At 42.3% G+C, this 144179-nt stretch overlaps 1 protein-coding gene and 1 pseudogene across 6 annotated transcripts; one reads left to right on the forward strand and one right to left on the reverse strand.

Moving 5' to 3' along the window:
• Positions 1 to 17889: 17889 nt before the first annotated feature.
• Positions 17890 to 18501, reverse strand: LOC147455094 (uncharacterized; annotated as a pseudogene).
• A 16276-nt stretch (positions 18502 to 34777) lies between these two features.
• LOC147455095 (small nuclear ribonucleoprotein SmD1a-like) lies at positions 34778 to 73556 on the forward strand. Of its 6 annotated transcripts, XR_015188315.1 has the most exons (7): positions 34778 to 34881; positions 34992 to 35068; positions 72501 to 72692; positions 72783 to 72867; positions 73007 to 73072; positions 73162 to 73178; positions 73350 to 73556. XR_015188315.1 is itself a non-coding variant. In XM_086513937.1 (5 exons), the coding sequence occupies exons 1-4, from the start codon at positions 34868 to 34870 to the stop codon at positions 72842 to 72844; spliced, it is 345 nt and encodes a 114-aa protein (XP_086370063.1). In that variant the 5' UTR covers positions 34778 to 34867; the 3' UTR covers positions 72845 to 72867; positions 73007 to 73256. The 6 variants fall into 6 exon arrangements, 2 of the variants coding, with proteins under 2 accessions (XP_086370063.1, XP_086370062.1); XR_015188314.1 differs by having other exon boundaries at positions 72783 to 73072; XR_015188312.1 differs by having other exon boundaries at positions 72783 to 73178.
• Positions 73557 to 144179: the final 70623 nt, after the last annotated feature.

Below are 144179 nucleotides of genomic sequence, written 5' to 3' on the forward strand. Positions count from 1 at the left end.
TCTCTGCAAAGATGACAAGTGGAAATGAGGTTGTTTTAGCCTACCTGGGATATCTATACCCAGACTTCCCGAACCATTTTCCCCAGATTCCCCCATTAATCCTACTAGGCCGTGAAATCTATGTTAGACTCAAAAATTTTCCGATCGGATTCCTGTAGCTCATTCGGCAAGAATTTTGCAAAAGTAAGTCTTGCCGCCTAATTTAGGCTTCCCGCTTCCATCATCCGATTTCATTAAAAAAAAATGTGTTTCTCTGTCTTGTCTTTTTTATCACCACCGTGTCTTTCGTTTTTCCATCTGAGCTTCTTTGCTATTTATTATTAATTTTTGACGTGTTTATTGAAAAAATCAAAGAAAATAACAAAATGCGCTTAAAAAGCAAAGTGAAAATTCAATAGTTAAGAAAATCCATTGAAAAACATAGTTTATTGTTTTTTGTTGGATTTCTCCATTTTTTAATCTCTTTATCAAGAAAAATGATAAAAAATAACCAAAAATGACTATTTTTTGATGATTTTCTGATAGTATATACACTATTTACACTGATCGGGAAGATATTATCAATGAATTTTCCTTGATGATGAATTATAAGGGCATTATTAGGTAATTTTACAAAAAATCACATGTTAATATCGAACTTTTTCCTCCCTCTTCAAACATTGCCCTTAATTACTTAGTGCCCTTCCACCCCTCCTAGATGGCGTACTCCGGGACGACTGTGTGCATGGGTTGAACAATCGTGTCTTATGCATAGCCTTGGTTGGCTCTACCATGCTTTGAAGATCAATGCAATCCAAACCACTATGATATGCAAGAGCTTGGCCTTGAGTAATTAACTCAAGGGTTTCTGATGTGGAGGCTTTCTGATGCTGTCTTCCAAAGAGCAAATCTTGTAGCTTGTGTGCTCTGTGTTTGATTGTACCATCAGGATGCTTCAGCATGCTAATTTTCTGAGCTGTTCGTAACACTTTTGACTGTTGTCGAGCTTTTTCTCGCCATTGGTAGGTTGGTGTGCTCGCTGTGGAATGGTGTGTTGGAGTCTTCTGAGACTTAACTCTCCATTGCTTGATTGGTTTTTCGTTTGTGGAGAAGATAAATGCTCTTCTTTCTTCCAAACCCATTTCGTGTTAGGTTCCTTGCTCGGAGATGCTCGTCTCTGTGTTTTGACCTTTGGAACCTTCTTTGGTTTTGTCGGTAATGTTTTGGGCACCCAGATTTGAATCGGCTTGTCCTTAAGCTGTGCTTTTGGAACCCAAATTTGCCTGACTCCTTGCATGCTACTTGTAGCATTTGCTTGTCGAGAGGACAGAGAAGATTGATTACTTCGTGGTTCGCTCTGCTGCGGATTGCCTTTCCATTCCTCCTTACTTGGTGCAATTAGAACAATGAGTTGTCCGCCTTTCAGTGATAGCTTGAGTTGATTTGTATCCCAATCTGGTATTGCCTTGTATGTCTGCATCCAGGGAATTCCAAGAATCATCATCTCATTGATGTGTTCATCTGGTAAGCATACAAACTGATGAGGACATGAACATCCATGTACTATCACGTTCAAGTTGACTACTCCCAATGTTGGTGTTGGGTTCTTGTTGCATCCTTTGATAGTCGATATTCCCACCATCAATGCTTGACTTGTTGCTTTCTTGTACGTGGAATAACTAACTGCATTTACTCTAGCTCCTATGTCAACCAAAGCATTGGTGTTATGATTGTTGAGTTGTACTTTGATGCAAAGGTCCATTCCGTCTAACCATTCATCATCTATTGATATGGCATCTTTAGGCAGTTCCCATTGTCGATCATCTATTTCTAGAGTGTTGATGGGAATCAATATCTATTGATTCCTGAGAGCAGCTTTCCGTTTGAGTACCCAAAGCCAAGCTTCTTCTTGGGCTTCATCAATAACCTGCTGTCGTTTAATCCTCCTTTGCTTGGCTGCATGCATTCTTTCCAGCAGTTCATTGGTTAGCAACAAATTGTATTTCTTTGAATGGCATCCACTAATCCAATTAGCCATTGGTTCACCATCTAGGGTGGAAAAAACTTTACTACTCCACTTGGAGATACATCTTCAATGATAAACAGTCCGTTTCCCTTTTTCTTAAACTTGGGAATGTGTTGCTTAAGGGAATAGACTAAAACTAAGTCCCCTTTCTTGAAGATTTTTGTTATTAGATGGGAATCAAAAAACTGTTTTTGTTTCCGCTTTTGTGCATAAATTTGAGCTACGACAGTTAGCCTTTGCTTATCTAGCTTCTCTAAATCTTCGTCTTTCTGACAATTCATGTCCAGTCCACTCAAGATTCTTTGCTACCCTTAGTGTGGCGATATAAATTCTATGGGCAGTATGACATCAAGACCATAAACAATGTTAAAGGGTGTAGCATTTAAAGCTGTTTTGAATGAAACTCGATAAGCCCATAGAGCTGCATGGAGATTCATTTCCCATTATGTCCTTCCTGAACTAACTACTTTAGTCAATACCGAGCTAAGAATCTTATTCATATGCTCAGCTTGTCCGTTTGCTTGTGGGTGATAGGGAGATGATTTGTTATGGATGACCATAAATTCATTAAGAAAATACTCAATTACCTCATTGAGGAAGTTCCCCGATCACTGACAATTTCTATTGGCATTCCATATCTCGTGAATACATATTCATATAAGAATGCGGCAGTGGTTCTGGCATCATTCTTTTGAGTTGCTTTAGCCTCGGCCCACTTGATCAAATAGTCCGTAGCTGCAATGATATATTGAGCTTCGGTTCTATAAGCAGGTGGTTGTATTGGCCCAACAAAATCTATACCCGATTTTGCGAAAACTCTTGCCCCATCATTGGTCTTAAGGGCATGCTATCTACTCATGTTGGCATTTTTGCTCGTTGACAAGCATCACATCTTCTAACATATTCCTTGGCATCTGCAAAAAGTTTTGGCCCCCTTATGCCTGCCATCAAGATTGCTCTTGTGGTGGTTTCACTAGAAAAATGACCTCTAGCTAATTCGGTATGTGCTTGTACTATAATTGGAATATATTCGCCTTCATTTGCACAAAGACGCAAATGTTGATCGTTACCTCTCCGATACAATTGGTTTCCAATAAGAGCACAGTCTCTTGCTTCAGTTTCAATTGCTCTTTGATGGTGTTTACTCATATCCTCAGGAAATGTTCGGCTTGATAAGTAAGTAACTATATAGTTACTCCACCTTGGAACAGGTGACATTTGAAACAATGTCATGTGAGGTATGGGTGTTTGTTTTTTTACATTGAGGGCACTCCTTTACAAAAGAGCGAACATCACTCCTCATAGTCGGCCAAAATACTCCAAGTCTCAAAATTCGTCGCATAGTTTGGTCTTCCGCAAAGTGAAGTCCTACTATGGTAATATGTGCTTGACTCAGGTACTGGTCTTTCTCTTCAGGATTAATGCATAAGAGCAATATTCCATCTCGATTTCTTTTGTATAGCCTCCCAGCTAGTAATTGGTACATAGCCAATTGCTCGATTAATCCGATTGTATCAGGAAGTGGTATTTGTGAATCCACTTGAGCTATGGTCATCAATGATACCATGTTTTCCGACCATCGAGGTATCATTTCCATAGAGAAAAATAGGCATCTGGTAGATCATCGTCTACCCCTTTAGGTGATTCTCCTAAAACAATCCTTGATAGATGATCAGCTCTTTGATGTGTAGTGCCCTTTTTGAAAACCACAGTGAAAATCAAATTCCAAAAGAATGATGAACCATCTCACTATTCTTCATGTGATGCACGGCTTGTTGACCAAATACAATAAAGCTTGGTGGTCCACAAAGAACACAAACTTGTTTGCGTGTAGGTAATGCATATACTTTTTAACGGCATAGATCATCCCTAATCCTTTCCTTTCGGTGGTGGTGTAGTTCTTTTCTGCCATGTTCAATTGTCAGCTAGCATAAGAAATAGGAAAATCAATTTTCTCATCTCCTGGTTGAGCTAGTATACAACCTATGGCAAAATTGAAATCATCTACATGTATGTGGAATATCTTATTCCAATCTGGTGCTTTCAATATTGGAGCTAAGGTGAGAGCTTGTTTAAGCTTCATGAGGATTCTTCACATGCCTCTGTCCACTCAAAGTGTGTAATCAAGCTATACATGGGTTTTGCAATTATAACGTACATGTAAATGAACCGTCTATAATATCCACAATGCCCCATGAAGGCTTGAATCCCCTTGACTATTGTTGGTCTAGGCAAATCAGCAATGACATGAATTTTTTCCATATCATTAGCTATGCCATTTTTAGACACTATATGTCCAAGAATTTTTTCTTGTCTACCCATGAATGTGCACTTTTCAGGATTTAAGCAAATCCTATAAAGTTTACATTTTTTAAATACCTTTTTGAGGTGTTCAAAATGATTAGCCCGGATTGATGAATGTACACATAGATCATCCATATATACTTCCAATAATTTCCTAAGATATTCTTTAAAAGCATGGCTCATCAATCTTTGAAAGGTGGCTGGAGCATTAGTTAACCCAAAGGGCATAACCCGATAAGCAAAAATACCCCATTCTGTTGCAAAAGCAGTTTTATGCTAATCTTTTGGGTCAACCAAAAGTTGACTGTATCCCGAAAAACCATCTAAGAAATTGTAAGCTTCTTTCCCTACAACTCGTTCTAAAACATGCTCAGTGATTGGAAGAGGGAAGTTGTCTCTAATGGTAGCTGCGTTCACTTTTTTGAGAGATTGACACACACTCGTAATTTTCCATTCTTCTTGGGTACTACCACAATTGGAGACACCCAATCTGTGTGTTCAATTTCGTAAATGAATTCGGCTTCCTTTAGTTTTTCAATCTCTTCTTTGATCTTTCTAGCAAATGTTTCATTATATGTGTATGGCCTTTGTCTACTTGGTTTTGCATCATCTCTCATTGATATGATATGTTGACAGATTTCTGGATCAACACCCTTGAGATCCTTGTAAGACCAAGCAAAGATACCTCGATGTTCTTTTAGTAAGCTTAGTAAAAGCTTTTCTTCATCCTCTGTTAGGTCATTTGCAATGTAGGCAGGCCTAGGTTCTTCCCCTGGTTCAACCAAGTTTATCTTTTTCGCGTTCTCATGCCCTTCGTAGGATTCGCCTTGTTTTCGTAATTCCCTAATAGGTTGTTCGCTATGATATTTCGATCTTGGAGAGTATACTTTTTGTAATGGGAAGGAACACTCATTACATCCTAACCATCCTCTTCCGTGGTTTTTATTTTGGTCGTATATATCTCCTTTTTTTCAACTCTTGATATTTCTTCTTCCGCTCAACTCGTGTCATGGTTGGCTCCTTGTCATGTTTGTTTGGCTTTGCTTGAGTATCCTTCTTTGTTTTTCTCAATGTTTTCGACATTTTTGAATTTTTGTTTGAAGGAGATCTGCCACTGATTTTGTCCTTGACACAATCATGTGCATCTATCTGCATCAGGAATTGTGTTCTACTGAAGACTGATGACATAGGTCTCGTTTTCATGTTTCTGGCGTCTCTTTTTCGTCTATACCATTTTTTTCTTCTCGATTTTTGGTTAGGAAAGTCAAAAAAAAATTTCTCCCCTCCTTTCAAGAGTAACTTAGCTCTCACATGTTCTTTTTCTGACCCCGAATCTTCTGAGGTAGCTAAGTGTTCATCTAACTCATCTGTTGCATCGTAGTAGAGATCTGAAAAGACTTGTTGAGCTTTCATCAAGTCCTTGGATCCCTTAATTTCATCTTCAACGTTGAGGGTTGAAATCATTTGGATAGGAATTATATCATAGCCATCCTCATAGCAAAATTGAGTAGGCATAGACGTATTTACACATACATCCATTGTCGCTAAAATTTGAGTCCACTCAAATGGCTCAAACAAACGTTCCAGAAAGGGTTTAGGTACATAGGCTTGTTCTATGCAATCCCTTCTAAAGTGCATTCCTCTCGTTTTAAGCTCCCATTTTCTGAAGCTTCGCACATCCAAATAGGAGTGTCTTTGTTTAACCAAGAAGGAAGCTTAGTTTCAGTCGAAAGAGACTGAATCAAACTCTTGTATGGGCATTTTCAAAACATCTCTATAAGTGTGATCTTTTTAATTAACCCTTGTTATAGATCCCACTTGGTTCAAGTACAGAAAGTTGTTTCTCCAATCTTGGATAAGCTGTACCTGTTGCATGAAAGGTCTTCCCAATATGATTTCATAATTGAGTTTCTTCCAAAGTCTACCATGGAAAAAGTGTGTTGATATTCAATCCCACACGAATTAACTATCACTTTCTCTAGCAGTCCTAAGGATCTTTCAATATGTTCGTTAGCCAATTGCAATTTCATTCGAGTTTGTCTAATGGCTGGTTGTCCCCAGGATTCCCATACTGCTTTCGTGGCTATGGCTATTCCTGCTCCACTATTTAGTATTGCCATGGTTTCAAAGTCATTATATTTCACTAGAAGGGTTGTGTTTCCTTCTTCTCCTTCGTAATACTCTCCAACTTTGTTCATTGGAGCAAATCAAATCTCTTTGTTATCCATTTTATTTTTCAATTTTTTCAATTTTTTTGAGATTAGCCCCGTTATCCCCACCTTCTCTAGGGTTTTCTGTAGATCATTCCATAAATATGGTCTGAGTTTTAATAGTCCTCCCAAGGTAAGAGCGCATTGGATGGGTGTAAACATGATTGAATGAATGTTGTCTACTTCTAAGATCTGTTCAGCTCTTTTTACTTGAGTAGTCTTACACACCATGGATTCTTCTTCGTTATCTCCCAAGTAAGAAGGTAATGTTTTCAAGGTCAATGATCTAGACATTCCTGAAGCTTTAGATACACAATCCCCGTACAAGGATTGTACATCCATGTTCATATCAGAAGGTAGGTTGTCCAACCAAACTTCCTCTATAGGAGCTGACTTTAGAGTTAGGCTCCCCTCATTGATCTCTCTAACTTTTTCCCATAAGTGTCCTGGCTAGTCTTCCTCCACGAATGGAATTTCGTCTAAGGCAACTTTGCTGTTCGGCATTATAAGTTCTAGTTCTTTTGTTTCGAGGTGGAGTTCTACCACCACTTCAGATTTTTCTTTAGTGTCTCTTAACATAAGCTCCTCAGGTTTTGCGATACTTTCAAGCTTGGGTTTTTGTTTTTCCAGCATCTCTTATGTGATTCTTACCAAATTTTGATAAGCTTCAAGCTTAGCTGCTTCCATGTCTGGAAAAGGATAGTTTTTCCATTTATTTTTCATGTTTTGGCCTGCTTTTAGTCCTGCTTGGTAAGCTTCCAAGGCTGCATTAATAGGCTCAAAAATTTTATCGACCAAAATTGATCCTCCGGATTTCACGATTGTTTCTTTGATTTCGCTTCTCGCAGGCTCTTTTACCTTTTTCACGAATAGTTTTTTTGCTTTCTCCTCAATTTCAGCCCATTGTTTTTGTTTTCTCAATTCATACCTTTTGCTTCTGCTTCTTTTGATCTTTTGAGAGGCAGCTTTTGTGTTTTTTGAATCATCAGAGGAGTTGTGTTTCTTTTTCTTAGCCTGAGCTCTAGTGATTACCTTGATTGGAACAATCGGTTCACTCTCAGATGAGCTACTAGGTATCACTTGGACTACGTTTACTACTGTTTTACCCTTGTTTGAAGGATTTTTATGACAATCTTCCGAAAAGTTTCCTCCCTTTTTGTGACATTGTATGCAATAGGCTTCAACTGGCTTGAGGTTTTTGTCAAGCTCTAGGCATTCATTTTTCCAATGATCATCTGCACCACAGTTGTGACAGTTTCCCGTTCTTGGCTTAATCATGGGTCTTACCATAGGAGATCTGGCACCTTGATTAGCTACATAATACATTGGTGCGAGCTGTGGTGGAGCATAAATCACAGGTTCTTCCATTGGCGGTGGATGTGAATTATACCAATCTCCCTCTACCATTACTGTAGATGGACTAGGCTCAGCATAAGGTGTAACAGGCACTAGTGCTTGTTCATCTATGACTCCTTCAGAATGCATGTATTTTACAGGCACTGCATTATGTCCTGGATAAGAAGGTTGTTGACCCAACACAGGTTGAGGACTTTCCATACCCATCGGTGGTCTTTGAGCTTGGGCCATATTAGGCTGATATCTGTAAATGGGTTGTCCTTGTGGCCTCATAGGCACATACTGAACATTCCCATCATACTTTGGTCAGAAGTAGCACTCATGGGTCTCATGGTTGGTCCATTTACCCTTGATTGCACACCATTTTTATGGCCTAATTGGTTGTCCCTGTTGAGGTATCCCTTGTCCTGGTCCCCTCATAGGTGCTTTTTGCATGTTGTTCATCCCTTTAAGAATATCTTCTATGGCTGAAAGCGGTGCTGCAATAGTCGTTCCCACTTGTGCTGGTTTAGTGGATGTTGTTTTCTCACTTTGGTTATCCTTAGGGATATCTTCTTCATTGAAAACATCACAATTGTCTCCTAAGTCAATCTCATTTGACACATACACTTCTAGGGTTGTATGCTTCTTGCTATAGAGTATAGCATGAAGTTCTTTGTTTAGCAGTCCCTCTAGAAACAAAGATACCAGTTGTTCTTATGCAGGTATCTCTAGCTCTGGGCATCTGGCAATGTATTGTTTCATTCGAGTTGCACAATCCCTAACAGACTCACCATGTTTCTGTTTAAAGCTATAAATTTGAGTTACCGTATTGTGTTTGATCCCCGTTTTCGAACAAGCAGCTACAAATCCTTGAGCTAAAGTGTTCAAGTCCATTATTGACATTGGTGGAATGTTTTGGAACCATGTCAATGCTTTTCCTTCTAATGTCATTCCAAACCCCTCGAATTGAGTATGGAAATCGAATATCCGTTCTGCTCTTAGCACTTGCTTAAAGCTTGCTAAGTGGTCGTATGGATCTCCTGATCCACTGTATTTTTTGACCCATTTTTGAAAATCAGCTGGTCTGACGCGTCTATTTGGTTCAACTCCCGGTCTCCGGCCAGTTGGTCCTGTTCAAAGTCCTTCAAACCAGTCTGTTGGAAATGGTGACTCATGTAGCCCTGGACTGGCCTTTCTGTCACGCGGTTTTCTACGTGATGAGGTGGTTTTTGGTTTCTTAACATTACTCTGAGAAGATCTCTCACGATGTTCGTCTCTTGGAATGGTTTCTGGTTCTTGACCCAATATCCACCCCTTATGGAATACCCTTGGTATTTGGTTTTTTCTACCTCCTCAGGAGTCATCATGACAAAGTTGTTGCTATAACAATCCCTAAACAGGTAAGTAGGTAGGTCTGTTGATCCCTTATCCTTGATCTTGAAGATATAGATGATCTTCATGGCTGACAGTTGTCCTGATTTGGCATGCGAAGTCCACAAAAGATCTTTTACGTTCCTATCCTCCCAACAATAGACTCCGATCCTAGGATTATCCGTACTAAGCCGTTTCAAAGGATTCAAATCTACTTGATCGTATCCCTCAAACTCTAAGGTTGGTAATCCTTCTTTTGTTGACATATTTGGGATTATGGTGTTTACTTATAACCCCCATTTTTCTATCACGTCAGGGTTTTCAACTTGTAAATACTGAGTTCCATTTCGATCTATGTACATTTTTTCTTGTTTTTTTGCCCTGATTTCTTCTTCGAACTCAATACCATGGTCATCAATGTGAATAGCGTACTCTTTGTTAAGATCCAAGTAAACTTGAGCTCCATGGCAATTAGTTTTATAAAAGGTGAGTATATGCTTATAGCGCATTGTCATTCCGGTTTTTGAGTGAGTCGTATAAGAAGACATTTCGGATGTCGAATCAGAAAAAGTGTCTCTGAGACTTCTTTCGGAATAATGTGCAAGGAATTGCCTTGATTTACGCTTTCTTCGATGGATATTGTGCTGGAGGTTTCTCCAAATATGCCTTGGTTTCCTAGTACACGATCAGATCTAAGGTTCATAAAGACTTGTGAAGCCGTGGATAGACTACTTACCTTTGGGTTGACTTGTTGTCAATTTCCACTTGACTCGAATGTGACTTTTTGTTAGCTACCGATTCCTTTTCTGCAACCTGATTCCTGTATAAATTTGATAAGGTTAGCTATTCTTTCATAAAAACTGTATAATTTTTGCTAACTATAGTGATTGGTCTGTGTGTATCACTTCAAGTCAAGCTATGGGAGTCAACAATTGACTTTCAAATCCGACTTTTGCAAAAAAATCAAAGGATTAATCTGCAACTTGGAAACTGAGTGAACATGTACCAATTTGGATCCGATTGAACCCAAAATTGCTCGGTGGCTTTGTATTATGCTGGTCTATCACTGTACAAGTTCACAAGTCAAAAATGATGGCTCTGTGTAGCAGTAGTAAATAATCGCGATTATTTACTTTTGTCAATTTTTTACAATTTTTGGTTAAGTTTGGCAAGTATACAACCTGTTAAAGTCCCTGGACAAGTTTCAACAAGTTTAAACAAAATCTGTTTAAGTTTATCAATTGTTTTGTGTCCACAGACGCTGATTTCAAGATTCTGGCTTAAGTCTCACTTTTGTGATCCAAATTTCACCAAAATTGATTTGGGTGGTCTACTTAATATGCTTGACCTTGTGGTATACCCAAACATGCAAAATTTTCAATTTTTGAAGCAAATGTAAATAATTGCGATTATTTACTCTAGCTGTATTTTTGCACATTTTTGTGCCAACTTTGACACAAATCTGTTAAGAACCTCAGGTTAATGTCCCTAGCCAAGTTTCATCAAGTTTGGACAAGTTTTGGTCAAATGATCATCAATTTTCTGTCTGCATACTAACTTTTGCAAATTTGGTCACAATTTTCAATCCAATGATCCAAATCTTACCAAGTTTGTTTTGTGGGCTTATTACAACATGATAAAGCAAGTGATATGCTGACTTGGTCAAAAAAGTTGAAAAATAGGGCAGATGTAAATAATCGCGATTATTTACAAGTAATAAATTTTTGCATCTTTTTGGTCAACTGAGCATATACACATGTTTATCACATCAATATAAGCCTATGAATCAAATTTCATCAAGTTTGGACAAATTTTTTCCCAATTTACACTCAAGTTTTAGAAAGTCGGTACAAACTTTAGTTTTTACCCAATTTTTTGCTAGTTTGGTGATCCAAATCTTTTGTACCTTTACAAAAGTTGTTTGTACACATGCAATGAGTCAATGGTATGAGCCTTGGTCAAATCTGAGCTGAAAGTAAATAATCAACACTTTTTTCCAATTTTTCAATGAACATTCTTTTCATGAGCTATTTTAAGCCTATGAATCAAGTCAAAACTTACTCTGGCCTAAAATGTCAAAAAAAAGTATATAATCTGAGTTTTGGCCAACTCTTGAAATTTTTACCTCAAAGTGTCCTCGAGCTTACCCACTGGTTCAGACAACTTTTAAGCTTACTCTCCAGTCGGATTGAGTGGTTTGGAGTCTTTTCGTGCTATTTCTAGCCATAGACCTGAAATTCTGCATTTCAAATAACAACTTCACACTTGATTCTTTCAGAGAGAGCAATGTTTTGAATTCCACCTCATATCCTACTTACCCTACTCCTAGATTCTCATACAAAGGGGCTGTGGAAAGTGTCCACAAACACTAGTTTTCTTGTTTTTTATGGTTTCCTGAGCATTGATCTTGAGACTTGTCTCGTCTATCAATCATTCTCAAAATCCTACTCTAATCCTACAGTCCTACAATCGTAAAAGCACTCGCCAAGTACGATTACTTCCAAGCTACCTCTACACAGCAAAAGACGACAATCTAAGGCTATGCGGTTTCTAAAAGAAAGTTTTTCACTCTAGGAGATCCTTGAGGAAGTTAAAGGATAACTTCACAAGATGCTCGTGTTTTTCCTTAGTTTAGGTCTCTTCGATCCCCGACAACAGTGCCAAATGTGGAGACACATGTCTAACCTCACCATCCTATCTTATTGCAGTATTAGCAAAAACCACGATTAAATTGTCAATCCATGGGATGAAGCTGACTCGACTAGTACATAGAGGCTACAAGAGGGCGTCAATCTCTCGGAAAACAACTAACAACTCGTATCTAACTCAAGCTACACTCTCAAGTGACTGAAATCACCAAAAGCCAGTCGCTCATCGGCAAACAAATCACATCCGTTGCAGCATCAAATGACATCCAAACATAACGAAATTCTAGGAAATGTTTGTAAGACCTAAGCACACATACTTACAGTCTCAAATCCCACTTTAGGTCAAGTGCCAAAATTGCAATTATTAATAGCAGTGGATTTTTGGCCTAGTCGTTTTCGACCCAGAATGCATCTAAATGCTTAGCAATGATGCCCCAATACCCTGCCTATGCTTAGTTTTTTATTTGAAAGTGTAAATTCTTAGTTATGATGAAATTAGGCCGCAGGTTGGCGACGCCAAATATTATGAATTACTGTGACGTGTTTACGTCAATGCGTAGAGCTCTTACTTGAGGTTGCAATGCAACAAACGCGACTACAATGTGACAACTAGGGAGAGAATAGGAAGCGCGAGAAGGAGAGGAGTGAGTGTCGTTAGCTCACGCTGTGTATTTCATTGTCCAAAACTTAATAATAACTTACAAAAATTGCCTTTTATACCTTAGCCAAGGTTTTTGGTGGTCAAAACTAATAATCTGGGAGTTCTACCAAAGATGGGTAATGACAGGTTGATACAATCTGGAAGCTTGTAGCCCTGGCTCATCAATTACAAGGTTTATCCGAAAAATAGGAGTTACAATATTCCCAATTTATCAAAATAATAAGTGTTTTTACAATGAGAACTCCAAAAATGGTATCCATGGTATCTGTGTTAGCTTGCTGCTAACAAAGGACAATAGAATTAAAAACTCCTTAAAAAAGGACTACAATGCTTGGTTGACTTATGGAACAAATGTGAATAGAGGTTACATACCCCAGGAGAGCTGGCAACAAAATATGGCTGACACCCTTGGAACTAGACCCTATAATAGAAAGACTCAGAGTCTTCCCAAGGGACTTACAATGGATAGTCCATCTTTTTTATTCATCTCAATATTCTACCTACATTTGGGAAGGAGGATACAAGCTCCATCACCCACCCACTCCCCCTCTCATGTGAAGCTTAATAATAAGTGCAAATGAATTATAGTAAAAAGCAATGGATGTTCAAATTTGAAAAAAATGTGGAACCCCACGATTCCTCCCAAAATGTCTATTTTATTGTGGCCTATTTATTCTACACAAAGTAGAATAAATAGGACAGGTGAAGGCCCACCTCTCCTCAAGAATTTGCAGCAAATGTAGTGGGAAAGTTGAGACCCTCCCTTGCCTATTCACTGTGTACACGATGGAGCCATAGTGCGCCCCCCCCCCCCCCCCCCCCCCCCCCCCCCCCCCTCTCCCCCCCCCTCTGCAAGTCTTAAACAAACCTTTGAACTAGAAGCACCTGCTTCTAGAAGATAAGATAAGAGTCCTTACTAAGGCCATGAACAAGGCAAGAGTAGAGTGATTCTAGGCCATCTGGAGGCATATAATCTATTGGATATATGAAGAAGCTTACTCGGTTTCAAATCTGAGAGTTTTGAAGTCAGGGATGAAAATTTCAATAAGCTATTAGATGTTCAAACAAGACTGGGGATTTCTATGATCTTAGCTCTAGTGTGTTGGTTTAGTCGTTTAGTGGTTCCCATGGTCTCACTGATAATCAGTTGCACGAAATGGGTGACCGGCACAAGAGGTGTGTGAAGGACTCTCTCTAGCTCAGAAAATAAAAGATGCAAACCTATTTTTGGATAAGTTTGCAAGTTGTAATTGTTGAAGGCTCCTAGAACTAGCTATGTTGTATTTCCAAGATATGCATTTTGGCCATCCTAAAGCTATGTATTTTGAATATTAGATCAATACATACTCGTCTCTCTGCCTTTGTGCAAAAATGATTGTAATTTTTTGCTCTATATAATGGGTTCCAAAGCGTTTTACTAGTTAAAGAAAGAAAGAAAGAGATTTTGAATATCAACGTGCCTACTTTGCACCCCAAACTAGAAGTGAGCATGTAGTGGGAATTCTTAGGGTTTGGATCGATCCATAAGTTATTATAGGGGCACCATGCTTTGATCACATGGCTCCGATTATGAAGTTTCCATACAGAAAAGCCCTCTTTTCTTAAAGGCCAAAGGGTGGACGGGCATATTTTTCTTCTCCCAACCTCCCTACTTATAGCCCTTGGCCCCTTGCAAGTAGGACCCCTTAACTTATGCATGGGTCCTCGGCTCCTAGCCACACTAAGCCATTCAGTCCCTGGCCTTTGGCCTACTGCCTGGTCCTACCATTGGCCTGACATTACTCCCCCGTTGGAGAAGCGTTTTTATCCTAAAAAACAAAAGGGGTGAGATCTTCCTAAGAACACTAATGTTTTTAACAGTGGCACCCTTCAAGGATCCAGCTCTCTGTTGAACCGGAGTACGTGTTCAAGGTTGAGAACATGAAGAGACTAAATCTAGTCACAAACATGCTTTAACTTATGGTAAGCAAACTCCAACTAGAGCAATACATGCTTTCTAATTGACTTGCTTGGTGCTAACGTACGCACTTCGCCCTTTAGCATAAGATTACAATTTGTAATCTGGCTATCCTCTTTGGATAACTAACAGTACTGAGGTGTGTTTTCCCATGGTTTACAGACAGTCTTCCCAAATGACTAGTAAATAGGGACCACCGTTCCTTACAACATTGCTGAGAAATCAACAATGTTATGAATAACCATCTTGGTGAACTTGAAAGATCCACAAGCATCCAAACCGAGCCATGACCTCTACTAGTGATTGGTAGATCCAAAAGGAATCTCATAGAGATACTACAATTAGAGTGCAAAATGCTTCATAAGCAACTACTATGATGAATATGCATGCCGCTCCAAATCAGTCTTTGCTAAACACTAGAGCCCATAACACCTAGTGTGCATGCATTTAGCAAAAACCAATCCAAACCTCCATATCCATGATCATACATGACAATACTTATAGAAAATGTGATGCTCCTAGCACACATTAAAGAGTAGTGTGAATAGTTTTGACAAGAAACTAATTACTTTTTGTTGCAATCATTTGCAAGCCTTGTTGAAATGTTTGAACCATAATAGAAGGTAAAACATTAATCACTTCTACATACAAACAATGAACATTTTCATTAACAACTAAAAGCTTTTGTATATGCATTAACAACCATCCGTTAATGTTGTTGAGTCACGCTTGTAACCTTAACAAGTCGTTTTGCGTATTCGATAATTTTTTGCCACTGAAATTATTCCTGATACGACATGCTAAAAATGGTTTAGAAAACGCATTTGACCCGCCCCTAGGGACATCGTCACAACACATAATTGAAGTAGCGATGCCAATGTCAGTCCTAGAGAATCATATTCTCCACATGTGGAATATGTCTCAACTAAGGATGTCTATAAAAAAAACATCCTTCAAGTACAAGAAGTACTAGTGTGTGGAGGTAGCTGCAAACACTCTGCGATGTGAGTGAGAGGAATCCTCATTATCCTTACTCCACAGTGGCTAAACCAAACTCCTTGAGTTCTTAGACCATGTTGTATCCCATGTGACAACATGTGCCAAATCAAACCCTACAAGTGGGTCTATACCTACGTAATGCAAAAACTTATTTTGGACATTACAAACCAAATGTCTTGGCTCTCTGGAGGTTGAAGATAGTGTTCACTTATCCGTAGTGAAAGGCACCTGCCCAAATGTCACACCTGCAAAGGCCTAGGAACACTAATTGAAAAGTAGTGAAATGCAAGCAGTACAACACATGTAACATTGGGTGTTGCCTTTGCAATCCAAACCCCTTGGGTAAACTTTGCACGAAAACCGCTAAACTAGTAGCCGGCCCTTGGCATGTGTCCGTGACCCCCCTTGGGTTTGCCCTTATTACTTTGCAAGTTAAAATTGCCCACTATCCCTTGGAAGTTTGTGGACTTATTGCCTTGAAGGTGCAAGTGTGAAGGTTCCAAGAATTGACCATCAACATTTAATAAGTGATTTAGTAATCACGAGCTCGGTCTTACTCCAAAAATGTACTCATATAGACACTCTTAGTGCTAAAGGTAAAATAGAAGATCCACTGAAGTTGGAATCGTATTCACAACTGGATCTTTTTCAAACCCAAAAATCCATAATCTTGGGTTTTTATGAACAGCCCTGTTGTCAAAAATGTTGGCTTCATCTATACACCTTGGTAGAGATAAGCCCTTACGAGTTTAAAAAGTTCAAAAACTCAACTTGATCTTCACACTTAAAGTGTGTAGTGCTAAAATAATACTCAAAAAATCACTAATGGTAAGACTCTTGCTTGTCCATTAGAATCGATGGGTACTCAACTCAATAGAATTGTTTGATCTGAAAGCAATCACTGATGGATTACAAATAGATGGCTCTTAGCCATTCCATAATAGGTGGCAATAAATGGCTCTTAGCCCTTCCTATTGGTTCTTAGCCCTTCCTATTACCGTATTGACATAGAAAGATTTCAATAAAATCATGCTTAGTTTCACCTTTCCTGCATAGAAGTTAGAAAGAAAGAGAGAATGCTGGGCTGAGGAAAATCCCTTATTCGATTGTATTGAATTCCCCCTACGTATGCCTCTATGCAAACAATGGTTGTGTGGTAGCTTACCTATAATCGTACAACGGTGTACCTATACCATGCTCTCGTAGAAAGAGGTACTATAAGCCACATCTTGACCCACTTACCTTGTATGAGATTGTGATTGTATCAGGGTGCATATGTATGGCACTTTGCCTATGCATAAACATTTAAAAAAAATGTTGTTAAACATCCATAACTGAGCTCGTCCTTGACATAGTAGCTAGAGTTATAACAAAAATGTATACAATGATGGAGTGTCATACATCCATCGTACTAGTACGCCATGCATACATATCAAAAAATAAAATAATAAGCCCTTGGCTTCAATGATAGTCTCAACCATGTGAGCCCCTGGTGTACGTGCCTTGCACGATTACACTAACATGGATACATCACAGTGCAGTGTTGCCTAAATTGTGAGCTTATATCCACGTAGTGCTAAAGATGTGTGCCATTATCGTTGATCTAAAATCAATCGATAATACATGGGCACATAAGAGAAGACTTGCTTCACATGAAATTTGGCAAAGCTCTTTGCTTTGTACAATGTCTTCATATGGAGACTGCCCAAGCACTTTGCTTTGCAGAGCAGAGAGATCTTTTGCAATGTGAAAAGTAAAAAATAGACAAAACAAACAAAACTTGACATTTACTAACCTTGTCATCCACTTGTGCCCAAGTTTTTTGTAATTTGCTCGAATCTGGCTCATAGCCATATGTACTGCTCGAGTGAGTTAGTGTATGTATCATATACACATAGGCACCCAAATGTGAAAATAAGCACCATCTTTGCATGGCGATGGCGGGTCAACATAACAAGAGAGGGATTCACTCCTATTAAGCGTTGTGATCCTCGGTTGAGCTCCATGCATAATTGAATTTTGCACAGCAACTCATGGCGACCCTCTTCGGGTTCATGATTGACCTTGTTTGTGCAGACCGCTCAAGCCGCCCCCTCCTTGCAAGAGGTTGCTCCAGCCCGTTTGTGTCTGTCTCGAGGCCGCCATGGTTTGCACCCGATCCCACTATGGTGCTCCTTGTTGAGCCTCAAGATCTTCTTTGCAACCCTAAGAGGAGAGAGATAGATAGATAGATAGATAGATAGATAGATTCAATTATCGTCCACGGAGGTCAGATATGACCCATGGGACCAAAAACAAACATTACAACGGTGACGTTTGTAGAAGATCGCATTGAATACATATCAGTTAAGGACTGAGGGTCCATTGGAAAGATGAAAAATGAAAAGGACAAAAACCTAAGAGGGATCAGCTGTGGGGAGAGCTGATTTGGGTTTTCGAAACTCCTGGATGATGGCTTTACCACCTCGGTAGACTGCCCATTTGCCTTGTTTGCGGGCTTCATGTACCTTCTTGAGCTCTTCACTTTTGCGTTTGAGTTGTAGCGGGGTGAGTTCTTCTGCGATCCAAAACTTGGTGTCCTTGAGAAGACGTGATTGTTGGAGAAGCTTGAGCCGACATTCCCTACTTTCGAATTCAAGGACGGCATGTCCACTTGGTATAGGTAGGTCAGGGCCTCTCCAAGTGATACGACTTATTGCATTGTGGTCGACCTTGATCGGCTTGAGAATTTCGTTGAGGAAGTTGATGCGTTCCGAGAAGTCGAGCTCGGTTGTTTCCCATGCTTGAGGTAGCCCACCGATGCGGATCTTGAGGGTATTTTCTGCTTGGAGTCGTTGTTCTCAAAGCTCTACTGTCACACATGTCTTCACCTTCACAAGGGTTGCCGAGTGGGTTTCGATGGCCTTGGCTTCGACTTCTTTCACTTTATTGGTGGCGAGATCGACCATGGAATCAAATCGCGCCTCAATCTTGCAAAGACGAGCTTTGAGGTCGCGATTTTCTTCCATGACGCGATCAAGATCTGCTTGAAGGCGTTCGATTCGGTCAAATTTGCTTGGCGCTGCTAGGACAGCAGCAAAGCTTGGTCGTGTTTTCACAAAGCTCTTCGGAGTGTTGGTTTTGGTCGTCATTCTTCCGATGCTAATCTTCTTGTTATTGAGTGCACCCACCAAACTGAAGTTTTGTGGCAGTCCCTGCTTAGTTTAGGCTCGCAGGTCGAAGTAGGTTGGGAGGGCAGGAGAGAGAGAGAGAGAGAGAGAGAGAGAGAGAGAGAGAGAGAGAGAGAGAGAGAGAGAGAGAGAGAGAGAGAGAGAGAGAGAGAGAGAGGGACCCGCAGGTCGAAGCAGGTTGGGAGGGCAGGAGAGCTCCAGGTCGAGGAGCTACAGGTTGGGAGAGCGGGAGAGCAGATCGAAACTCTGAGCTCCGAGCAGGTCGTAGCTGCTCTAGGTCAAAAGAGCGAGGGCGCTACAGTTCTGAGACTCTGAGAAGGCTTTGATTCTATTGCAGGCGAGCTTGGAGGCTTAACGCCCCTCCACAGGCCGCCCTTGATCCTGGGAGGGACACAGGTTGTGCGGGTCTTAGGGCTTCGCTGAAGAGAGAGAGAGAGAGAGAGAGAGAGAGAGAGAGAGAGAGAGAGAGAGAGAGAGAGAGAGAGAGAGAGAGAGAGAGAGAGAGACCACATGAAAAAAACCATGCAAGTCCATCTTGCTCCCTCCTCCATAGCTCCCCTCCCTTGAGCTCTGATACCAGTGAAAGGCCAAAGGATGGATTGGCATATCGTTCTCCTCCCAACCTCCCTACTTATAGCCCTTGGCCCTTGCAAGTAGGACCCCTTAACTTATGCTTGGCCCTCGGCTACTACCCGCATTGAGCCATTCAATCCTTGGGCTTTGGCCTGCTGCTCGGTCCTACCATTGGCCTGACATTTTCCTATCAAGGCAAGGATGTTGCATTGGACGTCAATAATGCGGGCAACACTATACCTCTTGTACAAACTCAAACTTTAGACAAAGTAATGAAAATCTCTCTTTCTTGTTACATGGTTTTTGTCAAGGAGTCTAAGAAAGATGCATGTATTCCTAATGAAATTAAAAATGAAACTAAAGAGGAATTATAAATTTATGGTTTCCTATATGAGTTTCAAGATGTGTTTACGAATGACATTCCCTGGAGCTACCTCCCAAAAGGGGACAAGATGATCATTCCATAGAACTTCTACTGGTAGCTCACCTCCTAATAAGCCTCCTTATCGAGTCTCACTGGCTTAATAAGAGGAGATTATGAGGCAAGTGAATGAGCTTGTGGAAAAAGGTATAGTCAGGCCTAGTTTATCTCTATTTTGTTCACCCGTGTTCTACTGATGGCACTTATAGAATGTGTGTGAACTGTCGGGCACCTAATCGGAGAACTATAAAGAATAGATTTCCTATTCTCAGGATAGAAGATCTATTTGATAAGCTACAAGGGTCTACCTACTTTAGTAGAATAAATCTCAAAAGTGGCTATCAGCAGATAAGCATAGTGCCTGAAGATATTCATAAGACGACCTTTCGGACAACTTTTGGCCTATATGAATTCTTGGTACGCTCTTTTGGACTTACCAATGCGCCGACTACCTTCAATCAAATGATGAAAAGGCTCTTTAGACCTCATCGAAGCTTCACGGGAGTGTTCTTCGACGACATTATCATCTACTCGAAGACTATTGAGGAACATAAGCATCATCTTCAGGTAATATTTCAAGCTTTTAGAGACAATAAGCTTTGCAAATTTTTCTTAAGAGAAATTCAATATTCATGTCATATTATCTCTCAAACAGGGATGCGAATGGACCTTTGCAAAGTTGGAGGTAATAAAAGAATGGCCTATACCAACAAATCTACAAGAATTAAGAAGCTTTATAGGAATGTGCATACTATAGATGCTTCATAGAAAAATTCTCATTCATAGCAAACCCATTGTATGATTTGACTAAGAAGAATGTTAAATTTATATAGACACGAGGCTCGTCAAGTATTTCTGTTGTCTTCTTTCACTTCAGGTCAATTTCATGTTTTTACTTGGGGTTTCTTTTTGCGTACTGCTACATAAGAACATCTGTTTCTGTTTGTTTTTTGTAGGGTTTTAATGAAGCTCAACAATGAGACGGTCTTGATTGAGTTGAAGAATGGAACCATTGTTCACGGCACTATTACAGGTACTAGTTTATTTCGTGTCATGGGCCTTGTGAATGTACAGTTGTTGCTATTAAAATGAAGTTTTTGTAGCCTGCAATCATCTTACTGCTCTGACATATCCGATAGTCTAGGTTCATGAGAAACTGTTACGACACTGTGCACCCTCCTGTTGTAGTGGTTAGCTGCAATTAGGATAGTTGGGCGTAATGGTTAGTTATGTGTTGTCTATTTATTTTACTAATTGAGTTGATGATGATTTTGTAGAGTGGAATGCGGGGAGTTGATGGAGAGGCGACGGCAATTACTCTTGGCCATTTTATATTTGCACAGTATCTTAGTACATCATTTCAATAAGCCACTATGGCTGTGTAAATAGTTGTAGTGGGAACTCCCCTTATGGGTCATGCAAGAACTAATGAGCTTCACTCATTTACAAAAGTGAAGTGGTTGTAAAAAGAGGGGCCTCAATTTTTGGCACCTTAAACTCAAAATAATATATTAAATACCAACTCCACAAGAGAAGTGTCGTGGAGTTTGGGGCTAGATTTAGGGCTTTCTCTTGCAGATTCTCTTCTCTACTCTCTGAAGCTATGGTTATTTGCTGTGTACTCTCTAATCTAGTCTCCATCTCTTACACATCTCTTGCACTCTCTTACAAGCTTGTCTATGTCAATTCTATGTTTACTCTCTGTGTGTGTGTGTGTGTGTGTGTGTGTGTGATAGTCTAGGTGAGTGTGTGTGCTTGGAAATTGGAAGAAGAGGTGGACAGTTTGATGGTGATTGCTTGAAAGCTTGTGTTGAATATTTTAAGCGGTCGATCTCCCCCTCTTCTCCCAACAGTGGTATCATAGCGAACAGGTTCGGTTGAATTGGCATCAGATTTCAATTTCAAGGAGGGACTTTTCGATTCGACAAACTCGATTTCTCAAATTATCGAATTTGCAAGTCAAATCTTCTTGGTCATAATTTGGAAGCTTAATCGGCACTTGAATTCAAATTTAAAGGAGCAAATTACGAAATTGCAGCACCAAGTTTGCAATATCAACGCTTACCTTACGACTAATTGGCAATCGGCTAATTATTTCCACTCATCGACGATCAAAATTGGTATGGCAAGCTTAAAAATTCAATTCTTTGGCTAACTCTCGTGGATTGTGGGAAAGGAAATAGCAATTATGAATTCGGAGCTAAACTCCTTGACGGCAAGGTAAAGCTTAATCGAAGAACTAAGCAACAAAATTATTCAATAATTTTGTCGCTTGACATATGTAATTCGACTCGAGAATATGGGTTATGGCTTGCTAAAGGAAAGGGAGAGTAAGAATTGACATATGTAATTCGACTCGAGAATATGGGTTATGGCTTGCTAAAGGAAAGGGAGAGTAAGAATTGAAGGAAACAAGGAAATCGAGTCATGTTCGTGATTCGGCTTGTCAATGGGAAGCGGCATCGGGAGGCGTAAGAGAAGACAAGGAAGAAATCGAGGAAATTCTGTGGGAATCCCTACTTACACACAAAAAACCTCATCTGTCGACCTCCACCAAAACCCACCTAGTTAACCCCATTAGGGGCGCCTTGGTCTGCTGGTAACTTCTTCCTCCTTCCTCGCAGCCTCAAAAGGCTTCTGCACGACACCCAAGCTCCCCAATCAATCAGCGTTGTCGTCCTCGCTGCATACAGTGCTAAATTTAGTTTTTTTTTACACTTTATGCTCTAAATAAAAGTCCTCATGCAAAGTGAGTTCCCACTGGATGGTCCAGGGCCGCCCATTGCAGGAATTGTTTTATATTAAAAAAAAGAGGCAAAAGACCCATTTCTTTCAGCAGTCGGTCTTCCCTTGTTCTTCACCAAAACAAAAAGTGATCAGTTGCGTACCAAGCATTAAAACAATTGACGGTTTTTGTTCCTTATCTCCAAAATCCCTCGATTAACTACCCACTTTATACAAACCTCACAGGTTATTCTCGAAAGGCCGTCAACCCCACTCTTTGCCATTTTTACGCTCACGGTTATAATTCAAAAAAAAGGGCGACTTCTTCAATCTACGTACAGATACCAGTTCGATGACCTTTGGCTTTACTTTTCACGAAACCCGTTTCTATTCATTCAAGCTACAGTAAACCTTACTTTTCGTTACCCACTGACTACCATTAATTTTGAGACTAAGGGGGACTAGACGTTGTAAAATTCAACTGGCTCGGTGACACACCGTCGAACCGTCTACTCTCTGGCAATTTCCTAGCGCATCGCCACTCTGGACTGGACACCACCGCTCTTTCTCAGCTAAGTACATTACATTTCTGTGATTTATTTTATTTTATTCCGCATATCACCAAATAGCCTTTTTAAGCATTACCATTTAATTATTTATTATATATATATATATATATAAGAAAGAAAAAGAAAAGCACGCAATCATGGCACATCTTCCTCATGCACCCACGATTGCAGAGCAACTTCAAAATTTGTAGCAGTCACTCACATATGAACGCATGCGAAGGCAAGAACTTGAAGATAAATTATTGCACTCTACACGCACCGAATCTGCACCGGCACCCAAGAAAAACAAAATTAGCAGAAAAGCCTTCACTTTCAAACATTTTGATGGCACTAAAGATGCTAGCACGGTTCTAGCATGGGTTAGTCAACTAGATGACTACTTTCATGATGAAGACTTTCCCGAGAGTGAAATGGTAAAGTGTGCATCCAATCATCTCACTAGCAGCGCTGCATTGTGGTGGAACGCAACCAAACAACACGGTAGAAGACCACGCACCTGGCATGCATTCAAAAAAGTGTTTTTACCCCAATTTTTGCCCACACAGTACAAACCTAAAGCACGACGTCAATGGGATTTAATTCGATAGGTAGAAACGAAGATGTACAGGGTTACACTGACCGTTTTTGGAATTGTCTAATTCAATTGCAAGCTATTGAACATGTTAGTCGCCGGAAATTGAAACGAAAGTACATATCAGGCTTGGCACTACAAATTAGTGCTGAGGTAGATATGTTCGAACGAGATTCTCTATCAAAGGCCATTAACTTGGCTCTCAATGCAGAAAAGAAGAAAGGTGGACATTCCTCTCACACTGATCAACCTGCTAACACTAACCGCAACAAGAGACCTCCTTTCTCTCCTAACTTTGACAGAAGCAAACACCAAAGCCGTACCTTTTTCAAAAGACAAAGATTTGACAATCCTCCTACCACTGCTCAACCTCATACGAGCAATAACAACAACAGCACTCAGCAAAGAGGCAACCAACACCCTTCCAACCAGCGTTTTCCTCCAAATTCTAATGGTAATAAAAAGGTGAAGTGTTTTAAATGCTTTCAGTATGGTCACTATGCAGATAAGTGCCCAAATGGTCATGCTAAGGGCAATGGTCAATCCAATAGCCACTCCAATGGAGTAAATAGAAATTCAAATCAAAAACCCTTCAACAACAACCGCCCCAACGGAGCTACTCTTAACCTCATCGAAGATGCTATACCTGACGACAACGAAGTGGAAGTTAACTACGGTGAGGGATATGATCTTGATTATGATAACGATGACAACCCATCCTCAGGTACTCCTATATCTCCTCACACTTTGTTTAAAGTGCAAGACACTGTTAAGGGTGAAAATGTCACCATTCTACTAGACGATGGTAGTAGCCATGATTTTATTTCCACACGATTGGCACAGCAACTATCACTCTCTGAAATTTCATCACCTCACAACGTCAAAATTGTTTTTAATAATCAACGTTTTAATTGTAAAACTCAAGTCACTGTTGAAGTTTGCATTGATGAATTCACACAAGCATGTACATTTTTGGTAGCACCATTGCATGGTCTTGATATGATTTTGGGAATGCCATTTCGTCATGAATTTGACCCCTTTATTAATTATAAAACACGTACAATGTCTCTCACTCGTAATAATAAAACTTTCTCCATCCAAGCAACACTGGCACATCAAAAATTTCCACTTCTCTCTCACACTCAAGCCAAACGAGCAATTCGAAAACAGGGAAAACATATCTAGTCTTGGTAAATCAAATTTTTGCTGCACCAAAAACTTCACATAACTCCACCCATGATGAACTCCTCTCTCAATTTAAAGATTGTTTCATGCATGATCTGCCACCTGGAATTCCACCCTCACGCCCAGAAGACCACAAAATTGACATCATACCGAGTAGTGAGCCTCCTTGTAGAGCACCTTATCGTGTAAATCCTACCGCACATAGGGAAATACAAACTCAAATCATTGATTTACTTGACCGAGGCCTAATCCGACCTAGTAGTTCACCATACGGAGCTCCAGTACTTCTTGTCAAGAAGAAAAATGGAACCTTTCGTATGTGTATCGACTACAGAGCTTTAAACAAGATCACCATTAAGAATAGGTTTCCTATTCCTAGAGTGGATGATCTATTAGACAAACTGAAAGGGGCACACATCTTTAGCAAAATTGACCTTAAATGAGGGTATCACCAAGTCAAAATGTTTGAACCTGATGTCTACAAAACTGCTTTCAGAACACAAACTAGACATTATGAATTTCTTGTCATGCCATTTGGTTTGACAAATGCACCAGCTACATTCACACGCATGATGAATCGCATTTTCATTGACCATCAAGATTTTGTGATTGTATTTTTTGATGACATTTTGGTATTCAGTAAATCTGAAGAAGAGCATAAGCAACATTTAACACGTGTATTTGATCTGCTTGCACAAAATCACTTGTATTTGAATCCTGAAAAGAGTTCATTTTTCCAATTTGAAATTGAATATTTGGGACATATTGTATCGGGGAAGGGAATACATGTCGATCCAAAGAAAATTGAAGCCATTCAATCCTGGCCTAGACCCAAAAACTTGCATGAGCTATGATCTTTTATTGGTCTTTGTAGCTATTACAGGAAATTTGTTCGTAATTTTGCTTACAAAGCACATTATTTGACTCTCTTATTGAAGAAAAACACGCCTTATGAATGGACTGATTTGCAAGAAAGCTCATTTAATGCACTTAAACATGCTTTGACTAATGCACCTGTATTGCAATTGCCTGATTTTGAAAGACCATTCTTTGTGGTAGTCATTGATGCTAGTGGAAAAGGTATCGGTGCAGTCCTTATGCAAGATAACCATCCAATTGCTTTCGAACGTCGTAAATTCAAACCATCTGAAACAAAGTTCAGTACTTATGATAAAGAGTTGACTGTTGTGGTACATGCATTGAAAATCTGGAAACACTATGTAATGGGTACTGACTTGATCATTAAAACTGATCAACAAAGTATCAAATATTTACTTTCTCAGACCTTAATAGATGATAGACATATTAAGTGGGCCGCTTTTATTCAAAGTTTTCAGCCCAACATTCAATACCAACCTGGTAAAGAAAACGTTGTAGCTGATGCTTTGAGTAGACGACCCTCACTTAATCATCTATCAAATAATTACGGGAACTTCATTTGACTATATGCCTGACACTTATGCACATGATAATGACTTCAAAACGACATGGTTGCACATGCTTGATAATTCTGTACACACATTTTTCGAATACACTATTCAAGAAAAATTCCTTTATTTCAAACAAAAATTGTGTGTGACTAAACCTTTCCGTACATTAATTATTGAAGAATTTCACAAACCCCCTTACGCGGGACATAGAGGATTTGCTGCAACTTTTCAAAATTTATGTCGTGATTTCTATTGGCCTACTATGAGAATGGATGTTAAACAGTATGTGTCAACTTGTTTGATTTGTCAAAAAATCAAAGCAGCTACAGGTAAGAAATTGGGACTTTTTCACCCTCTCCCCATTCCTGAAAGACCTTGGGAACATATTTCCATGGATTTTGTTACTGGTTTCCCACTCACAATGCACAAACATGACATGATATGGACTATTATTGATCGTTTCTCTAAACAAGCGTACTTTGTTCCATGTAAGAAAACATCAAGCTGCACTTTTGTTTCTTAAGACTGTTTTTCCACATCATGGTTTGCCTAAAGTCATTATTTCTGATCGAGACTCAAAATTTTGTAGTGCTTTTTGGACTACTGTAATTGAAAATCTTGGCACTACACTTCACTTCTGCATTTCATCCTGAATCTAATGGTCAAACCGAAGTCACCAACCGCACTATTATTGACTTGTTAAAGGCTTATGTTTCTTCTCAACCTAAGAAATGGGATGATTACCTACATATTTTGCAATTTGCATACAACAACACCACTCACACTGCCACGGGTAAATCTCCATTTGAAATTGTATATGGTCACTCACTTCCTACTCATGCTTCACGTCTTTCTAATGTTGTGCCTGCCGCCGATGATTTCACTACTGACTTTCATGATATTTATGCAAGTGTGCATTCTGCCATCAAACACTCACAAGAACTTTACACCAGGCACGCTAACAAGCACCGCAAAGCACACCAATTCAAAGATGATGATCATGTTTTACTTCGCATCGAAAAACGAAGGATCAAAAGTGTTGATACTAATGTCTTTGTTAAACTTGCTCCTCGTTTTTATGGACCTTTCAAAAATTCATCTGTCATTAATGATGTTTCTTTTCTTTTAGACCTACCTGCACATTGGCACATTCACAATGCCTAAACGTCAAAGCAAGGATGCAGTTTTTTCCGGCATGTCTTTCATCTCTATACTGTATTCAAGACCAAACAAATTTGAGATGGTTTAGCTGACACTTTAAGCCTTTAACTATCATCAACACACTAGTTGGTGAGACAACTTCACTAGGTGGTGCTTCCATGGTAGTACTGATGATAAATTGATGCCCTAATGTAGTTGAAGCTCTTGAGAAGAAGATGAAGGACACAGAGAGTGGTTTCATTAAAGCTGACCACTTCTTGCTTGTCCGTCCCACAATATTTTTCTAAAACTGGCATTCTTTAATTGATTAACATAAGGCTTCATCGACTTCCAGAGCCACCATTCCTAGATAGGAACGTCTAGAATCCTAGGAGGATTAATACCGGCAATTTTGTGATCCATTAGATTAGATTTTCGAGTTTTGGAACCCACTTTCATAAATGGTTTGTATAAAGTGTTTTGACAAATGTTACACTACAGTGGGGCATCTGGCATGACGTGCATGTAGTTTAAGCTTAAAGGAATCCAATGAGCCATTCCTTGTGCTAATGGGATTCTTGGGTGGGCAGAGGTACGACAGTTTCACCTAGAAACTTTGCATGGATAAGTTTATTAATAAATCATTTCAAATGATTTATTTTTATAATTTGTCTTCCAAGTTTGCCCTACCGAAGTCCTAAAAAGTGTTTAAGTAGTATTTTCACCTATAAAGGGAGAAGACAAGCAGCATTTTGAGCCATTATCAGCTAGCGCCATATCAGCCCTAGTGTCTTCTGCACATTAGTCCTAGCGTTTTGCTTTCGACCCACAAGCCGGACCAGAAAATCAATCAAACAGGGATGTGAATGGACCTTGCAAAGTTGGAGGTAATAAAAGAATGGCCTATACCAACAAATCTACAAGAATTAAGAAGCTTTATAGGAATGTGTGCATACTATAGATGCTTCATAGAAAAATCCTCATTCATAGCAAACCCATTGTATGATTTGACAAAGAAGAATGTTAAATTTATATGGACTACAAAAGAGAATGAAGCTTTTGAAAATTTAAAGGCAAAGCCTACCTCTCAACCCATGCTAATATTACCAGACCTTTCAAAGCCTTTTGAGGTCCAATGTGATGCTTGTGGACAATGCCTTGGGGTTGTTTTGCTTCAAGCAGGGCATGCCATAGCATACAAAAGTAGGAGATTGGATGACCAAGAAAAGAATCTAGGCATATATGAAAAAGAGCTTTTAGCCATCTTACATGCCCTAGATGCTTGGAAGCATTATCTTCTAGGCACTCCAATTGTTTTGCGCGCAAACCATCAAAGTCTTGAATACTTTTTGATGATAACTAAATTTAGTGATAAACAAATGAGATGGGCAAATATTTTGTCACAGCTTAATTTTCATATTGCTCACATTGTTGGTAAGCATACCAAGTGTTCGATGCACTTTCATGAAGGCCAAGAGTGAATGTTGTATCAATAACTACTCACAATGTTCTATTCTCTATGATAAATGAGTTCGTTGTGGATCTAGACTTTAAAGATGTAATGTTGGCTATTGCACTAGGAAAGAAAGAGGAACCATACAATGTGCAAGCTGGTTATCTTCTCCATGGCAATAGGTTATGTGTTACACATAATCTACTAAAAAAGTTTATGTATGAATCTCATGTTCTACCTTATGCGGGACATAGAGGGATTCAAGCTACTCTTAGGGGAGTAGAGATGTACTTTTATTGGCCAACAATGAAGGCATACATACTGAACTATGTTGCCAAATGCATCGTATGTCAAAAGACAAAGTATGATAAAGGGAAGCAGCATGGCTTGCTTCAGCCATTGCCTATACATGATTCCCCATAGGAAAGTATATCCATGGACTTCATCTTTGGATTACCCAACTCCATACATGGGAACATGAGAATATGGACAATAGTAGACCGGTTTAGCAAGCAAGCACATTTTATACCGATCAAGAAGACTATTAAAGCACATCATATGGCAACCCTCTTTATCTCACAGGTCTTTAAGTATCATGGCTTACCAATGTTTCTAACCTTCTAAAAGTATCTTCTCAGGGAGTCATAAGGGGCTCCATGCATGTGATTTGGCTTGTCTAAGGGTGCATGATGAGAGGGCGTGGGGGGCGCCCCAAGGGAGGGTGCTCAGGGAGCTTGACAAGACCTGTCAAGCAGGTGCAATATCAAGGATTTCACACAAGCTTGGCCTTGTGAGGGTGCTTGGTAAGTGAGGCTACACGAGAGGGAGGTAGGGAGTCCTAAGGGGACTCCAATCATGTGATTTGGCTCGTGTGAGGGTGCATGATGAGAGGATGTGGGGGGGATCCTCGGGGAGGGTGCTCAGGGAGCCTGACAAGACCGGTCATGCGGGTGCAATATCAAGGGTTTTACACAAGCTTGGCCTCTCTCTCTCTCTCTCTCTCTCTCTCTCTCTCTCTCTCTCTCTCTCTCTCTCTCTCTCTCTCTCTCTCTCTCTCTCATAGAGGCCTTAAAATCAAGCCGATATTCTCTCACAAAAAAATTACATTTACCGCCTTGGAGATTACTTTGAATATCTCACTGGAGGATTCCATGTTTTCTTCCAACATATTCTTGATTTTAGCCAACTTCCTCTTATTTAGGGGGAGTTCCAGATCCTCAATCTCCATTTCTTTTTCTGCATCCTTAATGATTCAGTTCCTCAGATAGTATAGGTTTTTGTTTACCTCTTAGTTTTGAACACCTATAGATTGAAGTCCACAAACAAAGCTTTCAGGCTAGGAGCTTGGTAAGCCACATTAAACACAGGAGCTTCATCGAGAAGATTCAAGGAATGATCGACTCTCTTAAGGATTGATGGCTGCCATGATGTATATGTTCGGGTTGTTCAACATTAGTTGTTTTGGTTCTAGTCATTACACTGTAAAGAACCTGTTTTGTAAAGGGAGAGTCTCCCTGGTCTGGACATGGTCTCGAGTTAAAGTATGGACTACTGCTGGCTCTTGGGCCTCATGGGACGGCAATGTAATTTTGTCTTGTTACTTCGTTAGCTAGGAGCCATTTTCAAATCCCTGGCCTCTCATTAACCCACATGGCTCCATTCAAAAAACATGCAGAGGATGTTGATATGGGCTTAAAAATGCACTCTGATATTGTTAATCAAGGGCTATTGCAATAAATTTTCGTGCTCAGCAATGCCTTGGTCGATACGTATGCTAAGTGTGGTGCACTTCAAAAGCACAAAACGTGCTTGAGGAGCTTCCTCACCCGAATGTCGTCTATTGGAGTGCATTGATTGCAAGATACGCACAACAAGAGCGGGGCCTGAAAGCTCTCTGCTGTTTTCAACGGATGCAAAGCGGGGGTCTCTCTCCATATGCAATTACACAAAAGTGCATATGCAAGGCATGTAGTTGTACGCAAGATGTTGATATGGGCTTGAAAATTCACTTTAATAGGGGTTGTGCAAAAAAAAATCCGTGCTTGGCAATGCCTTGGTCAATATGTATGCCAAATGTGGTGCTGGATGTTGTCTCTTGGAACGCTATGACTGCAGGATATGCCCACCATGGGCCGCACCGACAGCTTTGGGCTGTTGATACGGGCATAAAATTTTGCTCTCATATTTTTAGCCAAGGGTTGTTTCAAGAAATTTCCATGCTTGACAATGCCTTGGTCGATACGTATGTTGAATGTGGTGCACTTCAGAAAGCACATAACGTGCCTGAGGAGCTTCTTGCCCCGAATGCCATCTCTTGGAGTACATTGATTGCGGATATGCACAACACTCGGTTGTTTTTAGCGAATGCAAAGTGAGGCCTCTGTGGCAATCACCTATGTGTGCATCTTGAAGGCATGTGGGTCTATGCAAGATATTGATATGGGCTTAAAAATTCACTCTGATATTGTTATTCAAGGGTCGTTGCTAAAAAATCTCGTGCTTGGCAATGCCTTGGTCGATACATATGATGTGGTGCACTTCAAAAAGCACAAAACGTGCCTGAGGAGCTTTCTGTCTCGATGGCAGGCAGGGTCTCTCCAGATGCAATTACCTACACCTACGCAGGTATCTCGAAGGCATGTGGGTCAGGAGATACAATCGCAAGCAGGGTCACTCTCCAGATGCAATAAACTATGCTTGCACATGCATCTGGAAGGCATGCGGGTTAGTAGATGCAATCACCTATGCATCCATCTTGAAGGCATGTGGGTCAGCAAATGCAATCACCTACGTAGCCATAGATGCAATTACCTACGTAGGCATCATGAAGGCATGCGGCTCTACGCAAGATGTTGACATGGGCTTATAAATTCACTCTGATATTGTTAGTCAAGGGCTGTTGTAGAAATTTTTGTGCTTGGGAATGCCTTGGTCGATATGTATGCTAAATGTAGTGCACTTCAGAAAGCACAAAACGTGCTTGAGGAGATTCCTGTCCTGAATGCCGTCTCTTGGTGTGCATTGATTGCGAGATAAGCACAACAAGAGCAGGGCCAGAAAGCACTTGGTTTTTTTCACTGGATGCAAAGAGCAGGCCTTGGTCGATACATATGCTAAATGTGGTGCACTTGAGAAAGCACAAAACGTGCCTGAGGAGCTTCTTGTCCCGAATGCCGTCTCTTGGAGTGCATTGATTGTGGGATACACACAACAGGATCAGGGACAAAAAGCTCTTGGCTGTTTACAGCAGATGCAAAGTGAGGGCCTCACAAAACGTGCCTGAGTAGCTTCTTGTCCTAAATGCCGTCTCTTGGAGTGCATTGATTGTGGGATACACACAACAGGATCAGGGACAAAAAGCTCTTGGCTGTTTACAGCAGATGCAAAGTGAGGGCCTCACAAAACGTGCATGAGGAGCTTCTTTTCTCGATGGCAAGCAGGGTCTCTCCATATGCAATCACCTACGCCCACGCAGGCATCTCAAAGACATGCCGATTAGCAGATGCAGTCGCAGGCAGGGTCTCTCTCCCGAATGCCATCTCTTGGAGTGCATTGATTGCGAGATACACACAATAGGAGCAGGGCTAGAAAGCTCTCGGCTGTTTTCAGTAGATGCAAAGCGGGGGCTTCTCTCCGGATGCAATCACACAAGCGTGCATCTTGAAGGCATGTGGCTGTACGCAAGATGCCGATATGGGCTTGAAAATTCTCTTTAATAGTGGTTGTTGCAATAAATTGCCCATGTTTGGCAATGCCTTGGTTGATATGTATGCCAAATGTGGTGCGGGATTTTGTCTCTTGGAATGTTATGACTACAAGATATACTCGACATGGGCCGCGCCGAAAGCTGTGGGCTGTTGATATGGGCTTAAAAATTCACTCTCGTATTGTTAGTCAAGGGTTGTTGGAAGACATTGTCGTGCTTGGTCAATACGTATGCTAAATGTGGTGCACTTCATAAAGCACAAAATGAGCTTGAGGAGCTTCTTGTCCCGAATGGCGTTTCTTGGAGTGCATTGATTCCGGGATATGCACAACAAGAGCAGGGACAAGCTCTCGACTGTTTTTAACGGATGCAAAGCGAGGGCCTCTGTCCAGATACAATCACATACATGTGCATCTTGAAACCATGTGGCTCTATGCAAGATGTTGATACGGGATTAAAAGTTTGCTATGATATTGTTAGTCAAGGGATGTTGCAAAAAGTTCTCGTGCTTGGAAATGCCTTGGTCAATACATATGCTAAATGTGGTGCACTTCAAAAAGCACAAAACGTGCCTAAGAAGCTTCCTATCTCGATGGTAGGTAGGGTCTCTCCAAATGCAATCACCTATGCCTGTGTAGGCATCTCGAAGGCATGCAGGACAACATATTCAATCTTAGCCAGGGTTTCTCTCTAGATGCAATCAACTATGCCTACACAGGAATCTAGAAGGCATGTGGGTCAGCATATGCAATCAAGTACGCAGCCATAGATGCAATCACCTACGCAGGCATCTTGAAGGCATGCGGGTCAGCAGATGCAATCACCTTCGTAGCTATAGATGCACTCACCTACGGAGGCATCTACGCAAGATGTTGATGTGGGCTTAAAAAATCACTATCACATTGTTAGTCAAGGGCTGTTGCAAGAAATTGCCGTGCTTAGCAATGCTTTGGTCAATACATATGCTAAATGTGGTGCACTTCAGAAAGCACAAAACGTGCATGAGGAGCTTCCTGTCCCAAATGCCGTCTCCTGGAGTGCATTGATTGTAGGATATGCACAACAGGAACATGGCCAAAAAGCTCTCAGCTGTTTTCAATGGATGCAAAGCGGGGGCCTCTCTCCAGATGCAATCACATACGCGTGCATCTTGAAGGCATGTGGTTGTATGCAAGATGCCAATATTGGCTTGAAAATTCCCTTTAATAGGGGCTGTTGCAAAAAATTGATATGCTTGGCAATGCCTTGGTCAATATCTATGCCAAATGTGGTCGGGATGTTGTCTTTTGGAATGCTATGATTGCAAGATATGCCCAACAACGGCCGCGACGGGAGCTCTGTGCTATTTTTTGCAAGTGATTGAGGAGCTTACTATTCGGAACGGCGTTAATTGATTGCGGGATACGTACAACAGGAGCAGGGCCAGAAAGCTCTCGGTTGTTTTTAAGGGATGCAAAGCTGGGGCCTCTCTCTAGATGCACTCACATACGTGTGCATTTTGTTGTGCGTAAGATGCCGATATGGGCTTGAAAATTGTCTTTAATAGGGGCTGTTGCAAAAAATGGCCGTGCTTGGCAATGTCCTGGTCGATATATATGCCAAATGTGGTGCAGGATGTTGTATCTTGGAACGCTATGATTGCACGATATGCCCGACAAAGGGCCGCGCCGGGAGCTCTAGATTGTTTTCTGCAGGTTCTTGAGGAACTTACTATTCGGAATGGTGTTAATTGATTGCAGGATACACACAATAGGACCAGGGATGGAAAGCTCTCGGCTACTCTTAGTGGATGCAAAGTAGGGCATTTGTCCATATGCAATCACCTATGCATGCATCTTGAAGGCATATGGCTCTATGCAAGATGGTGATCTATGCACGATTGAATGTCTATCACCAATGCACTAAAAATTGCACGTTGCTGTCGTGGATCATGAACATTGAGCTTGACAAAACTCTAACCCTCCTTGTGGTTTTCTGCAAGGTACCTCTCTGAAGCACTATGATCGGTATTTTATTTTTGTGAGGACACCTTTGAACCACGACAATATGTATCCCAAACACACTCGTAGGTTAAAAAATCTAACATGCTTTGATAAAAAATCTCTCTCTCTCTCTCTCTCTCTCTCTCTCCATTTTCATGTCTCTCCTCTCAATTAATAAATATCTTAGACATAATAATAACATTAAATAATCAATTATTTTTCATTTGAGAACGGTTGAAATGGCATATATAGTTTCCAATACTTTGCTCAATCTTCATTCGATGCGAACGCAGCTAACGAAGCAATCTAGTTTCTTTTGTTAATATAACTTTCACCGCTTTGTTGGAAAAAAAAAAAAAAAAACATTTACCGGCTTTTTGGAGGGAAGGCAAGAAGGGCTGTTGCACTCAAAGACGTTTCGTCCCGTCTCCGCTTCTGCCATTCCCAAACATGAGGCTCGTCAGGTATGTCTGCTGTCTTCTTTCGCTTCAGGTCAATTTCATGTTTTCACTTAGGGTTTCTTTTTGCGTACTGCTACATAAGAACACCTCTGTTTCTGTTTGTTTTCACGCAGGTTTTTGATGAAGCTCAACAATGAGACGGTCTCGATTGAGCTGAAGAATGGAACCATTGTTCACGGCACTATTACAGGTACTAGTTTATTTCGTGTCATGGGCCTTGTGAATGTACAGTTGTTGCTATTAAAAGGAAGTTTTCGTAGCCTGCAATCATCTTACTGCTCTGACATATCCGATAGTCTAGGTTCATGAAAAACGTCAAAGCAGGGATGCAGTTTCTTCAGGCATGTCCTCCTTCATCTCTATACTGTATTCAAGACCAAACAAATTTGAGATGGTTTAGCTGACACTTAAGCCTTTAACTATCGTCAGCACACTGGTTGAGGCGGCTTCACTAGGTGGTGCTTCCATGGTAGTACTGATGATAGATTGATGCCCTAATGTAGTTGAAGCTCTTGAGAAGAAGATGAAGGACACAGAGAGTGGTTTTATTAAAGTTGACCACTTCTTGCTTGTCCGTCCCACAATATTTTTCTAAAAGTGGCATTCTTTAATTGATTAACATAAGGCTTCATCGACTTCTAGAGCCAATTTTGCACCTATCCCTAGATAGGAACGTCTAGAATCCTAGGAGGATTAGTACCGGCAATTTTGTGATCCATTAGATTAGGTTTTTGAGTTTTGGAACCCACTTGCATAAATGGTTTGTATAAGCGTTTTGACAAATGTTACACTAAAGTGGGGCATGTGGCATGACGTGCATGTAGCTTTAGCTTAGAGGAATCCAATGAGCCATTCCTCGTGTTAATGGGATTCTTGTGTGGGCAGAGGTACGACGGTTTCACCCAGAAACTTTTCATGGATAAGTTTATTAATAAATCATTTCAAATGATTTATTTTTATAATTTGTCTTCCAAGTTTGCCCTACCTAAGTTCTAAAAAGTTCTTAAGTAGTATTTTCACCTATAAAGGGAGAAGATCAATCATCAGCCAGCGTTTTGAGCCATTATCAGCTAGTGCCAGATCAACCCTAGTGTCTTCTGCACATCAGCCCTAGCGTTTTGCTTTCCTTCGCGGTCCGCAAGCCGGACCAGCAAATTAGGCCAACGCTTTCAGTTTTCAGCTCAGTTCTTCTTCGGAAGTGCGGTGAATCTGCTAATGCTAATCCCCTTGTTGCAGCCCTATACCCCCGCAGCCCATCAAGCCTCTTCTTAGCCATTCCCTCGTTGCATTGAGTGCGCCCATTGCTGTCCATCATTGGCTCCATCATGATCTGCATTTTCAGCCCCGCTTTGCGCTAAGGACCGGCTGCGTTTTTGTAGCTGTATCCGTTTTTTCAGCCAGCTTTCAGCCCTTGATTCCTCTCACATCCTTCTACCCCTTGGTGGGCCACCAACAACCCCACATTGAGACGGATTCAAAGGTGCATCAAATCAGCCCCGGAGGTGCTTCATTTTGAAGAGTTATCGTGGTGCGACCACATTCCCCATTTGAGTCAGTAGAGTCTGCACTTGAGGTATTGCATGTGTGTGCATTCCATTTACGCAATCAAAAGCAAATACCACATTGGCAATGGTGTGGAGGGCCCTTCAGAGGGTTGGTTGGGACACCATTGGGTGTCATTTCCCTCTCTCTCTCTCTTTCTCTCTTCCTCTACACTTGTACCTCTCTCTCTCTCTCTCTCTCTCTCTCCTCTTTATCTAAAAGGAACCATCATTCATGCTAGGTAGTACACATTCAAGCAAGGAAAGCATTAAAGATTTGTAGAAGTGTAAAGTTTAGATCTTGTCACTATTTCAATTCTGCTGCACTCGATATCTTTGGGAACAAATGTTTCTTGCCTTTCCTTTTTCTTAACCTAGCCTTTTCAAAGCGCAAAGGTACCCAATCACCAAGTGAAAATACAAGTTTACGATGGTGATGATCAACAACTTTCTTTCGCTTAGCCTTAGTCTTCTCAAGAGCTATCTTTATCTTCATGTATATTTCATCCATATCTTGTACATACTTGTTTATCTCAAATATCTTGTCCTTAATCTGCAAAATGGGTGGGACTTTCTTTCCTCCTTAAACTATCTCAAATGGCGCCTTGCTTGTTGATTTATGTAGAGTGTTATTGTAACCATATTGCCTTGTGCTCTGACACATAACATTTGAGCAGATCTAGGATGTGTAGAATTTGCCTCCTCTTACTTTTCATCAGTTTGTGGATGAAACAAAGATGAGAAGTTTAGAGTAGTGCCTATGTGCTCAAATAATGCCTTCCAAAAAAGACTCATCATACGTGGTTCGCTGTCACCGTGATACTTAAAGGTATCGCTGATAAATATCTTAATCATGTGTTCTAGCTTTATCTTCTTCATGACAGGAATGAAATGAGTCTACTTACTAAGCTTGCAAATGATAGTCCAAATCCCATCATGACCTGTTGGCATTCTTGGAAGATTAAAGATAAAGTCCATGACTATGCTTTTCCATGGCCTATTATGTAAGGTGCAACGGAAGTGAATGTTGAACTTTGCTCAAGATGAGTGATCTGAATTGTGCTCAAGGATTCCTTTTACTTATGGAATGGAGAGCCTTCCATTCCTTTAGTGAGAGAGTGCAATTGACACAAACAAAGTGGTGAACACTGTGAATGAAGGTGCATGAGACTGAGAGATAGAGAGAGAAGAATACGACAACAGAATGTTGTCAAACCCTCCGCCGAAGGCCCCACTCTCTATGGCGAGAGCGGTCTACTTATGATTGCACAAATCTCTACAATGCTTGGACTTGCCGACGATGTCGACGACGACGAGATTGCTGAAATCTGAAAATGCTAATGGTTGAAATTTGCATATCTTTATCTGTTGAATTCTGACTCTATGTCGGTGACGATGTCGATGACGATGATGCAACGACGACGCGCTGAAAATGCAGATGCTGAAATCTGCGTTTTCCAGGCTGAAACTGCAACTTCGCGGGATCTGACCGTGCGGCGAGGATATCCTGCGGGAAGGTAAGATCTGCGAGGTTTGGACTTCTTTTGCGGGTTCTAACTGCTGAAAACTCCAAACGCTGAGTCTAGGGCTGATTCCGTCGCGAAGATCTGCAATAAAGTTGAGGTTGATCTGCAAAGCAAAAACGCTTTTTGGTGAAATCTGCTATGGATCTGTTGATGCAACTGCTAACGCTAGGGGATCTGCTATCTTGTGGTTGTCGGGGCTCCTCTGCAATGCAAAAACGCCAAGGCTCATCTGGAACTGAAAACGCTAGCCTCTGTTGTTGGGCAAAAACGCTAGGTCTCTGTGGTGGTCGTGATGAGAAGTTGCCTGTTGAGCAAGGTGCTCCTGTTGCCTCTTCTGCCAGAAAGTGCTAGTGCTAGGTTTTTGTATATGCAAACTTAGCAAAATTGCCCTACCTAGTTTTCAACAAAAGTCACTTAAAAAATAAGTGAAAAATGTCAAAAGTAGGGAAAATAGGTCTATGCACTGTAAAAATGCTCCTGATGGATTCTGATGGTAATACTGATGATCACGTTGTGTGCAACCAGAGGATATGCATCTACTCTCCAAGTGTCTGGGCATGCACGGTCTGCGAACAGACTCACAAAAGTGCCAGAACACTTCCTATCCTAGACTGACTTGACTGAATTGAACCCTGGTCATGCTGTAGCTTGTGCATGGACACATAGGGTTGGATGTGTCATGTGACATATTAGAAATCAGGGCTACAACAATCTTGGTTGCTTTTGCCTGCCAAATTTGGCTTTTTGGCATACTAGGCATAATCTTACAATTGCGTCAACATCTTGGCGTAAAGCTGGGGAATAAAAGAATGCCTCAACTACTTTCACTGATGCATCAATTCCGCGACGCCCAACATATGGTGGAGCATGACTTTCCATCAAAACCTTGGGCTGCAACTGTTTAGTAAGGCATAACTCTCCATGCATCATCAAAAAGTCACCTTGAAGCGTATAGTATTTTGTCAAAGTTGACAATACGGAAGCGTAGAGCAATGGGGAGAATACACGAGAAAGAAAAGAGAGAGATACGTTGAACCAACCAACCTTGTCAATGAATTGATGATTATACAATGGGGGTAAATTGTCCTACCCAGACTTTGACAATTAAGGAAAATAAATACCTAAAGCCAAAATAATTGTAAGGTGCAGCGGAATGAATGTTTGACTTTGCTCAAGATGAGTACTCCGAACTGTGCTCAAGGTTCCTTTTACTTATGGAAGGAAGAACCTTCCGTTCTTAATGAGAGAGTGCAATGGACACAAACAAAGTGAATGGACATTGTGAATGGACGTGCATGAGACTGAGAGATAGAGAAGAGAATACGACACCAGAGACGTAAAACCCTCCTCCCAAGGCCCCACTCTCGTCGGCGAGAGTGGTCTACTATTGATTGCACAAACTGGTACAAAGTGGATGCATGTGACTGATGCAAGTCTAGGCTAGGTCGATGTCGACGACGGGGATGACGAGGCCGACGCTATGGTTGAAATCTGAGGCTCTTTAAAGTTTATCTGCTGTCCCGAAAACGCTAATGGTTGAACTTTGCTGAGACCAAAAACGCTGCTGTGGGCTGAATTCTACCCGTTGAAATCTGCTGTTTTGGGGCGATCAAAGCATGCTGAAAAACGTTGGATACTGTGGACTTGGCGATGAGATCTTGCTGGTGAAAAATGCTGGTCATTGGGAGATCTAGGCGATGAGAAAACGCCAGATGATTGGGGGGCCTTCTGGGCGAGGACAACTTGATGGAAAACGCTAGGAAGTTGGGGTTATCTGCCTTGAGGGAAAACGCCAAGGGCTGAAATCGCTAAGGTTGGGTCTTGCTGAGAAGTGTCTTCAGAGGGCCTGTTGCATGTGAATGCCTGATGCTCTTCTTCTTCTTCTGCTAAATAGGGCTAGCCTAGGTTTGCTTATATACAAACTTACTCAATTTGCCCTACCTACTTTCCAACAAAAGTCACTTAAAAATAATAAGTGAAAAATGTCAAAAATAGGGAAAATAGGCTAAATGCATTGGAAAATTCCCCTGAAGGATTTTGATGAGAATGCTTATGATTATGCTGTGTGCAACTAGAGGAAATGCATCTACACTAAGTGCCTGGGCATGCACGGTCTGCGAACAGACTCACAAAAGTGCCAGAACACTTGCTAATCTAGACTGACTGGAGTGACGGAACCCTTGTCGTCCTGTAGCTTGTCCACGGACATATAAGGTTGGATGTGTCACGTGACATCCCCTCCTTTTCAAAGTGAGGTACTGGTACCGAACTGTATTGCGTCGAGGGAGATCGCCAATAGCATCCGGAATCCTGGAAGGGACTCTTCGCCGGCCCACTCTGATGTGTGGGTCGTGCGGTACTTGAACTTCATAAAGGTCTGCAACGCTTGCTTCTTTGGGCCGTGCCGAAAGCGACAAAGTCTTCTGTGGCTCCTTCCATGCTTCAACTTCGTCGAGTGTCATGCTTCTTTCTTCTTCAAGGATCTCCATGGCTGAAAATTCCTGAAACCACTTCCAAGACAAAACCATGAACATAAAAATCTTGTCTTCCTAAAAGATTGTGCATGCAATGTAGATGAACACAGAGATGGAGTACCAAACCGTTTACCACACACACGCAAACCATGAGATCGAATCTTTCTTTGCGGATCTAAAGCAATCAACTGTGGCAATTTACAACGGAAATGCCCATGCTTGGTGCGCATACTGTCATGTGCTCTCTCTACAAATGTGTCATGCCAACGAAGAGACATGGAATGTGACTTTCTTACATACATACTTTTCAGCTTTTCATGAAAATCTGCATACATTTGTGCTCATTCATGAGTGAAACGTGCTCAACGTACAATGTCATGCCTAGAAAAAGGGATCACATAAAGACGTTGACGAAAATACAGGAAACGATCACGAATGAAACACTCGAACAATGCGTGCTGACGAATCATGCGAACACATAATACTTCCTGTAAGGGTTCTTTGGACCTAGGCTCGAGAGCCAAGATCGCTTCTTCTTGAGGGGGTTCTTTGGACCTCGACTCGAGAGCCAAGATCGATCCTTCGTGATTGATCGAATCTGCAACGAGGTTAGCTTCGCTAGAAAAAGCATCCACTAACATATCATCCTTGTGAACAATCACATCATCTTCATGAAAATCCTCATGCTTGTGAGAAATCACATCTTGATCATCATGGAAATCATCATGCTTGTCATTGTCAACCAATCCGCATGCAAATCATTGGCATTCAAATCATCATGCTCATCATTATCATTCAATTCATCATGCTTCTCATAATCATGCAGATCCTGTGTATCATGCTTTGGAGAAGAAGAGACTGAGAGTCTCCTTCTCCTGAATCCGTTCAATCTTTGCCTGCACATTAGCAATGAGAGAGGGAGAGTGAACAACTTGCTCTCCACGAATGACAATGGGAGAGTCACTTTTGGCATTGAGAGTGAACGAGAGGGTTACACTCCCAAAACCATCGAATGCCCAAAATCATATCACATCCTGAGAGAGGAGAGACAAAAAATCTTCTATGGAAAGCAGCTTGTTGTATTGTAAACAACACACCAAGACACTCTTTCGCGATGAGAGAGTCCATACCGCGAGCAAAGCCAGAGACCTCGAGAGGAGATTTCTGACTAACCTCTAGGCGGGCTTTCTCAACAAGAGAGGGACTGATCACATCATGCATACTACCTGGGTCAAACAATATGACAAAACGTTGCCCCGTCATATGACCATAACATTTAATGAGAGAATCATCAATGGGAGGGTCAAGAGAAACTTAGGGCACACTCGTGTTATCATTAATTGCATTGATAGAGGAAGTGGGTTTTGTGGATTATTTAGATTCATTCGATTCAAGCTTAGGACATGTTCTTTTTATATGACCCTTAATGTGACAATGAAAAGAACGACCTTCCTTAGAATAAGTGCTTTGCTCTTCCGACGCGATGTATCCTCCTAAAATTCCTTGTGCTACCTTTTCATCTGGAGTGAGCTTAGGTTTAGCAATTGTGTTAGCCTTACCCTTAGGTTCATTGGAAGAATTCTTTTCTGAGAGACTGTTGGAAGATTGGTTAGAAGAGTTACCGTTCTTACCATTCAGAGAGTTTTCAGAAGTCTGCGAGGTACTTGTGGAAGTCTTGTTCTCCTTAGGCTTTCCCTTGTTGTGCTTCATCTCCTGTGCGAGAGCAATCGCTACCACCTTGTTGAGATCGATTGAATTGAGCACCTCGACATCGTACTTGATATACTCGTCCAATCCATAAAGGAATGCCTCTTTGCGCTCATCATCCGACTTGCGTAATTGAGTGCCGAGCTGCAAAACACGATTAGGAATCGACATACCCAAGCGAACTTGGGTTCGTGCGACCTCAACAAGCAAAAAAAATTCTTGTGATTCTTGTGGTTCTTCCCTTGAGTGATACAGAACATTGCCAAAGCTGTGATACCGATGTAAGGTGCAACGGAATGAATGTTTTGACTTTGCTCAAGATGAGTGCTCCGAACTGTGCTCAAGGTTCCTTTTACTTATGGAAGGGAGAGCCTTCCGTTCTTAATGAGAGAGTGCAATGGACACGAACAAAGTGAATGGACGTGCATGAGACTGAGAGATAGAGAAGAGAATACGACACCAGAGATGTAAAACCCTCCTCCCAAGGCCCCACTCTCGTCAGCGAGAGTGGCCTACTATTGATTGCACAAACTGGTACAAAGTGGATGCATGTGACTGATGCAAGTCTAAGCTAGGTCGATGTCGACGACGGGGATGACCAGACCGACGCTATGGCTGAAATCTGAGGCTCTTTATCTGCTGTCCCAAAAACGCTAATGGTTGAACTTTGCTGAGACCAAAAACGCTGCTATGGGCTGAATTCTACCCGCTGAAATCTGCTGTTTTGGGGAGATCAAAGCATGCTGAAAAACGTTGGATACTGTGGACTTGGCGATGAGATCTTGCTGGTGGAAAATGCTGGTCAGTGGGAGATCTAGGCGATGAGAAAACGTCAGATGACTGGGGGTCTTCTGGGCGAGGACAACTTGATGGAAAACGCTAGGAAGCTGGGGTTATCTGCCTTGAGGGAAAACGCCAAGGGTTGAAATCGCCAAGGTTGGGTCTTGCTGAGAAGTGTCTTCAGAGGGCCTTTTGCATGTGAATGCCTGATGCTCTTCTTCTTCTTCTGCTAAATAGGGCTAGCCTAGGTTTGCTTATGTACAAACTTACTCAATTTGCCCTACCTACTTTCCAACAAAAGTCACTTAAAAATAATAAGTGAAAAATGTCAAAAATAGGGAAAATAGGCTAAATGCACTGGAAAATTCCCCCGAAGGATTCTGATGGGAATGCTCATGATTATGCTGTGTGCAATCAGAGGATATGCATCTACACTAAGTGCCTGGGCATGCACGGTCTGCGAATAGACTCACAAAAGTGCCAGAACACTTGCTAATCTAGACTGATTGGACTGACGGAACCCTTGTCGTGCTGTAGCTTGTCCACGGACACATAGGGTTGGATGTGTCACGTGACAATAATTATTGGGATCACATTGGGCCGTTCACTTGAGATGGCGTAACTTTAACACCCTCTTTGCAACTCATAGTGAATGTAAGTGGTGAGACCAAGTCGATGAAGAAGCTACCATGGACATAATTAGTGAGACCATGTTACATGCACACTGCAGTTGAGCCATGTGGACAAGCTTTTGCTACAGTCTAGCGTCAGTCTTAGTTTAGCTTAGGATCTAGCCTGACACTTTGTGAGCCTCTAGCAGGACGTGCATGTTCAGGCAGATCATAGTTGCATATCCTCTCTTGCACAGTACACTTAGTTTGGCATATAGGCATAGGAACAGTCTCTTAAGTCAAATTATTAATAAGTGACTTTGCTGGCATTATTTCATCAAGGTCGTGGGGCTGGATAAAGGACTGCTCGACTTAGCATGGAGATCAATATATAAGTAACCTGGGGGTCTCACCTCCTAAGGCAAGGACCAGAAGAACAAGGACCGTAGTACTCGCAGCACAAGTACCGTCAGCACTTCAGCAGACCTAGTACCCGCATCACCTCAACCAACACCTCCAGCGGTTTCAGCCCATTAACCCTAGTGTTTTCAGCCCATTAACCACAGCGTTTTCAGCCATATCCTCAACATCTTCGGCACAAGCATCAGCGTTATTAGCAGCACGTCGTCACAGATCAAGGCCACTTCTAGCATTTTCCAGCCATAGTAGAAATCAGCCCATATCGCGAAGAAGTTGCAGATTCAAGTCGGAACCATTAGCGTTTTTAGAATTCAGCACTTAGCTTTGCAATTACAAGTAACTACAGCAAGTACCCATCAATCTCTCAACAATACCAAGCATCTTAGCATCTAGGATCATTGTAACAGCATCGTGCAAGTAATGAAAGCAAGTACTTGCTCTGGCAACATAGCAAGGGGTTCCTTGAGGGTGGTTGGGATCGACATGTCGTCTCTATTTTCTCTTTTTGTCTCTCTCTCCTTCAGTTCAGTTTCTCTTTTTAAGTCAATCAAAGTAACCTTGTGCTGTAAGGTGCGGCGGAAGTGAATGTTGAACTTTGCTCAAGATGAGTGCTCCGAACTGTGCTCAAGGGTTCCTTTTACTAATGGAAGGGAGAGCCTTCCGTTCCTTTAGTGAGAGAGTGCAATGGACACGAACGAAGTGATGAACACTGTGAATGAAGGTGTTGAGATTGAGAGATAGAGAGAGAAGAATACGACACTAGACAAGTTGTCAAACCCTCCTCCAAGGGCCCCACTCTCGATGGCGAGAGTGGTCTACTATTGATTGCACAATCTGATACAAGGGGCTGATGCAATGAGTCTAATGCTGCGATGCAGAGGTCGACGGTGTGGACGATGATGACGAATCTAATGCTGAAAATTGAATGCTTGAAACGCTGGCGTAATTGCTTATGAAAAGCGCTGCTCTGCTGGTCCTTTGCTTGCTGAATTTCCCTGCCGAAACGTTGGCCTGAGGCTGAATCGATGCTTCTGCTGTGTGTAAACGCTGGTCTGAGATGTACTTGTGAAAACACTGATGGCTGATAGCAAAAACACTGAATTATGGCTGTTCCAAAAACGCTGATCATGGGCTGAATTTGCTGCTGCAACCGCCGAGTGCATTGCTGAAAAACGCCAGGTTGAGGGGTTGGAAAATGCTGGAGTTCTCTTGAGGGGGAAACGCCAAGGTTCTTAGGGGTCTTGCGTGAGAAGATGCCTGTTGGGCAATGCTCTTGCTGCCTCTTCTGCAAGAAAGTGCTAGCTCTGGTTTCCTTATATATTATCTTAGCAAAATTGCCCTACCTAGTTCCCAACAAAAGTCACTTAAAATAATAAGTGAAAAATATCAAAAATAGGGGAAAATAGGTTTAATGCACTGGGAACTGATCCTGATGGAATCTGATGGAAATGTTGATGATCATGCTGTGTGCAACCAGAGGATATGCATCTATTCTAAGTGTCTGGACATGGGACGGTCTGCGAACAGACTCACAAAAGTGCCAGATCACTTCCTATTCTAGACTGACTTGACTGAACTGAACCCTTGTCATGCTGTAGCTTGTCCACAGACACAAAGGGTTGGATGTGTCACGTGACATCCCCTCCTTTTCAAAGTGAGGTATTGGCACCGAACTGTATGGCGTTGAGAGAGATCGCCAACAAGGTCTGGAATCCTGGAAAGGACTCTTCGTTGGCTCACTCAGATGCGTGGGTCATGCGATACTTGAACTTCGTAAAGGTCTGCAATGCTTGCTTCTTTGGGCCGAGCCGATAGCGACAAAGTCATCTGTGGCTCCTTCAATGCTTCATCTTCGTCTATAGTCATGCGTCCACCTTCTTCAAGAATCTTTGAGGATGAAAATTCTTGAAACCACTTCCAACACAAAAACATGAACATACCCATTCCATGTAAAGTGAGTGGGAAAATACTATTTCTTCGAAAAACTGTGCATGCAATGCAGATGAACAAAGTGACGGAGTGCCAAACCGTTCATCAAACACACGCAAACAGTGGGGTCGACTCGTGACTTTTCGATCTAAATCAATCAACTATGCCGATGCTCTATTCTTCTCGTGCTCTTTCTACGACTGTGTCATGCCAAGGAAGAGACATGGAATGTGACTTCCTTGAATGCAAACATTTCTTCTTTTCATGAATCATCCGCATACATCCGTGCTCATTCATGAGCGAAACGTGCTCAATGTACAATATGGCATGCCTTTTGAAAGGGATCACATAAAGACGCTGACTAAAATAAAGGAAACGACCACGAATGAAACACTCGAACAATGCGTGCTTACAAATCATTCGAACACATAGTACTTCCTGTAAGGGTTCTTTGGACTGAGGCTCGAGAGTCAAGATCGGTTCTTCTTGAGGGGGCTCTTTGGACCTTGACTCGAGAGGCAAGATCGGTTCTTCGTGATTGATCGAAGCTGCAATGAGGTTAGGTTCACTAGAAACAGTATCAACTAATCCATCATTCTTGTGAACAATCACATCGTGGTCATAGAAATCATCACGCTCGTGAGAAATCACATCTTGGTCATGCAAATCATCATGCTTGTCATTGTCATGCAATTCTTCATGCTTATCATTATCATTCAAAACATCATGCTCATCATTATCATGCAAATCATGTGTTTCATGCTTTGGAGAAGAAGAGACTGAGAGTCTCCTTTTCCCGAATCTCTTGCATTTGTGCCTGCACTTGAGAAAAGAGTCGCAATATCTCTCGCATTCTTGCTTTGTTCTCGCGATCAAATTTTGCTTCTCTTTCTTCGCGCTCACACGCTATGGCTGCCATTCTGTCTTCGTATTTACGCTCAATGTCTGCTTTTCTTGCTTCGTGTTCTAACTTCCTTGCTTCGCGTTCTAACTTGTTGTCCATAAACATCTGCTCCAACTCCTCCATAGGAGTTAGTGCAATCCTTGGCGTAGATGGGGAAGAGGGAGGGTCGGAAAAACCTCATGGTGGGGAAAATTCTTCTTCGCCTCTCTCATGCTTATCACCTTCAAGGGAAGTATCCATTCCGCTTTGAGTGATGACCATCCACTGAAGTCGTGGGATCTTGTGGGTTCTTGTGGTCTTGGGTTCTTAAGTTCACGAGGAACTTGAGTTCTTGTGGGTCTTGGTTTCTTGGGTTCTCGGGGGTCTCGAGGTTCTTGAGGGTCTTGAGGGTCTTGAGGTTCTTCTTTAGCTTGCAATCTGTGTTAGAGAAGGATCTTCTCTTCACCCGAGTTCCGCTCTTCTCCGCTCCGCGGGCGCACCCCTTGGCGGTCTTGCGCTCACACCAAGGTTGCTTTTTCCCACCTCACGTCGATTGGCCGGCCGCTAAGTATACGGTCCGCTCTCAGTCAGTGAAAAGAGAATCAAGGGGAGGCTGGACAAGCCCTTCTTTCTTGGGTTTCCTGTCACTCTACAAAAACACGATTAGGAATCGACATGCCCAAGAGATCATGGGTTCCGTGCGACCGCAACAAGCATTTTTTTTTTTTGTGGTTCTTTCCTTGAGTGATACAGAACACTGCTAAAGCTCTGATACCAATGTAAGGTGCAGCGGAAGTGAATGTTGAACTTTGCTCAAGATGAGTGCTCCGAACTGCGCTCAAGGGTTCCTTTTACTTGTGGAAGGGAGAGCCTTCCGTTCCTTTAGTGAGAGTGCAATGGACACAAACAAAGTGATTGAGAGAGAAGAATACGACACCAGACAAGTTGTCAAACCCTCCTCCAAGGGCCCCACTCCCGATGGCGAGAGTGGTCTACTATTGATTGCACAATCTGATACAAGGGGCTGATGCAATGAGTCTAATGCTGCGATGTCAAGGTCGACGGTGTGGACGACGATGACGAATCTAATGTTGAAAATTGAACGCTTGAAACGTTGGCGTAATTGCTTATGAAAAGCACTGCTTTGCTGGTCCTTTGCTTGTTGAATTTCCCTGCTGAAAACGTTGGCCTGAGGCTGAATCGATGCTTCTACTGTGTGTAAATGCTGGTTTGAGATGGTCACGTGACACATCCAACCCTATGTGTCCGTGGACAAGCCACAGCATAACAGGGTTCCGTCAATCTAGATTAGAAGTGATCTGGCACTTTTGTGAGTCTATTCGTAGGCCGTGCATGCCCAGTGACTTAGTGTAAATGCATATCCTCTGGTTGCACACAACATGATCATAAGCATTCCCATCAGAATCCATCAGAATCAGTTAGGGGAATTTTCCAGTGATTTTAGCCTATTTTCCCTATTTTTGACATTTTTCACTTATTAATTTAAGTGACTTTTGTTGGAAACTGAGTAGGGCAAATTGGGTAAGTTAATGTATAAGCAAACCCAAGTTAACACTAAATGGCAGAAGAGGCAACGGGAGCCAAGCTTAACAGGCAACTTCTCCAACAAGACCCCTTGGTGGATTTCCTCCAAGCAAGACTCAGCAGTAGCGTTTTCATCTTCAGCATTCCATAGCGTTTTCAGCATCTGCACCATCGCCAGCAAGCCCCAGCCCCTTGGCGTTTTTGCATCAAATCTTCACCGCAAGATCCTCTCATGCCTGGCGTTTTTCCCCATGCCTAGCGTTTTTGAAGAGCACCAACAACTAGCGTTTTTGGTCTGTAGCATACATGCAACCCTAGCGTTTTGAAGAGATCCCAGAGTTTGCAGATTTTCAGCAGTAGAAAGAGTAGCAGATTCAGCCCGGAAACACCATCAATTTTCAGCCTAAAGAAACCTCAGTTTTCAGCCCTAAACCTACAGATTTTCAGCGTCAAAGACCCACAGAAACAACCCCCAAAATCAGTGTTTTTGGACTAGTCGCAGATTTCAGCCCATAGCGTTTTTGGACATCAGATAAAAGATTGCAGATTTCAGCCCTTAGGTCAATGTCGTCATCCCCGTCGTCATCGCCGACATAGCCTAGACTTGCATCAATCACATGCATTCCATTTGTACCAGATTGTGCAATCATAAGTAGACCACTCTCGCCGACCAGAGTGGGGCCTTCGGAGGAGGGTTTTACAACAGTCTTTGGTGTCGTATCTCTCTTCTCTCTCTATCTCTCAGTCTCATTCACTCTCACACACAATGTCCATTCACTTTGTTTGTGATCATAGCACTTTCTCATTAAGAATGGAAGGCTCTACCTTCCATAAGAACAAAAGGAACCTTGAGTACACTATGGAGCACTCATCTTGAGCAAAGCGCAAACATTCATTCCGCTGCACCTAATAGATGTACTTGTGAAAACGCTGATGGCTGATAGCAAAAACGTTGAATTATGGCTGTTCCAAAAACGCTGATCATGGGCTGAATTCGCTACTACAACCGCCGAGTGCAGGGGTGAAAAACGCCAGTAGGCTAAGGGGCTGAAAAACGTTGGAGTTCTCTTGAGGGGGAAACGCCAGGGTTCTTAGGGGTCTTGCGTGAGAAGATGCCTGTTGGGCAATGCTCTTGCTGCCTCTTTTGCCAGAAAGTGCTAGCTCTGGTTTCCTTATATATTATCTTAGCAAAATTGCCCTACCTAGTTTCCAACAAAAGTCACTTAAAATATTAAGTGAAAAATGTAAAAAATAGGGAAAATAGGTTTAATGCATTGGGAACTGATCCTGATGGAATCTGATGGGAATGCTGATGATCATGCTGTGTGCAACCAGAGGATATGCATCTATTCTAAGTGTCTAGACATGCATGGTCTGCGAACAGACTCACAAAAGTGCCATATCACTTCCTATTCTAGACTGACTTGATTGAATTGAACCCTTGTCATGCTGTAGCTTGTCCACGGACACATAGGGTTGGATGTGTCACGTGGCATGTGCTTGTGCGGAGTACTAGATCCGAGCTAAATCCTTAAACACTTCCGCTACACATAACAGACCAAGGATGAAGAAGCTACCATGGACAGTGCAACAGTGGCTCCTACTGGACAGTGGATACACCTCAGATTTGCAACCTCCAACTTTTTACCTTACAAGAATGCCATCTTGAGCACCGTTTGCCTCATAGAAAATTAAACTGTAGACCACACTACGTTTAAGAATCCCCATTTGTGAATTGTGAACACATCACATCCATGCTTCTAGACAACGAACATTGAAACACATCTTGTCCATAATCCGGCCAACAACAATGAACTCCAGATACGCCAGATGTGTGTGCCTTGAACTCTGACCCATGAGTTCAAACACCGATAACTTGAACTTCAACACAAGGGTCCAAATTATTGTTAGGGAGCATTGCTTGCCCCTCTCTGCCACTCACATGTAAGGTGCAACGGAATGAATGTTTGAACTTTGCTCAAGATGAGTGCTCCAAACTATGCTCAAGGTTCCTTTTGTTCTTATGGAAGGGAGAGCCTTCCGTTCTTAATGAGAGAGTGCAATGATCACAAACAAGTGAATGGACATTGTGCGTGAAAGTGTATGCGAGTGAGATAGAGAGAGAAGAGAAATACGACACCAGAGATGTAAAACCCTCCTTCGAAGGCCCCACTCTCTATGGCGAGAGCGGTCTACTTATGATTGCACAAATCTCTACAATGCTTGAACTTGCCGATGATGTCGACGACGATGAGACGTGCTGAAATCTGAGAATGCTAAGGGCTGAAATCTGCAAATCTTTATTTGCTGAATTTTGACTCTATTCCGGTGACGATGTCGTTGGCGACGATGCGACGACGCGCTGCAAACGCAGATGCCGATCTGCGTTTTTCGGGCTGAAACTGTAAACTTCGCGGGATCTGACTGTGCGGCGAGGATCTGTTGCGGGAAGGTGAGATTTGCGAGGTTCGGGACTTGATCTGCGTTGTCTAAGGGCTGAAAACTGAAAACGCTGATGCTTCTGTTGATTCCGTCACGGAGGAACTGCAAAACGCTAAGGCTGAAATTGGTCTTGTTGCTGCCGGTTGTTCTGCAAATGCAAAACGCTAGGCTGATCTGCTATGTTGTGATGACGCCGGGGCTGATCTGCGGTGCACAAACGCCAAGGCTGATTTGATGCAAAAACGCTAGGTCCTCAGATGGCTGAAAACGCTAGGGCTACTGCGGGTGTTGGTCTTGCTGAGAAGTTGCTTGTTGAGCGAGTGCTCTTGCTCCTGCTGCCTCTTCTGCCAGAAAGTGCTAGCGCTAGGTTTACTTATATACAAACTTAGCAGAATTGTCCTACCTACTTTCCAACAAAAGTCACTTAAAAATAATAAGTGAAAAATGTCAAAAATAGGGAAAATAGGTTTAATGCACTGGAAAATGGTCCTGATGGATTCTGTTGGATTTTGATGGTAATGCTGATGATCATGCTGTGTGCAACCAGAGGATATACATCTAATCTAAGTGTGTGGACATGCACGGTAACAGACTCACAAAAGTGCCATATCACTTCCTATTCTAGATTGACTTGACTGAACTGAACCCGATCATGCTGTAGCTTGTCCACGGACACATAGGGTTGGATGTGTCACGTGACATCCCCTCCTTTTCAAAGTGAGGTACTGATACCGAACTGTATGGCGTTGAGGGAGATCGCCAATAGCATCCGGAATCCTGGAAGGGATTCTTCACCGGCCCACTCTGATGTGTGAGTCGTGCGGTACTTGAACTTCATAAAGGTCTGTAATGCTTGCTTTTATGGGCCGCGCCGAAAGCGACACAAAATCATATGTAGCTCCTTCGATACTTCAACTTCGTCTAGAGTCATGCTTCTTCCTTCTTCAAGATTCTCCCTGGCTGAAAATTCCTGAAACCACTTTCAACTCAAGAACATGAACATACCTCTTCCCTGTAAAGTGATTGGAAAAATTATCGTCTTCCTCATAGACTGTGCATGCAATGTAGATGAACAAATAGACGGAGTGCGGTCACCACACATACGCAAACAATGAGAGCGAATCTTGTCTTTCTGATCTAAATCAATCAACTGTGGCAAATCACAACGGAAATGCCCATGCTTTGTGCTCATACCGTCCTTGTGCTCTTGCTATGACTGTGTCGTGCCAAGGAAGAGACATGGAATGTGACTTCCTTGAATGCATATTTTTCAGCTTTTCATGAGAAAACCGCATACATTCGTGCTCATTCATGAGTGAAACGTACTCAACGTACAATATGTCATGCTTAGGAAAAGGGACCACATAAAGATGCTGACTAAAATACAGGAAACGACAAATAAAGGGACCACATAATGAAATACTCGACAAATGCGTGCTGACGAATCATTCGAACACATAGTACTTCCTGTGAGGGTTCTTCGGACCTAGGCTCGAGAGCCAAGATCGGTTCTTCCTGATTGGTCGAATCTTCCTGTGGGAGTTCTGTGGACCTCGACTCGAGAGCCAAGATTGATTCTTCGTGATCGATCAAATCTGCAACGAGGTATGCTTCGCTAGAAAAAGCATCAACTAAACCATCACCCTTGTGAACAATCACATCATCTTCATGCAAATCATCATGCTTGTGAGAAATCACATCTTGAGCATCATGCAAATCATCATGCTTGTCATTGTCATCCAAATCATCATGCTTATCATTATCATTCAAATCATCATGCAAATCATTGTCATTCAGATCATGTGTGTCATGCGTGGGAAAAGAAGAGACGGAGAGAGTCTCCTTCTCCTGATCCTGTGCAAACGACGCCAGCACAATAGAAAAGAGTCGCAAGAATTCTTTCATGTGTTGGTCGCTCGTTTCCTTTCTTGCTTTGTTCTCGCGATTAAATTTGGCTTGACTTTCTTTGGCTTCCAAGTCGTACTTACGCTCTATGGTTGCCCTTCTTTCTTCGTAGGCCTTTCTTTCTGCTTTTCGTGCTTCACGTTCTAACTTCATGTCCATCACCATCTTGTCGAAAAGTGTCATAGGATCTTGTGCAATCTTTGGCGTAGATGGGGAAGGGTCGGAAAAACCTCCTGGTGGGGAAAACTCTTCTTCGCCACTCCCATGCTCACCACGTGTATGCGAAGTATCCATTTCGCTTCATGATGACCATGCACTATGATCTTTGGTTCTTAAGTTCACGAGGGACTTGGGTTCTTGAGGTTCTTGAGGGTCTTGAGGTTCTTGTGGTTCTTGAGTTCTTCTTTAGCTTGCAATCTGTGGTTGAGAAGGATCTTCTCTTCATCAGAGTTCTGCTCTTTTCTGCGGGCGCACCCCTTGGCGGCCTTGCGCTCACACCAAGGTTGCTTTTTCCCACCTCACGTCGATTGGCCGGCCGCTAAGTGCACGGTCCACTCTCAATGTGTGAAAAGAGGCACAAGGGGAGGCTGGACACGCCCTTCTTTCTTGGGTTTCCTTTCACTCTTCAAAAACACGATTAGAAATCGGCACGCCCAAGTGAACTTGGGTTACGTGCGACCGCAACAAGCAATTTTTTTTTTTTTTTGTGTGGTTCTTGTGGTTCTTTCCTTGAGTGATACAGAACACTGCCAAAGCTCTGATACCAATGTAAGGTGCAGTGGAATGAATGTTTGAACTTTGCTCAAGATGAGTGCTCCGAACTGTGCTCAAGGTTCCTTTTGTTCTTATGGAAGAAAGAGCCTTCCGTTCTTAATGAGAGAGTGCAATGATCACAAACAAGTGAATGGACACTGTGCGTGAAAGTGTATGAGATTGAGAGATAGAGAGAGAAGAGAAATACGACACCAGAGATGATGTAAAACCCTCCTCCGAAGGCCCCACTCTCTATGGCGAGAGCGGTCTACTTATGATTGCACAAATCTCTACAATGCTTGGACTTACCGACGATGAGGACGACGACGAGACAGGCTGAAATCTGCAAATCTTTATCTGCTGAATTCTGACTCTATGTCGGTGATGATGTCGATGGCAACGTGCGACGACGACGCGCTAAAAACACAGATGCTGAAATCTGCGTTTTCTGGGCTGAAACTGTAAACTTCGCGGGATTTGACCGTGCGGCGAGGATCTACTGCGAGAAGGTGAGATCTGCGAGGTTCGGGACTTGATCTGCAGTGTCTAAGGGCTGAAAACTGAAATCGCTGATGCTTCTGCTGATTCCGTTGCGGAGGAACTGCAAAACGCTAGGTGCTCTGCTGTCCCAAAAACACTAGGGCTGACACTGGTCCTATTGCTGCCGGTTGTTCTGCAAATGCAAAACGCTAGGCTGATCTGCTGTGTCGTGATGACGCCGGGGCTGATCTGCTGTGCACAAACGCCAAGGTGATTTGATGCAAAAACGCTAGGTCCTCAGATGGCTGAAAACGCTAGGGCTACTGCGGGTGTTGGTCTTGTTGAGAAGTTGCCTGTTGAATGAGTGCTCCTGCTGCCTCTTCTACCAGAAAGTGCTAGCGCTAGGTTTGCTTATATACAAACTTAGCAAAATTGCCCTACCTACTTTCCAACAAAAGTCACTTAAAAATAATAAGTGAAAAATGTTAAAAATAGGGAAAATAGGTTTAATGCATTGGAAAATGGTCCTGATGGATTCTGTTGGATTTTGATGGTAATGCTGATGATCATGCTATGTGCAACCAGAGGATATGCATCTAATCTAAGTGTCTTGACATGCACGGTCTGCGAACAGACTCACAAAAGTGCCAGATCACTTCCTATTCTAGACTAACTTGACTGAACTGAACCCTGATCATGCTGTAGCTTGTCCACGGACACATAGGGTTGGATGTGTCACGTGACATCACAACTCTCTCCCTGGCTGAAACTAGTGGCAGCAACGGTCTCATGACTAGAAATCTGGTGTCGTGGCCATTGTGCTCGCCACCACGTGTGCCATGCCAATCTCCTATGTCTATTCCTTATCACCATTATTTTTGTGCAGCTTGCCTTTGCCTTTGTCCTCTTGTGAGTTCTTGCTTTTGCCTTTGGCTTTGCATTCTCGAGTCAAATAAATTGTCGTGTCACATTTATAAGAACGGGTCTCGGTCCTCGTGCGTACCGAGGCACCTAACTGAGCATTGGTTCTGCAATCCTTGTCAAGCTTGCCTTTGCCTCTGTTCTCTAGCAAACTCGTGCATTTGCTTTTGGCTTCACAAACTGTGCTCAAGGTTCCTTTTACTTAGGAAAGGGAGAGCCTTCCGTTCCTTTAGTGAGAGAGTGCAATGGACACAAACAAAGTGAATGGACACTGTGAATGAAGGTGCATGAGATTGAGAGATAGAGAGGGAAGAGAATACGACACTAGAATGTTGTCAAACCCTCCTCCAAAGGCCCCACTCTCTATGGGGAGAGCGGTCTACTTATGATTGCACAAATATCTACAATGCTTGGACTTGCCGACGATGTCGACGACGATGAGGACGACGACAAGACGGGCTGAAATTTGAAAATGCTAATGGCTGAAATCTGCAATCTTTATCTGCTGAATTCTGATTCTATGTCGATGACGATGTCGATGGCGACGATGCGACGACGACACGCTGAAAACGCAGATGCTGAAATCTGCGTTTTTCGGGCTGAATCTGCAAACTTCGCGGAATCTGACCGTGCGGCGAGGATCTGCTGTGGGAAGGTGAGATTTGCAAGGTTCGGGGGTCGTACTACAGGTTCTAACTGCTGAAAACTGAAAACGCTGGTCCTAGGGCTGATTCCGTTGTGAAGATCTGCAAAAACGCTGAGGTGGATCTGCAAACCAAAAACGCTAGGGCTGAAAATGGATCCCGCAGCAAACACGTTGTGGATCTGTTGGTGCAAACCACTAATGCTAGTGCAGACCTGTCCTTTGTTGTCGCCAGGCCGCTGCAAATGCAAAAACGCTGGCTGATCTAGGTTCATGATCCAAAAACGCTAGCTAATCTGCTATGATGCAAAGACACTGGGGCATCTGGTGTTCTGTTGAGAAGTTGCCTGTTGAGCGAGTGCTCCTGTTGCCTCTTCTGCCCGAAAGTGCTAGCGCTAGGTTTCTATTTATACAAACTTAGCAAAATTGCCCTACCTAGTTTCCAACAAAAGTCACTTAAAAATAATAAGTGAAAAATGTCAAAAATAGGGAAAATAGGTCTATACACTATAAAAATGCTCATTATGGGTTCTGCTAGAAATCTGATGATCATGCTGTGCGCAACCAGAGGATATGCATATAATCTAAGTGTCTGGACATGCACGGTTTGCGAACAGACTCACAAAAGTGCCAGATCACTTCCTATTCTAGACTTGATTGAACCTTGGTCATGCTGTAGCTTGTCCACGGACACATAGGGTTGGATGTGTCATGTGACATCCCCTCCTTTTCAAAGTGAGGTACTGGTACCGAACTGTATGGCGTCGAGAGAGATCGCCAATAGCATCCGGAATCCTGGAAAGGACTCTTCGCTGGCCCACTCTGAAGTGCGGATCGTGCGATACTTGAACTTCATAAAGGTCTGCAACGCTTGCTTCTTTGGGCCGCGCCGAAAGCAACGCAAAGTCTTTTGTGGCTCCTGTGATGCTTCAACTTGGCTAGAGTCATGCTTCTTTCTTCTTCAAGAATCTCCATGGCTGAAAATTCTTGAAACCACTTCCAACACAAAAACATGAACATACCCATTCCATGTAAAGTGGCTGGAAAAATTCTAGTCTTCCTTAAAGATTGTGCATGCAATGTAGATGAACATAGAGACGGAGTGCCAAACCATTCACCACACATACGCAAACAATGAGATCGAATCTTGTCTTTCTAATCTAAATCAATCAACTGTGGCAAATCACAATGGAAATGCCCATGCTTGGTGCTCATTCTTTCTTGTGCTCTTTCTACAACTGTGTCGTGTCAAGGGAGAGACATGGAATGTGACTTCCTTGAATGCATACTTTTCAGCTTTTCATGAGAAATCCGCATGCATCCGTGCTCATTCATGAGTGAAACGTGCTCAACGTACAATATGTCATGCCTAGGAAAAGGGATCACATAAAGGTGCTGACTAAAATACAGGAAACAATCACGAATGAAACACTTGAACAATGCGTGCTGACGAATCATTCGAACACATAGTACTTTCTATGGGGGTTCTTGGAACCACAGGGTTCTTGGAAACTCGACTCAGGAGCCAAGATCGGTTCTTTCTGAGGGGGTTCTGTAGACCTCGACTGGAGAGCCAAGGTCAGTTCTTCGTGATTGATCGAATCTGCAATGAGGTTAGCTTCACTAGAAAAAGCATCAACTAACCCATCATCCTTGTGAACAATCACATGATTATCAGGCAAACCATCATGCTTGTGAATAATCACATCTTGATCATCATGCAAATCGAGTCAGCCGAGAAGAAATAAAGAGCCTTTTGAATTTCAACCATTTAACTGGAGCTTCTTGCCTCAAAAGAAGAGTGGACTACCATGTTCGAGCATTTCCCTTGAAGCAAGATGTAGCCCTCCTAATCTTGGAGTGCTCTGATTAATGTGCTCAAGAGAAAGCTATGTTAAACTGTTGAATGAAGGCCAAAGCCCTCGGAGCATCTCGGAATCCAGAAAAATAGTCAAACTTAATCGACTGTCCACCTTCTTTGTCTTGCTTTTATCTTCGAGGAAGTCATATTGGTTGGCTTTGTAAAAATGCTTCTTCTTTGCATAAAACATATGATTGTCGGAGTCCGAACTGTCTGAGGATGACGACCCAAATAACCTCGGAAGTCGGTTCTTTTCTTGTGCTTTTTGTCGTGCTTTTTGGATTTGTTGTTTGCGTCTAAAAGCCAGTTGATCTATGTCTGAACCACCTCTTGTAATTATTGCTCTGTAAACATCCTCGGAGAAGGAGGTTTCTTGATTGCCGATTTGATGGGTGGTTCTGTGGCTTTCTGCCACTGGGTGTGCACTTCTGCGATGGATTGCTGAGACAAAAATTTTGCAAATTTTGGATCCTTCGCAATTTTAATCATTTGCTTTGTTGCCTCGTCAACCAGTTGTCGACATTTCATCTCTTCAATCTCGAACTGAGTAGGCCGAGGTGGGCCGTACTCGATCATGAGAATCTTCTTCGTGATCCCTTCCCGCATTCTCAGATGCAGAAGAAGTCGACTGTTTCTTGTTGGAATCCATAAGTGCCGCGAGAAAAGGATCGGATTTCCCGGTAGAAGAGAAATCGGCCGCGCTCTGATACCACTGTAACAAACTTGGACACCCCAAGTCAAGATTCTACCGCGACACAACAAAGATTCACTTCAAAACAATCCACAAAGACGACACGGCCCGGCGTAGTTCCATGCCCAAAGGTATTGGCCCCAAAGACTGGCGCCCCTTTCGGAATTTCTTTTTATATTAATTTGTGCTCAAAGTACAAGAGTTCGGCAAGCGCTCACTTTTAGACTCTGCGTCTAGATGCTCTAAGACGTGAGGCCTAGCCCACTTATTTATTGGTACAAGGGATGCCCAAAAGCAGAGCCCCAAAAATCTCTAATTCAAAAACTACAACTTAAAAGCATTAAGCCCCAAAAGCTGCTAATAAATCAGCCAGCGTAATTTGCAGAAATCCATACAGCGTACGGACTGCCACGTCATCAACGTGATTTGCGGCGCATTTTCCGGCGATCCATACGGCTTGCCACATGTCAGCCAGCCTGTCGGCGCATAATCCGGGATTGAGCAGGTGTGCGTGTGTCCAGGGCCTAGTCAGGTCACCAATTTGTGACAGATAGCCATAGCCACATTGCGATTGCAGTCCTCGTCACAGAGCCCTCAGCGTTTTAGTTTTCAGCCCATAGCCTCTTCAGCGATTTCAGTTTTCAGCCCATCGTTGTCCCCGGCGATAGCAAATCAGCCCACAGCCTCGCTGTTGTCGTTGTCGTCATTGTCACAATACCAAGCATCTCTAGCAGAATCCATTAGCACCTCAGCATTACTGCAATACAAGTACCCCTCCTCCTCCTCGTCGTCGTCGACATAGTACCCTAGTACCTTCAGTACCAAGTACCAAGTACCCATTAGTCCTTGCAGTACCCCTCAATACCCATTAGTATCTTCAGTACCCCGCAATACCCATCAGTACCTTCAGTACCCCGCACGGCGGTGCAGTACCTTTAGTACCCGCAGTACCCCAGTACCCCTCAACATCCACAACAGTATCCATCAGCTTCTCAGTAGTACCAAACATAAGTAGCATCAAGTATCCCTCAACATCAGTAGCCTCAAGTACCCATTAGCATCTCTGTATTGAGTCATTGTATCAGCATTGCGCAAGAAATAAAGCAAGTACTTGCTTGGCAACAGAGCAAGGGAGCCCTTGAGGGTTTGGGACCCGACATTCGGTGTCGTCTCTTTCTCTCTCTCTCTCCCTCTCTCTCTCTCGCGCGCGCGCATCTCTTTCTTTCATTCAGTTTAGTTTAGTCCTTTCAAGTGAAGTAAAGTAACCTTGTGTTTGTGTGCGTAGTACTAGATCCGGGCTAAATCCTTAAAACACTTTCGCTGCACCTGATAGGAAGTAAACTCCCCACCTTTTTCCAATAGTCTTCAACACTTGATTACTTTTCTTCTCAACAAAAGTACGCCAATTCTTAAAGAGGCCAAATGCCTCGTGCTTGTGCTGTAGAAAATAATACCCAAGTAAAGTGGCTAAAATCATTCACCAATAGCATGAAATAGAGAGCCTTACCGAGGGAAGGGGTTTGCATAGGTCCAGAAAGGTCGGTGTGAACAAACTCGAGTACGGCAATGGCTCGGCGTGTAGCAAGCCTCGGGATGGACTCTTGATGTTGTTTCCCACGAATGCAAGTGATGCATTTTCCACGCTTACTCCCAACATCTAGTAAGTTTGTAAGCATTCGCTTACGAAAACCAAGTCAAAGAGCATCATTGTTCAAATGGCCAAATCTGTAATGCCAAAGATCACCTGGGGGTATCCGAGTCAATGTAGAAAGAGCATAGAGCCGATAGAGTCCGTTCTCTATTGAGCCCCCTCTGACTTCTTTGCCGGATTGCCGATCCGGAATAGATACTGAATCCTCTGTAAAGATCACCTCCATGGCAAGCTTTGGAGCATAAAGTACCTTGGAGGTCAAGGTTGCATTCTGTACAGTACAGCCGTGCAATACGATTCTGTACGTATCCGTACACGTTTTTTTTTTTGTTTTGGTTGGGCTGCTCTTTTTCAGCCGATTAGGCCTCTCTTTTTGAAAAACGCCTTGTTGTGGCTGAGAGCGACTGGTTTTAGCAGAGATACAAGTCTAGTGCAGTGTGTGCTCCTCTCTTGCAGGTGCCAGCTTTGAGTGCAGTGTGCGGTTTGTAGTACTTACTACTTATTAGAGTCAGGACTTCAGACTTCAGTCTTGGATTATCATGATTCATTGTGTATTTATTTTGATGCTCTTAGTTTTATGTGACACTATTTGGTTAGCTAAGCTCAACTTTGTGTTTTCATTGTTCGGTTAGAGTAGTGGACTCTAGTTTTTGGCATTAAGTTTGTAAGTATTTGCTCACGAAAAGTAAGTCAAAGAGCATCATTGTTCAAATGGCCAAATCTGTAATGCCAAAGTTCATTTGGGGGTATCCGAGTCAATGTAGAAAGAGCATGGAGCCGATAGAGTCCGTTCTCTATTGAGCCCCCTTTGACTTCTTTGCCTGATTGCCGATCCCGAATAGATACTGAATCCTCTGTAAAGATCACCTCCATGGCAAGCTTTGGAGCATAAAGTACCTTGGAGGTCAAGGTTGCATTCTGTACAGTACAGCCGTACAGTACGGTTCCGTACGTACGGATAGGACCCGTACACGTTTTTTTTGTTTGTTTGTTGGGCTGCTGTTTTTCAGCCGATTAGGCCTCTCATTTGAAAAACGCCTTGTTGCGGGTGAGAGCGACTGGTTTTAGCAAAGATACAAGTATAGTGCAGTGTGTGCTCCTCTCTTGTAGGTGCCAGCTTTGAGTGCAGTGTGCGGTTTGTAGTACTTACTACTTATTAGAGTTAGGACTTTAGAGTTCAGTCTTGGATTATCATGATTCATTGTGTATTTATTTTGATGCTCTTAGTTTTATGTGACCATGACAGCAGACATTTGACACTATTTGGTTAGCTAAGCTCAACTTTGTGTTTTCATTGTTCGCTTAGAGTAGTGGACTTTATTTTTTGGCATTTGCAATGGTCTATTATTGATTTGCTAGTCTTTATTAAGAAGTCTTGGTGAATGCATATATAAATGTCTGAAGTACTCTCAATTTTAGGCTCTCTCAAAATAGTACGGATTTTTACGTACCAAAAAATTAATCCATTCTGTACTACGTACCTTACGAACCGAATTTGTACCGAACACTACGTACCTAACTACCTTGTTGGAGGTATGCATACCTCCCTTCCGTCGGGAATGAGCTCCATGGAACCCTCACTATGAATAGGAATTTCAGATTTGTCGCCGATGAAGATGGCACCACAGTGTCGTCGCATGTTGGACAAAAAATCCTTCGAAGGTGTCATGTGCCGTGAGGCACCATTGTCAAGGATCCAATTACGATCATCTCGACCCGCAAGGGTCATCGTGGCCTCCGATGTCCCTGGAGAGTCCGTCGAGGGGAGAATTTCCAAAGAAACAAAGGCCGGTGACTAAACCATTGCCGTCGAGGAGGGTGAAGCCTTACCAACTCGCTTTGGACACTTCCTCCAATAATGTCCCTTCTCACCACAATTGTTGCAATGCCGTTCCGCCTTCAAGGCGTCATGCTCGGCATCACTCTTCTTGTCTTTGGTGTTGTTGCTTTTCTTCTTATCCTTCTGCTTGTTGTTGTTGTTGGAAGAACCGGTCAAGGCTTCGGAGCCGGACTTCTTCCCGGTTTTGAACCGCTCCTCCTGGTCCAAAACCATTGGAATTCAGCCGGCCATTGGTATCACTTTACCTTGAAGCCTTCGATTTGCAACCTACCTTGACCCCTTGAGTTTCAAAGCTACATGGATTGTCAGTGTGACAATTGCTTCTGAAAGAAATGATGTACATGGTATTTAAAGTGAGCTCAAATGAAATACCTGTTACATGAATGTTAGAGCTGTACAGATTGTCAGTTTGGCAATTGCTCTTATGGAATGTCCAAAAGTTTGGTTAGTGCTATAGAAGTGAGTATTTCTTGTCAGTTTGTCAAGGATACAGTAATTGCTTCTATTAAAGAGTACATGTGTAATTGCATTTTTAAACTGTCGGTTTGGGTATGCTCGAAAGTGTTACGGGATCCAACGTGTACTATAAGACAGTGGCAAAATGTGTAGCTACCATTTTGTCATTGGAAAGTTAGTGACTCAAAGCAATGGCAGAGTGCGAAGCTACCACTATGTCATTGGGACAGGGTTCACACGCAGGCAATACATGTGTCGACACCAGGGTTGAATACACCAGGGTTGACAATGAGCATGTATGTGTCGTACATGTGTCGACAGGTGTTGAATACATCAGTGTTGACTGTGAGCATGTATGTGTCGTACATGTGTCGACAGGTGTTGAATACATCAGTGTTGACTGTGAGCATGTACGACATAGATGCAAACGAGGACGTTTGAGATTTCAAGAGGGGGGTATGTCACAGCGTGTGACTACTATCTATCCTTTTTGTTGATTTCTTTCTTATTATTTATTTACTTTCACTTTTTGGAAACACCCCTCGGGAAATCTAACTGCCCTGCATTGCATAGCTAGTGTGGAACTGTCCAGAGGGAGTCCAGGCCTGAGGGCAAGAGAGCACTAAGGTTGGACAAAGACTATGGTTAGCCAAAGTGGGGTCATTGACTAGCCAAAGTGGAATCCTTTGCTACAGAGGCTACATTTCAGTTTTGGGTGTGGCTGCAGTGTACAAAGGGGGCCAGATGACCTAGAAAGATACAATGGTAGCATCTCCTAAAATTTAGGGAACTGCTACTTTGGGACCTGAAAAGATGTTTGCGTCATTACCTCCGGAATGACAAGGAGAACATTTTCTTACTCTGTCGTGAAGTCAACTCGGCAACTGGTTTGGAGATTTTTAGGCGGCAACCCCGAAACGGGAAAATGCTTGTAAATGCGCCAAGTGGCAGATTTTGGTGCACTTTCCTCGTGCAGAAAAATGGGTGCTGATTTTTAAGCTGGCAGAGGCTCATTTTCAGATTTTGTCACAGGTTAAGAGCTATGGAGTGCTTCCTTTCCCTCCTATGTACAGTGCGATGCCAGGAGTGATGCCTTGCACGCTACGCACCGCCCTCTCTCTCCCCTATGGCAGTATGTTATGCCCCTCTAGTGGGCTTTTCAATTGACCAATGTACAGTTGTGTGGGTTCATGTGCGATTGCCGAGGCAAGAGCCTCTTGCACAGGTATTGGATTAGCTAGCGGCTAATCCCCCGCAGGTACAGGTGAATTCGGAGAGGTTTCACACCAGAAATCTCGTCCTATTCAAAGGGCAAGTAGCCCTACAGGTGCGGGAGCTCGAGGACTTGCTACGGATGCGACCGGCACGCGAAACGGAGCCCAAAACAGTAAATTACAGCCTGCTGTGTATTTTTGCAGGTTTAGGGTTTTGGCCCTAAACGGTCCCTAATACCCCCAAGAGGTTCGGAGACGCGAGGGGACCGCTGTACAAGTGATCTGGCGCATTTTCGGGGCTGAAAACAAAGAATTCAGCGTGCTGCAGATTCTCGCCAGGTTTTGCAAAGTGCCCATATGCGTCGGGAAAGTTGGTCAATGCGTGGGAATACTGACTGTGAAGGGTCCTAGTATAGTTATGCTGCCGAAATCGGGCCGGAACGGTTGAAATTCAGCCAAGTTTGTGCGGGGCAACTGGTAGGGAACCACATCGTTTATTCCCTCTTTTGAACAATAAAGAAATACCAAAAGGGGCACCTAAGTTAGGGGCCAATCTGGTGTCGGTCTACTTATACAGGTGCAATCTAGTAGCCTGTATCCCTCTCCCCTTTGTTGTGTCTTGAAAGTACAGGTAAAGTGGCGACAAATTAAATGGGTGAAAGCAAATAAGGTTTAAGTCTAAAGTCTACCGCCCTTTTTGAAAGTACAGGCCGGTTTCAACTGCCAACAATTCTTTCTCATAAACTTGTAAGTTCTTTCGGCCTTAAAAAGAATACTGCTTGCATATGCCACTACTTGACCATTTTGCATTAGAACTGCACCAAGGATATGCCCACATGAACCACAAAAGGTTTTGAAAGATCTGGCAAAATGATTATCGGATTTGAAGTTAATTTTTCTTTCAAGTCTAAAGTTTCCTTGGCTGTCCACTTGAAAGTATCTCCTTTCCTTGTAGGGCATGGAGTGGAGAAGCAATCTCAGCCAAATTTTGGATAAACCTCCTAGAAGCCTAGAAAGCTTCGAATGTCATGTACTGATTTCAAATCTGGCCATGACTTGATTGCTTCCATTTTAGCAAGATCCATACATAACCCATCCTTTGAAACAAAGTGCCCACGAAAGTGAATGTCTTCGAGAAAGAATTTGCATTAATGAATAGGTTGTTCCTGCTGAAAATTGCCGTGAAATGATCTCTATGCTCCTCTTCAGACTTTGAAAAGACAATCATGTCATCAAAGAATGTACCCACAGGAAGTTTTTATGTGGTCTAAATATTCTCTCCGTCATTCTATTGAAGTGTTAAGAGCATTTGTGAGACCAAATGGCATGACAAGAAACTCATAAAGACCAAATGTTGTCCTGAAAGCAGTTTTATGGATATCTTCTGGTCTAATGCGTATTTGATGGTACCCACTCTTTAGATCTATCTTACCAAACAACGACGCTCCCTCAAGCATATCAAGAATGTCATCTATCCTCGGTATGGGGAACTTGTTCTTGGCGGTATTCTTATTCAAAGTGTGGTACTCAATGCACATGCGCCATGAACCATCCTTCTTCTGCACTAGGAGTATAGGCGAACAAAAAGGGGATGAACTGGGCTGAATCAGCCCCTTCTCTAAAAGCTCATTGACTTGACTCATAATCTCTTTCCGTTGGGCTGCAGTAGCCATGTACGGGGTAACTCCTAGGGCAAAGAGCTTGAAAAAACATAATTGAAACCACTCAGAAAAGTTGTCCCATCTTTATCTAACATAGATAAAATTAAATGCAACTTCATGTACTTCTTTTGCAAGGATCAAGTATGTAGAAAGATGATTCTTTATTACAGATAAAATAGTAGAAGCAAAAACAACTGGAACAAACATGCCTTCAAGCTTTACATCAAGCACATTAGTCTTTCCTCTATGTACAAGGGTAATCTTTTTGCTGTAATTATCCACCATAGCATGCAACCTGTAACACCATGGGATACCCAATAATGCATCAGAGCCCTCAAGTGGCATAATATGAAATTCTTTCGCGTCCAATAACTCTGCAGACGAAACTTCCTCTAAATGGGAGTAAAAGACACTGAACGACCTAGACATGCTAAACTCGCTTCACCCATCATGCCCATTTCCTCTGCACGAATGCCCAACTTTGATGCCAAGTCTTGTGATATGAAATTTGCATGGGCCCTTGGATCAAAGAAAACCATTATTGTTTGGTCCCTAACTTTGCCCCAAGCTCTGCACAATTCCGTGGTGTGTGTGTTTGGTTGATCATCAATCAAATCTGGGGACAAGTTTTGCGTTGGGCCTTGGCTTCTTTTCTTTATGCTTCGACTCGTCATCCTTATCGTGTGACTTCCTTTGTGCCATGTGGGCATTCATTTGCAAAATATGAAGCATTTCTTGGCTTCTCTTAGACCTTTCCTTTCTTCAAAAGATTTGCTAGAAAAATGCCTTTTTTGTTCATGTCCTCGCCCAGAAAAAGGTTTAAACTGCTTCTTGGACGTGTCAGCTACATCAGTGGAGGGTTTCTTTGTGGGAGGCACAAAAGGCTTTGTTGTAACATTGCCCTTGGCTGAAAACTGTTTGCCCTCGGACCCTCTCTTGTTGCCATTTAATCCATCCGAAATTTCTTTCAACAGATTACTAGCCACTGTCGCATGCTCAATCAAGTGCGCCATATTCATGACAATAGTTTTTGTGCAGTAGTCCTTGATTCCCTTGGGCAATCCGTAACAGTACTTCTCAATCTGTTTTAACAATGGCACAAACGTGTAGGAGCTTATTGGTTACAATGTTGCCTAGATCTGCTTATTGTACTCTTCAAGGTTCGCACAATCTGCCGCATTTAAGTCATGCAATGCTTTCATCACATCCACTCCAAAAGTGTTTGTAAGCCACACACACACACACACACACACACACACACACACACACACACACACACACACACAGAGAGAGAGAGAGAGAGAGAGAGAGAGAGAGAGAGAGAGAGAGAGAGAGAGAGAGAGAGAGAGAGAGAGAGAGAGAGAGAGAGAGATGAAATGAAATGAAATGTTATATTAACGTCTTCAAAAGGCCAAAATGACCTATGAGACCAAAAAGTTACAATTGGTGAATCTGATACCATGTCTGAGTACGGAAATTACCAAGTTACAAAGTTACCAAGTTACAAAGAACTAACACTAAAACACTAAGGCACTAAGGAGAAAGGGGATAAGAGGGGGGGGGGGGGGGGGGGGGGGGGGGGGGGAGGGGGGTTTGTGGGTTCAGATGAAATCTTTCATCGGTCGCTGTCGGATCTCATCGACTTCCTCCATGGTCAGAACTCTGGTTGGGCGTCTTGCATGTGGAGCTAGAGTGATCTGTATCTTCTGTTGCAACCTTCGTCGGTAGTTCGAGACCCCCCGAGGTCGTGGACGTTTGAATCTGCCAAGTTCAGTGTCTCTGTCAAGCAGTGTACCTCTAGTATGAGTAGGCTGTAATGATTGCTCCGTTTGCTCTCCTCTGTCTGGTGTAAAGAACTCTGTGATTCGTCTCTGAGACTGTCTTTCCCCTGATGTCCTGAGCAAGCTCTCCCTAAGTCTGCACAGCTCTAGCAGGAACAATCCGAGACACTTCTGATCCTTGTATCTCATGACTCTAGAAAAAGGTCCAAACCCTTCTTTGAACAAGCAGTGAAAGCGTCCGCGTATCTCATAGTATGCCGGGCAGTGGCATGTGTAGTGCAGTTCTGTCTCTGGCTCTAAGTTACATAGGTGACATATCCTGGCTCCTGCCGGCACCCCTCGGAATCGTCCAGTCTCAATCTGGAGCTGATGTGAGGATGTGCGTATCTGTCCAATAGTGCATGTGATCCCATGAGTAAGTGTGTATCCATGTATGGTGGCCTAGTCACAAAGCCGTCCTCCGTGAGTTGGAGAAGATGCTCTCTGTAGAAGGCCATCTTCGTGCCCAACTCCTGTGTCGGTTGTATCCATGTGCTCCTGGTATTTAGTTGAATCAGATCCTGACGTATGAGCCTGGTGATCTCTGTCCGTGTGAGAGACAAGGAGGGTGCATCCAAGGAGTATTGAAGCGGAGGTAATCTATCCATATTGAGACCATGCGACTGGAACCATGATGCCATCTGTCCATACCAACATGCTGTATCACCTTGTAGAGCTAGTTGTCGAGATGAGGCCTTAGCCCGAATCATCCGAGCGATCATAGAGACCAGAGGCCTCTCCATACATCTCCATCCATTTGTATTACTAGATCTCCCATGGTGGTCTACTGAGGGTCCCCATACTTGAACTCCATAGAGCATAGCTGGAGTCACTAGAGTGTCAAAGAGCCATAGCTTTGTTCGCGGTTCCTGAAACTGAACCTGCGAACACATCCTCTCCAGTCCTCCCAAAGCTGCATATGCTCTCGTCAGTCTAGTCTCTGATGCTCTCCTTAGTGAAAACACCGGTCCACTGAATACTACCCCAAGATAGGTATATGCATCTGTGTACTCCACAGTCTCCTGGCCATACATAAATGTGGGTGCCGACCTCCTGACCCACTGTGGTGTGGTGTTGAACACCATAACCTTGGTTTTTTCTAGATTGACCGACAATCCACTGTTACGAGCAAATGTATGCAAAGCATCCAAATGACGCTGCATCCCCTCTGGGGAGTCTGAAATCAGCACAATATTATCAGCATATATTAACAGCGGAATCCATGTCCCTGCTAGCTGAGCCCCCTTGTCTCCCTGCCGCTCTACATAGTCTGAAAACTCATCCACATACATCCCAAAAAGAGTTGGGGATAGTGGGCATCCCTGCTTTACTCCAATAGTGGAGTAGACCATGTCAGACATTCCCTCAGTGGTGCGTACCCGTCCCATCACTGTCCTGTATAGAGCCAGAATACCCCATATCAGCTCTGTAGGCACACCCATGTCCTGTGTCTGTGTATAAGTCTGGCTCTCGGCATTGTGTCAAAAGCTTTGCGGAAATCCACAAAGCTACAATAGATTCTCTTGCCATGGTGTCTACCCTCCTCAATAATAGCTCTGAGTGTCAGAATCTGGTCAAGAGTGGAGAAGCCTCTCCTGAAACTTGCTTGCCCTGGTGCTCTTATTCCCTCTCGCTCTGCCCATCTACTCAGCTCCTGCTCAAGGACGGATGCATACAACCTAGCTAATGTGTGGCCAACCATGATGGTGCGATAATTCGCGGGAATCATGGGATCTCCTGACTTGAAAATAGGCACAATCGTGGACATACTCTAGGTCTCCGGGAAGCCTTCATACATGGCGCAATTAAACATCATAGCCAGGAGCTCTGCAAGCATATCCCTGGCATGGATGAAGTGCTCTGCTACCAGATCATCATGATCATGCGCTCGCCTTGTCTTCATCCTGTCAATGGCTTTCCTTACCCTCTCGGCAGTAAAGAAAGAACATGTCTCTGGGCATGTCTCTAGTGGGTCCGGCAGAGGTGGTTGCCCTGATGCTGTGTAGAGAGATGTGGCATATTCCCCCCATGTCTCAATGGAGGTGACCGCGGGTGGTGGTGAATGCTCGTGGAATAGCCTCCATGCTTCGCCCGAGTCTTGACTTATAAATAGCTGATATAGATCCTGCTCTAGCTGAGATAGATAGGCCCTTTTCTTTCGTCGCACTAGGCGGCGAAAGATAATCCGTGACTGTCGATGTGTGGTAATACCTGTGAGCACTTCCCTCTGTAGTTTGATCCTCGTCTCTTTGCACTCCTCATCATACCAACTGTCCTGGGGCATGTTCCCAGATCGTCTCCGTGTGGGCTGGCTGTGGGGGTATGCCTCTGATGCTGCATCATGGAGCGTCTCTGTCAAAATCTGAGTGAGTTCATCTAGTGGCTGTCCCGGCTCCTGGGTGCATAGCTGCCTGTATATCTCATCCATATACACAAAATCCGTCTCCCTCATGAAGGTATACCGAGTGTGTATGGGGACCCCACCTAATGGAGCTGTGCTGAACTGAAAGGTTAGGGTGAAAGGCACGATAGCATGATCAACTGCTACTCCAACTGGCCTAGTGCCCACCATGAAATCCTGAACGAATGGGATGAGACCTGGCTGGGCCATAACATAATCCACTGTGCTTGCACCATGTCGGTGTGGAAAGCAAGTAAAACCTCCAGCTGTCGAAAATCTTTGTAGGCCATTCACAATGGCCAATCTGTTTGCGGTTCCCATATCTATCAAGTATCTACCATACTCAGTGTATTCCTCATCTTGTGATAGTCTGGATAGACCCATCTTTGTGACGTCCAGCTCCCTGAGCATCTCTTCGGAAGTATCATAAAATATTGTATGGTGGTGGGCAGTCCTAGCATTGAAATCCCCTAGTATGATAATGTCACCATCCTTGGAAAACTCCCATATGTCATTATCCAAAATAGCAAAGGGGGATTGTCCTCTAGGTGATGCATATACTGACGTACTAGGAGGGAAGTAACAAATAGCAATGTAGAGGTATCTGCCCGTCTCTGCCTTGAGCCTCACCCACATGTACCTAGCCTGTTCATCCTTTCGTGCTATATATATCATTGGCTGCAGTTCCTCCCTGAATAGAACTGCCACTCCCCCTGAGCCCCGTCCTCAATGCTCCGATATGGTCTCTTGTCTGCAGGCTGTCTCCCATCTATATCCGCTCACCTGTGGCATGGATTGTCCCGGTGCTGGATGCGTCTCAGAGTAGAAAATGATGTCTCTCCCCATGAAGCTATCCTCAAAGGCCCCTACATCAAGACGGAGTGACCCGTTACAATTCCAGGTTGCCATCTTTAGTGTGGTCCCATAGGTCTCGCACCGTCATGCGGGGCGTCGCTCCAATATCACCACCTTTCCATCCCTGTAAAAGGCGATCTTCCCCTTTTCCCTTGCTTCTCTTATTTCCCGCTTTACTTCTTGCATATGAGCAATCTGCGAGAGGGTGAGGTCATCTCCAAGAAAGATGCCCGTCTTCTTTAGGGTCGCTCTCTTCTTCAAGAAGTCTTTCTTCGCTTCCATGGAGGGGAAGCGGAGAATGAGCGCCCTTTCCTTTGAGGTTTCTCCGTTGCTCCCACTTTTCTTAGTGCCCACTCTCCAAGCCCTTGTATGCGTCTGCTCGTTGATCCCCACCAAGGTCATGAGTTCTGTCACCTCTTTGTCTACATTATCTTGGTCTCTAAGGCCAACCCTTACGTGTAAGGCCCGCACATGTCTCCTTTGCTCCTCTTCGAGTGTCAGGTTGATGATGGTTGGTGTGGGGGTGGTAGTTATTTCCTTGCCTTTCCCTTTCTTGACAATTTCGATCCATTTTTCGGTCTTTTTTGCTTTCTGTTGGGGGGGGGGGGAGAGAGAGAGAGAGAGAGAGAGAGAGAGAGAGAGAGAGAGAGAGAGAGAATGTTATATTAACGTCTTCAAAAGGCCAAAGTGACCTATGAGACCAGAAAGTTACAATGTGGTGGATCTGATACAAAGTCAGAGTTAGAGTAACAAGATGACAACAATGACAAAAATGAAATGACAAATGTCACAATAAAATACTATGGAATCCTAAACTACTAGGTGTGAACAGCAGCTAGCTGGGATAGTTAGATCACAAGAGATCCAGCATCGGTCGCTGGCGGATCTCATCAATCTCCTCCATGGTTAGTAGTCTGACCGGGCGTCGTGCATGTCGAGCCAGAGAGAGAGAGAGAGAGAGAGAGAGAGAGAGAGAGAGAGAGAGAGAGAGATGAAATGTTATATTAACGTCTTCAAAAGGCCAAAATGACCTATGAGACCAATCTGTTACAAAATAGTGAATCTGATACCATGTATGGGTACAAAAGAAATAGAATAAAAACACTACTACTACTAGAATCCATCCTCATCTGCATTCTGGATGTCAAGAGACCTTAAAGATCTATCTGACGAGGAGAGTTGAACTCAAGACCTATTATTCACGAGGGCGGGCACCCTAAGAGGAATCTGACCCGACACATGAGAGAATCCCTTAAAACACTTCATAGCTTTAAATCACAGTTCAATTTAGTCGACACGGCCCGGCGTAGTTCCGTGCCCAGAGCTATTGGCCCCAAAAGCTAGCGTCCCTTTCGGTATTTATTTTTATATCAATGCTTGAGCAAAGTACAACTCCTGAGGGGACCTCTGCTCTCAGACTCTGCGTCCAGGTGCTCTGTAGATGAGGCCCCTAAGGGTCTATTTATTCTTACAAGGGATGCCCCAAAAGCAGAGCCCCAAAAGCAGCTAGCCTAAAAACTGAAAAAGCAGCCAACTCATTTGGCGGAAATCCGTACAGCTGTCCACATGGCATGTCAGCGCTTTTTGCGGAAAAACCGTATGCAGCCCGTCAGCAGTAGTCAGCACGAATTCCGGGGTTTCCGTACAGTTGTCTACGTAAGCAATTTGTACAGTGCTGACACATCATCAATTTGTGACACAGAGAGAGAGGATTTGGAGCAGGGATGTAACTGGCCAGCACCATGTGCTAATGAGAAAATTACTGATAGAGACTTAAAACATCTGGAAGAGAACTGTAATACTTCACCTTCAAATTCTGAGATGACAGAATGAGGCAGAGTTCCGTGCAGGGCATGTTGGCCCTAAGACTGCTGGGAGTTTTCCTTCATTATATTGATGAACTATCGAGGTGACAAGTCCATTCACATGATCTAAATGCTAATGATACCCTGGCCTCTTACTTATGGGCAGTTGGTCCCAAAAGCACATAAAAGCAACTTAAAAGTCAACTACTATTTTCAACTGTGTAACGTGTTAAAAAGCACGTTAAAGCATTAAAGCCATCTGTTATGGTCGGTCCAGTCATGCCACGCCATCAATTTGTGACATACTGTCTTCGAAAAAATGTGATCATTCTCCGTTGAAAACTGACATCGCACCAAGTATCATTAGACACTGTCATCATTCAGTAGAAACCATCAGATGAAAAGATCTCTAGTTTCATTACTCTTTAAGCAGGGTGAGGCCCTATATTCATAGTATCACACAGGAAGACGACTTCAAGAGGTTGCTGTCTCATTATTCAACTTCCTAGGGGTGTCTGGTGGACAATAGGATCCATTATTCTTTCCAATGGGCCAACTTGTTTTGGCCTGCTGACTATCTTGTGAGATCAAGAAGGCATGAAGAGTTACCTATGCTAGGTAGAAAGGTTTCGGCTCTTTTGTGAGCATCTATTGTTGTTGTTTTTATACATGGGCAGAGCTTGCTGGGATTCTTCTCTTGAAGCAATTGATGCTTTGAACTTAAAGGATTGCCACCTGAGATGTTGTTTGCGTTTGTGGGGTTTTGTCCTTTTGGAATCTTAATGATTCAATTCTGACTTTGGTCAGGTGTTGATATAAGCATGAATACTCATCTAAAGACTGTCAAATTGACCTTGAGAGGGAAGAATCCTGTGACCTTGGATCATCTCAGCGTGAGAGGTAACAACATACGCTACTACATCCTTCCTGACAGTTTAAACCTGGATACTTTACTTGTGGATGATACCCCAAAAGTTCGACCAAAGAAGCCCACAGCTGGTAAGCAAAGCAAAAGTTTTTCATCAATCGAACTTTCTGTTTAAGTCCTGCTCATGATTGTGGTTTGTGACCTTGATTTTTCCTTTGCAGGAAAACCAATGGGAAGGGGACGAGGTCGTGGGCGTGGGAGGGGACGGGGCCGTGGACGCTAGATCTCTGTTTTATATACATGGCTGTCCGTTTTTTTCTCCACCTGGAAGTCTTTTCTTGTGAAAACCTTAAGAACACTTCCTCTGCTTGCTCCAAGAAATTTATACATGTCATCGTTCTAAGCGATTCTCGTCTCTGAAGGTATCGCTAGATTTTTCTGGCAGGTGCAAGTGTTGCCTTCTACTTGCTGCAGCTTTGTTGGTTGGCTCTCTCTGTCAAAGTGGAGTCATGTAAGTAGATTAAGTTCTTACCGACATATTTTACCTGACAGTGCATTACCGAGTTCTTACAAGATGTTTGGTATTTTCATCATCTGCAGGCCTAGGAAACCTAGACGTAAGTATGCCCTTTTCATTACCTGTAACATGGTAAAGTTTTGCCAGCCGTAAGAACCTCACTTCCCTGTTTTTTTAATCGTTTTCTGCATGGTCGCACAATCTTCATGATCCTCATGAAAAAAATAATATTATAAGGTATTACAATTGATGATAAACTGTTATCTTTCAGGAGGGAATTCAAGAGAGTTATTCTTCTTTCCCATGAAATTGCCATCAGCTTAGAGATTTGTAGGTACACTGAATTTTATTGATCTGGAGACAAAGATATTGTTGGAAAATGCTTGCACCACACATGCACAGAGGGGGGCATGTAAAGGGTGGAGAAGTGCATGCGCGAAAAGTTATATCTTATCTGTTCTACTCGTAGTTTCAACAATGGACGCCATGGATCCTTGGGTCTCTCTCTCTCTCTCTCTCTCTCTCTCTCTCTCTCTCTCTCTGTGTGTGTGTGTGTGTGTGTGTGTGTGTGAGTTAGCTTTAGCTATAGTCTTTTCTTTCACTTCCGGTTTTTTTGGGATGACTACATATGTACATTGTTTTTTCTCGTAGGCCGAGTTTGGCCTTTTGAAGATGTTAATATAATCTTCTTCTTCTCCTCTCTCAAATAGTGATGAATTTCTTCTTCTGAGCATGCTGAAACAGGCTTGTCCCCATGGCAGTGCCATGCTAGGCTTGTATGTCATGAGCAAGATAAAGGTGGTAGGTCTGGAAGATGGATAGAACTGCAAGTCTGCAATAATGAGGCTGTATCTGTTCAGAGCTTCAAGAAAGTAGCCAGTTAAAAGGTATAAAATTGGACTTTTTACATGCGAACCCCACTCACACACATTAGGAAACTGCCCTTTTTTTTGTTGGTTAAGCCACACCTGAAGAGTCTGGAGAAATGTAAAGGCGAAGCCATGTGACCTTTTAATATATCGCTGAGGAGAAACTCTCTCAAAGCAACTATAGAAGTTGCACTTATAGCGCATAGGCACCTTTCTACTCTCAAAACCTCCCACATTCCTTCTTATCATCTTCTTCTTCATAGAGCAACTCCACATATATCAATAATTTTTCTTGGTTGAAACTCTCTTGTTCTATGTAGCTGTGAATTCATTCCATCCCTCTTGTGGAACTCTACAAACTATACTATATTTATGTATGTATGTACACACATTCTTTTTCTTTTTTGTTCATCTTTGGGATTGATTTACAAGTGGAAAACCTCATGGCAAGGAAAACCCATTGAAAAGATCATCTACATAAGCATAACACAAGTGTTCATTTGTGGAAGAGATGTAAAAGCATTCATAGGGAACTTGATGCATCTTTGAGGTGATATCATCGATTTCCCATGCAAAATGTAAAGATTGCAGAAGGGAAAGCTTGAAAAAATGAAAGGAATTTGCATCGAAGCAAAGGAACATGTAGCCGTTACATTGAGGCCACAGGTCCAATAAGCCCAAAGTATGACCCACATAAAGAAGATTGCAAATCGTTGTAAGAAAGGTGGGAGAATGCCAAAAGCCCTTTGTGGAAGACCATAAAGTATGTGTTTTACTTTCAGTAATTATGTCTTCTTTTATTGAAGGACAGATCCGCACACGTTGCTAAAAGCCAAGAAAATCTCTAGTAATGCAGCAATCCCAAAGCAAGTGACTAACAATCTCTTCCGTAGTGGAGCATGAACACACCAAGAAGAGCACATATGACTTGCATTGAGAAATGAGCCCATTGCGAGAACTCTGAGCAAGCATTGCCAGAGAAACACAATAGGCAAGTGGCACTTCTAGAGGGCAAAGAGTGGCTTCGTCCACAAGGTTTCTGACTCGTGCATTGACCATAGGGCATTACAATGGTCAGTGTTCTAGGACTGTGGTAGAAGAAGAGCATACACTTGTCTAGCATACATAGCCTCAAACGGTGTGTCTCGAAAAAACCAATTAGATATGTGAGCGCTATCAGCCAAGGGTGAAATGGGCAAAAAGTCAACTAGCATGTGCTGAAACTCTCTCCAAAGCTGACTGTAATGCATGCCCAATCCAAAATGTTAAGCAGCAAGGCGAAATTGAAAAGTGCACCCCATCATCAACCACATCACCAACTCACCAATTGCTCGAAGGCCACGACAAGAGAGAAAGTAAACCTTGCGACACAAACGATCAACCAAACAAGTAGGGAATGCTAGACTCCAATAAAGACTCTCCAATTGAAGCAAATTCCCTTCTTGTTGTCAACCATGCCATGATAAGTGAATTGTAACCTCTTTCCAAGTAAAAATCAAACCAGAAGTAAGTGAACAACCAGGAATGTGTCCTTCCATCTTGCCAAACACGACCTCCCAAAGAGAAGGTTGCCGGTGACCAAAGGAGGAAGTAACAACATGTCGACACAAACATGCAATCATAAGAGCTCAAGGCTAAGTTTGTTGCACAAGAGCAGACAACAACATGGCTTGCCTAGCAAGAACATGTTGGAACAAGTCCAAGATGTTAAGATAGCCAAAGTGCTTGGGAGTGCAAAGTTTCTCCATTGACATCAACCGTAGGCCTTTTCTATAAGCATTAGTTTGCCACAAATGAGATAAAGTCAATGATTGAGAGAATGGCGCAACATTGGCAAAAAGAACTGCACATAAGCCATCAAAATACTTTGAACGACTTGCAAGAGAACATGCAATGGCCATGTGGATAGTTTCCAATAATGCAATTTAACACTCAAGCGCTACATGACCCATTGACTGTGAGAGACAAGAAGTTTCCCATGGCTTTTCGTTGCTTAAACACACACAAAGATTTGGAGATATACCAACAAAACGCTACCCAAAGAGAAAACTCTTAGATAAAACACCACGAAGAACTCTGTACAAAGATCACTGAAGTATGTACATGAGACCACATCAAGCATACAACAAAGCATCAGTGCCTTTTCCATACTTCTGTACAAAATCACAGTCCAAATTCTAGCAGAGTACTGTTTGTACTGATCCTGATGTAATTCGATGATGATTGAGCACCACTGACCAGGGGCAGAAACTAAGCAGACGACGCCAAAGGCTATGCACACTGAAAGCTAATTGCCGCACCACTGGTAGGCTGATGTACGGAGGCGTCGATTGCACTTGCAGAGCTGAGGAAACTACTTGTGCAGCTAGTTGATTAGGGACGAGAATTGTACAACATGCTGACTGCTGCAGAGGTAGCTGATTGCTGATTAGGGGATCGAGGTCGCGTAGGGTCAGCCGGGCGTGCAGGAAACACCATACGCACATACTCTCTCTCTCTCTCTCTCTCTCTCTCTCTCTCTCACTCATAATAGGTCTTGAGTTCAACTCCTCGTGGCTAGATCTTTAAGATCTCTTGGGATAGTTTCCTACGACGTTAAAACTCTCTTCTTCTTCCCCCCCCCCCCCCCCCCCCCCCCCCCCCCCCCCCGGTCGCCCCGACACACACACACACACACACTCACACACGTATATGCATTTTGGACAAAGTATGGGTAGAACACTAAGGGGCCTCACCCATTTTTTTTTTGGTGAATCTTCCATGAGGTATTAGTTTATGGATGGGAAGTGCCATAGTTTGGACACCATCGTGGAGGTCTTGATGGAAGAGTTTGTCGAAAAACAAAACTTGGTTTAGTGTTTAAATAGTGTCTAACTTGTAGGCATATACCTCCACACACTAGAGGCATATACCTTGCTCTTATACACAAGGCAGTCTGGTTCGCCCCCGTCAACAAACGGTGGGGCAATCAATGGCCAGAGGCTCGATGGTTGGCATGCAGAAAGAACATATGGGACCAAAGTTACATGTGATGTAGTATGTGTGTGGCTGATGAGTGACTCTCGATGCTCCAAAATTGTGGTGATGAGAGTCGCAATGGAGAGCCCACATTGTGGTTGGGAGGGGAAAGTGTGCAGGTCTAAGTCATGTGAGGGAAGCAAGTTCGGATGTAACCAAAAGCTGAGCACTCTAGTAGTGTGTGGTACTCAGACTCTCGAACTTGTAGTGAGCATAATGTGCAAAATCGATTTGTCTCTTCTCCATTGGCCCAACGCCCTGTCTCACATCGAAGGGAGTGGGAGCTAAGCCGAATGGCTGCGATAGTGCGTATCGCTGACAAGGGGATATGCTCAAGTATGTAAGTGTGAATATGGTTTCCCCTTTCAACGAAGAACATGGTTTGTAGTTGGGGGCAATATGGGTGGTGTAATGTATGAAGCGTGACCTATCAGATTTCTCCCAAGCCTTAATACATTGACGTTGTAGAAAAGTTTCATTCACTTGCGAGTCAATTGAAGCATCATGTAGCAAGTGTAATGCATTCCATCTCCCAAACCACTTCTGTATGTCTTGCATCCATCCCGTGCTCAAGATCTTGCTTTTATGCGTCCTTTGAACTTTTTTTCTTGCTTTCCATGCAATGGTAGGAAGTTGATGTGAGGGATTTTGACGCATCTTTATCATGTACTCTACAACCCTTTCCATGCCCATAACCTCAATTGGAAGATGTCTCCATTCAAGAAGTGGGAGCATATATGGTATTTGTGTCTTAACTTGGACAAAGCTTGTAAGAAAACGCTTTTGGACATTTTCAAACTCTTTCCAAGTAGACTTTGAGATGCTCCCACCCTGCGCTTCAACTCCATAAAGAAGAACAGGTGTCACCAATGTGTCAAAAAGGTACTTCTTGAGAACCCAACACTTGATGTTTCCCGTATTACATATGTTCTCAAATGCATAGTACGCTCTCTTTCCCGCTTCCAAACGACGCATAGCACATTCATGCCACTTGTGATTGGCCGGAACCTCAAGGTCAAGGTTCTTAAAGCTCCCAACAACTTCAAGTGTCTCATTGTTGTGCACAATGCATGGCTTCTCCTTATGGTTGGTTTTCACAAGCATAACCTGGATTCATTCACAATTAGCCCTCTGTGCAAGCAAAAGTTCTCAAGGACAACCATAAGCTTTTGTGCATCGTCTAAAGTGTATGCTAGAAGCACTACATTATCCAAAAACAACAAAAGCATGATTGCCGCATTGCAAATAGTGACCTCTTCAATGCCTTCTTCTTGCATAAAGTCAAGTACTATTTGTTTCAATTAATTGATGCATAAACCAAAGAGAGTTAATGAGAACATACATCCTTGTTTAACCCCAATATTGCTTGCAAATTTTTTTGAAATTCCTTTTCCCATGCGTAATTGACACATCACCTTCTCATAGATTCAAGAAACCGCAAACATAAACTCACTTGGCACTTGGAGTTCTTCCACCCTTCTCCACAACTTGCTACGTGGAATAATATCAAAGTCTTTCTTAAAGTCCACAAAACAACAATACAATCGCTTGCCTTTCAACCGACTCTCCTCCATAAGAACACGAAGAGTGAGAAGATGATCAATGGTGCTATGGCATCGACAAAAACCCACTTGTTCTTTTGCACGTCTGTCATCCTCTTCAACCCAATTACTCGATTTTGTTGGAATTAGGGTTGCAGAGAAACGCACACAGCTTGGAGAAGACGAGGAAGCTCAAGGCACACAATAGAGAGTGTGTTACTTGGTGTGCAATGGAAAGATAGATAGCCCTAGAGTGATGGGCGTATATACAATGCTCGGGGGAAAAAACCTCCTAAAGAGGGAAAAAATGCCCTGGTGGTCCTAGTGTGTTCACACACATCACTACCACATGTATATGGTAACAAATCTCCCCTGGAGTGATGCGGTGAACGAGAGCTGACACATGAGTAAAGGGAAGTACCATGCCCTGAGGACATGATCAGTCCACAAAGGAGAGTAAGCCCAAAGCTTTGCGGAAAGCTTCAAGCTTCTCATGAGACAATGCCTTTGTGAAAAGATCGGCAAGGTTGTCCTGTGTTGGCACATAAGCCAAGCTGATCTCTCTTGTTGAGAGCCTCTCCCTGACATAGTGGTAATGCACCTCAATGTGCTTTGTGCGAGCATGAAAAACTGGGTTCCTCGCAACTGTCAATGCGCTCTGACTGTCAGTGTAGTTGGCAGTGTCCTGTCCAACACCCAAATCATCTATAAGGTGTCTGAGCCATACACACTCAACCGTAGCTGTGAAGATTGCCCTGTACTTAGCCTCACAACTCGAAGTGGCCAGAGTAGGTTGCTTCTTGCTCAACCATGATATACATGAACTGCCAAGCATGAAACAAAAACCATTTGTGGACACTCGCGCGTCAAAACAACCAGCCCAACCTGAGTCCAAAAAAGCATGTAAGTCCGGTGGCAATGATCCCCCCTTGGGATAAAACAAGCCAAGATGTAAAGTACCACTAAGGTAGCGGAAAATCCTCTTGACAGCCTTCCAATGCTTAAACCCTGGGCTATGCATAAATCTGCTGACCTGTGAGACTGCAAACTGAATATCTGGCCTCCTGTTGCATACATAAATGAGACAGCCAACAACAATTTGGTAAAGAGTGACATCAGCAGGATTGCTAGGATTATGTAGACTAAGCTCTAAGAGCTTTCTCGAAATATTTGTCGACCTACGAACGCTCGCCAAAGCTCACTGAAATCGGAGAAAGTGAGCAGGCGTGTTATGGAGCAGCTGGCGACTAAGCCCGAGAGGACGCAACCTGGTCTGATACCAATTGTTGGAATTAGGGTTGCAGAGAAATGCACACAGCTTGGAGAAGATGAAGGAAGCTCAAGGCACACAATAGAGAGTGTGTTACTTGGTGTGCATTGGAAAGATAGATAGCCCTAGAGTGATGGGCGTATATACAATGCTCGGGGAAAAAAACCTCCTAAAGAGGGAAAAAATACCCCGGCGGTCCTAGTGTGTTCACACACATCACTACCACATGTATATGGTAACAAATTTCATCTCCATTATGTACCCAAACAACTTTACCATAAGAGACCCAATCATTATAGTTCGGTAGTTGTTTACATTCTTTACATCCCTTCCTTGATGCAAAGGCTTGACCCAATTAGTATTCCAATTATAAAGGATACCATGTTGAAGTGCAAGATTGAACATGTCACACATCCACTCATGTGTAAAATCTCCCGTTCATTTCATCATCTCCGGCTTGATACCTTGACGATCTCCTGCTTTGCGAGTGGCCAACTTTTCAAGCCTATCGCATACATCCTCAATAGTAAAAAAGAGGGCATACATGGGAGTGAACCATAAAATGACATTTTTTTAGCATTTGGTTGCTCATATAGCTGCCCACAATGTGTGTACTTATCCACAACACTCAAGTTACGAAAATTCTCAACCCGCTTTCCCCTCAAGTTTCTCCAAAATCTTCCACATGCACTTTTTTTTTTTTGGACTTGAAAAAATTGTTGCTTTACTTCCCATCTTCTTCTCTTCTTTTGAATTAATACCTTGTATGTATGCAAATGACTTTGATAGTTGTCTTTATCTATAGTTGCATCAAGTTTTATCAAGGACTTTTGAGCATCTTGATATTCTTTATCAAACCACTTTTTGAGTGATCTATTTTTGATGATACCATGGGCATACTTTATGGCAAAGCATTCTTCGACATAAGAACAAATAACTTTCTTGAAGGCTTCCTATTTAGTTTCCAATGGCGCGATATATTGAAGCTTTGTCATCCATAACTTTTGCTCAACCATTCAATGTACATTGGTGCCCGTTTGAAATCCATACATAGTGATAAATTTTCTTCCCTTTGGATGAAATTGTCATGCTTAGTTGCTTCCTTACATGCAAGGTCAATACAATAGTTTTATTTTGGGGCCATTGGCCAAACAGAAAACTCTTTATGCGATACATGATGGCTTCAGAGAGTAGCATTTAGTCAATCACACTATCCCGATTATGTTTTCTACATGTGAATCCATTGGTTCCACTCCACGAAGATACACCATTGGCAATGAGCATACCTATGCTATTACACATGTGTAAAAGTAACTTTTCATAGTGATCCGGCTCTTTCTCATCCATTGAAGTACGGTCATATAAGTGAACTTCCTCCAAATCCTTCGAAATATATGGTATATCAAATTGTTGAGTATCATGTTACAATATTTGTGTGTGAGCATTCATATCCCCAAAGACAATAACATCACCTTCCCTTTTGAAATAAGCAATGTCCTCTTCTAAATTAAAAAATGGTCGATCTCTATCCATGCATGCATAAAAGGGAAAATCATGATGAGGAATGTAGCAACCGGCTACAAAAATGGGTGCTCTTTTGGGCGTCATAATTTTCAGCCATAATGTTTGTACTTGTAATCTTTCATAATTGATACAAAATATTCCAATTGTTTCTTAACCATACATGCTACCCCTCCTTGCCCTCTTTGTTGCTTGAGATTCTTTGGCCACATCAATGAATGTACATTGTCATCCTCTAAGCCGTTAATCCTTTGTGTATCATGCTCCCAAGTTTCAACAAGAAGTACAACACACACGCACACACACACACACACACAAACACACACACAGAGTTTTGTTGTGGTCTAGTTTCCATATGTACATTTCTATATTTCTTCTTTATTAGCTTTCTTTTAGCGTTTTGTTCTTTTTAGAATTGCTTTCACTATTTTGACTATCTAGCTAGTGAATTTATTTTCTAGGAAGCCATTGTGAGATATATTAAGTAGGCTAGGTTGTTTTTCATTTGTTTATGTTATTACGGTAGCTTGTCAGCAGTCAAATTGTGACCAAAAGTTGTCATCACTTTTGACTTTCTTTTATAAAACACGTTTAGCACGTATATTTTGACTTGATTTTACATGGTCATTATGCTAGTTGCATTTTTGCATATCGTCAAATACACATTTATGGTTTTTTAATTTGCCACAACAAAACTTTTTTCTATGTGAAAAATGCTAGCAAAGTTTTTCTTTCCAATAAAATCACATATGTGTAGTTGATTGGTATTCAATAACAAGTTTTATAGATCCACTCCTAGAGAAAAAATTAATTACAGTGGAAAATCTCTCTCAATTATGGACCCATTTGGCATGATATTGTCTTACCAAAATAGACACTGAAATAGCTTGCATAGCACGAGCTATTTCAATGACCGTTGTTGCAAAACAAATTTCTCAATCATCAAATAATATGATTTCTTAGTCATGTTAGAAAAGTGATTTTTTGCATACTTTATTTGGTGGTTTGAGTTCTTGTAAATTATAGGAGCATTTTCAATTTCTAGGTTTCAAACAATTTGTGGATAGCCAAAAAATTTCAATTTCAATTTCTTTTTTTTTTTGAGAATATGTGCACTTGTGTTGTGCAAAAGGTGCTCGAAATGCCCCATCTTAACATGTTCTATTTCAAGCACTCTTTTTGCTCTGAAGAATACTTGTAGTTGGAAAAAACACCTAAACAAACAAGTGCATGAACTAGACTTGGCTATTCTTGTTTCCTTTTGAGAATCAAGATGTTGGGCTTCATCACACAACCAACGAGGGGAATCTAAACTTGAAAAGTGGCATCTAAAGGTGTGTGGCTAGGACACATAAAGAAAAATGGAGTGAGTTTGCATGTGTAGAGGGGTCTATAATACATGTAAGGGTTTGAGTGAATCAGTATGTTTTTTAGTATTTTGGTCAACACTTCTATGTGCAAGCTTCCTCTGTTCCCCTACTATGCACTTCATCTCTCATCTCTTTCCTTAGCTATGGAGGAACAACAATTGGCATCAAAGCTTCCTTCACAGCTATCTTCTCTTCCAAGCTTGCTATAGTTGTGGCTCAAAGAGCTCGTGGGAACAACCTTTTACAAGGAGTAAGAAGAAGAGGACAATTGTCACGAACCCCTAGCCTCAAGAAGGAATTTTGACTCTATGGGTATCCTAAACTCAGAACACTCCTAGTCACCATGGTTTGCTTCTTGTTCACATTATAGAGGTTTTAAATGCTTTGGCCAACCTATTTTGGGTTTCATTGAGAGGCCTTCTTCGCCAACTCTCTTAGGTGATTTTGATGAGTTTTACAAAGTTAACAAACTTCTCAAATTTTTGTATTTACTCGTTTTCGATGACATCAATATCAACCTTTTTTTTTAATAATTTGAACCAGTTTTTTTTAAAAACTTATTATTGTGGAAAGCATTTTTTTCGGCATATTGACTTCTATGACAAGCAACAAAAGTTCTGAATTTTATCCTTTACTCAAAGTTTTTTGACTCGGATTCGTGCTATAAATCATGGAGATTCGTATTGCATCAAAGAAGATTGATGATAAAGAGATTTTCTTTCATTCGAGGAGGTCACATGTCTTTTCTACCAAGTTTGACACAATGCAGGTTAACTTTTGAGGAGTTGATAGTGTCTTACATGGCAATGTATTCTTTGTCCGTTAAAAAAAAGGGTGGATTTTCTTATTGATATTGTAATTGGTACATCCATTAGGGATGTACTCTAAATTGTTTTGTAGACAACCATAAATTATAATTCATTTATCAGTAAAACTATGTGTTATTTGTGAGTTTTGAAGTGAGTAGTCAGTAATTTAAATTTCCACTCATAAGGAAACTCCCCAAAAGCATTCGACTGCTGAATCAGTTATCAACAGCCAAGCCTCATCAAGTTTGCAGTTTACTGCATTCCCTAGTATCAAACCTCCTATCAAGCCGCATCAAAAAATTATCTTGCCCACGGCCCCTAAGTCGATGGACGAGTGCTGGCATCAAGTTTCCGTGATTAAGTGCAAGAGAGTGAAAACGTTGGAGCAAGCAACTTCCATCGCAAGGAGAATCCTCCAGATCATCAAGAAGCCCCCATCAATCTAGATAGGATAGGAATATGAAGGATTTGATCTATCCGCTTCTTAGTTGAATGGGGTGGAGGAGGACAATGAAGGAGAGGCCGTGAAGTATGGTTCTTCAGACATGGAGGAGTTTGTCCCACTCTCCCCTTAATAAACGGCACATATTTATTCATGGAATGTGAAAGACGTAAAGTCTGTAAAGAAAAGCACTCTCTTCTAGGAGGAGGCCATAAAAGCAGCTACGAATTTTTGGCTAATTTAGAAGCACCACCTTGATGCTTCTTGCTACAGGAAGCAGGCTATAGGGAATAAGTTGGTATTCTATGGTGATGGCGCTCTGGGTTTTAGTGGGGTGCTCTCCATTTTTGAGAGGGAGTTGGAGCCACAGGTTGTGTTAACCACGTCTCAGGTAGAGTCCTTGGGGAAAGAATCAAGTGGGTAGGCCAATCCTTCACCATTATCAACATCTATGCTCCTTGTGATGCTAAGGGGAGAGCCAAAATTTGGGTGGATCTCAGGGAACAACCTCTCGAAGGTGACTATTACATCATGGGAGGATTTAACATGGTTGAAGCTTGCAAGGACAAGACGGGATCGGCTAGTCTATTGGTTGGTTTTGAAAAATCTGAATGGCAGGCAATGTGGAGAAATGGGTGTTGCTCGATTTATGGAATGCAAGTCCATGGAGTATCTCTCTTGGCATGACATACACAAGCCTCCATATGCCAACACGATGTCTCATCTAGACAAATGCTACATCTCCCATCAGGCGGGGACTGGCTTCCCTCATCTGCGAGCTATGTGTCGATACCTCCAACAACATGTCGGATCCGTTTCCCCTAAAGTTTCACATAGCCAGGGCCAATAAAGACGCGTGTTCCTCGGAGGGGAAGAAGAAAAAGTTAGTCTCAGGGGATCATCTCTTTAAGGACCCCCTCTTCAGGTCTTTAGCTAAGACGGCCCTTTGCAAGCTAAGGTAGGATGTGGGAGCCGTTGACCCTTGAGCCTTGCCCTCTTTGGTGTTTAGAATCCAATCAACAATTGAACGAGCAAGGCCCAAAGTGAAAAAGGCTCGAGAGGATGCAAACAGGTAGTTGAAGGAAGAAGTAGAGGAACTAGCCAAAAGAAAGCAAGAAGGAAGAGCTCTTCAAGAAGAGCACAAAAGATGGCTGGAGGCCAAAGCATGTCTCGCTGATTTGGAAACTGAGGAGATTAATAAGATTAGATTGCCAAAGAGAGAGCTTGCCCTCAAACCCAAGCCCGCTAACCATGCGCATTTCTTGAGAGTTCTCAAAGTTAAAAGAAGAAGGGATTCTATTATAGCAATTACTAACAAGAGGGGGAATGTAGTAAGAGACCAGAGTGCTATGGCCAAGCTCATGCTCGACCATGTCAGTCAAAATATTGGTCAATCAAAAGTTTGCGCTCAAGGGATCGAGGAGGCCAGAGCCCTTTTGCTTGGTACAATTAAATGTGACCTACTACCTACTGAAGCAAAAGCATCGGAGAGGCCAATCTCTATTGATGAATGTTGGAATGCCTTGCCGGCGATGGGGAAGGGCAAGTCCCTTGGGTGGGATGGACTAACTGCCGAATTCTTCAAAGAGTTTTGGGAGGACCTTAAAATCCAGATAGTGCAACTTGCTAACAATGCTCTACTGGAGGGGTAATTGGATGCCACCTTGAAAAGAGGGTTGATCAAACCTATTCCCAAGTTGGTATGTTGCTCTTTGCTGAAGCATTGGTGGCCTATCTCCATGATGATAGTTGTGTACAAGATCATTACTAAAGTGATTTCTCTAAGACTGGCTCCAACCTTGAATAGAATCATCACCCCCCACCAATATGGAGTCATAAAAGGTAAGTCAATTTATGACAACCTCTTGGCTACCACGGTCGGTATTGAATATGCTTCTTTCACCAAGCAAGAATGTGTCCTCCTCTAGCTTGACCTAGACAAGGCTTACAATAGAATCTCATGGTCATACATTGAGGCAACCATGAAGGCTTTGGGATTTGGACCCAGAATGTGTGCGATAGTCCGCACGTTGGGGGAAGGAAGTTACTATGAGCTCCTCTTCAACAACAAGATAGTGGAAGGGTTTGAGGTCAAGCGCTTGATCAAGCAAGGTTGCCCCGTTGCTTTTTTCTATTGGCTCTCACCCGCTGGTGACTTCACTTGAGGACAGTGCGACGAAAGGGGAAATTCAAGGTCTTTCACTGCCTGGAGGAAAGAAACAGCTTGCAAATTTATTTGCAGATGACTCTTTGCTCTTTCTTAAAGCTAAGTAAAAAATGCTAAGAAGAGCCCTTGAGATTGTTCAACTTTTTACCTCTACCTCCGGCTCAATGTGCAGTATTGAGAAATCAAGGCTGATATCTCTCTCAAAAACCAATGCCTTCTGTTACCATATAGATGTGGTAGTGATGTGTGTGAATACACTTAGGACCGTCGGGCATTTTTTCCCTCACTAGGAGGTTTTTCACCTTGTGCATTGTATATACGCCCATCACTCTAGGGCTATCTTATCTTTCCATTGCACACTAAGTAATACTCTCTCTATTGTGTGCCTTGAGCTTCCTTCCTCTTCTCCAAGACGTGTTTGTTTTCTTGCAACCCTAATTCCAACAATTGGTATCGAAGCAGGCTGTGTCCTCCGGGGCTTAGCTGCCAACAGCTCCAGCATATGCCTTCTTACTTTCTCCAATTTCTATGAGCTTTGGCGAGCGTTCGGCCTCCGTCTGCTCAGATTTTTGATTTGGGCTCATTTCGGCCTCCGTTTCCAGTACAGGCAATAATGCACATGCTATTTTGTCATTTTGTGCAAATTTTTGTCATTGCCTTTTTTGCATAACATGTCCTATATAGTCTTCTAAGGTCTGTGCTATATGACACGTGTTGTTCTCACTTCGTTTTTCCTCTTTTTGGGTAGTTTTCACATCTAAGTACATGCATTCGCCATGGCTGACAACAACACAGATGTGTTTAAGATGTTTGCTGCTAAGGATGGGGACAATTACCCTATGTGGGCTTACATGATGCAACATGTCCTTGTGTCAAAGGGAGTTTCGAACATTGTGCAAGGCACTGATGTAAGTCCTGGTTCCGAGGATGTTGACGATGTTGCAGGTTTTGGTGGCAGGGTTGCTACTGCCACAACTGTTTTGCCTACGACTGAGCAAGATCATTGGGATTTAAAAGATGCACAGGCTCATGCATTGATTTCATTGTCTATGAAGCGTACTATTACTCCCACATTCGTTCAAACAAAATCTGCAAAACAGGCTTGGGATATTCTGCCTGGACTTTATGCAAGTTGCAATGAACAAAAAATTGCATTGTTGCGTAAAGAGCTGAAGTCAAAGATTATGCACGAGGAAGATGACATGGACACTTTCCTTGCTGGTGTCAAGGATATCAATGAGCAACTTATTTCTATAGGTGAAGTCATTTCAGACAGTTTCCTTGTGCAAACTGTTCTTGATGCTTTGCCAGGTTCTTACCAGACTTTTGCTATTACTTGGAGACTTATGACCCAAGGAAATCTTTAAGTTGTCAAGTTTGATGCATTATGCATATTGCTATTGCAAGAGTCACTTTCTAGAAAAAATAGGACTAGACAACGTGCAAGTGAACATGCCTTTATTGCTGCTCAAAGAAAAGGTGGTAACAGTAATGTAGCAACTTCTCATGGTTATTTGGAGGGTTCTTCTTCTTCAACAGGTCCACAACCATTGTGGAAAATGATCCAAGATCTCCTAATGTGGAGATAGCAACAAGACCACCCAACCAACGACATCAAAAACCATGATTATGGCATACTTGGTATCATTGCAAGAGACCGTAAACAAACAAGGCGAAGACTTACAAGCACTTGCAATGGAGAATGGCACACTAAGGGTACTTGTGGTTGAGAATAAGAATCTCAAGAGGACATTTGAGATGCAAAAAATATGTTTGATGCAACTTGAAGAGGAAATCAAGGAATGTAAAGGCTCTCTTGTGGACTTGAATGCTTTGAAGGAGCGGATGAGCAAAGTAGAGCATGACCATGTATTGAAAGAGGAGAAATTTGATACCATGAGCCGGGATGTATGCAATATGAAAAATGTATTCACAAATAAGTCTTGGGTTGATGTATGTGGTAGCAATGTGGTTGCTAATTCCTCACTCATGCAAGATATGGCTCAAACAAAGAATGTTGAGAATGTGGATGTGGAAGAGTTGAAGGAACGCGAGAGACATTCCAAGAACATTGTTATTTGTGGAATTCCCAAAGAGAAGCTAGAGACACCTCCTTCTCTTGCCATTGTTATTGAAGATTTCTTCAAAACCCACTTTGGCATGTCCGGAGTTATGGTCTATGGAGCACATAGAGTGGGGAAGCAAGGAGCTCCTCGCTCGGGAGAACGGCCAATTGTATGCACCATGCCGGATGAGACCAAGCAAAAGATTATCCTTGATAATAGTTGGATCTATTTGAGGGATACAAAATGTTTTGTATGTGAAGATTGCACTATTAAGCAACAAATATGCGTCGCAAGGCATATGAGAAAAAGAATAAGAAAAACAAGGAGATTCTTCATGAAGAAAATGTGCCAAGGAGGAGGCAAGTCCCTTGATCAAATAGGGATGCGTGACCTATGAGACCGAGTTACAATTGAGAATATGCTTTTGGAATTGTAATGGATACCCATGGAATGCGGGGGTTGGCATTGATGAACTAACAAGCAAAGCCGATGTTGTACTTCTTGTTGAAACTTGGGAGCATGATACACAAAGGATTAACGGCTTGGAGAATTGCAATGTAAATTCATTGATGTGGTCAAAGAATCTTAAGCAACAAAGAGGACAAGGAGGGGTAGCATGTATGGTTAAAAAAGGATTGGAATATTTTGTATCAATTGTGAAAGATCACAAGTACAAACGTTATGTATGGCTGAAAATTATGACACCAAAAAGAGCACCCATTTTTGTAGCTGGTTGCTACATTCCTCATCATGATTCTCCCTTTTATGCTTGCATGGATAGAGATCAGTCATTTTTTTATTTAGAAGAAGACATTGCTTATTTCAAAGGTGAATATGATGTTATTGTATTTGGGGATATCAATGCTCGCACAAAAACATTGCAACATGATACTCAACAATTTGATATGCCATACATTTCAAGGGAGTTGGAGGAAGTTCACTTGTATGATCGTTCTTTAATGGATGAGAAAGAGCCGAATCTCTATGGAAAGTTACTTTTACACATGTGTATGCTCATTGCTAACTGTGTATCTTTGTGTAGTGGAACCAATGGATTTACATGCAGGAGACATAATAGAGATAATGTGATTGACTATATGCTACTCTCCGAAGCCATCATGTATCGCATAAAGAGTTTTATGTTTGGCCAATGGACCCCGGAATCCAACCATCGCACATTATGTATTGACCTTTCATGTGGAGAAGCAACTAAGCATGATAATCTCAGCCAAAAGAAAGAGAAATTATCACTATGTATGGATTTCAAACGGGAAACTAAATGGGAAGCTTTCAAGAAAGTTATTTGTTCTTGTGCCGAAGAATGCTTTTCTATAAAGCATCTCCATGGTATCACAAAGATAGATGACGCAAAAGGTGGTTTGATAAAGAATGTTAAGATGCTCGAAAGTCCTTGATAAAGCTTGATGCAACTATGGACAAAGACAAGTATCAAAGTCATTTGCATACATACAAGGCATTGATTGAAAAGAAGAGAAGAAGATGGGAAGTAAAGCAACAACTTTTTCAAGTCCAAGAAAAGGCACATGCATGAGGAAGATTTTGGAGAAACTTGAGGGACAAGCGGGTTGAGAATTTTGGTAACTTGAGTCTTGTGGATATGTACACACATTGTAGGCAATTATATGAGCAAGCAAATGCTGAAAAAAATCCATTTTATGGTTCACTCCCATGTAATTTTATTTATTTTTACTATTGAGGATGTATGCGGTGGGCTTGAAAAGTTGGCCATTGCAAAGAGGGAGATCTTCAAGGTATCAAGCTGGAGATGATCAAATGGACGGGAGATTTTATCCATGAGTGGATGTGTCATATGTTCAACCTTGCACTTCAACATGGTATGCCTTATGATTGGAGTAGTGATTGGGTTAAGCCATTGCATAAAGGAGGGATATAAACAATGTAAACAACTACCGGACTATCATGATTGGGTCTCCTATGGGAAAGTTGTTTGGGTGCATAATGGAGATGAAATTGAGTGATTGGGCTGAAGATAACGACAAGCGTGCAAAGGCACAAGCGGGTTTTCGTCGATGCCATAGCACCATTGATCATCTTGTTACTCTTTGTGTTCTCATGGAGGAAAGTCGGTTGAAAGGCAAACAATTGTATTGTTGTTTTGTGGACTTTAAGAAATCCTTTGATATGATTCCACGTTACAATTTGTGGAGAAGGATGGAAGAACTCCAAGTGCCAAGTAAGTTTATGCTTGCGGTTTCTCGAATCTATGAGAAGGTGATTTGTCAATTACGCATGGGAAGAGAAATTTCAAAAAAAATTGTAAGCACTATTGGGGTTAAACAAGGATGTCTGTTGTCACCAACTCTCTTTGGTCTATGCATCGATTACTTGACTTTATGCAAGAAGAAGGCATTGAAGAGGTCACTATCTGCAATGCGGTAATCATGCTTTTTTTGTATGCGGATGATGTAGTGCTTCTAGCACACACTTTAGAAGATGCACACAAGCTTATGGTTGTCCTTGAGAACTTTTGCTTACATAGTGGACTGATTGTGAAAGAATCCAAGACAAAGGTTATGCTTGTGAAAACCAACCATAAGGAGAAGCCATACATTGTGTACAACAATGAGACACTTGGAGTTGTTGAGAGCTTTAAGTACCTTGGCCTTGAGGTTTCGTTCAATCACAAGTGGCATGAATGTGCTATGCATCGTTTGGAAGCGAAAAAGAGAGCATATTATGCATTTGAGAACATGTGTAATGCGGGAAACATCAAGTTTTGGGTTCTCAAGAAGTATCTTTTTGATGCATTGGTGACACCGGTTCTTCTTTATGGGGTTGAAGTGTGGGACGGGAGCATCTCAAAGTCTACTTGGAAAGAGTTTTGAGAATATCCAAAAGCGTTTTCTCACAAACTTTCTCCAAGTGAAGACACAAACACCATATATGCTCTACTTCTTGAGTCGGGATGTCTTCCAATTGAGGTTATGGGCATGGAAAGGGTTGTGGAGTACATGATAAAGATGCGTCAAAACCCCTCACATCGACTTCCTACAATTGCATGGGAAGCAAGCAAAAGAGTTCAAAAGACACATAAAAGCAAGATCTTGAGCACGGAATGGATGCAAGACATAAAGAAGTGGTTTGGGAGATGGGGTGCATTACACTTGGTATATGATGCTTCAATTTACTCCCAAGTGAATGAAGCTTTTCTACAATGCCAATGTATTACGGCTTGGGAGAAATCTGGTGGGTCACGCTTCATAATTACACCACCCATATTGCCCCCAACTACAAAACCATGTTCTTCACTGAAAGAGGAAATTGTACTCACAATTACATGCTTGAGCCTATCCCCTTGTCGATGATACGCACTATCGCAGCCATTCAGCTTAGCTCCCATTTCCTTCGATGTGAGATAGGGTGTTGGGGCAATGGAGAAGAGTCAAATCGATTGTGCACATTATGCTCACTGCAAGTTTGAGAGTCTTTGAGTACCACACACTACTACAGTGCTTAGCTTTTGGTCACATCCGAACTTGCTTCTCTGCTAGCAGTGGCTAACACCGGCTACACCAATTATGCACCAAGCTGTGGATGTGCTATAGTGTACAATATTTTCTTTTCATTGTATAGGGCTTGGGCTCATTTAGGAGTTCCAAAGTTGTATGAGTCTATGCTAGAGAGCTTAACTTTATCCCATAGTTGAAAGGTTTGAGGCCCAAAGCTATAAAAGAGCCCTATGGTTAATGAGAAGTCATTCTTGGGTAGTTCTCCTCTTTGTAGAGTGGATGGTTATGAGGCTCATGGGCTTTTCATGCCCATGTAGCTCTTGATTTCTAATAATCAATTACACTTTCTTTCTTATTAGTCTTCTTTGTTTGATTATGTGGAATGAGATTGTAATAGTGTGATGGTAGATCTCTAATCCCTTTTTTGAGTTAATCTATTCTATCCACACCATTGGCCATGGTGTGTGAGGGCTATGCCTCCTTTCTCTTTATCTCTCTCTACAAGGTGCGGTTAGTGTGTGTGCATACGTAGTCGCATTGAGGGGTTGTGCCGGAATGGACACACTAATGCGGAGTAGGTATGTTAATTGCATGCTTGTGTAGTTGTGAATAGAGTGATTGATGTGAGAGGTTAATTTCAACCACGTGATTGTGTGTAAGTAATTAGTAAGTAGGAATGTGTTGTTGATTAGAGGAAGCCCTTTCCATGGCTTCTCTCTATGATGAGTAGAAGGATCCCTTGAATCCTCTATGTCTATACATCTTAGGCTCATGCTTCCATGCCCTAGTTGGGTTGCCGATCCACGATTTGACAATTTTGTGGGTTGCGATTAGGTCATGCTACAACGCCTCCTTACATTTGGCGTCGCTGCCGGGATCGATAACCTAAGCTAGTGAGTTTAGGATGTGTAGAATAGAGTAATTTCATTGCTTATTTTGTTGGTTTTTGAGTGTGTGTAACTCATTTTTTGTTTTGATTTGATGATGTTGTGCAAGAAATTGATGCTAATGTTAAGTTATGAATACCCCAAACCCCCAATTCCACCCCCAATTTCACTAATTTCATGCTAACCCTTGTTAATTCGCTTCTTTCCATGCTAATTTTTACTAATTTCATGCTAATTTTTACTAACCTTGCTAACCTAACCACTAACATTTGAAGTGTAAAGTATGTGAAATCCCCTTGCAAGAGGTGGAATCATCACTCTAATCAAGTTAATTGTGCTAATTTATGCTTAATTTGATGATTTGAGTGTGTGATTTTTTGACTTACAAATGGTCAATTTTGGAGCCGATTTGATGGTGCACACACTTGTGTGTGCAATGATGCGACTTCGCGTGGAGCAAAGGAATAGCTTGGAGTGTAATTACGATGTAAGTGCACTCACTTGTTATGTCAATTCTTGATTGATTAATGAGGTTCAATGTTGCTAATTATTTTTTAAAATTAGGTATGTAACACAAATTGACCTACACTTGAAATTGATAGTCAAATTGTGACTAATGAAATTTTTGTGTATCCAAATAATGCTTAATTATCATCAAGAATTCATGTGTGCATAAAATCATTGTATGTGTGCATACACCAAAGAGGCAAAAAACTGTCAAAAATTTCAAGTGTGTGTGCACCTAATTTTTAGTGTGTACATGCATATAAAGTGATGGAATTGATGATACGTGAGTATGAAATCATGTAAATGATGTGTATGCTAGGCTAATTCAATCATTGGATAAGCCTAATTGCCAAAAAAATTGGGCAAAAATTGAGTGTGCCCATCCATGACCACTTGATTTTCAATGATTGAGTGTGTGCGTCCATCCATGACCACTTGATTTTCAATGATTGATGATCAATTGGGACACCTAAATGGTTTTTTGATTGTCAAATGTTCATGAAAAGTATGTGAAATCATTAGGTATAAGCCTAAATTCATTTCCAATTGCGAAAAATTCGATCATTTGTGCTTACTTTTTGAGTGTGCATTGCTTGATTGGGTGAAAATAGTTTAAGTTTTTAGAAATTGAGCATGCATGCATTCACTTATGCTTAATTGAGTTTGCAATTTGTGCATTGCAATGTGAAATTGATGGAATAGTTGCATAAAATTTTTGCCTAAATTTGGGTGTGTGTGTCTATTCAATGGCATGTGCAATCCGGTACTTCAATGAATAATTGGTATTTTTTTACCAATTATGATGATTAATTTGGCCTAAAAGATCGGTGTGTATTTGATTGATTGACTTTGGATGATTCAATTGATACCCAATCGAAAATGATTGATCTACATTGCCATTGTGATGCGAATGCCAATTCGATTGGATATGGCAAAAATTTTCATTACATTGTGCATTTTCAAGTGTCATAATGAAAGGTGTGTAGCAATCCAAGCCTAATTGACAAGCCTAATAAGGTTTCATGATTTTGTGTGATGAAAGTGAACAAATTTTGTTGCAATGATTATGAAAGGGTAAATTTTGATGGGAAAAAACCGGTCTTCTATGCACGAATTCCAATCCATTCCAATGTGTGTATTCCGCTCATCAAATCTTGAAGGATTGTGCATTGATTTTTTTTCATTAAGAATGACCTTATAGATATGTATGTGCAAAAACCATTGATTTTGGGAAATTGATTACAATTGGTGTCCGATTGAGCATAAATCAAATCCATTTTGAGGTGAAAATTTTGGGTTATTTGCATAAATGATGGTGATCATGGTGTTATGGCATAAGCCGCACAGTGCAGTCCTGCAGTCCTGCGGAGGTCTGGACATTGCGGACTATGAGTCATGCGGCCTTGGGGGTAGTTATTCATAGAATATCATAAGACAGGATTGGGGTTTGCATCGTTCCCGATCTGCGCTAGAGCAGCGGTTGTATATGGGGGGCATACTTGTCTTTGGAAAATAACTAATGTTCATGTTATCAAATACATCGTCTCTCTTGTACTCTGTGTTCTGATATACATCAATGAGGAAGCAGTGTTCTATTTGCTATAATATGTCTTATGTTATGTCTTCCTATGTTCTGCTGATTAAATAATGTAAGACAGTGTGCGGGTAATCATTCCCGTAATGCCTATTGCTCCTCTACGGGCATAAACATTACATCTGGCGACCACGATGCACGATGGGCGGCCTGCGATGAATATGCATGCACACTAGGTGGTTCCAATTTTGGGGAGACGTTGAAGGAAAAACGGTTCGAACGGGTTCATTTTTTCTACACCACAGGCTGAGGAACATGTATCTCCATCATCAAGTCCGGTGCATGGTAGACGCATTTGGCGTGTGCGGCGTACTCCACGTAGCCAGTCATGTCCTCCTGCTGTGAGGTCACCCTCACCTATCCATGTGGCTCCACCACCGTCTCTCCGATAAGTAGTCCTGGGGTTTCGCTGCCATTGTCCCCCCCTCCTATTGTTTGTCAGCTTTTTCCAGGAGGGAGTACAATTGGGCAAGGGACGATGGCACAGCCTCAGATTAAGTATAGCTGTTTTAGAGGTCTTTCTAAGGAAGACCCGGATGCACATTTGCGACAATTCAATAAAGTATATGGCTTGAATCACCATGGGGTGGTGATTCCTCTTCATCAACAATCAGTGTTTGAATCTACACTTTCAGGGAAAGTCGCCAAATGGTTGTCATAATATCCTGATGATCACTTCCAGACGTATGTTGAAGGATCCAGAGCGTTCTTGTGACGGTTCAGAACGGAAAAGACAGTCCCTCAGCATCTGGAAAAGCTTCGTACGTTGTGTCAAAAGTCGTTGCTAGTGGAGGACTATGCTGCAAAATTTTGGATGCTTTTGCAGCGGGTACCTCATTATTTTCTGCGTGGACTTAATAAGGATATTTGAACTGCTATGGCAACAGTGGATAAGGTAACTACTCCCCTGGATAATGTAATCGCTAGAGCCGTTGTAGTAGGAGAAGCTTTGGAGGATACGGAATCCCAAAGAAATTAAAGAAAAAAGAGCGGAAAAAATCTCATCGAAAGTCTCAAGGAAGTGGCAGTGATAGTTCGGAGTCGGCGACTGCAGAATCAGATTCCTCAGACTCAGGTAGTAGCAATTCAGGGAAAGAATTGGAGGAGGCACCTCAAAAAAAATCCCAGCGTCAAGGGAAAGGTGTTCCATCCGGCTCAACAGACTTTGCTGCGGTGGTCAAAAGTCTGAAGGAACTATGGTGTACTCAGTGCCAAAATCCGGGACATGCTGCTCAAGAGTGTGCAATGAATCAGAAATGGTGTGCGATCTGAACGGCCAACACTCACAATACAGTGGAATGTTACTTCAATGGTCGGGGTCGTAGGAGTGGAGATTCTTCTACATGGCACCCACCACAGTCAGGGCAGGGACAAGAGCCTGCGGTGGCGATGGCTCATGCTCATACATCAGAAGCGCCCTTTCAAGGACAAGCAGGGGGACGGGGTCAAGGAGGGGGTCGATGTCACGGGAGAGGTGGCCAAGATCCTAATCGACCCAAAACCTGCCTTTTCTGTTTGGGGGATGGGCATTGGCAGTCAAAATGTTCAGAAGCTTTGGAATATGATCGGAAGAAGCAGGAACGTGTTGTACGAAAACAGCCTAGTGTGGCTATGGTCCAGATTGAAGGGTTGGAGGAGTCAAATCCGATGGTTTCAGTAATCACGCGATCTAGTAAAAATGTGGTTCCAACAACCGATGGTAAGCTTCCGGATTGGACGACTCAAGAAGAAGTACGGAAGAAGACTATGACTTGGATGCCACAGACAGCACCACCATCAAAATCATCAGGACCATCGACCGTGGGTCTGGAAACAAACGAAGACCAGGAAACACATTCTAAGGATTTTGAATGGACGAAGGAATGTGATCTGGCTTTTCGAAGATTAAAACTTCAGCTGTCCAAAGCTCCGATTACGATTCCTCGAAATTGGGGTCAAGATTTTCATGTATTCATGGATGCTTCGGACCGAGCCATTGGCAGTGTGCTGATGCAGGAACAAAGTCAAGGGTGGTTCCGACCTATCTATTACGCCAGTAGAAGATTATCATCCGCAGAAATGAATTACTCAGTGACAGAAAGAGAATGTTTAGGGATGATCTATTCAGTGAAAAAATTTCAGCATTATCTGTTGGGCCGTCGATTTTTCTTTCATGTGGATCACTCGGCTCTTTTATATCTGGTGCACCGGCAGAACTTGATAGGCAGATTGGCCAGATGGGTGCTCTTATGGCAGGAATTCGATTTTGAAGTCATACATCGTCCAGGAGCCCAGCATGCGGTGGCTGACTACCTATCCAGGTTAGATTCCGATGAGCCACCGACGGGGGTAGCTGAATTTCCGGATGCGTCTCTGTTCTTAACTAGAGCTGTTGCGAATGATATGGCAGTTACGCAACAACCAAGGGCCATAGCGAGCATTCCATGGACTTGGTATGAGAAGATGTTTCTGTTTCTCGACAGTGTAGAAATGCCTTTATTCTTGTCAAGTCATCAAAGAAAACGGATGGCTATCAGAAGCAAGAATTTTGAGATTAGTATAGGAAAGCTCTATTATCGCACGGTTGTGGAGGTCTTTCTCCGATGTGTTCTACCACAAGAACAAGAAACGGTTTTGGAGGAAGTCCATATCGGCATTGCAGGGGGGCATTTTGTAGCCTTGATCATGGCTAGGAAAGTTCTACAATCAGGGTTATGATGGCCTACATTGTTTCAGGATGCGAGAAGTTATGTGCAATAGTGTGATGTGTGTCAGCGGTTGGAACAACCCACTAAAATGTCCAGAATTCCTTTTCAGCCGGTATTGCCTTTGGAACCTTTTCAAAAGTGGGGATTGGATTTTATTGGACCTTTTAAACCAGTGGCAGCTCACACGAGTAATAAGTATATTTTGACAGCCACGGATTACGCTACCAAATGGGTGGAGGCATGGCCTTTGAAGGATAATACTGCAGTTTTTGTGGCTGGGTGTTTATATAAGGATTTGTTTTCAAGATATGGTTGCCCTATTGAGCTGGTTAGTGATCGGGGTAGCCATTTTTTGAATAAGGTGATGGAGTGAATGCTACGATTTTACTTTGTATTGCATAGGAAATCTTCTCCATACTACCCTCAGGCGAATGGGCAAGAGGAATCCACTAATAAGCAATTGGTTTGTATTCTAACAAAGTTAGTGAATATGCATAGAATGGATTGGGATGTGAAACTTCCTTCAGCATTATGGGCGTATCGGACAGCTTATAAAGTGGCAGTAGGATTGACTCCTTTCAAATTGGCATTTGGTATGGAGGCAATTACCCTAGTGGAGCATGTGGTTCCGAGTTTGCGGATAAGCTTCTTCCGGAAGATTTCGTAATTTATCGATTGGATGTTTTGGAGGAATTAGATGAAGAGCGATTGCGCAGTTTTGCGGTGTTGCAAGATCTGCAGTCCAGGAGAAAGAAATGGCTGGATCGCCCTAAAGCACGACAATTTTTACGGGGACAGTTGGTTCTGGTATTTAATTCTCGTCTTGGAAAGATGCCTGGGAAGCTTAAATTACAATGGTCGAGACCATTCTGGATTTTTAAAGCATGCGGGCCCACGTCTTTTTATTTGGCGGATTTGTAAGGGGAGGTGATTTCTGTGCCGGTGAATGGATTTCAATTACGCCATTATTTTTCACCTACCTCGATTCAGTGTCCCTTTGTTGTGGTACAAGAGCTGGAAGCCGCCTTGATCATGATTGGGAATTCTTTTGCATGCAATCTTGGAAAGCGAAAAAATGGCAACGATGATTGCGACACCATGGCATGCCCTATTTTGAGAACTCTTTGTGAGGGGTTTAGTTCATGCAGTCAATACTTTATACTAACTTTACGGTTTTTGCATCACGCTCGCAAGGTGCTCCTACCTCATCTCTTGCTGCTTCTGTGTCTCTTCGCCACCATGACAGCTTCTCTATTGCAATGCATTCCCTTCACTCCAGTGCAGCAGCTCGCGCTTCGCAGAGTAGATGCTTGGCTGCAAGATTTGCGCCTGTGAGTGTTTGCCAACCTGGATTCGTAAGGAATACCTGTCCACCCGCAGGCTGCAGCGTTGATTGAGCAACTCGCTACTGGGGACATGGTGCAGATTAATAACCAGCAAATCCAGTTGACAGCCGAGAGAATTTCAAGATGTTGCTATTTGCCCAGTGATGGAGTGGTGCGAGCATCGCATGTGATCCCTACTGCAGAAGCTGAACAGGAGTTTGGCTTGAAAGTGAAAGGTGAGTACAAGCTTTCAGGGCTTGCAGATACAACGATAAGGGATGCCTATCACTGGTTGCTTGAGGCAATTTGGTTGCAAGCCAAAACTTACACAATCTCGGTCAAAGCACGAAATGTTTTGCATTCGGCCAACTTTGGGCCAGTCGCGTGGGCAACGATTGTCAAGGGGAGGTTGCTTGCAGAATGCCAATGAGTCGTAGCACAGATGGGGCAAAACACCCCAGCCAACACAAAAGTCGGCCAGCTATACTGACGCTGGTATTTCCATTGAGAGAAGTTTTTCCTCTCACTTTGCACCCTCTGTGTCATTTTGAAGATGATAGATTTGTAGTACGTGGTACTACAACACCCCTGCCACAAACTCAGAGTCAGGAAGTGCCAGAAGTGCGGGTTACTCAAACTCCTACCCCCTGTTGAGGATATGCTCGGAACATTGACTGCAGTGGTAGCCTCTAGTGCACAGGAGATGGCCACTGTAGGAACATCGAGCTAGAAGCGAGGTCGGGAGGAAACCTTGTTTTCCACACCCCCTCCTGCTTTGACATCTACACTGCTAGAGGATTCCCCTGTTGCACGCTGGCGACACAGAATGCAGGAAAGGGCGGCACCCTCTACTCCACCTGGTACTGCCTCTGCGGGTGCGGACACTTTCTTACAGCCAGCTATTTCTGCAATCACTAACACAGTGGCTTCGACGGAAGGTACCCTTCCCGTAGTTCTTCCTGGGAGGCGACGGCCGCAAATCCCTTTGATCAACTCCAGGCGTGCGGTACTTTTTTACAGCGGCTTGCGGAGTCTATCCGTGCGGCCTAGCCAGCGCCCGCAACTGAGGCACGAGTCACAGAGCTGGAAACACAGGTAACGGCTTTGCAGGCTGGCATCGCCATTTTAACAAATCAAAATGAGGAATTATCTACGGCATCTCAGAGACAAACTGAAGAAATACAGGCACTCAGGGGGACTACTTTTGTGTTTGTGACTTCTATTCAAGATGAATTGCTCCAATTGCGAATGCAAAATAGCCTTGCCAATTATTTATCGTCTCATTCGCGTGATGTGATGATCAGTATGAATGACCAGGATGCCTTAGCAGTGGAGATGCAGCAGGACCTCCACAATTTTTTTGGAGAATCAATTACAGAGTTGGAGAACAAGGCTGACTACTGAGGTGATAGCGCAGCAACCAACTCAACAGGTTGTGATGAGGCAACCTGAGCCATCAAACACTGATAGAGGTAAGAATGTTGTTCTAGAAGGTTTTGATATTGCTGATTGGGTGCAAGCTACCAAAGATTGTGCTGAGGCCCAGGCTCATGTCTCTCGTTTGCAACAAGTGATACATCGTCTGCGTAAGGAGTGGCGCAGGTTATGTTTTTGGGTGGAGACTTTGGCGCATTCTTTCTCCCTCAGTCTTCCATCATGTCCTCCTTTTTGGCCTGCACTAAATAGATATCTATCTCGTTATTATCGTCTACATACACCTCTTGCTCCTTCGCCGCAGGCGCCTCAATCTGTTTCTTTGCCAGAGCAATTTATTCCAAGGGATCCTTGGCCGGAGCACACTGAGGTTGATCCACATCTCTTTGCCAAGGTGTATCGGGCTCATCGTGAGGATTTTTGAGGGTTTGGCTACATCGACATTTCTTCCTCACCAGAACAGGTCGAAGAACAACAACCGGGACCTTCCAACCGAAGGGGCTAAGGTGTGGGTTCGTGCAATCCACCGTGCAAGCCAGGTGTTACAGCATAAGCCGTACAGTGCGGTCCTGCGGTCCTCTGGACATTGCGGACTATGAGTCATGCGGCCTTGGGGGCAGTTATTCGTAGGATATCATAAGACAGGATGGGGTTTTGCACCGTTCCCGATCTGCGCTGGAGCAGCGTTTGTATATGGTGGGCATACGTGTCTTTGGAAAATAACTAATGTTCACGTTATCAAATACATCGTCGTTCTTGTACTCTATGTTCTGATATACATCAATGAGGAAGCAGTGTTCTATAATCTGTCTTATGTTCTATCTTCCTGTGTTCTGCTGATTAAATAATGTAAGACAGTGTGTGGGTAATCATTCCCGTAATGCCTATTGCTCCTCTGCGGGCATAGACATTACACATGGTGAGAGAATATGAACTTAATATAAAGCATATGAGAAAATATTCTTGAATATATTTGGCCAAAAGTAGTATGCTTGAAGGTTTGTATATTCAATTGCTTTAAGTAGACACTTGCGACACACTTGAAGAGTGCGCGTGTGCGTATACGGAGTGTGTGCAAGAGAGGGGAAGAAGAGAAATGGGGAAGGGGGAGATGCACAGGCAGCCACTGTGTGGGTTAGTGGAGAAGAAAGAGAAGAAGTCAACTCTTCCTCTTTCTCTCCCTATATTGAATAGGGAAAATCAAGTGTACAAGGGTGGTTTCCCACGGCCACCTGGCCTACACCCCAACAACCTTCCACTTGAAGGTCATGGTGGCCAATAGTGGCATTAGTATGGTTAGTCTATACAAAATTGATGAAGCATTGCCGAGGCTTCATCCTACACCCATAATTTCTATACAATGTGTAAATCGCTCCGAGGCTAGGCTCTTTGTGAGAGCATCTGCGGGGTTGTCATCAGTGTGAACCTTGACAAGCTCGATACGCTTGCCAGCCAATGCATCTCGTATGACATGGTATCTGACCTTTATGTGTTTCGACTTTGAGTGAAACACTGGATTCTTTGCCAAAGCAATGGCACTCTGACTATCACAATGTAGTATTGGAACCTCGTGAATGCCCAAATCTCCCACTAGACGAGCCAACCATATGGCTTCCTTGCTAGCGTCAGACGCAGCAACATATTCTGCCTCAGTGGTAGATGAAGACGTGCAATCTTGGAGACACGATCTCCAAGAGATAGCTGCTCCAGCAAACATGAACACATAGCTAGATGTGGATCTTCTACGATCCACGCAACCCGCATAATCCGTATCCGTGTAACCTACAATAGATGCATCATTGTTTCCGAAGCGTAAACACTTGCTAGCTGTACCTTTCAAATATCTGAGGATTTTCTTCACTGCTTCCCAATGATTCTTGCCAGGGTTTGCCATGTACCTACTAACTACTCCCACTGCATGTGCAATGTCTGGTCTTGTGGCTACCATAGCGTACATCAAACTACCAACTGCTGAAGAATATGGTACTTTCGCCATTTCCTCTTTCTCAGCCACTGTCTTGGGAGAGTCTTCCTTGCTAAGTTTGGAGTATGCTTGCATTGGGGTACTCAATGACTTCCCCCCCTGCATACTAAAACGTTGCAAGACTTTGTGAATGTACTTTTCTTAAGATAATTCAAGAATTCCACGTTGCCTGTCTCTCTTGATGTGCATACCAAGAAAGTGATTGGCATCTCCCAAATCCTTCATGGAAAACTGAGTGCTTAGCATCTTTTTCAGCTGATTGATTTCATAAATTGATTTGCCTGCGATAAGCATATCATCTACATACAAGATCAAGATGATTAAAGAACCATCATTCAACCTTTTTGTGTATAAGCAGTGATCCTCTTGACTTTGAATGTAACCCTGAGACTGCATGAATTTGTCGAATTTTTGATACCATTGCCTTGAACCTTGCTTGAGGCCATAGAGTGCCTTTTTAAGTCTACAAACCAATTCTGAACCCGTTGGTTTTTGGGTTTCACATACGAAGCCCTCTGGTTGTTTCATGTAGACATCTTCATTTAGATCCCCGTGAAGAAATGCCATGTTCACATCCATTTGGACAAGTTCCATGTCCTGGATAGCAACCAAGCCAAGCACGGTGCGAAGTGTAGTCATCTTGACTACTGGAGAGAAAATCTCATCAAAATTCACACCTTTTTGCTGCTTGAAACCCTTGGCAACTAGACGAGCCTTGTATCTAGGCTCTGGATCTTCGGTTGTATACTTCTTCTTGTATACCCACTTGCAAGATAAAGCATTTTTGCCTTTTGGTAATTCAACCAAATCCCATGTCTCATTGGCCACAATCGAATTGTATTCTGATTGCATAGCCTACTCCCACTTAACGCTATCCTCCATTTATATAGCTTCTTTATAGCAGGTTGGCTCTCCACTATCAGTGATCAAAATGTGGTGTATACCCGGCTCAAACCGCTCGGGCGCACGTGATACTCTCTCAGAGCGTCTAAGTGCCTGACTGCCGGACTCTGCTCTCTCCGGAGCAATAGTAGTATCTTGCACTTGAGGAGTAGGTGCAACACTACTGAACTGTTGGTTCGGAGGCTACATCCTCAAAACGAACACGCCTGTACTTAAAATCTTTGATGGGCTTCTTGTGCATATTCGATTCATTGAAAATCACATGTGAGCTACGAATGACTTTGTTTGATTCTGGGTGCTAGAGACGATATCCCATCTCTCCGTTTGCACCATAGCCAATAAAGATGCATTTGTGTGATCTGGGATCTAACTTTCGACGAAGTTCTTTGGGCACATGTGCATATGCTTCACATCCAAATACACGTAAATGCTCATAGCTTGGCCTTTTGCCAGTCCATAATTCCTCTGGAATTTTGAAATTCAAAGGAGAACTTGGTGACCTGTTGATGATGTGCACTGCTGTTAGAACAGCTTCCCCCCAAAACTCTGGAGTAAGCTTCGCCATAGACATCATAGAGACAACTCGTTCTTGAATCGTACGATTCATTCTTTCAGCTATCCCATTTTGTGCAGGTGTGTATGGAGCAGTAAACTGCCGCCGAATGTCTTTTCTATTGCAAAAATCCTTGAACTCTGTGGAGACGTATTCTCCACCATTGTCCGTGCGAAAAGCTTTGAGCTTTGTTCCTGATTGGTTCTCAACCATGGTGAGGAATTTTTGGAATGTCGAAAAAACTTCTTCCTTACGCTTAAGGAGATACACCCACACCTTTCTGGTAGAATCATCTATGAACGTGAGAAAGTAGTTCGGCCCCCCTAGAGTTTTATGTGGCATTGGACCACACAAATCACTATGCACCAAGTCTAGAGGTTCGCCTAGTTTCTTATTCAATGGCGAAGTTGTCAATCTAGTCTGTTTGCCATACAGACAATGCTCACACAATGGAAATTCCGTGTAATCTAACACAGGTAAGTAGCCAAAACGCTGAAGTGTTTTCATTCCCTTTTGGCTAATATGCCCTAGCCGGCTATGCCACAACTCAGGAGACGGCAGCTCAGCAACATAGATAGAGTGTTCGCCGACACTCGAAACAAACAAAGAGTACAGGGATCCGTTTTTATTGCCTTTCATCATGATAAGGTTGTTCTTGCGGATCATCCAAGAACGATTACCAAAAACTGTAGTGTAGCCAAGATCATCCAATTGCCCTATAGAAAGTAAGCTTTTCGTAAGCTTGGGCACATGTCTGACATTCTGTAGCACAAAAGTACTGCCATTATGCATCTGAAGTTTCACATCACCAATGCCAATAATGTCAAGCTCATAGGAATTACCAAGCTTGACAATTCCATGTATGGATGCATAAGAGGAAAACCACTCTCTATGCGGTGTGACATGAAAACTTGCACCAGAATCAAGGATCCAATTCTGTGCATAACCCTCATCCTGTGCAACCAAAGCATCTGGGGTGAGATCTGAAGTGAAAATGAGAACATCTGATGCATCTGTTGTCACCTCAACATGAATCTCTGTGGGCATAATGAGCATCACTGGAGGAGGAGCATCCTCTACCACAGTGGTAGGCATGGGAGACTCGACAATGTTGAGCTCCTCAATTTTTACTGTACTTTTGCCTTTGCCAAAATTATCCTTTTGCATGTTTTTCTGATCTCTTAGGAAACTGCGACAATCCTTTTTGTAATGACACTTCTTGTGGCAATAGTAACACTCGACATTTTTAGCATTGCGGTCTCTACTTTGGTTCCTGTGTCTGCTAGGATTACGAGGATTTCGCTCTCTACTTTTGCTTTTGTATTTGTTCCTGTCACGGCCTCTTGGCTTTGTTGAACTGCCAGCCATACATGCATCTCCATGACTAGCATCATCGAGAGATTTACGACGAATCTCTTCAGTGAGCAACGCATCTGTGACAGCATTGAATTCTAACTTGCCATTCGGAGCCGAATTGCTAATGGCTGTGCAAAAGATATCCCATGAACTGGGTAGAGAGCATAATAAGAAGATAGACTTGAGTTCATCGTCAAACTCCTTAAAGCCCTGAGATGTCAGCTGACTGAACAAGGAGTTGAACTCATTTAAATGGCTGGAAACTGTGCTACCTTGTTTCATGTTGAGCTTCATAAGCTTTTTCATGAGAAAAACTTTGTTTGATGCACTTTTGCTCTCCCATGCTGAACATAAGCTATCCCAAAGTTCCTTGGTTGTTTTCTTCCCTATGATAGTGAAGAAGACTGACTCGGCTAGATGTAGACGTATCGTAGCCATGGCTTTTGCATCCAAAAGCTCCCATTGAGCTTGTGTATAATCATCATCCTCTGCACGCTCTTTCAATGGTTCTGAGAGACCTTTGTTTATCAAAACATCTTTCATGCGCTCTTTCCACATGGTGAAGTTGCTGCCATCGAACTTCCGAATGAAATACTCCTCCTTTTCTGAAGAAGAAGCCATCGCTGATAAGAGGGTTTGAGAGGTGCCAAACTATGGCGAGAAGCTGTAGAAATTTGGGCAGAGTAACCTTTGTATTGGGAGTAAAATCTCAACCGAAATAGACTCAAAAGTGCCAACTATGGAAGGCACGACTCGCGGGAAGTAAATCCGACAGATTCTCCTTTGTATGAGGAGTCAAAACTCAACTCAAAATGCACATAAATGTGCCAACTGCACTAACTGGGCATCTGCTGCACAAAACCACTGCTATGTGAGTGCCAACTCGGCGTCAAAAGCATAAATAATCGTCCAGATACATGTCCTATGGTGAGGGTATCGTAAAGGGGAACTCCAGCACCGAAGGTGTCTCAACATTCGAGCACACCCCAGCTCAAAGAAAACCTCACGCTATCGACCCTCCAAAAGGCTAATGCAGACACAAATGGACTAGCCACAGTCTCAGAAAGGGCTCTTCCGGTCCGAGTCTCAGAAACGGCCGGGAAAAACTGCCAAAACAGCCAAAAATGGCTCCACACGTAGTACAGTGGGCAATGTCCGCAACTCAACGTACATGAGTACAACCGCGCTCAAACAAGCGCCAAGAAATGCTGCATACAGTGAAAGTGATCCCTGCGGGGATATCTGCTCTTAAAAGGGCTCAGTAGCACTAGGTGTGCTCACAACAAAATGCATCTGTCAACGCATGTGTCCGCAGAGAATCTTACCTCACCCGCACATGTCGCAAGCACGGTCGTCGATTGCGGGAACGCGCTCGTGTGGGGAAGCGCCCAGTGTTTGGGTAGGATGTCGGAAATCCGTCGCAATGAGGAATGTCGAGCCGGTGTGCATGATCATTGTCGATGTCGATGTCGCCTTCCGCCGCCGGGCAGAAGTGGCTAGCCGAGTAGCCGTAAAATGCCAATGCTCGTCGGACTCGGTGTGCGGACGTCGAAGTCGAGTGACAATGTCAAAATCGAAGAAATTGTTGATGTGTGATGAGACTCTGGTATCTCGCTCTCACTCGGTCACTCGCTCTGTGTGTTGGTTTGGCTCGTTTACAAGCACGGTGTCATGCTCGCCTTTTTTTTTGTTTGAGAAAGTATCTTCCAATCTCTTAATCAAGCTGTCTCTCTCTCTCTTACAACTGCGAATTTCTGAGAAACTTTCTTTTCACGAGCTCGAGGAGAGGAGTCGAGGAATTCGATCGCAGGCTCAGTGGGAACGAGCCCTTGCACACACACTATTGTGGGAGGGTGTAATTAAAAAAAAAAACGTTGTCTTTTTGTCGAAACATGCCTGCAGTCGACGACTGTGGGTGAGTGTGTGTGTGTGTGTGTGAGAGAGAGTGCATAGCAGGACTCCTGTTCTCACTGCTCTCTGGCGACCCCAATTTGCTGCTCCTCAACACACTCCCAAGCTCCCAATGTATGCACACGCTACCGGCTTGTATTGACCAGCGCTGCCAGATGCACTGCAAGCCGCCCGAATCTCCACTCGAGTGTGTGTGTGTGTGTGTGTGTGTGTGTGTGTCGATTTCTGCAGCTCGCCTTACATCAGCTAGCTTCACAAGAAATCGTGTTCTCAGCGCTACCAAGCTTGATCTCATGCTGGTTTCCTGACGCTACTGCTCAAAATTGCACCTGCTACATAGTTGCCTATTGCAAGCTTGAGTGTGTGTGAGAGCCATGCTGCTCGAGCTCGCTCTGTTGCATCAAGCTTCAAGTCTAATTGCAGATTCCGATACCAGCCTTCAAGGCTTCAATGCTCGACATTGGCTGCTGTTGTTCCTATGGAACCAATCTTTTCAAAGCTCAAGAGACCACGAGCTTTTGGTTTCGGTGCCAAGTCCTATATGTTGGCAGCTCTGAGTATCAAGCTCGATTGCCTGCTCGAATCACACTAGTGGGGCCTTACTTTGGGAGTTGATGCCTTCAAGGATTGCAATTCTTCTTTGTTGCGCTCTGTCCGATGCTTCCCCCTTGAATGCTCTGGTTGTCAAGGCTTCAAGCCTTTGAATGCTTCATGAGTAGACCTCCGAGCTGCCTCGATTCACTTGTTGAATTCCCTTCAAGCCTTCAATTTGAGCTACTGTTTGGCTTTTGTTTTGCGCACGGCTTATGATAGCCTGATTATACCAAGCTGAATTTGATGCAATGCTTTGCACCTCAAGCAATGCTCGAGTGCTCGAATTCCCTCAGATCCCCTTCTCTTGAAGAGTCCTACTGCTTTGCTCCCGAGCTTCCAAAGCTTGCAATTCTTGCTCACAATGAAAAAATTTGATTGTCTGTCTGCAGAGCTTCCTAGACTCTTCCTTTCTTGCTTTGATTCCTTAGAATCTCCAAGATCTCCCTCCAAGCCAAGAGGGGTTGCGTGCGTCGGGTAGTGAGGAACCGACAACCTTGCTCGATCTCTCTGATCCGTGTCGGATCCACCCCAAATCGGCCTGATCCGGTGCCGTGAAGCGTCGAGCTCCAATCGAGCTCCGCCTCCGTTGAGAGATCACCGCTGCTGCCTAGCCATAGCTCTGATACCAATTGAAGAGTGCGCGTGTGCGTATACGGAGTGTGTGCAAGAGAGGGGAAGAAGAGAAATGGGGAAGGGGGAGATGCACAGGTAGCCACTGTGTGGGTTAGTGGAGAAGAAAGAGAAGAAGTCAACTCTTCCTCTTTCTCTCCCTATATTGAATAGGGAAAATCAAGTGTACAACGGTGGTTTCCCACGGCCACCTGGCCTACACCCCAACAACACTTCATTGCTTTTTCCTTGTATTCTTGTCCTGCCATGAGAACAAGCCCTAAGGGAAAATTAAAAAGTAAAGAGGGCATTAATTATTTAACTGTAAGGCTCACACACCTACTTTGAATCTTGTCGCCTCCTCCATCCACTTGCCCTGCGAGCTTGGATTGGTGCTCGCGCGAGTTCACATACACTCTCTTGAGCATGGCCCACCCCTGCCAAGTTGGTGCAGATGTTATATTCCCACACACATACTCTCGTGGATCGTGATTCCATGGACCACATCCACTCGCACCATTGATACTACCAATGCAGGACTCGCTTGTGGACCTTGCATGCCGTTTTCGGTTGCACGGGATTTAGGTCAGCCAATTCTTCTTGCGCTAGTGAAACACTACTAGCCCACACACATGATGCCTCACACACACACACTCCCGTCTTCTCGATCGATTCTTGTGATGGCCTGCAGTTCTTTCCCACGTGCGACTTGCTGCACTAAACACGAACACACGCAGTGCCCTCGAGGCCCTCATGCCCCTGTCACACTGGGGCACCCAAAGCGCGGACAAGCGTATGTGGCGCCTCCTCATTCGTTGGCCAAAAAGTAGTTTTGGTCTAGAGGCTTTGTCAGATGGCCGGCCTCACCAGCCCGGCACACTTTCGAAAGTGACGGACAACCCTCAAAAAGCAGCGCGCGAATGCACGCCGTAGGCATTGAGCCCTGACAGTCAGCACAAGAGGCGGATGGTCTACCACCTGGCCTACGGGGGTTGGGTGACTACGGATGCCATCTTTTTAAACTAAAACCCAATGTGACTAAAACTGGGCGTCCACCCAACAAATTCATGTTGGGGCAGGCGGCCCAGTGTGACAGGGGCCTCATCTACTTGCAAACTTACCCGCAAAGTTAGCATGATGCATGAAGCCCTCCTTAGCCCTGCAGGCTACTGCCCTTGCTATCGCTTCCAGTAGATACACACATGCACACCCATTTATGGCTTGCCCACTCTAACTAGATTTATCATCGATTGTGGCATTGTTGCTATTTTCTCTCATGGTCTCAAGGTGAGGTCTTCCCATAGTTTCCCAGCAATTTTTAGTCACAATGCTAACCCCAGCGCCACCATCAAGGATTCCCTTCACAGTTAATCCCTTAGTAGTGATTGGTATGGTCACATTGGATTCATCACCCTCAAAGTATTGCCCCAACTTGTTAACAGGTATTTCTATAACAAGGTTCTCATCTAGGTTGGGTTGTGGATCTAAGTGTTCCTCCTCTATTGGCATCTCCCCAGCTCCATCCATCTGTGCAAATTGTGGTAGCCCAAACTTCAGTTCTCCATTGAGGAAGGCTCGAAGAGCTGAGACTAGCTCAGGGTCTTTATATAGTTTGGACATGATGGTGGTTCTAACTTCTGAAGGCATGAAATCCATCAATTTGGCAATGTTTAACGGCACCTTTTGGCCTTGAGTCCCTTGACGTGGGGAAGATGGGATCTCCATTTCTTCGATAGGATCAGGTAGTCCCTCTGTAAACATTCTTTCCATCAAGAAGTGAGTACGTCCACTTTCCCATGACTTTAAGTCACTTTCTTCTTGGATGACACTAGGTATGTCCAAGGGTCTATGGACTTGGTGAGGTTGTTGTTCCATAGGGAACACAGTGTCTGTAATCTGGATCTTCCTAGGTGCTGGTTCTAGATCCCTTTGGGCATCTTCTACCAAACTCCTTAATTGCTTGACTTGCTCAATCTCCTCTGACGGGTTTGGGTAAGTTCCTATCTTCTTTTTGGATCCTAGCCATTGTGGCTCATGAAGATCTTCCTTGTTGGTTTCTATGTTAGTGGTCGTTTTGGTCTCCATGGTTTCACCTGAATCGGAATCTTCTTCAGCGTCGTTCATATATACAGGGTCGTCACCAGTCCCTATGTTGGTCTTTGAACTGGGGTCTGACTTCGCTGCTTTTTGCGATCTCTTTCTTCGTGTTTTCTTCTTTTTCTGAGATTGGGCAATTGATACCGTGTCTCTTTCCTCAAGAATATAATTTTGTTTTTGGAGCATCGATCGTGTGAGTACGTTTACTGGTACCACGGGTGTACTTGGTGATGGCTCCTCAGTAACTTCAATCAAGTTTAATGGCGTGATCTTCGGTGCATTTGGATTATTTGGACTTTGGGCAATCAAATGATCTATGCCACATCGATTACACATGAGTATCGGCATTGTAGACGTGCTCGCTTGATTGGTTTGCATTAGTGTGGCGTTCTTTTGTAGCCTAATAGGACAGTCGGCTACACGATGTGGACCTCCACTCTCATAGCATTGAAGAGGTTGTCTCTTAGCAGTGTAATTGATATTTTGGCCTCTTGCCGCAAGAGCAGCTACTTGATATACAGGTTTGACTTGTCCCCAATAGTCCTCCATGTAGTATTGTGGACTTTCTTCAAGCACATCCATCCCATAGGCGATATTAGGATCTATATCTTCCTCACAGCCTTCCAAACAAGAAATAGATGACTCACAACCCACTTGATTCACAGAAGTGATTCTCGGATGTGGTGGTTGCAGTCCTAGCACTGGAGGTGGTAAGGGTGTTGTTTGAACAACATTTTGGGCCCTAGGGACCGTGTGTTGTGCTGTTTGTTTAAGAGGTCGGGCCGGCATCAATGCAGGCACTCGAGGTGTGTCTGTCCATGCTAAGGTTGGTCTATTGGCCATCGCGCGCTTAAATACTATGCAATCCTTAGCTTGATGACCATACCTTCCACATGCATTGCAGTTCCCATTGAATTTTACTCTAAAAGTAGGGCATTCACTGGTACTATGCGGTCCATAACATACTGAGCACCATTGCTGCTCCCTTCTTGGATACATATGATTGTTTTGCGGAGCACGATTGTCTCTAAGACTCTCTTGAATAGCCTTGGTGAGTTCTGCTAAAGTCATCTCAGATATCTTTGGCTCCTTAGCAATAGGCTTTAGGGTCATTGGCTGATGCCCTGATGCTTGTGAGCTAATAGATTTAGTCTCAACATACACTCTTTCTCCTTGAATCATTAAATTATCCTCCAATTGGATCGCATTGGTGGTGACAGCTTCCCAAGTGGTGATACCTCTAATGACTAGGCCATTGTAGATATCCTCATGTCGTAATCCCCTAATGAATCTATCAAGCAATTGGTTATTGTTGAAGCGCTCATTTGGATTACAACGAGAATTCAAATGCTTCAAGTGACTTATAAAGTCTCTCACCGACTCTCCTTCCTCTCATTAGGCTTTCTGGAGCTAAGAGGCTACACCCCAAAGCACTCCCTCTCGTATGTATTCTTTTAAGAATAGTCTCCTAAGAGTAGGGTAAATCTTTTTTTCTTCCACCCTTAGGGTTCTATACCAATCCCATGCCTTCCCACTTAAGGTTAGGCTTAAAGCATTGCTCTTATGTAGATCATTGTGTTCTCCTAGAGAATCTCATATCTATTCAAACACTTCGATATGCTTTCTCACATACCCGTCTCCACTGAATTTTTGTGTGAGCTTGACTATTTGTACTGCCTTACTTCTAGGCTCTCTATCAGGCGCGTTACGCATATTCTCAGTGATAGATCGACCAATAGCTTGAGCAAATGTTGCCAAGTCACCTAAGTGAGCAGGCACTGTGGGTGGAGGTGATCCAGAGACTACATGTGGAGTAGGTACTGGCATTGGGCTTGGCGCATAGGAAGCCCTTGGGTTCCACATTGGGTACAATGTTGTGCCATGTGGTGGTCCATAGTTCATATGGGTGGCCCTAGGCATAGCAGACGTCGGATGTGCCATGCTAATGCTAGCTTGTATAGTCCCATGGAAATAAGAACTTGTGTATTGTGGCTGTGGAGCATAGGTAGTTGAAACAATGGGAGGGGTAGGGACTACATGAGTGTGATGACCCATAGGTGCATACGATTGGTACACACTTGTAGGTACTGTTGGAGGCATTGAGCTACCATGTAGTGGTGCTTTACTAACAAATGAGATCCATGCCGTGTTTCTCGGCATGCCCATCATTGGGGTAGGCATGGTAGCCGTGGTGTCATCAAGGGAAAGATGAGCTAGACTTGGAAAGGTGGAGCTATCACTTGTGGGCTCAGATTGCACTGAGACCCCTGGAGAAACAACATATGGAGGATCCATCGAACTTACCAAGGGAGTCTCCATTTGCGATAAGGTCGGTTGTTTAGCCTTTCCCGTATCCAAGAATCTCATGAGAGCCGTTGAAGGCATGTTGATCCCCTTGTTCTGTCTCTCTAACTCGATAACCCTATAAATGACCTCACAAACTCTTTGTTGTTGATCCTCCATACTAGTAGCACCCATTGTGGATTGTAGGACATCTAACCAACCCACGTGATAGGTGTGACCTGTGTATAGGTAGGTCAGAGTCTCTGTTTGTAATTCGTACTCCCAGTTCTCATTTAAGAACACTCCATCTAGGATTGAGGTGCTAGGGGTGTCCTTTGAGCTAGATGCAATGTTGCTTTCTAGGGGTTGGCGCTTAGCGGTTGCTAAATCAAGAGCACTTGATTGCTCTCTTAGCAAGGATATTGACATAGGAGCTTTCGCTTTTAACTCTCTTCGTTGCTCCACCTTGCGTAAGCTCTCGACTTCCTTTTTCCTCGCTGCAAGGATATATCGCTCAACCTCTTGCACTTTGGCAAGGCTTCTACCATCGGGTAATATGACATCGGAGGAAAATAACTCTGAAGAGTCAGGAGGTACAGTGAATGAAGTATTCACGTGCACATTCTCTAACAGTATAGGGTCTATGTTTGTCACGAATGGAGAATTTACTTCCTCACCCCCCTCATTTACATCATTAGCTCCATGTTCGGAGCAAGTGGCTCTACTAAAGGTTTCCTTCAGGCGGCTAAGCACACTCAGCCCGGACCGCGGACCCATGGCATGCATGTCTTGGCCCGAGCTATCGGGATTAGGCATTGGGAAACCCTCCATGACGTCGTATTCAGAGGAAGAGTCACTAGCCGCTATGTTCGGGTCTTGGTTTGTACTACCTTGGGTCCCCGTCGAGGGTCCAGAACCTAAAGTAGGTGGATATTGAGAACTCGCGTAAGTCAAAATTCTCTCTAGTTGCTCCGTCTCTAGCACACGACCAGAGCGCAGATGCATGTGTCTTTGGTACCCTACAAACGTCGGCGAATAACCTCGAAGGTTAACCGCTTACCTTTTTTAAGCGTCGGTTTTCACTCGTATTTTTTACGTTTTTTAATGTTTGATTTTTTTGATTAAAGTGTGTGATAGCTCAAAATGACCGTATCACTTAGAGGGTTGTTGTGTGCTTTACAACACAATTTTCGGGCATCTAAAGTTCCGTTGGTCCTCAAAAAATCGATATTTAGCTACGTGTGAAGGTAAAATTCGTTTTTTCAAAAGGCGACTGAGGCCTAGGCCTGAGCGTGAGCTTGGGCTTGGGTTTGGGAGATATTCCCGATCCCGATCCTACCTTTAAATTTTTTTATTTATTTTTTTACTTTTTTTAAAATTTTATTTTTTTAAAGGATAAGGTCGCCATGGCCTGCGCGAGAGCACACACACACTCTATCTACCTACTTCTAGCTAATACACCTACTGTTACACACTAACACACTCTATTAACTCTCACTAATCTACTTCCTACTTACTATACACAGAAAACTAACTACCTTAATACACACAGAATAAACACAGTACCTTTGAAATCTCCATTAACAAAGAAAACTAACAACCTTAATACAGAGAGAATAAACACAGTACCTTTGAAAACTCCATTAACAAAAAAAACACACAGTATAACACCAAATCCCTCTTCTCAACACACACACACTCTTTCCCTACCTTTCCTATAATTGAAATTGCACCACGGAGAAGCACAGAGTGCTACTCGAGCTTAATGCACGGCATTCCCCGGCAACGGCACCAAAAATGTGCGCGTATGTCGCACGTGTCAATGCAAGGAACTTGCCGATACACCGTGTGCGAGCCACAAATGGCTCCAAGCACACAACAAGCCTAAACTAGTAAGTTCAAAGAAGGCGATGGTGTGTCACTCACCGCTCTACGCTTGCTTCGTGGAGGATTCCTCGCCGCGAAGAAGAAGGAGACGCCGCTTCGCCGCGCTCAACCACTTCACCGCCGTCGTGCCGTCATCGCAATGCTCGATCGCACTCTCTCTCTCTCTCTCTCTCTCTCTCTCTCTCTCTCTCTCTCTCTCTCTCTCTCTCTCTCTCACGCACATACACACACACACAAGGAGATGAAGAAGAAGAAGATAGAGATGGAGCAAGAGCACTCTTCTATTGCACAAATGAGAGAATGAGTGAATTTTAAGTTTAGTTGACTTTTATATGAGCACACCCCATTCACACTTGGGAGCCCATGCTTAGCCAACTAATCCCTTGAATGTTCCAGTTAGAGTGCGCCTCTCATTGGCGATCACTCTTACCCTTTTCCTATTGGACCGATAAGCCCAGTACCTGACTCTACCAAATAAATAATACAATGTCCACCGTAGGTTACAACGTTCGTCTTGTAGGTGATAGGGTGTCCATGAGCCGTGAGGATTAACAGTCAGCAACTGCTGGTCCTTGCTTTTACAAGCATCCGATAACTTTGTGAGGAGTTTTCCTAACTCTTCCATCTCCTTTTCTTGCTTTTCCTTGACGTTTTGGTGTTGTTCTGCTTCATTCTTGAGCTCTTTGATTTGGCCTTGAAGATTTCCAATGATATTCATTCTATATTTAAGCTCGCCTTGGAGCGCATCAATCACCTATTCAAGTTCTCGAGCTTTAGCATTGTGGCTAAGAGTTGTTGTCTGCATTTTCTCAATCATTAGTTGCATTTGCTTTGTATATTCATTGACTTGGGTGATAACTTCATCCGTTGTTTCCCACTCTTTGGATTCTGCTTGAGGTTCTTTGGAAGGTCCAGACTCATCTTTGGTTGTTTCTTTTGGTTGTTCTTGATTGGCTTCCTTCTCTTTCTTTAACCCATCTCCTTTTATTTCTCTGCCTTCATCTGATTGGTTAGTTGATGAAGAGCTTGGACTAGGAGACATTGATCCCCTTGTTCAATATTGGGTGAGGATAGTCTTGGAGACATCTCCTCCCGTTCCTGCTCTGTTCCAATTGGTTTCCCAACTTTTGCCTGTTGCGGTTGTTGAGCAATTGGCTCTTCTCTGGATTTTCTTTGAGCTTCAGCTAATACCTCTTTAAAACTCACCTTCTTTTTTGGAGGTTCTTCCTGATGGGCAGCCACTGCCTTTCTTTTCATCTCTTCCCTTCTTGCCCTTTTTTCTTCATTATCCAAACATTCTTCACTGCTATGGACTTCAGGTGAGCTTTCTGCACTTCATCTAACTTATAAATCCCTTTCTTCTTTGATCTTGTGGCTTGTGGAGAGGGCTGAGCTTTCTCTGTGATTATCCATGTGTTTTGATCTGGGGCTGGTAGTGGCAAGTTATTGGCCATCCTAATGGCATGGTATGCAATTCGGGTCAATTTCCTTCTTGAGTGTTGTACGAACATATTGAGCATGATCTATTGATTGTGTACTTGATGACTTCAATACTTGCATGAAGGTGGTTCCAACAACATGATTTGGGGTAGTGTACCTTGGTGGTTTCTTGGCGAGTAAGTGGAAGCGTTGGTGATATAGGCGGGCAGGATCCTCTACTTGGTTTAGCATAAGGTCAGAGAAGGTGGTGGCAATTGTACTCTTTCTGAATGTTCCAGCTATTTTTCTATCTCTTGCTCTCATTGTCATACCTTCTTTTGGCAGCTTTAGTGCTTCAGCCACTATGTCTTTGTTGATGACTTTTGATCCTTGCTGATTTGTGATCTGGGAAAATCCATCCTCTTTAATGGTCGACAATAGTTCGTAAGCCCTTTGGAAATCCACTCCACATGGTTCTTGATTATAATATGCTCAAAGTCCCAACCTCCTGTTGGCTTCTTTCATACTTGATTTAGCTCTACATCATAGACTTCCTTCGGTAGCATTTGCAACTCCACTTGACTTCCATCTTCACTTTTGAATCTTACGGTGAAGACTGTGATGTTGTGCTCCTCAAGTTGTTCTTTTAAAAGATAGGTTACTTTGGCAGTTTTCACAAAACTGGGCTCCAACTGATATGGTGGCAACTCTTGCAACTTTTCTTTTTGGGTCTTTCTCTTCTTTGCTTTCTCAACAGCTTGCGTTGCACCTATTAGGCAAATATAGTTTCAAAGTTAGAAAATTCCACTCTGACATGCCCTGTGTCTGAATTGCTGAAAAATGATGTCCGTTTTGGTTCAAACCAATTTTGGAGCATGCATAGATACATAAAAACATGTATGGATCAAAATCATTCACTCCAGGCAAAAATTACAAGAAAAATATTTATTGCACTTTTGACTTCATAGGCTTGAAGAACATGTGTTTTAGATACTCTGAGTGAAGTGTGAGCTCATTTGAGTGTACAGGGTGGAAATGGTGGCAGATTTAGTCTTCCAATTGTGAAAGAATAGATATGGTGGGATTTTGAGTTTTTGAGACCCAAATGTGATCAAACTTGATTGGTGGGCTTGTCACATCATTACTTTGGTCCCATGAGGTCAAAGTTGAGATTTGGGCTCATTTGGACAAAGATGTTAATAATCGTGATTATTTACATTTTTATCAATTTGAACATTTTTCCTTTCAAATTGATTAGAGACATGCTATAGACCCTCTATGTGAGATATGGGAGGTTTTGGATCAAAAATGTGACAAATAACTCGAAATTTGGACTAAAAAGCTTTTAGTGCGAGAATTACTGGACATTTTGAGCTCATATTTGAAATGTGACATGAGGTAGATGTGTACAAGTGATAGGTGAAGCATGATGATGATTTTCAAGCCAATTTTACAAAAAAACTAAATAATCGTGATTATTTACAACAGTTGAATTTATGCTTGAAATGATAATTTTATGACCTACACATCTTTATTACATATAAAACAAGTCCTAAAATGAGTTTGGTAAGATTTGGTCATGTCAGCATCACTTTGTGCTCTTGTCGACTCTAAAATCACCAGTTTTTGTTACCACTTGGTGTGTAGAGATGTTTGGTCATTGTTGAAGCCATGGACTTGTCCGCTACATAGTCATGATGTTGCTCATCCTATTTGGGCTCATTCGGAGTCAGTTTAACTCCATATGTCAAAATTGACGCTTTGTAGTCTGCAAGCTGTTTCCTACTGCTAGAGGGCTTCCCTTGACTGTTTTCTTGAAACCATCTAGGTACATTGTGTATAAACCTTGTCTAAATGTTGCCCGTGGAGTCAAAATTCAATTCTGGCATGTGACAAAAAACCTAGATTATTTACTTGGGGACCCCATCGACCCCTGCCAAATGGTCATCTAATGATATGGAAGTGTTCTACTATCTAGAGACATGCTACAGTTCAAATCTTGTCCAATTCGGTTGAGCCAACAGGCCGCTATGGTCGTTTTTGTGTTCTAAGAGTTTGTACACAGCTGGGATTCTAGGGTTTTTTTCGGGACCTATACTTGCTATCCGTCTACATAGAAATGTTCTTTGATAATTTTAGAACTTACCCCTCATGTCTCGTGTGAAACGGCTTTGAAAATGGGTGACTGTGGACTCCAAAAAATCGCGCGCGAAGTAGGTCGAGAGCTCTCTTCTCCAAGAGTGACTAGTGGGAATGAGATGATTTTGGGCTACCTAAGATATCTATACTCGGACTTCCAAAACTACTTTTCCTAGATTCCCTTGTTAGCCCTAATAGGCCGTGAAATCTATGTTAGACTCAAAAATTTCTCAATCGGACTCCGTTAGCTCATTCTGTGAGAATTTGCAAAAACAGGCCCTGGCGGCCTAATTTAGACCTCCTGCTTCTGTTAGTTGTTTTGATTGAAAATTTTGTGCCTGTCCGTCTTGTCCTCCTGATCATCAACGTATTTTCAGTCGTCTGGATGCTTTGGCACACTGATTTCCTAAGCTATCGGTAACAATGATGACGGTTGCTGAGATTTAACTCTCCATTGGTATTTTAGTTTTCGGTTGATGAACTGTTGTGGTGGAGTTTTTTGAGATTTAACTTTCCACTGATTCATTGACTTTACTATTTGTGGAGAAGATAAAGGCTCCTTTGGTTTCCAAACCCATACAGTGCTAGTTTCTCTTTTGAAAGATTTTTTTTTTTAGTTCTTAGATGTGAAACTTCCTTCAGTATGGTTGATGAGTTTTTGGGCACCCAAATTGGAGTCGATTGTCCTTGAGTTGTGCTTTTGGTAGCCAAATGTGCCTGACTGCTTGCATGTTGCTTGTAGCATTTGCTTGTCTAGACGCTGATGTAGATTGATTATTTCTCCCTAGCTTTTTTTGTGGGCTACCACTTTTCCATTCCTCTTTGCTCGGTGCAATTGAAACTAAGAGTTGTCCTCCTTTAAGTGATAGCTTGAGTTGATTGGTGTCCCAATCTGGTACTGCCTTGTATGTTTGCATCCATGAGATTCCAAAAATCATCATTTCATTCATATGTTCATCTGGTATGCATATAAATTGATGAGGGCATGAAAATCCATTTACTATCATATTCAAGTTAACCACTCCCAATGCCAGTGTTGGATTTTTGTTGCATCCTTTGATAACAGATATTCCCGTTTCTAAAGACTGATCCGTAGCTTTCTTGTAAGTGGAATAATTGATTGCATTCATTTGAGCGCCAATATCTACTAATGCATTTTCTCTATGATTGTTCAATTATATTGTGATGCGAAGGTCAATTCCATCCAACCATTCATCATCCGTTGATACTTCATCATTTTGTGATTCACATTGTCTTTTATCTGGTTCCAAAGTGTTGATGGGAATAGGTGTTTGTTGATTTTTGAAAGCAGCCTTCCTCTTGAGTACTCAAAGTCGAGCTTCCTCTTGAGCTTTGTCAACAACCTAGTGTCGTTTAATCTTTCTCTGTTTTGCTACATGCACTTTTTCTAGTAAATCATTGGTTAGTGGAAAATGGTACTTCGTTAAGCGGCATCCACTAATCCAGCTAGCCATTGGTTCACCATCTATAGTGGACAACTTAACTGCTCCACTTGGAGATACATCTTCAATGACAAACGATCCATTTCCCTTTTTCTTGAATTTGGAAATGTGTTGCTTAAGGAATAAACTAAAATTAGGTTCCCTTTTTTGAAGATTTTTGTGACTAGATGTGAATCAAAAAATTGTTTTTGCTTCCAGTTTTGTGCATAGATGTAAGCTACAACTATTAGCCTTTGTTCATCAAGCTTTTCTAAATCTTCAAGCCTCTCTGACAATTCATGTTCGGTCCACTCAAGATCTTTAGTTACCCTTAGTGTTGGCAATAGAAATTCCATCAGTAGTATGGCATCAAGACCATAAACAAGGTTAAAGGGTGTAGCATTTAAAGTTGTCTTGAATTAAACTCTATAAGCCCATAGAGTAGCATGTAGATTCATTTCCCAATCAGTTCGTCCTAAATTAACCACTTTAGTCAATACCGAGCTACGAATTTTATTCGTGTGCTCAACTTGTTCATTCACTTGTGGATGATATGGAGTGGATTTGTTATGGATGACCGTAAATTCATTCAGTAGAAACTCAATTACCTCATTGAGGAAATGAGTTCCCCTATCACTGACAATTTCTATTGGAAGTCCATATCTTGTGAATACATTCTCATACAAGAATGTCGTTGTGGTTCTAGCATCATTCTTCCTGGTTGCCTTAGCCTTTGTCCACTTGGTCAAATAGTCCGTAGCTACAATGATATATTGAGCTTAAGTTCTATAAGCAGGTGGTTGTATTGGTTCGACATAATCTATACCCCATATTGCAAAATCTCTAGCCCCCATCATTGGTCTTAGGGGCATGCTATCTATCCTTGTTGGCATTTTTGCTCGTTGGCATGCATCACATCTTTGAACATATTCTTTGGCATCTGCCAAAAGTGTTGGCCACCATATGCCTGCCATTAAAATTGCTCTAGCGGTGGTTTCACTAGAAAAGTGACCTCCAACTAATCCAGCATGTGCTTGTTCTAGAGTGGGTATATATTCATCTTCATTTGCACAGAAACACAAATGGTAATCCTTTCCTCTCCTATACAATTGGTTTCCAATAAGAGCATAGTCTCTTGCTTCAGTTTCAATAGCTCTTTGGCAGCGTTTACTCATATCCTTCAAAAATGTTCTGCTTGATAAGTAAGTAACTATATAGCTACTCCACTTAGGAACAAGTGAGATTTGAAATAATTTCACATGAGGTACGGGTGTTTGTTTCTGGCATTGAAGACAGTCTTTCACAAACGAGTAAACATTGCTCCTCATGGTTGGCCAAAATACTCCAAGTCTCAAGATTCGCTGCATAGTTTGGTCTATCATAAAGTGAAGTCCTACTATGGTAATGTGTGCTTGATTTAGGTATTGGGCTTTCTCCTCAGGATTAATACACAAAAGCAATATTCCATCTCGATTTCTTTTGTATAGCCTTCTAGCTAGTAATCCGATTGCCCAATTAATCCTGGTGTAATAGAAAGTGATATTTGAGAATCCACTTGAGCTATAGTCATCAATGAAACCATTTTTTTGATCAACAAGGTATCATTTCCATGGAGAATAGATATGCATCTAGTAGATCATTGTCTATCCTTTTTGGTGGTTCTTCTGAAATAATCCTCGATAAATGATCTGCTCTTTGGTGTGTAGTGCCTTTTTTTATAAATATAGTGAAATCAAATTCCAAAAGAATGATGAACCATCTCACTATTCTCCTTGTGTTGCATGGCTTGTTGACCAAATACAATAAAGCTTGGTGGTCCACAAAGAACACAAATTTGCTGGCTAATAGGTAATGTCTATACTTTTTTATGGCATAGATTATCCCTATTCCGTCTCTTTTGGTGGTTGTATAGTTTTTCTCCACCACATTCAGTTGTCTACTAGCATAGGAAATGGGAAAATCAATTTTTCGTCTCTTGGTTGAGCTAATATACACCCAATGGCAAAATTGGAAGCATCAACATGTACATGAAATATCTTATTCCAATCTAGTGCTTTCAATATTGAGGTTGTAGTGAGAGCTTGTTTAAACTTCATGAATGATTCTTCACACTCATCAGTCCATACAAAGAGTGTAATCAGGTCATACATGGGTTTTGTGATTATAGCATACATATAAATGAATTGTCTATAATATCCACAATGTCCCATGAAATCCTGAACCCCTTTGATTGTTGTCGATCTAAGCAATTCAGCAATAACATTAATCCTATCCATATCAATCGCTATGCCGTTTTTAGACACTATATGTCCAAGAATTTTTCCTTGCCTGCCTGTAAATGTGCACTTTTCAGGATTTAAGTAAATCCTATAAAGTTTATATTTTTTGAAGACCTTTTTGAGATGTTCAAAATGACCACCTCAAATCGATGAATGTATACATAAATCATCCATATATACTTCTAAAAAATTCCTAAGATATTCTTTGAAAGCATGGCTCATCAATCTTTGAAAGGTGGCAGGAGCATTAGTTAGCCCAAAAGGCATAACTCTATAAGGAAAAATACCCCATTCATTTGCAAAGGCAATTTTATGTTGATCTTTTGGATCAACCAAAAGTTGATTATATCCCAAAAAGCAATCTTAAAATCTATAAGCTTCTTTTCTTGCTACTCGTTCTAAAACATGCTTGGTGATTGGAAGAGGGTAGTTATCTCTAATGGTGGCTGCATTCACTTTTTTGAGATTGACACATACTCTTAATTTTCCATTTTTCTTGGGTACCACCACAATTGGAGACACCCAATTTGTGGGTTCAATTTCATAAATGGATTTGGATTCCTTGAGCTTCTCTATCTCTTCTTTGATCTTTTTGGCAAATGTTTCATTATAAGTATATGGCCGTTGTCTACTTGGTTTTGCATCATCTCTCATAGGTATGGTATATTGACAAATTTCTAAATCAAGACCCTTGAGATCTTTATAAGACCAAGCAAATATATCTTGGTATTATTTTAGTAAGATTAGAAAAATCTCTTCTTCTTCAGTCAAGCTTCACAATGTAGGCAGGTCTGGGCTCTTCTCTTGGTTCAGCTAAATCTATTTTCTTTGCATTTTCAGGTCCTTCATATGACTCACCCTGCTTTCTTAGTTCCTTTATAGTTGTTCCATATGATCTTTTGATCTTGGAAAGTATATTTCTTGTAATGGGATGGAACACTCATTACATCTTTACTCTCTTCCTTGGTTGTTTCCCTTTCAGTGGTATACACCTCCTTTAGAGTTTTCTTCAACTCTTGATTTTTTTTCTTTCGGTCAACCCATGTCATGGATGATTTATCATCTTGGTGCTTAGGTTTTGATTGAGTTTCATTTTTCATTTTTCATTTTTCTTGATGTTTTTGATGTTCCTTGCTTGTTGTCTGAAGGACATCTACCCGTGATTTTGTCTTTGACACAATCATGTGCATCTATCTACATCAAAAACTGTGTTCTGCTAAAAACTGATGGCATAGGTCTAGACTTCTAGTTTTTTATTTCCCTTTTCCTTCTATACCATTTTGTCTTCTTGGTTTTTGGTTTGGAAAGTCAAAAAACTTTTCCTCTCCTCCTCCTAGAAGTAGTCGGGCTCTCACGTGTTCTTTTTCTGATCCAGAATCATCGGATGTAGCTAAATGTTCTTCAAACTTATCAATTGCATCATAATAGAGATTTGAAAAGGCTTGTTGAGCTTTCAGTAAGTCCTTGGGTTCTTAAACTTCATCTTCAATGTGAAGGGTTGAGATCATTTGTATGGGAATTATGTCATAACCATCCTCATTGCAAAATTGAGTAGGCATAGACGTATTCATACACACATCCATTATTGCCAAAATTTGAGTCCATTCAAATGGATCAAACAAATTCTCCGAAAAGGGTTCAGGTATATATGCTTCATCTGTGCAATCTCTTTCTAAGATACATTCTTCTCGTTGTAAACTCCCGTTTTTTGAGGCTCCACACATCCAAATAGGTGTGTCTTTGTATAACCAAGATGGAAGCTATGATTCAGCTGAAGAGACTGAGTCAAATTCTTGAATGGGTGTTTTCATTGCATCTCTGAAAGTGTGATCTTTTGAATTAACCCTTGTGATTGATCCCACTTGCTTCAAGTACAGGTAATTGTTTCCCCAATCTTGAATTAGTTGTACTTGCCACATGAATGGCCTTCCCAAGATGATTTCATGATTGAGTTTCTTTCCAAAGTCCACTATTGCAAAAGTATGTTGATAATCAATTCCATAGGAACTAACTATCACTTTTTCAAGAAGTCTTAGGGGTTTTTCTATGTGTCCATCTGCCAATTGGAATTTCATTCGACTTTGCCTTATGGCTGGTTTTCCCCATGATTTCTATACTGCTTTTGTGTCTATGGCTATGCATGCCCCACTATCTAATATTGCCATGGTTTCTACATCATTATATCTCCTCAAAAGGGTTGTGTTTCCTTTTTCCCCCTCGTAGTATTCTCCGACTTTGTTCATAGGGACAGATCTAATCTCTTTGTTATCCAGTTCATGTTTCAATTTACCCAAATCAATTAGCCCTGTTATCCCCACCTTCTCTAGAGCTTCATGTAAATCATTCCATAAATATGGTCTGATTTTTAATAGTTCTTCCAAGGTAAGAGTACATTGAGTGGGTGTTGACATGATTGAATGGATGTTCTCTATGCTCCAGGGTCTCTTCCGCTCATTTTACCTGCTAAGTGGTTTTGCACACTATGGACTCGTCTTCGTTGTCTCCTAAGTAAGAAGGTAGTGTTTTTAGAATCAATGGCTTAGATAGAGTCTTACCAAGCACCGAGCAAACTTTATTGAGCGAACACAAAAACCGAGCGAAATCAAATCAAAGCAGAGAGAGAGAGAGCATAGGAGAAGGAATTATTTGTTACATGGATATCCAAGTTTTCTTTTTGATGTTTTCTTGAACACTTTAGTGAACACTAACATCATTTCTTAACAATAAATTAATTCCCTCACTTAGTTTCATCAAGTACAAAACATGATACTCAATTACCATGAATCAGACTCGTCATTGCTAAAAGCATGTCTTTTACTTGAAAAACAAGAAGAGAGAGAGAGAGAGAGAGAGAGAGAGTATAGGAGAAGAAAATATTTGCATAAAACAAAGAGCATTATGGCTAGACAATCATCCAACCTCACAGTAGTAGCAAGAGTCACATCCAAGTCAAGAGTAACACTTTAGTGAACACTAACTATCATCATTTCTTAGCAACAAAGTAATTCTCTCATTTATTTTGATCAAGTACAAAATATGATACTTTAGCATGAATCACACTCCTCATTGATAAAGGCATATCTCCAACATGGTTTATCATAGGTTTGAACATTGTACCGACAAAAGAGGCCAAAAAGGAAGAGATTGGCTTCCCTACAAGTGTAGCTATTATAGAATCTTCTATGAGCAAGGAAAAATTATATATGGTTGCATTTGGAGAGAGGTTTTTCTTTTGTTTCCATTGAAAAGAGCTTCTTCCCTACATATTCAACCCCCACAAATAGACAGAGAGAGAGAGAGAGAGAGAGAGAGAGAGAGAGTTACATGCTTGGGGATAAACTACATGACTAGGAAGAGTAAAGTGTGGCATTGCATGCAATCAAAGCGATCCCTCTGTAACTTTAGTTCTTTTTAGCTAGGGATATAAATATATATATATATATATCAATTCAAGCAAGAAAATTCCATGAAAAGGTACTCATTTTGCCTCTAGTCTTGAAGTCCCCTTTTTTTTTAGTTTGTGTTGCTTTATAATGTTCATGATAGCTAATGTTGGGAATTGATATCTCGCGCACTATCCTTTTGGCCTCCACCTCAATGAATACTATCAAGTATGCACTTCAATATATGAAGCAAAAATTAACACATCAAATTATATCAACCGACCTCAAAAATAGTTTTTCCAAAATCATTGAAAATCACAATAGCTGAAGGTCTAAAATATTACAATGAACATAAATAACTTGTAAAAGCAAAATGTAAGTAAGGGAAGACACTCAAAAAAGTAATGTGTCAATGATAGGAAGGATAGATCTATGATGGTGATATAATCAATTAATGCATAGCCATAACATTATTTGTATATCTTAGGCTAAGACATGAATTCTTCATTTTGCACAGATCTACCTATTAACCTCTCCGATTCCCCACCCTTAACGAATTCTTCTCCCATTTTCATGTGCACATATCTTTTAGGAGTGGCACATTATGACAGCAGTTGATTGAGGCAATGGCCCATGTAATGCTAATTTTGTGCGTACTAAGTAGGGCTAAGTCCAACTTGATGGGTACTTTTCTTCTTTGCTTCAAAGGCATTGCTAATTTTATTCATTTAATTGATGACTTCATCAATGAAGCCACTTTGGTTAATATACACACTTCTATTCTAAATTTGAATGTTGGGTCGGTGTTGTTTGCATGTTTAATTCTAATACAGAAGCAAGAGTGGCATGAAGGTTACATTTCCCCAGTTGTTTAATGCTTTCACTAATTTGTTTAATACACACTATCAATTTTAATAAACCTAAGGTTTTCTAACCTTTACCCTCCTATGCCGATGACGAGGTACTAGTTAGGGGTAGGTCCCAACGTTGCAGGGGCAAGCACACTACACTTCGGCATCACAACACTATCTCTGGATCTAAATGTCCCACGTCAATCGTGGTATGGACTCCAGCCATGTCCCTATTGGATTAATGATGTAGAAAGCATTTTGGGCACATCCCATCCTGAAAACGGATCCTTACTCTTGTAAACAAGGGCATAAATGCAGCAAAGGTCTAGCAGTTCAAGAGGTCGTTATAACAGAACGGGACATTGAACTTACCTATCCCGTGCCGACGCGGTATGGATTAGAGCCACGTCTCAAAAAAAAATTGTATAAATCTTTTGTTTGTAGATAATCAGTTTCTTGCACTTTACTCTCCCGCGTCGACGCAGTACTGATTGAGGCAATGTCCCACTTGATGCTAAGTTTTCTTTGCAAGCTCAACAGTTTACAAAGACGCGGGATAGGTAATGAGTAGGACCAATTCATAATGAGAGAAAGGGAGACGGAAGTGGTCGCTGTTGTGCCCCCCTCTATATCTAGCTTTTCATACGTTTTCCCCACACCGTGTGAAGCCGCTGCAAAAGTTAAAAAGAATGCGATCCCCGTTGAATGTCTACACTTGTCCTTGGCCCTTCAACATGCCGCGCCGACGCGGAAGGGAAAGCAGTAGAGTCTGAAGCCTTGTGAGATCATGCCTCATTAAAAAAAGCAGAAATCCGTTTACCCATTCTCGGCCCTTCAGCATGCCGCGCCGACGCGGAAGAGCAAGCTGCAGAGTCCGGAGCCTTGTGAGAATATCATTTCTCATTAAAAAAAGCATACGTTCTTGGCCCTTCAGCATGCCGCGCCGGCGCGGAAGGGCAATCAGCAGAGTCCGAAGCCTTGTGAGAATATCATTTCTCATTAAAAAAAGCATACATTCTTGGCCCTTCAGCATGCCGCGCCGACGCGGAAGGGCAAGCAGCAGAGTTCATAGCCTTGTGAGATCATGTCTCATAAAAAAGACCATAGACCCGTTTACCCGTTCTTGGCCCGTCAACATACCGCGTCGGCGCGGAATGTATTACAGTAGAGTCCAGAGATTTGAAACCTTATCTCATGAGGAAATCGACCCATTCTGCACGTAGCTAATACTAAACGAACAACCCTGCACAGAGAAATTCAGGCCACTTTCGTGCCAACGCGGGATAGATTTCGGATGCTTGTTTGATATTGAATGGGGATCCGGTGCTGTCCCCTTCTCTCTCTCTCTCTTTCCCCCCCCCCCCCCCCCCTCCCTTCCATATATCACTCAGCTGTACTGACAGCAAAACTAGGCCGAGCAGAGTCCAAGCCCACGCGTGACCTTGTGCTGCTCGTCGGCCAACTTTCTCCACCGTCGGCGCTCTACCTTCCCTTGCAAAAAACCCCGCTAGCAACTCTCTCCATGCATTATAGTTTCAGTGGGAATGTAGTTAAGAAGGCTAGATCCTCCTTATTTTGCACCCATGGATTGTGATGCAGGAGCTGCTGATCAACTGTCCGCTGCAGATGATATGGCAGGCTTGAATTGTAACGCAGGCTTGCTCGGACGGACACTATTCTCCAAGCTGGGTCAAGGCTAGAAAAATACATTTTCCCTAACCAAAGGAAATAATCGCAAACTTCAAAATTTTCCAGATTTTAGGTTAAAATTTGAAGCTCTTGCCGGTATTTTCACTAAAACTTGTGTATATTTCTTGGTTTTCTTCAAGGCAAGCTCAAAATCTTATCATGATTTTACGATTTTAGCCAGTTACAATACATTGGACTCCAGTTTAATTTTCCTAACATTGCATTTCAAACTAGGAGCTCGAGTGTCACTTGTTGGATGTAATTTTAGTAGTGTCCTTCCTGATTGAAAGCCGGGTTGTAGTAGCTTCTCTAGCTGCACTACGCCCACTTGCTCCACTGTGAACAACCATTCTCTCTTAGGCTATGGTTGACCCACGAGGCTTAGTTATTAGTTATAGATAACTATGCCAACTAGTCTGAGATACATCATTAAAGAAATTACTAAGCCTCTTGCATGGTCACACACGGCTTAGTATCCATTCAACGTCCCAACTATGCCTTGAACTTCACAACTATGCCAATATCGGCATAGTTACAAAGGGTGGCATTGTTATTCATTTAATGCTCTTTTGTGGTGTGACCGAGAATGGGGCTTAGGGCTGTTACAGACCGGCTGCCCATACTTGGGCGGTAGGTACGTGAGCTGACCTGGCCGCCAGCTGCCAAAAAATTACAGGCTCCATTAAATGCGCACTAGACAACTCCGTGGACACGCAAACTCCCCCACCCGTTGAACCTCTCAGTCCCCACCAGAAAAGACAAAGGGTGCAACCAATGGGCCATGTTGTCTTTCGTGCACGTGGCAGTCGCTTTTATTAATCTATTACGACTTGGGCATATTAGTGTGTAAAGCCTCCCCGCCCATCCCCTGTGGGGATGGGCCGAGGCTTCGGCAGTCTATAACCGCCCTTAGTTATCAGTTCAAAGAATTGATAACTAAGCCTCACATGACCATAGCCTCAATCAGCGGAGACTCTAGCTATGTGACTGCTGCTCGCTTACTCAGGAACGAGTTCTTGATTTCCGCCTCGAGAGTACTTGTGCTTCAATAGTAGTAGCAGGCTCTGTCATACAACTAGGGGGGACTGGTTGGAAGAAATTGAAAAAATCGTGCATTAGTTCCAAGTGAAAAAGAGAAGCATTGGAAAAATAAAACATTAGTGGCAGGGGGGGGAGTAGGCCACATGGTTTTGCATGCCATATCTCTCAAGCAAAGATTCTCTCTCTCTCTCTCTCTCTCTCTCTCTCTCTCTCTCTCTCTCTCTCTCTCTCTCTCTCTCTCTCTCTCTCTCTCTCTCTCTCTCTCTCTCTCTCTCTCTCTCCACATGAGCATCAGGTCAACGAGCGCATGTGGTAGGGCTGTGTAATAGGGCTTGACATAGTGTGTCTGATTTCATGGGAGGTTGAGATGCTACAAAAAAAAAGGATTTGTGTTGCAAGGCAATATTTTGGTAGCACAACCGAACAACTACACTACTCGGCAACGTGGAGCACAACCTAGCGAGATTTCTTGCAATTTGGATTCCCTGCAATTTCCAGTGCTTGGAGTTTTGATAACTTATGTTACTTAATCAAATACAACTTTAGCAGCAATCACCTTCATGTGCCAGAGTTTTCTTTCCTCTATGGATTGACCTTTTTTTTTTTACTTCTTGCATTTGACATTATGGTAGGGCTTAATCAAAAAAGCAATTTGTGTTACAATTCTCTTCACTTTTGCTCGGAAAAATGACACGCTTGGTTTTTTTTGCTCGGTATATGGATTTCCTCACTTAGATATTCCTGATGCTTCAGAGCCACAATCCCCATACAAGGATTGTATATCCATGTCCATATCAGGAGGTAAATTGTCTAGTCAGACTTCCTCTATAGGAGCTGATTTCAAAGTTATGCTCCCATCATTAATCTCTCTCACTTTTTTCCGTAAATATCTTGGCCAATCTTCCTCCACAAACGGAATTCCAAGCATCTTCATTGTCAGGCACTATGAGTTTCGGCTCTTTAGTTTCAAGGTGGGGTTCTACCACCACTTTGGATTTCTCTTTATTGGTTTCTACCACGAGCTTCTCAAGTTTTGCTATACTCTCAAGCTTGGTTTTTGTTTTTCCAGCATTTCTTGAGTAATTTTTACCAAATTTTGATAAGCTTCAAGCTTAGCTGCTTCCATATCTGGAGAAGGATAGTTTTTCCATGTGTTTTCCATATTTTGCATGCTTTAAGTCCCGCTTGGAAAGCTTCCAAGGGTGCATTGATTGGCTCAAAAATTTTGTCTACCAAAATTGATCCTCCAAATTTTATTGTGGTTTCCTTGATTTCACTCCCAATCTCTTTCACTTTTTCTTGGAATAGTTTTTTGGCTTTTTTTCTCAATTTCCTCCTTTTGTTTCTCTTTGACGTCTTCTTTTCTTGGTCTTTTGCGAGGAACTTTTAGTATTCTCTAATTCATCGGAGGAGTTATGTTTCTTTTTCTTAGCTTGGGCAGGGAAGTGTCCACCCTTCTTGCAACATTGTGTACAAAAATCTTCAAGTGGCTTAATGTTCTTGTCAGTTTCTGGGCATTCATTTTTCCCATGATAATCTGCACCACAATTATGGCAGTTTCCAGTCTTTGGCTTAATCGTGGGTCTTACCATTGGAGGTCTAACACCTTGATTAGCTACAAAGTACATCAGTGTAAGCTCTGGTGTAGCATAAGTCACAGGGTCTTCCATTGAAGGTGGATGTGAATCATACCACTCTCCTTCTGCCATTACTATAGATGGACTAGGCTCAACATAAGGTGTAATAGGCACTAGTGCTTGTTCATCTACGGGTGCTTCTGAATGCATGTACTTTACAAGCACTGCATTATGTCCACGAAATGGAGGTTTTTGACCCAACAATGGTTGTGGTCTTTCCATACCCATCGGTGGTATTTGTGATGGGCCCATATTAGGCTGATATTTGTACATGGGTTGTCCTTGTAGTCTCATAGGCACATAGTGGACATTTCCATCGTACTTTGGTCAGTAATAGCACTCATCGGTCTCATGGTTCGTCCATTTACCCTCAATAGCACACCATTTTTGTGGCCTAATTGGTTGTCCTTCTTGAGGTATTCCTTGCCCAGGTCCTCTCATAGGAGCTTTTTGTATATTATTCATCATTTTGTTCGTCCTTTTGAGCATGTCTTCTATGGCTGTAAGTGGTGCTGCAACAGCTGTTCCCACTTGTGTTGGTTTTGTGGATGCTGTTTTCTCTTTGTAAGTATCCTTAGGGAAATCTCCTTCATTGAAAATATCACAATTGTCTCCTAAGTCAATAGCATTTGGTACACACTCTTTAAGGGCCGTATGCTTCATGCTATACTATATGCTTCTTGCTATATAGTATAGCATGAAGTTCTTTATTGAGTAATCCTTCTAGAAACAATGACACTAATCTTTCTTCTTTTGGTATTTCTAATATTGGGCACCTTGCAATATATTGCTTCATCCTAGTTGCACAATCCCTAACAGACTCACCTTATTTCTGTTTGAAGCTATAGATATGAGCTATCATGTTATGTTTGATCCCAGTTTTGGAACATGCAGCTACAAATCGGTGAGCTCATGTATTTAAATCCATGATTTCCCTTGGTGGAATGTTTTGGAACCATGTCAAAGCTTTGCCTTCTAAAGTTGTTCCAAATCCCTCAAATTGAGTGTAGAAATCAAATATCCATTCTGCTCTTAGCACTTGCTTGAAGCTAGCTAAGTGGTCATATGGATCCCCAAATCCACTGTAATTTTGACCCATTTTTTAAAATCCACTAGTCTAACACGTCTGTTTGGCTCAACTCCAACTCTTTTGGCAGTTGGTCCTATCTCAAGTCCTTCAAACCAATCTGTTCAAAATAGTGACTCATCTAGCCTTGCATGGGCTCTAATGTCGCTCGGGTTTCTACGTGATGAGGTAGGTTTGGGTTTTTTAACATTTCTCCCAAAAGATTTCTTGCGGAGTTCCTCTCTTGGAATAGGATCAAGTCCTTTCCCCAATATCCAATCTCTTATAGAGTACCCTTGGTATCTGGCCTGTTCTACCTCCTCACAACTCATCATAACAAAGTTATTGTTATAACAATCCCTAAGATCTACTAGATCCTTGACGTTCCTATCCTCCCAACAATAGACTCCAATCCTAAGATTATCAGTGCTAAGCCGTTTTAAAGATTTCAAATCAACTTAATCGAATCCCTTGAATTTTAAAGTCAGTGGACCTTCTTTTGCTGCCATATCCAGAATTATTGTATTCATTTCTAATCCCCATTTGTCTATCACATCATGATTTTCAACTTTTACATACAGTCCCGTTTTTATCCATATACATCTTTCCTTGTTTGTTTGCTCTTATTTCATGTCCAAACTCTATGTCATGGTCATCAATGCGAATGATATACTCTTCATTAGGATCCACATAACCATGAGCTCCATGGATGTTAGCCTTATAAAAGGTGAGTATGTGCTTATATCGCACTGTTGTTCCGGTGCTTGACTGAGTCGAATAGGAAGACATTTCAGATGTTGAGTCGGAATAAGTGTTTGGGGCTTCTTCAAAGATAGTGCCCAATTGATCACCTTGATTCACAAACTCTTTGGTGGATACAGTACTAGCGGTCTCTCCAAGTATGCCTTGATTTTCTAGTGTACGACTAGATCTAAGGTTCATATAGACTTGTTAAGCCCTGGATAGAGTACTTAACAGCGGATTGGATTATTATCCGTTTTTACACTTGATTTGAATCCAAATCCTATCATGCTCCCAAATTCTTTGCCTGCAACGTGGTTCCTGTGTCAGTTTTAACCAAGTTAGTTGTTCTCTCTCAAAGACTATACAATTTTTGCTAACTGTTGTGATTGGTCTATGTATATCACTTCAATTTGAGCTAAGTGATTCAGCAAATGAGATTTTCAAATTCTACCCTTGCAAAGAGCTAAAGGACTAATCTACAACCTGGAAACTGAGTTAACATGCATCTATTTGGATCCGATGGAACCCAAACTTGACCAGTGGCCTTGTATTATGTTGCTCTAACACTGTACAAGCTCAAAAGTCCAAAATCTTGTCTCTGTGGCTCAAAAGTAAAATCAAATTATTTACTTTTCTTAGTTCTCTCACTTTTTAGACTTGTTTTGCCATATAGACACCTTGTTGTAGTCTCTGGACAAGTTTCACTGAGTTTGAACAAGATTTGTCCAAGTTACCAACTGTTTAGTGTCCGCAGACTCAGTTTTCAAGAATTTGACTTAAGTCTCACTTTTGTGATCCAAATTCCACCAAACTTGATAGGAGTAGTCTACTTAATATGCTTGACCCTATGGTATACTCAATTGTGTAAAAACTCTCAAATCTGGGGCAGATGTAAATAATTGCGATTATTTACTTTTGGGATTTTTTAGCATTTTTTTGTCAAGATGATGATAGAAACGAGTAAAGCATCTCAACTTAAGCTCCCTAGCAAAGTTTCACAAAGTTTCAATAAACCCTGCTCAATTTGCCGATAGTTTTGTGTATGCAGACTGTTTTTACTAAACTGACCCACAATTTTCACTTTACAGATCCAAATTTCACCAAATTTGATATGGGTGTTCAATACACCATGATAGAACATGTGTATGCTTGGTGGCCAAAAATACTTAAAAAGTCAACAAAAGTAAATACTCGTGATTATTTACAATTGTCGAATTCATTGGGTGAACCACGTATATTGTGCTCTCTCTCTCTCTCTCTCTCTCTCTCTCTCTCTCTCTCTCTCTCTCTCTCTCTCTGTAATCTCTCCTGTGTGTGAAAATCTATCTCTCTCCATTAAGTAAACTACTCAAATATCTATTTAGCTACGTCTTATTTCCTTGCAAATGGTATCACAGCAAGGTTTGCTCGTAGCTAAAGTATCTCAAAGAAAGGATTCCTTGAATTGAGTGGGACTAATGGCTTAGGAAGAGAAGCTCAAGATCGAGAACTTCAATAGCAAAAACTATCAACATTGGAAGATGCAAATCAAAGACTATCTCTACCAGAAGGACCTTTATTTGCCACTAGGTGGTCTTGCAAAGAAGCCCGCAACAATGGGAGATGAAAGCATGGATTGTCCTTGACCAAAAGACATTAGGAACAACCCGGATAAGCTTGGCGTCGACGGTGGCCTTCAATGTTTCAAAGATGAAGACCACGGAGGACTTGATGAAGTCACTTGACGGACTCTATGAGAAACCATAGGCATCCAATAAGGTATTTCTCATGAAGCGCTTGTTCAATCTATAGATGGTAGAGAGTGGTTCACTTGCAGAACACCTAAATGACTTTGACACCAACATAAGTCAACTCTGATCAGTGAAAATCGATTTTGATGATGAAGTGCGAGCTCTCCTTATACTATCGTCTCTACCGTATAGTTGGGACAGCCTTGTGATGGCTATCAGTAATTATATCTCTGGCACAAATACTCTTAAGTTTGATGATGTTGTGGATGTTCTCCTAAGCAAGGAAATGTGAAGGAAAAGCACAAGAGAATCATCAAGTCTTGCATTGTCAGTGGAAACAAGAGGAAGCCCTAAGGAGAGGTTCAAAAACCAAAAGGGTTGTGATCACTCAAGGCGGAGCAAGTCATGCACAAAGTCAGTTCTTGAATGTTGGAACTACGGCAAGAAGAGCCATGTCAAGAAGGATTGTTGGCCCAAGAAGAAGAAGGAGTCGGAGTCTCAAGACAACAAGCCAACATTAGAGGCCAATGTGGTAGATAAAGTAGAGCAAGATGCTCTAATTCTCTCATTAGACAATGTGTCTAACTTTTGGATAGTAGATTCCGGGGCTTCATTTCATGCAACACCACACAAGCAACATTTCCAAGAATATACCAAAGGTAATTTTGGGTATGTATACTTGGGAGATAATGAAGCTTGTGAAATTGTTGGCAAAGGTACAGTTTGTGTCAAAATTGCTAATGGAAATAAATGGAAGCTTAAAGATGTTAAGCATGTTCCTTCTCTTTGCAAAAAATTGATCTGTACACGACAATTGGATGATGAAGGTCACAACATTGCATTCAAAAACAAACAGTGGAAGATCTCAAAGGGATCTTTGGTGGTTGCCAAGGGAGAAAAGGTGGGTACACTTTACTTGTGTATTGTCAGCACGCAATCTTCAACTTGTACAATAGCTATAGAAGTCGACAGTGCGGTGTGGCACTATCGGCTTGGACATATGAGTGTCAAAGGAATGCAGATCCTTCAATCAAAGAAGCTTCTACCAGGTTTGAAAGAAGTGGACTTAGAGTTTTGTGAAGATTGTGTTTATGGTAAACAAAAGAGGATAAAATTCATAAAAGCAAAAAAAAGGAAGAAAAATTAAAAAAACTTGAATTCATTCATTTTGATGTTTGGGGTCCTGCAAGTACACCATCCCTTGGTGGCTCACTGTACTATGTAACATTCATAGACAATGCAACTAGAAAAACATGGTTTTATGTCATGAAGCATAAATCCGACGTGTTTTCCATATTTCAAAGTGGAAAGCCTTTGTGAGGATGAAGTAGATACCAAGGTTAGATGCCTCAGATCCGACAATGGAGGCAAATATTGTAGCCAAGCTTTTGAAAGATTTTGTGCTAGCAATGGCATTTAGAGGCAAAGGTAAACCCCCAGGACACCTCAACAAAATGGAATTTTTGAAAAGATGAATAGAACAATCATGGAGCTAGCACAAAGCATGTGTCTACATGCAGGCTCACCGCTTGAGCTTTGGGAAGAAGCAGTAAGTACGTCTGTGTATTTGATCAACCGGTCACCCTCAACGGCATTGGATGGGGGGAGTTCCAGAGGAAGCATGGACAGGTAAACCAGTGAATTATTCATTTCTCAAAGTGTTTGGGTGCAAGGCTTTCATGCACATAGATAGAATCCTAAGATCAAATCTAGATACAAAGTCCAAAAAGTGTTTCTTCATTGGCTATGGAGAAGGTGACTTTGGGTATCGCCTATGGAATCTTGAAGATGGTAAAATATTTAGAAGTAGGGATGTAATTTTCAATGAAAAAAATATGTACAAAAATTACTTAGAAAGAAAACAAACAAAAGAAATAGGTGATAAGTACATGGAGATTGAGGGCGGTGAAGACTCAAGGAGTGCAAATGGTGACAAAATATTTAGAAGTAGGGATGTAATTTTCAATGAAAAAAATATGTACAAAAATTACTTAGAAAGAAAACAAACAAAAGAAATAGGTGATAAGTACATGGAGATTGAGGGCGGTGAAGACTCAAGGAGTGCAAATGGTGACAATATACAACAACGTCAACCAAATGAGGAGCCTCAACCTATTCCTTGAAGATCTACAAGAGCAAGTAAACCTCCAGAAAGGTTTATTCCTTCAACCATCTCTTGATCTCAGATTCAGGAGAGCTGGAATCATACGAGGAAGCTATATAACACGAATCCAAAGAAGAATGGATAAAGAGCATGTAAGTGGACATGGACTCATTACATTGCAACCAAACATGCGAGTTGGTTAGGTAAGAGGGCACTTCAAAAAAAATGGGTGCACAAGCTAAAGGAAGAAGAAGGCGGGAAGAAAAGGTACAAGTCTAGGCTTATGGTAAAAGGGTTTTCTCAAATGAAAGGTATTAACTTCAATGAAATATTTTCTCATGTTGTAAAAATGAACTCAATTCAGCTTGTCATAAGCCTTGTGGCTGCTCATGATTTAAATCTCGAGCAAATGGATGTAAATACGGCATTCCCTCACGATGACTTAAAGGAGGAAATATACATGCTTCAACCAAAGGGGTATGAAGTAAGGGGTAAGGAGAAAATGGTTCGCAGATTAAAGAAGAGCTTGTATGGTTTAAAGCAAGAATCAAGACAATGGTACTTGAAGTTCGATCGGTGGATGTTGGATCATGGATTCAGAAAATGCAACTTAAATCATTGCGTCTGCACAAAGAATTTGGGAGATGAGAGTTCATCATCCTATTGTTGTATGTTGATGAAATGCTGATTGCAAGTGCTAACATGCAGGACATCAAATATCTAAAAGAGGAGTTGTCTAATTCTTTTTCAATGAAAGATTTAGGTACTGCAAAGAGGATACTTGGTATGAAGATATCAAGGGACAGGACGAAGAAGACAATAAAGCTATCTCAAGAGGATTACATCAAGAAGGTACTAGAAAGGTTTCAAATGCAAAATGCAAAAACGGTGTTTACACCTTTGGCTGGTCACTTTAAACTAACCAAGGATATGTGTCCAAAGACACAAGAGCAGATAGCCTATATGTCTAAAGTTCCATATGTTACAGTGGTAGGTTCTCTTATGTATGCTATGGTCTGGACAAGGCCAGACATTGCATATTGTGGGATGCATGTCTAACCTCACCATCCTATCTTATTGCAGTATTAGCGAGAACCACGATTAATTTGTCAAACCATGGGATGAAGCTGACTCGACTAGTGCATAGAGGCTACAAGAGGCTGTCAATCTCTCGGAAAACAACTAACAACTCGCATCTAACTCAGGCTACACTCAAGTGACTGAAATCGATCACCAAAAGCCAATCGCTCATCGGTAAATCACATCCGTTACAGCATCAAATGACATCCAAACGTAATGAAACTTCTAAGACAAGTCTATAAGACCTAAGCACACATGCTTATGGTCTCAAATCCCACTTTAGGTCAAGTTCCAAAATTGCGATTATTAACAGTAGTGGATTTTTGACCTAGTCGTTTTCGACCCAGAATGCATCTAAATGCTTAGCAATGATGCCCCAATACCCCACCTATGCTTAGTTTTTAATTTAAAAGTGTAAATTCCTAGTTATGATGAAATTAGGCCGCGGGTCGGTGACGCCAAAAGCTACGAAATACTGTGAACTGCTTACGTCAATGCGGAGAGCTCTTACCTGCGGTTACAATGCAACAAACACAATCGCAATGTGACAACTGGGAGGGATTAGGAAGCACGAGAAGGAGAGGAGTGAGCACGTTATCTCACGTTGTGTATTTATTATCCAAAAACGTATAAAAAACTTACAAAAATTGGCTTTTATACCTTAGCCAAGGTTTTTGGGTGGTCAAAACTAATAATCTCAAGTCTACCAAAGCTGGGTAATGATTGGCTGATACAATCTGGAAGCTTGTAGCCTCGGCTCATTAATTACAGAGTTTATTCAAGAAAATAGGAGTTACAATATTTCCGATTTATCAAAATAATAAATGTTTTACAAAGAGAACTCCGAAAAATGGTGTCCGTGTTAGCTTGCTGCTAACATTCCCCCCTCCTCGCCTGTGTCGTCCCTTGACACAGCTTTAGAGGGCTGAAATAGTCTTCGGGTTGATGGTTGGCAAGGCGGTCTTTAAGCGCATCCAGTGCCTTCTGGTATCTAATTTTTCTTTCTTTGTCTGGCACTTACAGAAATTGCATGGTCACTTTATTCTTCACCTCCACCGCTGAGTAGCCTACAAACCTGGATGTAAGGTTGCTAATCACCGGTGCAAATATTTTTGTTCACCAAGTGAAGAATCCAATGTAGAAAGCTTCTTCAAATGCCAACATATTGTTTGATGGTAAGAACATACATCTGGCATAGAAGCCGTAAAGGACTTCTTCTGAAGGTTTCCCACTCAGATCGTATCGTGATAGGGAGCTGATTTGTTATGGATGACCATAAACTCATTAAGCAAATACTCGATTACCTCATTGAGGAAATGAGTTCCCTGATCACTAACAATCTCTATCGGCAGTCCATTTATCTCGTGAATACATACTCATATAAAAATGCAGCAGTGGTTCTAGCATCATTCTTTTGAGTTGCTTTAGCGTCGGCCCACTTGGTCAAATAGTGCGTAGCGAGAATGATATATTGAGCTTGGGTTCTATAAGCAGGTGGTTGTATTGGTCCAACAAAATCTATACCCCATTTTGCGAAAGCTCTAGCCCCCATCATTGGTTTTAAGCGCATGTTATCTACTCGTGTTGGCATTTTTGCTTGTTGACAAGCATGACACCTTCAAACATATTCTTTGGCATCTGCAAAAGTGTTGGCCACCATATTCCTGCCATCAAGATTGCTCTTGCGGTGGTCTCACTAGAAAAGTGACCTCCACCTAATCCAATGTCGAGGGATAAATGTGTGAATGGTGAGCCGGGAAGGCACCGAGCCCCTGGTTGTGAGAGGTGCGGGAAAAGAGGTGCAGCATGCACAATTAACAAGACAGAGCTCAAAACAAATGGTTCTCTTAATTTCAGTTAATCAACAGTAGTCATCATTAATCAATCATTAATGGAGGCTTAATGCTCCTTACAAGATGAAACCTGGCTTAATCCAGGTGCTAATCAAGAATTTAACAAAGACCTGATTTGTCCCGCCTTCTGCTTCTTCCCGTAAGGCACAGGAATTTTTCCTTCTAATGGCTGTCCGATTAGGCTTCTGCTTCCCGATTCGAATGGTTCATGATGGCTTAGAAGCTTGGCTTAGGTTAGGCTTTGTGTTAGGAGCTCGTTTCATCAAGGTTTAAGTTTTTCTCATTAAGATCGGAACTTTGGCTTATCAATGAGAGCTTAGGGAAGGTTTAAGATGGTTAAGCTTATGAAATTCGAGAGGTTAGGCTTGATGTAGAGAGCTTGGCTCAAGCTTTTGAGATTAAGAAGCTTAGGAATTCGCTTAGGCTTGGCTTTGGCTTGGCATCTGAAATTAAGAAATTGGCTTAAGCTTGATTAGTGAGAGTTTTGGCTTAAGAGAGAAAGGGCTTTGGCTTATGATTGAGGATTAGAGCTCAAGAGGCCTTTGAGTACCTTCAATTAGGCTTGGCTCAAGGATTAGGCTTAGCTTAATTAGTGTAAGTGGCCCGGTTTAGAGGGCTTCGAGAGAGATTAAGGATTGCTCATGAGAATGAGAATGAGCAAACTTGGCTTAGCTCCTCAGAGATTAGGGAGCTTTGGGTTATGAGGTTAGGATTCAAAGCTTAGGCTTAGATTTGATAATCCGGGCTTAATCGCCTTGCTTGAGTTAAGCATGCCAATCACCTCCGGGACAAAAGATTCAATAAGATGAGGAGAGGTTAGCTTCGAGCTTAAGAAAACGTATGAATTCCCAAAGGAGGGAGCTTTCGTTTCTTCACCTAGAGAGAGGACGTGCAACAAGATGATGAGAAGAAGCCCCCAAGAGCCATCCCTTTTCCTTTATAGTTTGCATGGGCCTCCCCTCTTGCTAAAAAAAGCGCCTACCCATTAGCGATATCATATCGCTAATGGGTACCTTCCCTATGACGTGGCAGGCGGTTTTTGGACCCGCACGAAATGCGTCGTGAGCGGCTCGGAGCGGCATCGCTCCTGCTAGCTGAGGATTTTTCGTTTCTTCACCGGTGTCATCCGACGACTTCCTTGGCCTGCGCGAGCGGTTTTTCCTGATGTGCAGCTGGAGCTCGCTGCCCTCGCCATCGCCTCCTTGGTTTTCTTTTGCTTCCACACTAAAATAACCCTTTTTAGCCCTTATTGTGTGGGCACCCTTTGGTTAAGCTGGGCGGGCATCGAATTAGGCCCTTGGGCGGCCGGTTTACTTCATAAGGGCACCACATCACTTCAGTCCTGGTTACCATCTGGATCTGTGAAACTCATTACTTCCTCAGAGGCATAGCCCCTGTCATGCATACAGCCTCATTGGGATTGTAGATCATGGTCTCAACAAACTCTTGCACCACATTAGGCATACATGTCGGCTAAAGCATTGCCAAGCACGACAACTTCCTCCAGTCAGCATTGCCAAGCACAACATTTACTCTCAACAGCTCTCAGCTAACAATATCATCGTGAATTTACTTGCCCATAACAAGGTCCTAAATAGTGTCACATGCCTACAAGAAGCAAGTGTAAGTGATTGCTTTTGGAGAGTTGACCCGTCAAGACTGGGCATGTTATAAAAGATGCTTCCGCATCGGCCCTCATTTGGCATACACATCGGGCACCGCACTGCATTAAGCCAGATGAATGTGACTGATCAGGGCGACCAAGGTGGTTCGAACCCGGCCCCCGGTGATACTTTAACGGCCAATAACTTGGCAACCGTAAATCCGATCGCCGATCTGAAAAGACCGATGCGTTCCACAAAGTGAGCACTTCAGCCCGATGCATTCACTTTATTTTTGTCCCCTCAGCTGCAGTTGTCCAATCCGGTACAGATCTGCAATCGACTTGAACTTTAAATTGCCATAACTTCTTCACCGTAGCTCCAATCGACGAGCCGTAAAGACAAGCCAGTAGAGCACATCGAGCACTGCAGTTCTAGCACACAATACCCCATCCGTGTTCACTTCAAGTACATTCAGCATGGAACTCAGCCTGCCAGTAGCCCTTAATCATTGTTCATTAAACATATAAGCTTCAAACAAACTTGATGTGCATTTTTCTGGCATCTTTCTTTGCATGGAAGCGGAGCGGCATGACACCAGCATGTGCTTGTTCTATAATCAGAATATACTCATCTTCATTTGCACAAAGACGCAAATGTTGATCTTTACCTCTCCAATACAATTGGTTCCCAATAAGAGCATACTCTCTTGCTTCAGTTTCAATTGCTCTTTGACAGCATTTACTCATATCCTCATGAAATGTTCGGCTCGATAACTAAGTAATCAGATAATTACTCCACTTAGGAACAGGTGACATTTGAAACAATGTTACGTGAGGTATTGGTGTTTGTTTTTGACATTGAGGGCAATCCTTTACAAAAGATCGAACATCTCTCCTGATAGTCAGCCAAAATACTCCAAGTCTCAAGATTCATTGCATAGTTTGGTCTTCCACAAAGTGAAGTCCTACTATGGTAACATGTGCTTGACTTAGGTACTGTTCTTTTTCTTCAGGATTAATGCATAAGAGCAATAACCCATCCCGATTTCTTTTGTATTGCCTTCCAACTAGTAATTGATACATAGCCAATTGCTCGATTAATCTGATTGTGATAGGAAGTGGTATTTGTGAATCCACTTGAGCAATTGTCATCAATGACAATGTTTTCCGACCATCTAGGTATCATTTCATCTGATTGTGATAGGAAGTGGTATTTGTGAATCCACTTGAGCAATTGTCATCAATGACACAATGTTTTCCGACCATCTAGGTATCATTTCCACGGAGAATAAATAGGCATCTGGTATATCATCGTCTACCCCTTTAGGTGATTCCCCTGAAACAATCCTTGACAAATGATCTGCTCATTGATGTGTAGTGCCTTTTTTTACAACCATAGTGAAATCAAATTCCAGAAGAATGATGAACCATCTTACTATTCTTCCTGTGCTGCATGGCTTGTTGACCAAATACAACAAAGCTTGGTGGTCCACAAAGAACACAAACTTGTTGGCTAATAGGTAATGTCTATACTATTTAACAGCATAGATCATTCCTAATCCTTCCCTTTCGATGGTGGTGTAATTCTTTTCCGCCATGTTCAATTGTCGGCTAGCATAAGAAATAGGAAAGTCAATTTTCCCGTCTCCTGGTTGAGCTAGTATGCAACCGATAGCAAAATTGGAAGCATCTACATGTACATGGAATACCTTATTCCAATCTGGTGCTTTCAATATTGGAGCTGAGGTGAGAGCTTGTTTAAGCTTCATCATTCTTCACCTGCCTTGGTCCATTCAAAGTGCATAATCAAGATATACATGGGTTTTGCAATTATAGCACACATGTAGATGAACCGTTGGTAATATCCACAATGCCCCATGAAGGCTTGTACCCCCTTGACTGTTGTTGGTCTAGGAAAATTAGCAATGACATGAATCTTCTCAATATCAGTAGCTATGCCATTTTTAGACACTATATGTCCAAGAATTTTTCCTTGTCTTCCCATGAATGTACACTTTTTAGGATTTAAACAAATCCTATAAAGTCTACATTTTTCGAATACCTTTTTGAGGTGTCCAAAATGATAAGCCCGGATTGATGAATGTACGCATAGATCATCCATATATACTTCTAAGAATTTCCTAAGATATTCTTTGAAAGCATGGCTCATCAATCTTTGAAATGTAGCTGGAGCATTAGTTAACCCAAACGGCATAACCCGATAGGCAAATATTTCCCATTCTGTTGCAAAAGCAGTTTTATGCTAATCTTTTGGGTCAACCAAAAGTTGATTGTATCCCGGAAAGCTGTCTAAGAAGCTGTAAGATTCTTTGTCTACAACTTATTCTAAAACATGCTCAGTTATTGGAAGAGGAAAGTTGTCTCTAATAGTAGCTGCATTCACCTTTTTGAGATTAACACACACTCGTAATTTTTCATTCTTCTTGGGTACTACCACAATTGGAGACACCCAATCTGTGTGTTCAATTTCGTAAATGAATTTGGCTTCCTTTAGTTTTTCAATCTCTTCTTTTATCTTCCTGGCAAATGTTTCGTTATACGTGTATGGTCTCTGTCTACTTGGTTTCTCATCATCTCTCATGGGTATGGTATGTTGATAGATTTATGGATCAACACCCTTGAGATCTTTGTAAGACCAAGCGAAGATATCTCGGTATTCCTTTAACAAGCTCAGCAAAAGCTTTTCTTCTTCTATTAGCTCATTTAGAATGTAAGGAGGTCTAGGATCTTCTCCTGGTTCAACCAAGTCTATCCTTTTAGCATTTTCAAGTCCTTCGTAAGACTCGCCCTGTGTCCGTAGTTTCCTAACAGGTTGTTCGACTATGATTTTCTGATCTTTGAGAGCATACTTTTTGTAATGGGACAAAACGCGCATTGCATCCCTACCATCCTCTTCCGTGGTTTCCATTTCGGTTGTATATATCTCCTTTAGAGCTTTTTTCAACTCTTGGTATTTCTTTTTTCGCTCGACTCTGGTCATGAGTGGTTCCTTATCTTGTGACTTTTCTTGAGTGCCCTTCCCTGTTTTCTCGATGTTTGAGACATTTTTGAGTTTTTGTTTGAAGGATATCTGCCAGTTATTTTGTCCTTGACACAATCATTTGCATCTATCTGCATCAGGAATTGTGTTTTACTGGAAACTGATGGCATAGGTCGTGTTTTCACAATTTTGGTGTCGCTCTTTCGTCTATACCATTTTTGTCTTCTTGATTTCTGGTTCGAAAAGTCAAAAAAAATTTCCTCGCCTCCTTTTAAGAGTAGCTTAGCTCTCGTATGTTCTTTTTCTGACCCCGAATCTTTTGAGGTAGCTGAGTGTTCATGTAAGTCATCAACTGCATCGTAATAGAGGTCTGAAAAGACTTGTTGAGCTTGCATTAAGTCCTTGGGTTCCTCATCTTCGTCTTCAATGTTGAGGATTGAAATCATTTGGATGGGAATTATGTCGTAGCCATCCTCATTGCAAAATTGAGTAGGCATAGACATATTCACATATACATCCATTGTCGGTAAAATCTGAGTCCACTCGAATGGCTCAAATAAATGCTCTCGAAAGGGTTCAGGTACATAAGCTTCTTCTGTGCAGTCTCTTTCTAGGATACATTCTTCTCGTCTTAAGCTTTCATTTTTTGAAGCTCCACACATCCAAATAGGAGTGTCTTTATTTAACCAGGATGGGAGTTTAGTTTCAACCGAAGAGACTGAATCAAACTCTTGGATGGGTGTTTTCAAGACATATCTATAAGTGTGATCTTTTAGATTTACTCTTGTTATATATCCCACTTGCTTCAAGTACAGATAATTGTATCTTGGATAAGATGTACCTGTTGCATGAAAGGTCTTCCCAT

The sequence above is a fragment of the Adiantum capillus-veneris genome, chromosome 6, assembly GCF_014529385.1.
Source record: "Adiantum capillus-veneris isolate H3 chromosome 6, ASM1452938v2, whole genome shotgun sequence".
Lineage (NCBI taxonomy): Eukaryota > Viridiplantae > Streptophyta > Polypodiopsida > Polypodiales > Pteridaceae > Adiantum > Adiantum capillus-veneris.

Excerpts from the sequence above, each read along its gene's own strand:
- LOC147455095 (XM_086513936.1), top strand. Across the intron at positions 35,069-72,500 it reads TGTTCACGGCACTATTACAG|GTGTTGATATAAGCATGAAT; the intron begins GTACTAGTTTAT and ends GACTTTGGTCAG. Across the intron at positions 72,693-72,782 it reads ACCAAAGAAGCCCACAGCTG|GAAAACCAATGGGAAGGGGA; the intron begins GTAAGCAAAGCA and ends TTTCCTTTGCAG.